This window comes from Octopus bimaculoides, chromosome 11, assembly GCF_046866305.1.
Source record: "Octopus bimaculoides isolate indiv1 chromosome 11, ASM4686630v1, whole genome shotgun sequence".
NCBI lineage: Eukaryota > Metazoa > Mollusca > Cephalopoda > Octopoda > Octopodidae > Octopus > Octopus bimaculoides.
This window is the reverse complement of record NC_142938.1, coordinates 7,036,652-7,152,948: the sequence shown is the minus strand read 5'-3', so window position 1 is coordinate 7,152,948 and position 116,297 is coordinate 7,036,652. Positions and strand designations below refer to the sequence as shown.

At 35.9% G+C, this 116,297-nt stretch overlaps 4 protein-coding genes across 7 annotated transcripts; 3 read left to right on the top strand and 1 right to left on the bottom strand.

Moving 5' to 3' along the window:
* Window positions 1-10,535: 10,535 nt before the first annotated feature.
* On the top strand, window positions 10,536-35,009 carry LOC106877183 (sphingosine-1-phosphate phosphatase 2). Its single transcript, XM_014926022.3, has 3 exons — window positions 10,536-11,718; window positions 32,663-32,752; window positions 34,284-35,009. Exons 1-3 carry the CDS (start codon window positions 11,008-11,010, stop codon window positions 34,866-34,868), a joined length of 1,386 nt encoding a protein of 461 aa, XP_014781508.1. The 5' UTR covers window positions 10,536-11,007; the 3' UTR covers window positions 34,869-35,009.
* A 5,333-nt stretch (window positions 35,010-40,342) lies between these two features.
* Window positions 40,343-58,934, bottom strand: LOC106877158 (dimethyladenosine transferase 2, mitochondrial). 3 transcript variants are annotated; one of them, XM_089359334.1, is made up of 10 exons: window positions 58,861-58,934; window positions 55,277-55,345; window positions 53,038-53,129; window positions 52,592-52,739; window positions 51,211-51,359; window positions 48,886-48,981; window positions 47,490-47,543; window positions 44,883-45,049; window positions 42,205-42,307; window positions 40,343-41,575 (listed from the first exon to the last, which is right to left on the bottom strand). In XM_089359334.1, exons 2-10 carry the CDS (start codon window positions 55,323-55,325, stop codon window positions 41,477-41,479), a joined length of 957 nt encoding a protein of 318 aa, XP_089215460.1. In that variant the 5' UTR covers window positions 55,326-55,345; window positions 58,861-58,934; the 3' UTR covers window positions 40,343-41,476. The 3 variants fall into 3 exon arrangements, with proteins under 3 accessions (XP_089215460.1, XP_014781456.1, XP_014781457.1); XM_014925970.3 differs by lacking the exon at window positions 58,861-58,934 and adding an exon at window positions 56,112-56,648; XM_014925971.3 differs by lacking the exons at window positions 42,205-42,307; window positions 58,861-58,934 and adding an exon at window positions 56,112-56,620.
* Window positions 57,107-82,947, top strand: LOC106877166 (uncharacterized). Its single transcript, XM_089359331.1, has 16 exons — window positions 57,107-57,228; window positions 61,849-65,149; window positions 65,773-65,829; window positions 66,428-66,540; window positions 67,631-67,658; window positions 68,201-68,615; window positions 69,283-69,445; window positions 70,097-71,334; window positions 72,857-72,908; window positions 74,314-74,400; window positions 74,761-74,963; window positions 75,956-76,100; window positions 76,418-76,522; window positions 78,296-78,402; window positions 79,474-79,585; window positions 80,308-82,947. Exons 2-16 carry the CDS (start codon window positions 61,870-61,872, stop codon window positions 80,629-80,631), a joined length of 6,429 nt encoding a protein of 2,142 aa, XP_089215457.1. The 5' UTR covers window positions 57,107-57,228; window positions 61,849-61,869; the 3' UTR covers window positions 80,632-82,947.
* Window positions 82,948-85,965: 3,018 nt separating this feature from the next.
* Window positions 85,966-115,558, top strand: LOC106877171 (kinesin-like protein KIF16B). 2 transcript variants are annotated; one of them, XM_089359333.1, is made up of 21 exons: window positions 85,966-86,153; window positions 97,140-97,209; window positions 98,124-98,177; window positions 101,767-101,886; window positions 102,763-102,879; window positions 103,399-103,431; window positions 104,212-104,264; window positions 105,078-105,196; window positions 106,073-106,142; window positions 107,013-107,085; window positions 107,496-107,563; window positions 108,348-108,448; window positions 109,045-109,158; window positions 109,556-109,653; window positions 110,363-110,437; window positions 111,082-111,135; window positions 112,114-112,173; window positions 112,833-112,955; window positions 113,167-113,218; window positions 113,978-114,115; window positions 115,420-115,558. In XM_089359333.1, exons 1-21 carry the CDS (start codon window positions 86,107-86,109, stop codon window positions 115,524-115,526), a joined length of 1,746 nt encoding a protein of 581 aa, XP_089215459.1. In that variant the 5' UTR covers window positions 85,966-86,106; the 3' UTR covers window positions 115,527-115,558. The 2 variants fall into 2 exon arrangements, with proteins under 2 accessions (XP_089215459.1, XP_014781486.2); XM_014926000.3 differs by lacking the exon at window positions 98,124-98,177.
* Window positions 115,559-116,297: the final 739 nt, after the last annotated feature.

The following is a 116,297-nucleotide window of genomic DNA, read 5'->3' as shown; positions in this document are numbered from 1 at the left end:
TATTTTTATGAAAGAACTTGAACAATCATAACATTCAACCATTTGGAATGAAATTTCCAACGTAGATAAGCGTGGGGATTAATTATTTGGATCCCAGTTATCATCTCTTTGGATAAATCATTAGGCTACACACACACACACACACACACACACCTTATCAAAAAATTATTCAAATGTCTCCACAAAATATATTCTAAATATCTTGTTGAATTATTATTATTATTATTATTATTATTATTATTATTATTATTATCATCAGGGTGGCAAGCTGGCAGAACTGTTAGCATGTTGGGCAAAATGTTTAGCATCATTTCGTTCATTCTTAGATTCTGAGTTCAAATTCCACAGAAGTCAACTTCACCTTTCATCCTTTTAGGGTCAATAAGATAAATATCAGTTGAGCATTGGGGTCAATGTAATCGACTTGCCCCTCCCCCCTCCCCCCTCCCCAAACTTACTGGCCTTGTGCCAAAATTTGAAACCATTATTATTATTAATAATAATAATAATAATAATAATGTGTCAAACTGGCAGAATTGTTAGCACACTGGACATTTAGCAGCATTTCTTCTGGTTTAACATTCTCAGTTCAAATGCTGCCGGGGACAGACTTGCCTTTCATCTATTTCGGGTTGATAAGATATCAGTTAAGCACTGGGGTCAATGTAATTGATTAACCCTTTTTCCCCAAAAATTTTAGGCTTTATGCCTATAATAGAAAGAATTACTACTACTACTACTACTACAGTAGTGTATCAACAGAATTATTAAAGCATTGGCAAAAATTCCTTGCAGTATTTTTTTTTTTTTGTTTTGGCTCTTTTACTTTCTGAGGTTCAAATCCTGCTAAAGTCAATTATGCCTTTCCTCCTTTTGGGATCAATATAATCAAATACCAGAGTCGATGTAATTGGTTAACCCCCTCCCCTCAAAAATTGCTAGCCCTGTGCCTAAACTACAAACAATTAATACTACTGAGCAGCAAGCTAGCAGAATTGTTAGCAAGCCAGGCAAAATGCTTAGCAATATTTTGCCCATTTTTACATTCTGAGTTCAAATTCCACTGAGGTTAACTTTGCCATTCATCCTTTTGGGGTTGATTAAAATGAGTACCAATTGAGTACTGGAGGTCGATGTTATCAACTAAACCCCGTCCCCCAAAACTTTCAGGCCTTCTGCCCACAGTAGAAATGATTGTTATTGGTATCAGTGATAAAAACACATCCCTGGACTAGAATTCTTGAGTTTGAATTCTGCCAGGATCAAAACATTGCCTTTTATTCATCCAGGAGTCACTAAAATATGTATCAGATATATCTTAAGATGGACCCAATGTATCAAAGCATTCCTCTAAAACCTATCTGGCCTTGTGACAGTGTTAAAAATCATTTGATCCTTTCCAAGGAATGTTTTTTATTAATTTTGGTAGACTTTTTTTTTTTTATTCAAATTCACTCTATTTCAGTATATAATTTTCACTATATAAGTGTAAGAGAGTACAGAGCACACCTTAAATTTTTATTCACTAAACTAAATTAGGTTTAATATATTTAAAATCATTCAACATATAGTCAACCTATTCAAGAAGCGATTAAAAATTTATTTTTATTTTGGAGGATTAGAGAGAAGCTGAAAATTTATAATTCAAAACCAAGATCTAACGTACTCGTAGTTTTAGCTGGGGGGTTTTTTCTCCTACCCCACCCCCATGTTCACATACTCCGAGTTGCAGATCAAACATGTATATTCTGATAACTAAACTCTATATTATTGTAAAACATATTTTTGACTGCTGCTCTTCTAAAGCCATCAAATATTGCCATATTAGTTTGGCTGCCTATCATTTTATAGGAATAGCAATAATAAACTGCTTGCTACTATTTGTAAATAAAATATATTTCTTTAGGAATAAAAATAAACAAATACAATCATATTTTTAGACTGAACTAATTTCAAAAACAAAAAAAAAGCTTATCCCCTTCAGCTAAACATTTTGTTAGCAATATAATATTGCAATGTGTCAGCAATATAGTGCTGCAATCATCACATTAAAGAAACGAATAAAGTTTTTTTTAAGAAAAAAAAAGAAATCAGTCTTGTGTATTTTTTCTCCTTTATTTTCAAGAATGATAAATTTTTATTTTGAAACACTTTTTTTCGATTTTAGCCATTTTTCACCAAGTAGCTTTGATTATATGAGCTCAAGCTGTCCTACAGTGACCACTATTAGTTTAAAACTAGTAGAGTTTTTTTTTTTAAATTGTATAATTTTATGGATTATAAACTAAAAAAAAGTACCCAGTACATGCTGTAAAGTGGTTGGCATTAAGAGGGGTCTCCAGCCATAGAAACCAAGCCAAAGCAGACACGCTATGTGGACCCGAGGCTCAGTTTTCAGACCTTCATGTGAACATGTTTGGTGTTTTATGAGTTCCACACCCATTTACTTCAAAGTGCTTGAGATGTTAACAGTTATCAACAACTTTTGTCTGTACATGTCCAGTCCGCTTGATATCATCAACTGCAGTCATTTGGTATTTGGCCTCTGACTGTCTAAAGAATTCTGTCTTCCCTTGAGGACATTTTTGCAAACCTGTCACTTCTAAAGCAATCATAGTAGCTGCCATGCCTCTGTAGGTGGGAGCCACAATCTTTATGCAAGATGAATGACTGCATTTCAGTCGCAAAGCAATGTCCCTGAAGCAGTTATTTTATTTCTGTTGCAACGAGCAGAAAACATTATGGACTAAATTTGAACAAATTTTATAATTTATTTGTGGTCCTAAATTTAGGAGTTGTGAAATTCGAAACTCTCAAATAATATTAATATAATGGTGGTCACTGTTATAACATAGATTTCACATTGTGAGATGTGCTAGAGGTCAATGGTCTGCCACCATCCTGAGCACTTGAGTTTCTGAGATGCAATTTAAACATGTTACTGTTCTTTTACTCTTCAGTAAGATGAAGTTGGAGTTATTTCCCTTGTTCATAATGCATTGTTCTTTGAAACCTCCAGTGAATTATCCTGAAATTTTCGGTCAAACTAAAGGGTTTGACCCGAGCAAAATAAATATATATATGTGTGTGTGTGTGTGTGTGCATATATATATATATATATATATATATATGAATATATATTTTCCTTTTTGCTCGAGTCAAACCCTTTAGTTTGATGGAAATTTTCAGGATAATTCATTGGAGATTTCAAAGAACAACGCATTATTTTGCAATGGTGTACAGCGTTAAGTTTCAATGTGTGAGTTAATTGACTCGCTTCTATTTCAATTAATAAAAATTTATCATTAGTCTATAGTAGTAAATACGAATTTGTGTGTTCGTTTGGCTTACTGGTCCATAGATTCATGCCCCTGGATGTCTATCTCTACACAGAACACAAATCTGGAATCAAAGTAGCATCATGTTCCTATACAACTCTGGTCCACTGGCCTATGGTGTAAATTCAGAGCGGTGAAATGCGAACTTACAATTATAACAATGAAAGAAGCTGGATATAGGTTAAGAAATATTTAACAGATTCAAAAATTAGATGACAGCCAAGGACAATAATAATAATCATTTTTGGAATTTCTTCAACTTTTACGTATGCTTTTTACTCCTCATTGGTTTGGAATATGAATATGAATTTGGCTGAAACCATGTGTGATGCGTGAAATATTCGCTTATAGAAGAGTGCTAAGAAGTATTAGGAACTAAATAATACTGGCTTAATACTACACGATGTACATTAAAAAACGATGGCGTTAAATCGCATCAAGGGAGTTTGCAAAACGGATCTGTAAAAGGAAAAGAAAGGTAATTGATATAATAAAAAAAAATCGAAAGATGGAATGAACAAGGCAAAAGGAGACACATGGGACAGAGAGTCTGTTAAAGAAGGAACTTTGAAGGACAAATAAACGAAGATCAAATAAATAGTGCGTGTTTTTAATTGCCAAAAGATGACCATCACCAAATGCAACAGTTTGAGAAACACTGTTTTATCATACAGATTGATATTTTTCTTTAAAGAATCGTTAGGGCGCCGGATAAAACGCTCCACGGCATTTCGTCCGTCTTTACATTCTGAGCTCAAATTCCACCGATGTCGACTTTGCCTTTCATCCTTTCGGAGTCGACAAAATAAGTACCAGTTGAGCATTGGGAACGATGTAATCATCTTAGCCCCGCCGCCAAAAATGTTAATCATTTGTCAAAATCTGAAACCAATAACGTTCTTATTGAAGTTATTTCCCTTGGATCGTAATCTAGAAATTATTTCCCTGACTTCATGCCAACCGTGTTTGATGACACCTTTCTTTTTCTTTGATGTCGCCTTTTTTTCCTCAGAGGAAGAATTTAAATAATTAAAAACAGAAAAGAACGTACGTACGTATATACATAAATACATCGTGGCACTCCGTCGGTTACGACGACGAGGGTTCCAGTTGATCCGATTAACGAAACAACCTGCTCGTGAAATTAACGTGCAAGTGGCTGAGCACTCCGCAGACATGTGTACCCTTAACGTAGTTCTCTGGGTGATTCAGCATGACACAGAGTGTGACAAGGCTGGTCCTTTGAAATACAGGTACAACAGAAACAGGAAAAAAGCGTGAAAGAGTTCAGCAGGGTTCGCCACAACCCCCTGCCGGCGCCTCGTGGAGCTTTAGGTGTTTTCACTCAATAGGCACTCACAACGCCCGGTCTGGGAATCGAAACCGCAAGTCCACTGCCCTAACCACTGGGCCATTGCGCCTCCACTACATGCATACATACATACATACATACATACGACAAACAGGCAGACAGATATACATCTATATCGTTACTATATTTTTAATAAAGACAAAAAGAAAAAAGTGAGCACATAACTTCCCTTTGAGAGGGGTAATTTATACGTTGTATATTTGCATATATTGTCAAAAGCCTCCTTTCACGTGATCTAAGCTCATTAAGCAATCATATAGCTGTTATGTTTTACTTTTTTATATAAAGAAAAGCAAGTTCTAACTTGCCTCACAAGGTTTTGATTACAATCGGAAATGACTTTAGGCTGACTATAAATAAGGCAAAACAATAAATAAATACTGACTAATGTAATTTTAAGTCGGACAATTGAAAGAAATATCCTTTTAACACAGGAAAATAAATTGTTCTTTTACTTTCTTTCAGTTATAGGACAGCGGCTCTGCTGGGGCGCCACCATGGAGGGTCTAGTCCAGGGGTTCTCAAACAGGCTCCGTATGGCCCTTGTGGGTCCATATAAGATTTTTGGGGGTCCACGCAACCAAATAGTAAATTGTCCATAATAGTATTTTAAGGACTCCAGAAAAAAAATTTGCTTTAGACGTAGGTATTGGTATCTATTGCAAGAAACAGCTAGGTTTCTTTCTCTAACTTGTGTAGCTTGGTGTGAAAAACAAAATATGAGTCCCACAGACTTATTCTGGCCAATGCATGCTCCCATATTATACAGCATGGGGCTATAGTAGAATTCACTGGCCGAAGCTAAGGTGCCACATACTAGCACAAAGCCTAAAATCACATGGTTGGGAAGCAGACTCCTTGACCGCACAGCCATATACATGCACACGCACGCACACACACGTACACACACATTTACACATGCGTGCACACATGCACATACATGCATGCATACACTCACACATACATGCACACACAAGCATGCACACACACACGCACACACACACACACACAAGCACACACGTGTTATAACGATGGATAATGTTATCAGACAGTATTTGTTATCAAATTTAGTTGGTCCCAAATTCTTTATTTAAAATGAATTAAAAGTTATCTGCTTATTTTAGAATCAAAAGTCCAGATGTTGTTATATCTTTTGCTTAATGTTATCTGAATGTTACCACCTATTCATTGTTATAATCAGCTATTGTTATCAGCTAGTTTTTGCTATCAAAAAGGCTTTGTTCCAATAATGGCAACACTAAGCAGCTCCCACAGGAGATTCTGAAGGATATTGTGCTTGAATTGGGTCACAGGGGAGCCATGCCTTCATACATAGATGCTGTCCCTATCTTAGTAATGGACATTTAAGATTTAGAAGGGGATGATGATGGACACTAGGGATTTGGAAGGAGATGACACCCTAAAAGTACCAGGAACATATGGGAGCATGCATTGGTCAGGACAAGTGTATGGGATTGCAACTCAGCAAAAAAAAATAAATGCGCCCTTTTAAAGCCTAGCCAGGCTCATGGGCCCGGTTTCCCGGTTTCTATGGCGTATGTGTTCCTCAGCTGGACAGGACGCCAATCCATCGCAGCATTACTAATTTTTGCCAGCTGAGTGGACTGGAGCAACATGGAATGAAGTGTTTTGCTCAAGAACACAATGCGTCGCCTGGTCCAGGAATCGAAACCACAATCTTACGATCATGATGCTGACACCCTAACCACTAAGCCACGTGCCTCCATGCAACTCAGCAAGCCCACTGACTTATTCTAGCAAATCCATACTAGTCAGTGAGGTTTGTATGGAGGTGTGTGGCTTAGTGGTTAGGTTGTTGGACTCATGATCATAAGATTGTGGTTTCGATTCCTGGACCGGGCGACGCGTTGTGTTCTTGAGCAAAACACTTCATTTCACGTTGCTCCAGTCCATTCAGCTAGCAAAAATTAGTAATCCTGTGACAGACTGGCGTCCCGTCAAGGTGGGGAATATATACACCTGAACAAACTGAGTTGAAGGAACAGTACAATAGAAGGAACAGTACAATAGAAGGAACTTTATCCTTTAATCAACAGACACATTTGTTCAAAAGCAACATCATCATTGTCCCCATTATGACCTCATAGTAAAATCCATTCCTGGACTCAAATTACATTCACACATTCATCACAAATAGAAGTAGCTATTTTTTAAAAATCCTTTCCTTCTTCAAACACTCATATCTCAAAATCAGTGGGAGTGCCCATCATCATCATCATCATCATCATCATCATCATCATCATCATCATCAATGTTATTATTATTATTAGGGAGGTGAGCTGGCAGAGTTGTTAGCACACTGAGCAAAATGCTTAGCGGTATTTTGCCTGTCATTACATTCTGAGTTCAAATTCTGCTGAGGTCGACTTTGCCTTCAAAGCGTTGCCCCAGCATAGCCACAGTTCAATGAGTGAAACAAGTAAAAGGTAGATGATAAAAGATGCTAACAGGTTCACCTCACGAAAGAAAGAGGAAATGTGAGGGCTGGAATATCTCTGATCATAGGTAAGTGTTTGATCCATGGAAACTGGACAGAGAAGCAACAATCCTTGCTCAGTCTGTCTGTAGTAATGTGAATATATTAAAAAAAGGGTCATAAATGTAGCATGAGACGAAAATAGTTTGTAACTCATTTAAACTATTTAACAAAGACTTAGAAATAAACTTTGATTTTTATCATGAAGTATATTCATTGTGTATCAGAAAGAAAAAAACAATGCTTTGAATGTTATCAGTAGTAAGACAGAAACTAGAGATAATCAGGGACGTTATTAACAAAGTTATCAGTTATTAATCATTAATTTTATTCATTTAATTGTTTATCTATTTTGTTACAAGAAGATCGAATGTTTTAAACTACCAATGCAATAGCTCCCTGTCTCCCGTATCTTCTCTAAAATAAATGTTATTTGCCTAAATTATTCCTTTAGCTTTCAACAGTTCCAGCATCTGGCTCTCAGCTCAAACATTTCACAGCCTCACAGGCAGCTCTTTCAGCAGAATTGTTCCATTTTTTTATGCCTTTTTCACTCTTTCATTCTATCCCCACCACCACCATTGTAGTTGTCATCATCATCATCATCATCATCATTGTATTCATCAAAATCATTTTGCACCCATGGTGAGGTTTGATAGGTCTATTCCAGCATAAGTCATCTTCCCCATTTTCTGTTATTACTGGTCGTCTTTTCCACATTTTCCTCAGTTTTCCTTTTCCACCAGCCATTGCCAGATCAGATTGGAGCCTGGTGTAGCCTACTGGCTTACCAGTCCTCAGTCAAACCACCCAACCCATGCCAGCATGGAAAATGGACGTTAAACGATGATGATAATGATGTATATGTTTGTGTGTCTGTGTTCGTCCCCCCCACCATCACTTGGCAACCTATGTTGGTGTGTTTACATCCCCATAACCTAGCGGTTCAGCCTAAGAGACCGGTAGAATAAATACTAGGCTTAGAAAGAATAAGTCCTGCAGTCAATTTCTTCAACTGAAAGGCAGTGCTCCAGCATGGCCACAGTCAAATGACTGAAACAAATAAAAGAATAAAAGGATCACATCTCCATTATAAGTGCAAAAGTCTTCCCTATTATGGACACCAGCTGATTTCTCTAACGCCTCTATCTAGCCGCAATGCAATCAATACTGCACTTTCTAGACAACCGCTACACCACCATCAAGGTTATATAGTCCAAAACAATAAATTTTAGTCACAGCAATAAATGAAATTCAGTACAATTATTTTGATAATTTAAACTCGTATTTAATTAATGCATCAGGTGAGAACAAGTTGAAAAGATAAGATGGAGTGTGATCATACTGAAGTATTTAATTCAGTCACACCATTTTTATTTGTGTTATATTATTACTGTGAAGGTGCCTGGCCTATTGGTTAGATGCATTGCACTCATGATTGTGAAGTTGTGGTTTTGATTCCCAGACTGGGTGCATGTCGTATTCTTGAGCAAAACACTTGTTTCATGCTGCCACAGTCCCCTCAGCTGTTAATAGGTAACCCTACGATGGGCTCATCTTCTAGTGGAGGCACATGGCTTTGTGGTTAGGGTGCTGGACTCATGATCGTAAGATTGGGGTTTCAATTCCTGGATTGAGTGATGTGTTGTGTTCTTAAGCAAAACACTTTATTTGTCAAGCTGTCCAACCCATGCCAGCATGGAAAACAGATATCAAATGACGATGATGATGATGAGGATTGTGTCTCTGACACCCAAGATCATTGAAAGGCCCTCTTTTCTTTGTATCTTAGAGCATACACCTTAACTATGACAATAAAATCTTCATGCTTCAGGTTGAAAAATTGGTCAAGGACCAATCTCATCCATTTTAATGTTTTTCCAAGACACCTCTTCTCAGTTTCTACCAAGATTATTCTCTAATTTAGTTTCCTTTATTTTTACTCCTTTACTAAACCTTGTAAGTTTTCTTCTGATTGCTCTTTTCAGGGTAAACCACCTGTGCTTGACAAGTGCTTCTGTCAATGCTTGCTTAACTAATTCACTAATCCAGTCTCTGTAAGCTTTGTGCACCAGGAAAGACACATTCAACTTCTTGTACAGGCTTCCGGCTTATGAAACCTATGTCAAAAATACAGATCACAAATTTGTGGTATGTGTAACCAATGACTTTAAACTATGAACAACCCATGCTTCCCTTACCTATTGGTGTTCAGAATTCTCTATTTAAATATGATTGGGAGGACCTAATGAGACTTGTTCATGTCCACATTAGAACATTAAAAACCAGCTGATACATGTCAGACAACTGGAAACGTCTGAGTAGGTTTGTGAAACTTCTACATTTCTTTCTTTCTCCCCTTAACTAGTCCCACACAGTCTAATCTCTCACTTATTCTAAAGAGCAAGCTGTTCCCAGAAAAAACTCTAGATACCTAAAAAAAATCCGGTTGCTTATGTCCAAACAGGGGCAGTGGCTCTCCCTGGTGGTCACGTACAACACTACTGACTCAACTTTGAGTCCTGGAAAATGCTTCACCTTGTGAGATCTAGAATTTTCCAAAACAACACACAACTCCATCTTTCTTTCTGAGTTAACTTGGAGATGTGTATAATTTGTAGATGTTGAAAAAGGATGTGAAGAGTTGTGTCTGGAAACAGAAACACGCCTTGTAATTATAGGTCCCTTAGAAATTATTTTTTAAAAAGCAGAAACAAAGATACAAACAAATACATAATCAAAATTCCAGGTCCTGAACAATCACGACATTCAGAAAATCGCACAACTAGGAGTTACACTCATATTATATAGAGTAATTTCAATGTAAGAGAAAATACAAAACCCGAAACTAAATGGGGCACATAATACGGAAAAAATATTAATAATAACGCCTGTTATGTTTACAGTGGGTTCGTGTTCCATGGACAGCCTTCGACTTTTCTATCAAGAGGGGCTTTTGACCCAATATTTACATGCTATTATTTGTAGCTTTATCTACTTCGAGGTCCACCGTTGCAAAAAAAAAAAAGAACTACAATAATAGTAATACTTTTATTTAATAATATTTTTCATATCTCCTAAATTTCTATGGTGTGTGTGTGTGTGTGTTTTTAATTAACATTCATAAATATTCTGGACTATGTACTAAGAATGATGATATTTAACATTTTGTAGTATCTCGTCAAAGTTACAAATAGGACTCGCAATAAACAAAGGATTAATCTCATCAGATTAAAGTCTAGGAAAGTAGGTGTATTTTGAAGAGGATACTTTTAATAGGTTACACCGTAAATCAAGTCTGCTCGTCACTAGCAATAGCGGTAGCATCATGGCTTTATGTCATGTGTACTCAGCTGGGTCTGGCCTCACAACGGCGTATTTCATCAAGCATGAAAAATCAGTATATTAGCTTAGAACACCTGCTCTAGCAACGAACATAAATCGATTCGTCTTTTGTTGACATTTCCTGATGTATATATACTGTTTAGCCGTTTAATCACGAAGAGTTTTTAACAAGTAAAAACTCGTTGGATGTATATTGCCGTAATCAACTTTGAAGTAAACTGTTAGATCTCTAGTTGAACAACATAACTCACAGGTTTACATAACTACAGATATTTCAGCTTTGACCTCGGCCTGTGTCTAGAATGCGACAAGTGTTTAATATCTGTTATACAACAATCTTAACGTATTGATTAGTTTAATGGTTGAAAGTTTCTGTAAAGATAGCATTATCTTTACATCAAACAGTTTTTGAAGGAGCTGTGATTTTGTAAATAATGGATATGTTGCATAGCATTGTTTTATATCTCGATGACCCATATTTAGTTGCACGATTTCAACGCTTTTGTGGATTGTCTTACAACGAAAATTCTGCAAGATTGGCGCCGTCCAGCAATATGTATTCTCAATCGGGATTAAAAAATTCTTCAATAGTCTTTCGCGATGAAGATGATCCCTGGAAAGTTTGTCATTTTGACCAAAATGGGGCAAAGGTTCCAGATGAAGATGAAAGTAGTGATAAATGTATCCGTCGCAATGTAAAAGCACCAAAACCATCGGGGGTTACGGAAACCGATGCAGGGGATCAAGTTAACTTACAGAACGGTGGCAAGCCCATTAAAAACACAACTTCTAACCCAGATGAGAAAAAGAACGAACTCCCTTACAAAATACAATACAAATCTATCTACTATCTATTCAGTTTTGGAGCTGCCTTGGGCGACGAATTGTTTTACACTACTTTCTTCCCTTTCATTTTGTGGAACTTGGATTTTTTCGTCTCTCGGAAAGTTGTGGTTATGTGGTGGATTACGCTTTACTTAGGCCAAGCAACTAAAGACATCGTCAAGAGACCACGTCCCATTTCACCCCCAGTGATCAAGTTGGAAGCTCGATATGAATTGGAGTACGGAATGCCTTCGACACATGCGATGGTTGGCACTTGCATACCTTTCTCTATGCTATATCTGTTCCACCAGAGATATGATGTAAGTAAACATTTATTTCCTCCTTTAAACACCGATCGTGATTTTTTAGGCACCAAAAGGGCCATAGATCTCATTTACAAATACGTATTAAAAGTTTTCTTCATTATTTGGAATCGAGCGGAGAGATGGAATATTTGATTTATTAATTACAAAACGTATCGATAAACCATCCCGTTGATGCAGAAGTGTTCATTTAATAACTTTAAAGCTAATTTACATTTACGTAATAACAATAACTGGGCAATAAACTTTAAATATTTGTGAGATACAGACGGTATCTCACAACTAGTTTGGGATAAAGGTACATTTGACATTTGTGAAAATGAGACTAGGTTAAGTACCTTAAATTATTTTCCGTTGCCCCTATACTCACTGAGGTCGTTAAAATAAGTACCAGTTATAAACTGAAGGATGTTCATGTTTATGGCTCTCATCGGGCTTACATATCTGCCAGCATCATCATCATCGAATGTACTCCGCTGGAATTTTTTTTTTTATCGACAGAAACCAATATTTGCAATAGTAGATGACAGCAAGTCCAAATAGGTATTCCGAAAGAATACCTCCAAATATTACTGTTACTAAATCACTAATTTGTTACTAAGAAATATATATTTAAAGGTGTCCTACGATTCGAACTCGGTTCTGAGAGATAACAAACACGCAAGTATGCAATTACAACACACATCACCCAAACGGTTTCTATTTACCCGTGTTTGAAGGTTTATAAGACACATTTACTCAAATCTCATAAATACAATTGGTGATTCAAGAAATGGCCTGCCAGAATTAACGAGCATCTTATAAGTCAATGAACTTCGTTGGCATTATCTGTTGCATCCTCGCGATATCTAGCGATATTGTCTGAGTTCAAAAACCCTACGTAGACTTTTTGCTTTACGCCCTGAGTGAAAAGAAAGAAGAAAACTCTTGGGATCAGCTTTTCCTTTTGTCATATTAAATACTTATACTTTGTCGTTAAATCGATGGTGTTTTCAGTTTTGTTTATATATAACTTACAACTGTCTTTGACATCTGAATGATTAAAAAAAAAAAAAAAATTCTATATTCAAAATGTTTTTAATTACTAAATAAACTATTACTGCAAAAATAATCTATTAGAATCATTAACATCTTCCATTTAATTAACATTCAATACTTCAAACGGAGATGCTTATCAAGTTTTGTAATCAATCAATACCTTACCGTCTGTCAAATCTATTACATTACTTGTTTTTAAAATAGCGTATTTGATGGCATATAAGATACTATTTTTTTTACAAAATAAAAAATATCTCAAGCAACCACCCCGGATCCAATATGCAAAGTCGGGCCTCTTATTACATGCTTTAATACACTAAAAAAAATTTTTCCTGCTGAAATTGAGATGCGTCCTTTATGCCATCAAATACAGTCCTCTCCATTCTTTATTTATTTTTCTTAACCCATTACCTACCAGTGATCTCATATGAGATCACTTAAAAATTACAAATTTCGTAATTATCTGTCAATATTTACACATATCTAACCTTTTTGCTATATCTACTAGGTATATTTCTCTGATATTCAAGTGAGGTTTGCTAATTTTTCACCCAATATCTCGCTTATTTCTATTTGAAATGTTATTTTGATCATTCCAGCGTGTTTCTAAGGCTGTTTTATGCTAGAAATCAAAGTTTCATTAAAAAAAATTCCAGTTAATAGAATTATGGGAGGTAATGGGTTAAATAGTAAAAGCATATGTGTGTGTTTTACATCGTTGTTAGTTAGAAGTTTCCAAAAAGCTAATCACTGGTTCACTACATTTCTGACTCGAGAATGGCAATAATGTGTATATAACTTGATACAGAACAAATATCTCAAGGCACTTAGTTCATGAAACACCGGTTTTCTCAGCGCTGTTTACATTCTTTGCCTTTATATTCATCAACAAATGACATACAGACAATATTAATTTACTTTCATATTTTATTAATTTCCTCCCGCCCGTTGTAGCCGTTCACTTTTCCTCTGGACATAGATGATAGCTGTCGTTCTAATTTCTTACGATGTTCAATTTTATAATGGAGAAAGAGAGGGGGTGGGATAAAAACAAGTCTCTAAACATTAAGCCAGCGCAAAGTTTGATATTTATAATACTTTTCGTAGCAATGACTTCGAGGTGTCGCTGGGTGTGTAGTTCATTCAGACTTTAAAATTTGGACGTCTGCACTTGATTTGCTAGATAGAGTGCGTAGCTCGGAGATCAGCGAGCCGCTCCTGGTTGAGTCACCACTTTTCCGCATTGAAAGGTCACAGCTACAGTATTACGGGAATGTGGTTGGAATGTTTAAGGAAAGAATCAAAAGATAGATTGTAAAGGTTAAGCCATCGGCAGGTGACCCAGGGATAGGCTGCGAACGAAATGGTTGGATAATATAATGCTTGGGGATCTAACTGGAGCATTTGTTGGCGGTTTCATCTGGTTGAAACCTCTGGATGATATATCTCAAGACTCTGCCCTAAGGACTCTCACATGAATAGTCCGTTAAGAAGAGGGGTGGGTTGGATTTAAGTATTAATGTATTCGGTGGAGAGGACGAGAATTAAAGATGATTATTATATTTGTAGATGTAAGTGTATGTATCGTGTGTTTGTGTGTGTGTGTGAAGGCGCGTGGCTTAGTGGTTAAGGCATTCGACTCAAGATCGTAAGGTCGTGAGTTCAATTCCTGGCGACGCGTTGTGTCCTTGACCAAGACACTTTATTTCGCGTTGCTCCAGTCCACTCAGGTGGCAAAAATGAGTAGTACTTGTATTTCAAAGAGCCAGCCTTGTCATACTCTGTGTCACGCTGAATCTCCTTGAAAACTACGTTAAGGGTACACGTGTCTGTGGAGTGCTCAGCCACATGCACGTTAATTTCATGTCGTAACCGACGGAGTGCCACTATGATGTGTGTGTATATATATATATATGTGTGTGTGTGTGTGTATGTATGTATATATATGTGTGTGTATATATATATATATATATATATATATATATATATATATATATATATATATATATATGTGTGTGTATATATATATGTATGTATATATGTAGGGCATTCAACTGTAGAAACCATGCCAAAAATGAGACATTGGAGCAAAATTTGGTCCCTCAACCTGTTGGATTCTGTGGAACTGTCCTACCCAAAGTAGACATTATATGATGATGAAATATAGTTTTCTGTGAGGGTGAATGTGATTGCATATATGAGTGCATGAGTATCTACTTGTGTGTACATATATCCCTGAGTGTGTGTGAATGTTGGAAGTGGCTATGTAAAGATAAATTGCCACCTTTGTCTCCAAATCAAGATTTTAAAAAAATCGGTAGTATTAACTCACCCCTCCAACACACACACCAACTTTAATTTATTACTCCTCTCAGATTCCTACTACGTCTCCTGTCACATCCCTAAAACCCCATTCATTCAAATTTCTATCCCAAATTAAATATTGACCACTGATCATTGTAATTAATGTTGTCCTTAATTCTAACTCTTCCCAATTCAAACTAATTTTTCCATTCTTCTCTCTAAAATATCTGATATTTTCAGCAGATAGATTTGGAGGGTCCCAGTCCCTCATTGGCTTCGCTTGTAAATCCCTTTTTTGCTACTGGATATAGGCACAGGCATGGCTCTGTGGTTAATCTTGAAGCTACAAAATAATGCACAAATAATTAAAAACAATGTGAATAAATAATTATTACATTTGACAGGATAATCTGGATGCTAAACAGTTAAGTCCTTCATCCCTATGGAGCAAAGAACCATCAATGACTTTTCTCTACTGTTCTTGACTTTGGGTTGTTTTATCTGCTTCTCTCCAGTGCCTATACACAAGCCACTACTGGGTATCATAAAAAATAATTTAATGAAATTATTTATTACTTATTGTAATTAAATTACACTTTTGTAGTTTACTCTATAGCTCAATGCAGCATTTTGTATGTGTCAGCTGATAATTACAGCTGATTGAAGTTTTTCAACTCAGCTCTATTACACCTTACCATATGTTCACTGATAATTAAGAGTTGAGCTGAGCTATCAACACCTCACACTTTGTAGTGTCATACAAACATGTAGTAGATGTGGTGAAAGAATACACAGAAACTAGGCTACTGCTGCTGCTACTACTACTACTACTACTACTACACAAAGTTTAGTAACTAAACAACAGGGTACATATTGGGAATAGAAATTAATTTTATTAAAAATGCCTTCCGTTTACTTTCGTCATTGTTTATATAAAATAGATTTTAAAAATATTTTAGACAAGATTTTTCTTTACACATTTTCTGCACTGTTTACAGTGAATATAGTGTGCTTTTATTTCAATATAATTATTGTATTTTATTATATTTTATTAAACATTCTTTCAAATTTACTACAATATAGGAACAGGCATGACTATGCTGTTTTGAGTTCATTACCACCATGTAGCACCTTAGTTAGTATCTTCTGCTATAGCTCTAGACAAGCCAGTACCTTGTGAGTGAATTTGGTTGATGGAGACTGTGTGTTTGTATCTGTCCTTCTCTCCACTGCTTAACAACTGGTGTTTGGCAAAAGAGACTGATAGAAATTACCAGACTTAGCACCATCCGATCATGGTCAATGCCAGCTCCTCTGGCTCCTGTGCTGGTGGCACGTAAAAAGTACCCACTACACTCTTGGAGTGGTTGGCGTTAGGAAGGGTATCCAGCTGTAAAAACACTGCCAGATCAGATTGGGGCCTGGTGCAGCTTCCCAGACCCCAGTTGAACCGTCCAATCCATGCCAGCATGGAAAACGGACGTTAAACGATGATAAAGGAAAAGAGATATTAGATAATGTAGTCCCAGCTTCTCTTAAAAAGAGAGAATGGTCACATATGCAATGCCTTTGATCAAAGATCTGTTCAACTAGACTTGACCTATCGCTTAATCAACAGCGACAATTCCATAGAGGAAAATTAGTAATTATCAAATGATAGATATTGCCTGCAATAGAAAAAGAATCTTGAAAATGTTTTTTTCTGATAAGACAAAAAAAAAAAAGGAAGAAATAAAGGATATGTACAAGTTTACTACATCGTATTTGCTTAGAACTTCTATGGTTTCTCAGACAAGGAGTGTACCAACCGTGTTTTTATTTTACTGGCCCAGCTATATTTTTGCTTATTTAGGTACAATCTACTCCTTGCAGTGAAGGAGTATAGTTAACGAAATCAATCTTAGTTTAGATGTTTCTTGTCAATCCTAGAAGGTCAAAAAGTAATATCAAATACCATCAAGTTTTGAACTCAACACATTTCGTCTGACGATTGGCTCCTCTCAATTTTTGTCTCGTTTTCAGAAGCGGCCCTTATATTATCAACAAACAAGAATACATTGCAGGTGGATCGTAGCTACATTATTCCTCTAAAAGATTTTAATAACCATGTGAAGAAAAGTTAGATTATTCAGCATAGCTAATGTAATCCAGCTTTAGTGTGGATTATTTTCTGTTTTGTAGATATTTTGCTGAATTTATGAAGAAGATTCACATCGTCTTCTTAATGTCCTTTTGTCCATGCTTGCATGAGTCAGATGGGATTTGTTCAGTTAAATTTTCTACAGCCAGATGCTCTCCCTGTCGCCAATCCTCGCCTGTTTCCAAACAAAATAATATATTCCCATGGTCAGACATGTTTTCCATGGAAGACTGGAAATGAACGCCCTCGCTTGTACGAGAGCAATGCTTGTTCACAGCCATCACATAATGTCAAGACAAGGGTACACACACGCACACATACTCTTTTACTTGTTTCAGTCATTTGACTGTGGCCATGCTGGAGCACCGCTTTTAGTCGAACAAATCGACCCCAGGACTTATTCTTTAGAAGCCTAGTACTTATTCTATCGGTCTCTTTTGCCGAACCACTAAGTTACGGTGACGTAAACACACCAGCATCATCGTTTGTCACGCGATGTTGGGGGGGACAAACAGAGACACACAACTGCTTTGGCAGATATAATTATGGCATACGTCATAATTATTAGTGGTGACATTGATAAAGTACTTGTGAATTTGGAATGTGTAATTGAATAGTTTATGATAAACTGGGACTATTATTTGTATTTGCACTATATATACCAAGAAGTTTGTAAAACTTGCAGATGGTAAATGTAATGGGAGTGTTTTCTCTGGTGCCCTATATAGCGAGAGATTTGAATGTATCTTCTATAATATTTTGCAGCTAGTTTATCAATGAACAAAAGGCAGTTGTTAAAATTCGAGTCTGAATAAATATCGAAAGACTTTAATAAAATTCACTTTCTATTCAAGAAGTTGAAAGACAGCTCATTACCACCGGAGTGTTTTGAAGTTATAGTCAAGTAAACATTACTTATGCAGTTGTGCGTCTATAGATGACTTGGTTTTCATTGCTGACTCAAGAAATGAAAGAGGGCAAAATATTATTGTTTGCATGGAGTTAGCATGAACAACGCCCAGTTTTTAATCTACATGAAGGAAAACAGACGAACAAAAAAATACTTCAGACTTTTGAAAACTATGTATGCATTGCTTTATTTATGATGTGCTGATTTCATTTACATTTTTGTTATTCAATATCGTATCCTTTGGCATAAAAGATTCATGGGCATAGCAGACGCACCCCAGTTTCAGTAGCATATATATATAAAAAAAAAACGTTCCTAGAGCATTAAAGCATAATACAAGCCCAACTTCACATAGAGGACACGGAGTGATTTAAAAAATTGTATTTGAGGCTTTTTTTTTTTTCTGGAAAAAAAAGTGCGTTTTATATATATCATCAGATGCAATGATGAAAAGAAAAAAGAAACTGAAAGAAGCCCATTGTATACATGTATATATATATATATATATATATATGAGTTTGAATACATGCACATATGAATGTGTACGTAAGTGTGTATTTGCTTGTGTGTACCTTTGTCTTGACAGCACATGGTGCTTGGAAACAGCATCATTGTCATACAAGCTATGTTGTTCATTTCCAGTCTTCCATGAAAAAAAAAAACACGTTTGGCCAAGAGAAATATTACCTTGCTTAAAAACAGGTGAGGGTTGCCAATGAGAAGGGCATCCAACCATAGAAAATCTGCCTCAACAAATTCTTTCTGACTCATGCAAGCTTGGAAAAGTGGACGTTAAATGATAATTTACGGTTTATAGCAGAGAAGAAGAAATCACAACAGCTTGAAAGAAAGATGATTTTTATGATTTAATGGATGTCCAGCAGTGTTCAAACACAATGAAGGATATATTGAGAGTTAGACAGACTAATGGTGAGGTGTGTGGCTTGATAGCCAGAGTATTTGGTTCATGGTCATGAGTTTGATTTCCTGCAGTGCATTATGTCCTTAAGCAACACACTTCATTTCACAATGCTCCACCTGACTTCCCTGGCAAAACTGAGTTGTACCAGTAATTCAAGGGGCTAGCCTTGTCACATTGTGTCATGCTGAATCTCCCTGAGAACTATGTTGAGGGTACCCATGTCTGTGAGGTGTTCAGCCACTTGCACATTGATTTGACTAGCCGGTTGTTCTTTTGATCGAATCAACTGGATCACTTGTCATCATAACCAACAGAGAGCCAGCAATAGTGAGGAATATCTCACCTGTAGACAGAATTTTACTGTCATCCATCCATCCATCCTATGCTTTTAGACGGGTCATGGGAGTAGAGTCCTCAGGTACCTCTTCTATAGGGTCTTATCAAAGCAACCATCATTACATTGTTCTGATGGATTCCCAAGTATAACCAACTGAGATTATGGATATTATCTAAGTATCTCATTCATGTATGGGTATGTGTGTGTGGTGTATGTGTGTGTGTGTGTGTGTGTGTGTGTGAGGCAGTAACTGAGTGCATGTGTGTGTGCATGGTAGCATGTAGTGGTAGCTGTGTGCGTGTGTGAGATATATATATAGGGAGAATTCACAAAAAAAAACAAAAGACGAAGACAGGTGGTGTAGAAAACAAAGAGATGTATTAGTATAATGCTCGGGAATAGAAAAAGTCTTTAACGTTTTGAGCCTACGCTCTTCCACAGAAAGGAACACAGAAAGAAACAAGGAGAGAAAAAAATATATGGTAGATATATATATATATATATATATATATTTATGTGCATACACACGACAGGCTTCCACACAGTTTAAGGCTGCACAGTGAGATTGAACTTGAGACTTCATGGCTGAAAATTGAGCTTCTTAACCACACAGATATGCCTGGAAAGTGAGTAAATACCATAATCAGATCATAATAATAAGTGAAAGTTGTAATACAAGTTGAACAGTATGAAAGCAGACTTGGATCACTGGTGTTAATATTGATACTTAGTGGCAGTATTTCTTAGTATGATAATAACTGTCTCCTTTCAGGAAAATCGTTAAGTGTTTGATCTTGAAATTAGATTTGTTCCGCCGCTGTAAATAGTTTTCAATAGGTACAAGTGGAACAAGAAGGTGCCAAATGAATATTGCAACAATAAAATTAGAGATAATTGCTTTAAGATGGGATTAACTTCATTTACTTCCACTGTGTTTTGTTTTGTTTAAAATACAGAGATTATTGTAATCTTAATGATTATAGAATTATGCTATTATTAACTATTACTAACAATTGCTTAGCATGTCTGCCAGTGAGATGAGCTGCGTAATTGAATGCAAAGTATATGGAGATCAGTTTAGTCATTCGACTGCCGGCTTTTATCTCAGGTGTTGCTTGATATAATGTAATGAATAATGTACTGTTGTTTTAAAGTAGTACCAGACCATTAGTATTAATTACTATTAGATGAAAGAAAAACAATTTCCTTCAAAGTAGGAGCAGACATGGTTGTGTGGTGAAGAAGCTTGCTTCCCTACTTTGTAGTCTCAGGTTCAATCCCATTCCATGGCATGCGTGTTCAGCAGGTGTCTTTTGTCTTTCTACTATAGCCCTAGCCTGATGAAAGTCTTGTAAGTGGATATGGTAGATAGAAACTGAAAGAAACTTGTGTATGTTTGTGTGTATGTATGTCTCTATATATATATATATATATATATATGAAGCAGAAATAAATTTATTTCTCAAACGCGTGATAATGCTATAAATAGCGTGATCAGGATAAATTATCCATATATTGCAGAAAAATACGTTATATATATATATATATATATATATATATATATATATATATATATATATATATATATATATATTCTTTTATTCTTTTACTTGTTTCAGTTATTTGACTGCAGCCATGCTGGAGCACCACCTTTAGTCAAACCAACCAACCAACCTCAAGACTTATTCTTTGTAAATCTACTACTTATTCTATCAGCTCCTTTTGCTGAACCGCTAGGTTATGGGGACATAAGCACACCCAACATCGCTTGACAACCGATGCTGATGTGTTTACGTCCCCTGTAACTTAGCGGTTCGGCAAAAGAGACTGATAGAATAAGTACTAGGCATCCAAAGAATAAGTCCTGGGGTCGATTTGCTTGACTAAAGGCTGTCCTCCAGCATGGCCACAGTCAAATGACTGAAACAAGTAAAAGAGAGTAAAAAGAGTATTGCATTTGACAGAGTAATCTGACTGCTTAAGGGTTAAGCAATCTATTTTTACTGTTTGTCACCTCTTGCGTGTGGTCACTGGTGTACGTCAGCTAAGCTTGATGTGCTGTTATTTTAAGATATGGCAGACAGGTTTATAATACAATTTCTTTTTCTTGTTATTTCATTATAATCTTGTTATTAATCTAGATTCCCCATCTTACTTGTAAGATTCACTATAAAATATTCATTGTAGAATCATAGCAGGTTCAGCTCTTCTTTTATTTAAATCATCATCATCATCATCATCATCATCATCAACTGTTACAGTGCGTTTTGATAATTCTGTCTCTTTGAAGTACTTTATACCTGTTCCAGTCATTGGACTGTGGCCATGCTGGGAAACTACTGTGAATGGTTTAGTCCAGTGATCTGCAGCCGGTATGCTGTGGCACACTGGTGTGCCATGAGACAATGCTAGATGTGACACTTATTTTGTTGGTGTCTTTTACCAAACCACTAAGTTATGGGGATATAAACAAACACCAGTTGTCAAGTGGTGGTGGAAGACAAACACACACATGACAGATATTTACACAGTTTCTATCTACTAAATTCACTCGCAAGACATTGGTTGACCCAGATCTACAGAAGACAACCTGCCCAAGGTGACACACATTGGGACTGAACCCAAAACCTGCATGGTTGCAAAACGAGTTTCTTAATTACTCTTCGGGTAATTAAAGATATGCTACATAACAACTGAAAAGCAAAATTATAATGGTGATGGTGGTGGCGGTGGTGGGGATGGCGGCGGCGCTGGCGGCAGCTGTACTGCTGCTGCTGATGGTGGTGGAGACGACAACAGCATGCATTTATTTACAAAAGAGACATTTTTATCTGCTTGTTCTAGGTTATTTCAGCAATGTGGGGCAACTTGTCTGGCAAATAAAGGAGACATTAGAGATCACACTGTTTTTTCACACACCTTTTCAACGTAATGACATTTTAGAAATAAATTACATTCTTGACCCCTCTCTTTCTCTCTCTGGGTGAGGTCTAAAAAGAGGCATGCCAAATTGTCATTTGAATGTGAAGTAAGGTTTCTCTTCTTCTGGGGTTTGCAGCCATTCATATTTATGAGGAGATTAACCGTGTGGTAAATAAGTAAAATGTAAAAATTCTCTATTTAACCAGAAACAGAATTCATTGTTTTACCTGAACATTGTTTTACCTCAACATATTGTTTTACCTGAACATATTGTTTTACCTAAACATTGTTTTACCTGAACATATTGTTTTACCTGAATATATTGTTTTACCTGGACATTGTTTTACTTTAACATTGTTTTACCTGAACATTGTCTTACCTGAACAGTGTTTTACTTGAACATAGTGTGACAAGATGATATAGTTAATTATATTTTTCTATACTTAACCTTTAAACGATGAAATCTAAGACCAAAGCCCCAAGTCACTCTTCACTGTGATCATATTCCAACCTTAACCGACTTGGTTTATCGTGCATCTAAGATTACACTACCCTATGTACACCTGCTTTTTTAAGACAGTAGGTCGTAATTTGAGGAAACCTGACTGCTATATGTTACAGATCTTGCAACCATGCAGAGACAGACATCCTGGTTGGTTCGTGCTGATTTAGAAGTAGTAGTTTTGGAGGATGGAACGTGCTCCACAACCTTTTTTCACCTACAATACACTTATATTCTTTTCAAAATCTCGCGGCAGGTTACACTGTAACCTGAATATAATTTTTTCCCAGTTGTAGAAACATTGCCAGATCAGATCAGAAGCCTAGTGCAGCCACTGGCTCTCCAGATCTCAGTCAAACCATCCAACCCATGCCAGCATGGAAAACGGATGCTAAACGATGATGATGATGATGATGATGATGAAAAATAAACTTTGCTTAGAAATTTTTTTACTTGCTTTGAATTTTTCTAACGATAGCATTTTTGAAGACTTTCTCTGTAGCTTTGATATGCTCAGCTTGTGAAGGTGCATGGCTTAGTGGTTAGGGTATTTGACTCATGATTGTAAGGTTGTGAGTTCAATTTCTGGCGGTGTGTTGTATCCTTGGGCAAGACACTTTATTTCATATTGCTTTAGTCCACTCACCGGACAAAAATGAGTAGGACCTGTATTTCAAAAGGCCAGTCTTGTGACATTGAATCTCCCCGAGAACTACATTTAAGGGTATTCTCATGTGTGGAGTACTCAGCCACTTGCATGTTAATTTCACGAGCAGGCTGTTCTGTTGATTGGATCAAGTGGAACCTTCATCGTTGCAACTGACGGAGCGCCAGTTGATGTGATCAGCTAAAGGAATTATAAGTTGCTTTTTTTAAAATTATGTTACCCACCACCACCGCCACCACCACCGCCACCACCACCACCACCACCACCACCACCTTTTAACTCTAACTAAAATATCTTTACATTACAGTCACCCTATTTTAAATTCTGGTGTCCTTTCAGTGAATAGAAAATTTTCACATTAACTACTGCTCTACTTTTATTATGGATTTTGTTGGATGACATTGCATGAATAAATTCAATGATGCGTGAAATAGTTTATGTTACCAGTGTTACAGATTAAATGAAACAAGTGAACTGGAAGAAGTAATGAACATTCATGTTCTGAGTTCAAATTTCATTGGGGTAATTAAAAAATTTTTTTTAAGCAACACGTTTTGGGATGAGAAACAGTTTCCGAAAATTAAATCAGTATATTGGGCTAAAATGTTAAACTTAGCTTTCAAAGAACAAGTGTAAACATTTCTGTATTTATTGCAGATGGTATCTACCAGCCTTCAACTGAAGTATTTCTATAATGCACCAGGGACTGGAAAAAGCAATAATAATTTCACAGCATTCACTGGCCTGCCCGGATCCTTGTTGAATGACAATGCAATCAATGGTGGACTACTCCCGCTCACAAGCCTGAGTGTTATCATTGAATCATTGAGCCAGCAATGGAATGGCCATCAGCAATTCCAGAGCTGAAAGGGCTGGCCCCTTCAAATCAGCATAATAATAGTATGCCATGTAACTCTCTTCAGTAGAACCATAGTTTGGTCACTTTTCTGTGGAACTTAGTTTATGGAGCTATATATATATTGTCATTCGAGACAGTGCCTATTTGACACTGGTGGTGATGGTGGTGGTGCTGCTAGAGATGACAGTGGTGGTGGCAAAGATGACACTGGCTTGCATTTATGAAAAAAAAAAACCATTTTTATTTGCTTGTTCTGGGTTATTTCAGAATATGTAGTCATTCAAGACTGTCCTCGGTTTAATTTGACCATCTTGGGTTTAATCGGTTTGGTATGATTGATCTTTGGCTCAGTTTTTGTTGCGAGGATTGAACCATCTGAATCGAAACTTGTCCATGTTCAGATAGCGATTCGAATAAAGACAAGTGACACTGAAAAGTTAATCTTTCAAGGGATATCAGGTTAGTCATAGAGCTAAGGAACACACATTTTAGGAGAACTACTTTGTGTGGTTCCCCTAACTGTTATTTTTCTGGTAGCAACATGTGTTATTTTTATCCATAGAGTTATATTTAGATGTTTTATCTGGCTGTTTCCAGTTGGATTATATGGTGTCATTTTAGTGGAATCCTCATTCTCAGGACTTTGAAGTTGATGCATTAAACGCACAGAATATGTTTTAAAAAGAGCAAATTACTTTAGTAGCTGTCATATGTGCCAAAAAAAGGGGACTTTTGTTTTACCTGAATATATTATTCTGATGGAAAATGATAGCTGATAATCAGGTAATTTTGTTTGGTTGAAACATTTTGTTGTTGGCACTCCGTCGCTTACGACGTCGAGGGTTCCAGTTGATCCGATCAACGGAACAGCCTGCTCGTGAAATTAACGTGCAAGTGGGTGAGCACTCCACAGACACGTGTACCCTTAACGTAGTTCTCGGGGATATTCAGCGTGACACAGTGTGACAAGGCTGGCCCTTTGAATTACAGGTATGACAGAAACAGGAAGAAAGAGTGAGAGAAAGTTGTGGTGAAAGAGTACAGCAGGGTTTGCCACTACTCCCTGCCAGAGCTTCATGGAGCTTTAGGTGTTTTTGCTCAATAAACACTCAATGCCCAGTCTGGGAATCGAAACCGTGATCCCATGACTGCAAGTCTGCTGCCCTAACCACTAGCCCATTAAGCCTCCACACACACATATATATATATACATTAGAACTGAAACCATATCCGTTAAAGCCTCATAGCTGTAATCAATAAATTTGGTGTCAATGAGTTTACAAAATGCATGGAGATAATTCATTTATCACTGTGCTTTTTATTTTTTACCAATCCCTTTGTAAACAAGGACAGATGTGCCAGAAATAATTTATTAATACTACAGGATTGGTAACGCAAATACCAGTTTACTGACTTATTAAATCTTGTCAGAAGTGTAATCATTGCGTCAGTCTCCATTTTTCTTGGGTGGCAGGGAGTGGGCTAACAGAAATGTTAGCCCACCAAGCGAAATGCTTTGCAGTATTTTGTCAGTCTTTACGTTCCAAGTTCAAATTCGACTTTGCCTTTCATCCTTCCGGGGTCGATAAATTAAGTACCAGTTGCGTACTGGAGACAATCTAATCGACTGGCCCTCTCCCCCAAAATTTGAGGCCTTGTGCCTAGTGTAGAAAAGTATCTGTTTTTCTTGGGGCTTTTTTCTTTCACACCAGCAGTTCCGCTACTCCTTCATTGTCAGATTTAATTAAAATTATTTGTGTATCTTATCTTTTATCTTTTACTTGTTTCAGTCATTGCACTGTGGCCATGCTGGGGCATCACCTTCAGGGGTTTTAATGAAACAAATAAACCCAAGTATTTTTTTTGGGTGGGGGGAAGTCTAGTACTTATTCTGTCAGCCTTTTTTGCTTATCCGCTAAGTCACGAGAAGTCGTCAAGCGATGGTGGTGGTTGGGGAACAAACACAGACACAAAAACATAGATATATAAATGCTTATATATATATATATATATATATATATATATATATATATATATCATGGTCTTCCACATAGTTTCCATCTACCAAATTCACTCCCAAAGCATTGATCGACCTGGAGCTGCAGTAGAAGACACATGCCCAAGGTGCTGTGAAGTGGTACTGAACTTGAAACCACGTTGTTACAAAGCTAGCTTCTTGACCACACAACCGAATTGTGCCTGTATACACAGAATATTTATAAACGGAAAACAAGAAAATGTTAACAGCTAGATTCAGTTTTAGTCAATAGTTTATACATACAGGATATATATTTTAAATCTTCTATGTTTTTTATCTGTATCTTTTTTTAAAAATTCTCAAGTATTTAGTTGTTTACAAAATCCCTCATATCACTCTTCTGGTTGAACCACTTTAATGTCAACAGATACTTAAATAAAATTATTATTTCTCGTGGTACTACAGATTATTCGTTGTTTAAAAACTAATATAAAGATAATTTAGTTAGTCAAAATATTTTCCTTTCGCTAGAAGTACTTATCTCTGTGCCAAAAGCTAGGACACTTGTAACTGAAAATTTTAGTCACAAGCTATGTTAATTAACACATGACAACTTGCTGTTGTATCATATTTTTTTTTCTTTTCTTTGTAGTTGTTATTGTCCCCGTTTTATAACCTTTTAACAACACTCTTGCTTTTCTTTTTTTTTTTTCTTTTTTTTTTTCTCTCGTGTCTCTTACAATCAGGTTTGGCTCATGGCTGCATGTATAATGCTTACATGATAAAACTGCATGGAACGAACTATTGCTGTAGTAACATCATGTATATATTTATTTTCCTAACCAGGCATGGTTAAGAAACTCGCTTTGCAACCATGTGGTTTCAGGTTCAGTCCTACTGTACGGCATGCGGAACCTTAGGCAGTGTATTCTACTATAGGCTGTAGCCAACCAATGCTGGCGGAGGTAAAGAATACACACACCACCCGCTAGAGAATCCTTTTTACTTTAGGCACAAGACCTGAAATTATTGGAGTGGGGGCCAGTCAATTAGATCAACTCCAGTACGTAACTGGTACTTAATTTATTAACCCCGAAAGGATGAAAGGCAAAGTCGACCTCAGTGGAATTTGAACTCAGAACGTAAAGACAGACGAAATACCGGTAAGCATTTCGCCCGGCGTGTTAATGTTTCTGCCAGCTCACCATTATAAAATAAGTTACTTAGTCAACACTTTGGTAACAAAACTATAATGCACTTGATAATTTTGGAATTATACATGCTGTACTATGTCTTCAACTGTAACCCTGAGTCGATCAAAGTCTTGCAAAATGATAATGGTGATGATGATTCTAGTATTCTTAATATATGTTGAGATTTTCTAGCATATTCTTCAAGTAAATATTTATAAGGAATGGAACTTCCTTCCTCAGGATATACACCCATTCTACAAATTGTTTCAGAAAGCTTCAATATGACATCAAGTAGCTATCCACCAAATAATAACTTACTTGTATTACATTTCTTTCCATAATATACATAACCTTTGGTGTAACTCTTGGCCATTTGGTCATAACATGATAGAAATTCTTGGTACATGTGTGTGTGTGTGTGTGTGTGTGTGTGTAGGTGCAGTCATGGCTGTGCAGTTAAGAAGTTTGCTTCCCATCCACGTGGTTCTGGGTTCAGTCCCACTGCACACTGCATAGCACTTTGTGAGTGGATTTGGTAGACAGAAACTAAAAGAAGCCTGTCATGTGTGTGTGTGTGTGTGTGTGCCTTTGTGTTTGTGTTTGCCCCCAACCACTGCTTGACAACTGGTATTGGTGTGTTTACATACCAGTAACTTAGTGGTTCAGCAAGGACTGGCAAACCAGAAGGCTACACTAAGCTCCAATCTGATCTGGCAAGGTTTCTACAGCTGGATGCCCTTTCCAACTACTCTGTGTGTGTGTGTATATATATATATATATATATATATATATATATATATATATATATATATAGTCCAACCCATGCCAGCATGGAAAGTGGGTGTTAAATATGATGGTCGTATATACATAATCATATATATAATCAGTATATATATATTTATGTAATGTGTGTTTGTATGTATACTTACCTAGACATCATGTAGTGGTTGTGAATGAGCATCATTGTTATACAAGCAAGTTTGTTTGCTCATTTTCCAGTCTTCTCTGAGAAACGTGCTTAGCTGTATGAAACATGACACCTTGCATACAAACAGGTGAAAGATGACAACATCCAGCTGTTAAAAATCTGTCTCAACACATTTCATTTGACCCATGCAAGTAAAAGAAGAGTAGCCATTAAATGATGATGATGATGATGATGATGATGATGTCTACACAAGGACAATCATCTTGGCTCATGTCATCCTTGTCCAAATGAATATTTAGTGCTTGGACACTGTCTGCCATATGAGTTAGCATGGCTTTTGGCCAGAACATGCTCTTAAGAACAGAGTCTTCTATCTGTATAAAGAAGCAGAATGACTTATATAGAGTGTATAAATCATATATAGTGTATAGATATATACATACTTTTCTACTCTAAGCACAAGGCTCTGTGTATATATATATATATATATGGGATGAGGTGGTGAAGCAATCTTTTCACATCAAATTCTTGATCACAGAATCTCCAGACCCACACTCGACCACTGTCAGGAAATACACCAAATCTGGACTTGTCAGAGAATATGACAGTGTCCCAAAATGCTAGTGGCCTCTGTACCATCTCACTGGCCCAATCTTTTCTCTGCTTGATGTTGGCTGGTTGAAGAAGTGGCTTCCTTCTTGCTTTTCTGCCATAGTAACCAAATTTGTGGAGATACCTGATAGCTGTCCTTGGAATGACACCAACTTGTTCTGCTATGTCAGAGGCCCTGCGATGAGGATTATCCTTCACACTTCTCCTAGCAAAGAGAAGGGTCCTCTCAGAGGGCCCTGGCTGATCTGGGCAAGGTGATGTGGACTCCTTCCTATCTCTGGTGAATTGTACAATCACTCTGTTAGCTGTAGAAAGTGGGATCCCAAGGTTTTCTGCAATTTTATGCTAAGTCCGCCTTCAGATTGACCCACAATATGGCCTCTTTGAAATTCAGACAGTTCCAAGGCTTCTTTTGTAAATGGTATGATTAAACAGTCACATATAGAACCTGAAACATAAAAATGTCAATTAATAAAACATATAAACCATTACAAGTTAGAATGAACATGAAACGAGGTTTTATGGGGTCTCTGTTTACTTCTGTCATGTCAGTGTGCATATGCGTGCGCACACACATATGCACATACCTCCACAGCTGCATATATATATATATATATATATATATATATACACACACACATATATGCACATACTCACACAAAAGATTTTTAAGCAAACACCTCATGGTGTAACAATTCCAGCATTGTTTAATCAACTGTACTTATGAATGGGTTACACTGCCCTCCACTGCTCTCAACGCTATCAACCAATTGTATAGCTCTTGATGTCAACTACCAGTCTTCATATCACAGACATCAAAGGGTTAAAATCAGTGCTGTTGAGTTGATTCTTTTATCATATGGCAATGGAATAATGAATTGTGTTAATGTAGGCAATTTTTAGTGGTTTCTTTGTGATTTTGAATTGTTAGTGAGGCATTTCTTGTTGCTGTGCTATCATAATAGGTTACACATGTATTTTAAGTGCAGATGTAGCTGTGTGATTAAGAAGCTTACTTCCCAAACATAAGGTCCCCGGTTTAGTCCTAGTATGTGGCACATTGGGCAAGTTTCTTCTAGTACAGCCTCAGGCCAACCAAAGTTTGTGAATGGATTTGTTAGGTTGAAGCTAAAGGAATTCTTTTCTACTCTAGGCACAAGGCCCGAAATTTTTGGGGAAGGGCAGCCAGTTGATTAGATCAACCCCAAGTACACAACTGGTACTTAATTTATTGACCCTGAAAGGATGAAAGGCAAAGTCGACCTTGGCGGAATTTGAACTCGGAATGTAAAGACAGATGAAATACTGCTAAGCATTTCGCCCAGTGTGTTAACATTTCTGCCAGCTCGCCGCCTTAGAAACTAAAAGAATTCTGTCATATATATGTGTACATGTGGATATGTGTGTGTGTGTGTGTACCATGTCTTGACATCATGTGATGGTTGTAAATCAGTCTTCTGGGAAACACATGTCTGGCTATAGAGAGACCTTACCTGGCTTGTAAACAGGTGAGGGTTGATGACAGGAAGGGCATCTGGTTGTAGAAAATTTGCCTCAACAAATTCCATCTGGCATGGCTGTGTGGTTTAGCAGATCTCTGAGGAACATCTCCCAATAAAACCGAATCTTTTCCTGATTTCTCCCAGAAGTTTTTCCATGCAATTCTCTGAACTCATAACTTTTCTTATATTTATTTATATCTATCATAAATTCCTGCCTTTTGTATCAAATTTCACTTTGTTGTTTAATGAATTTTTATTCCTTTTATTCTAATAAACAAACTTCCTCTATTGCTCGCCTGGGAATTTTGATGCTTTTTTTTTTTAAACTGGAGTAGTGACCCCCTCCTTTTCCATCAAGTTTCTATAACGTGGCTTCATTATTGATAATTTTCAATTCAGCTTTTGTTCAGCTAAGTCCCTATCAGTCCCTAATTATTTATTTATTAATTCATTATAATTATAATCCCAGTATTAATATTTTATTGTTTCAAGCATATAAATTTCAAACACAAAATATGTTTTTCCCATATGTTGATAATACAACACATTTTATACCAATTTTATTGATTCTAGAGAAATGCGATGAATAAAAGGTAATGTTTGTCTTGTGAGGGTTTAACATTGAATTCAATACATCACTGGCATTTTGCCATTAACAACAATAGGACAATGTCGCAGGAAGAATTATAATAACCCTCCTCCTACTACAATAACATACAAACTTCAAGTACTCTACTTGCCACTATTAAGAACAAAATTAGGATTATAAAAGATATCAGCTTTTAGGCTGATAAATAAATTGTGTTGTACTTAGAGGACATAGCATTGAGCAATAGATTTGAATATAGGAAATTTAGTGTTAGAAAGAGAATACTAAATTTCCATTTCCTTCAACATGGTGTTGGTGTTCTTACTCATTGCTTTGACAGATGAGGGTTTGACAAGACACAAATGGTATAATATGTATATTAAGCAAATGTTGACTGAGATACAGGAGTCCCAAACAGACGGAATTTCATGTTTATTATCATCATCATCATCATTATTATTATTATTAGATATATGTGTGTGTGTGTGTATATATATATATATATATATATATATATATATATATATATATATATACATATACATACGCATATACATACATGCATGTCCCAGTGAACACCTCGATAAAATGTAAGCACAACAGACTTGATTTAATGATTTGGGATACAGAAGAGAAACTGGGCTCAGTTGTGGAGATTAGCTGCCCGGCAGATGTTAACAAAGCTGAATGAAGATCAATGAAAAAGAGAACACCTACGCTGAACTATTGAGAAAGCTGCAGTTACTCTATCCAGCTTACAAGTTCAGGTTTATACCTATAATTATTGGAGTCCTGGGATATGTAACACACTGCCTAAATACCAATCTTGAGAAATTAGGTTTCTCAAAACCAGAAAGGAGAAAGCTAATTTGAAGACTACAGATCCAATCCATCATTGGAACTGTAAAAATCTGAAGAACTTTTCAGAAGTTTATCATTTAAATACATATGAGCATGTCTAGATGTGCAACTATATGTATGAGGATACATACATAAAATATACAAATCTGCACATACATACATACATACATACATACAAACAAAAATATCCTGTTGATGATGTTGAAATTCCAGTGAAGGAGCTTTGGATCTAGGTTAGGAACTGGTTCTTTCCCTATTGGCAAGAAATCTTGAAATAAACTGAATAATGATATATGCCGGTGGCATGTAAAAAGCACTATCCAAACGTAGCCGATGCCAGTACCCTCTGACTGGCTCCTATGCCAGTGGCATGTAAAAAGCACCATCCAAAGGTGATCGATGCCAGGCCCATCTAACTGGCTCCTGTGCCAGTGGCATGTAAAAAGCACCCACTATACTCTCGGAGAGGTTGGTGTTAGGAAGGGCAACCAGCTGTAGAAACATTGCCAGATCAGATTGGAGCTTGGTGCAGCCGCTGGCTCTCCAGACCTCAGTCAAACCATTCAACCCATGCCAGCATGGAAAACAGACATTAAACGATGAAGATGATGATGATGACATGTGCACACATGTTTATGTATATATACATAGATTTTTTTTGTTTTTTCTTTTGACAGTTCCCGTTCAATATTGGCCTAATGTTGGCCATTGCCTGGACCACATTAATATCACTTAGCAGGATCTACCTTGGAATGCATTCAGTTTTGGTTTGTATACATTTTCCCTTTACATTCTTCACTGACTCTCACTTGTTTTTAAGTCCCTTTTACCAAGGTTTGCATCAATTAGATCAGTGCCCCCCCCCCCAATTCTTTTCTCTTTCGGCCCCTTTTTTGATTCCTATTTTATTTGGGTGGACCTTGAAAGCCATTTGTTGTTTTAAAAAATCCAGTTATACTTATATTGAATTCAACAATAAAATATACTTGACCACATTTAATATTAATGGGAACAAGTAACCTCTACATGGTTGCCTATCCTCTACAAATAGCAGCCATGTCTCCTGCAAATTGCACCATGTCATTTCAAAAACAAAGAAAGGACATATTGAATAATTCAGTCCTAGATACATTATGTCTAAATAAAAGTTACGATGGTTATGACAGAAATATATTTTTGATCATGGATCTGCTCAATTAGAGCTGATCAGAGATTAAACAACAAATACAAAATTTTAAATTCTGCTAATTATTCAAGGCCATAAATGGCCTCTAATATCTTTTACTGTATAATCTAAATCCTTTGTATGCTAGAGTCAAGGTAGGACAACAGCTGTGCTGATGACACTGTTGAGGCAGAAACATGCACATGCAACTAACTACTTGTCTTTAGACGGTCAGGCTTTCTTTTCCCTAATGGCACATCAGTTCCAGGGAAATTCTTGATTTTTGAGATAATCTTCCTTTCTCATTCAAAATTGGTTACAATGCTTTTTACCTTCTCTGGAAGCAAAGATAATTTCAATAAATAAATAATTTATTTTGTATGGTATTTAATATACTTTTATTCTTCTTTGTTGTTCAAATTCATGCCACTGGCCATTCTAAGTTTTCCCTCTTTGCTCCTTGGTGTTAACATAGCTTTGTTTATTTTATTACCAGATACTGTTCAGAAAGAATTATTCAGATTCATAAATAATGTTTAAATCTTTGGTTTTTGTTTGTAAGATTCTTGGTGTGAACTTGTGTATTGAAACATATTTTGCTGTATCTTAGGAGGGTCACTCTGGCAATAATAAACACATTCACTGGTTCTATTCCCCCTCTTTATTAGTCAGTTGGTTAACTAACCAATTAACTAATCAATTGTTTGATTACCCATTTGGTCGATCACTTAATGAACTAAATTTGTAAAAATCTTTTCATCAACATTTGCAATCTGATCAATGACATGCCCTCTTATTGCTGAGATTTCGATCGATGACAAATGGACATTCTCAAACTGGCTAACTGCTTGTTTGACTGAATGATTAATCAAACAACCAATGAGTTAATTGGTTAAATGTTAATGTATTGACCAATAATTAATAATAAAAGAAGTGAAGCAGAACCAGTACATGTGTTTATTATAGACATAATGACCCTCCCAAAATACAATAAAATATGTTTAAATCAATTTTTATGAACAAAAATATTCCTAAAGCCTTTACTTAAAAATATCAATTTCTTTTCTGTTATAAATTTTGACTCAAATTAGTTCCACACAAATCTAATCATTTTTGTGTTTTCTTTTTTACAGGACATCATTGTTGGGGTTCTGTACGTGTGTATAATCCTTCCTTTGATCTACCCCTACCTTCAAGTTTTGGATCATTTTTCAGTAACACATCCTGTGGCTCCTTTCTTCACCATAGGTGTACCTTTTCTGCTCTGCTTGTTGTATCCACCTGTGGACAAATGGAACACAGCACGCAGGGATACAACCTTACTTATTGGCGTTGGCGCTGGCATTTCTGTCGGATCATGGCTTTGTTACCAACATGGATTCGCAACATCAAGCTATCCAATCCCGGTTCCATTGGAAATACCTTCATTCACTGCAGTGATTTTATGCTTTATAAGGTTGATCATCGGAGTTCCAATTATGTTGATTACAGCAGAACTTCTGCGGTTGATAATCCGAAACATTTGCAAACATATATTTGGAATAAACATAAAGGACCCCAAAGTCAAAAGGATGCAAATTTACGAACTGACCGATAGTTTCTTACCGTTTCTGATTGTGGCCATAAATGTAACTTATGGTATCCCAATGATATTCTCAGTTCTTGGGATTGATAGACCTTCCTATTATGCAGAACTACTACCTCCTGCTTCTATCTAGAGATCAAGCACATTCAGCAAGATGACAACTAATCAATCTATGCAATGAATGGCTGTTATGCTTTCTAAATATGAGTGCAGCTAGAACAAGAAGCTACAGTTATTAGTATTACTCCAGATAACCATATCTATATACATATACATGTATGTATGTACAGCATATTAACAAATGTATGTTTCCACAAATGTGTGTGTCTCTACGTGAGGGAGAGAAAGATTTTATATGTGTATGTGTGTGTGTGTATATATATATATATATATATATATATATATATATATATGTCAGTAAATAGTGGGGTTGTATTAACTGCACATGGAGAAATAATAGGAAAATGAAAAATAATAATAAGGCAGAATGCTAAACTGGAAGCATATTTTAATAAAGATTTCTAACCGGCTTCCATTGCATAGCAAATTTTCAAGAAGAGGGAGAATGAAAATGTTTTTTACAAAGAAGTACAAAATGAAGAAAATAATATATAAAAAAATAAACATACCAATACATTATATTGTCTTTGAGCTTTTGAAGTTCAATGGTAATTCATGTATATAATGGTTGGAAAAATAAGGATGCATGAGAATTGAGAGTTGTGTTAGGTTTAAAGAAAAGGGCTAAAAGTTTGTGTTAAGCAGGAAGTGTGTGTAAGGGGAGACAAATCTCCAACTAAAAAGATTTGTCTCCCCTTACACACACTTCCTGCTTAACACAAACTTTTAGCTCCTTTTTTTAAACCTAACACAACTCTCAATTCTCATGCATCCTTATTTTTCCAACCATTATCTACATGAATTACCATTGAACTTTAAAAGCTCAAAGACAATATAATGTATTGGTATGTTTATTTTTTTATATATTATTTTTTTTATATATTATTTTCTTCATTTTGTACTTCTTTGTAAAAAACATTTTCATTCTCCCTCTTCTTGAAAATTTGCTATGCAATGAAATCCGGTTAGAAATCTTTATTAAAATATGCTTCCAGTTTAGCATTCTGCCTTATTATTTTTCATTTTCCTATATATATATATATATATATATATGTATATTTCAGTTTGCAAATATATCTGCTTGTATCTACATTTGTGCAGAGTTTATGGATCTTTGAATGCAAGTGTATTAGTATGTATGCATATGCGTGTGTGTGTGTGTATGTATATATGTGTTTGTATGTACGAATATAGAAGCATTGTGATTGAATTTGGTAGGCGGAAGTTACTGCCGTGTGTGTATGTCTGTGTATGTGCTTGTGCCTCTCTCCCAAAGAGAGAGAGAGGGATATATATATATATATATATATATATATATGTGTGTGTGTGGGCACAGGTGTAGTTGTGTGTTTAAAAGTTCACACCCAAAATGACTTGTATGTGAAATTTCATAGACAGAAAATGTGCATAAGTGCATTTTGTGTGTGTGTGTGTGTATGTTATATTACTGTTATTATTATTATTATTTTGAAGGTGGAGCAGTGACAGAGTCAACAGGCTGTCTGTTCCATATCTCCCTTCATGATCTATAAAATAGCCATCATTAATGTACAAAAAATTGATTCAATTGACTACACCCCACTCCTATATAGGTTTGGTTCGTGCTCATGTAACGAAAAATATTAGCAATTTTATTAATAGTTATATCAGGTTTTAATCATTATATGGTTTGGTTCTAACTACACACTTGAATATTTCCAACATTCTTAAAATCAGTTTGTATTTATGCATTAAGACATCTTTTATATAATAAATGAATATGAATACAGTGAATTATTTAATTATGGCAGATCAATGTGTATTTTGATTATGCAATGATGTCTGATGAAGTGGTCTGGTTATTTTGTTTTGTAGTATATTGATAAGCAAATAAATAACCATTCTATGGAAACATTTGTAACATAATTGAATAATCAACTCCATCTATGTTCAATTATTATTATATTTTACTCTGTGATAAATGTGCAACATCTTGTTCTTACATTCATTACATTGTATTTACAAAGTGTTTAATATCATGAATTAACTCGTTAAGATTGCATCATTTGTTTTATTGATTGGTTGATGGATGAGAAATATTGTTGGTATTCCTTTAGAATACCTTGTTAACCAAATTCTCACGTGAAGTGCTACTGTATTAATTTCCTAGATTTTAAAGATCCCTCCTAATTAGAGATGTATGCATGTGTGTTGTGTGTATAATACACACAACACACACATAGTAGACCATTTACTCAGTAGTGAGTGTTGCTACTCTAAAAGTTGTATCTGCAAAGACACAGCACTACATGAAAAATCATATCTCCAGAAACACCTTTTAGGATTCTAGAGGTATCTCCCAAAAATGTAGGTAGGGGTAGGCGTGGGGAAGCAATATGAAGCCATGTTCTTTGCCTGCACCCATGTTTTTAACTAGTTTCTTGTTGGTACAATTTATGATCACAAATACATGGTGGTACTTAATCTTGTGCAATAGATTGAATAAATCTCTGTTTTTGGAGAATTTCAAGATTGCATAGTGTATCTGAATGCCCGCCGTTTGGGGCCTGTCAGTTAGACAGTCAGATGTTGCAGATCTGAGAATCCGATCATCTCACTTGATTTCATTCTCTTGTACAATTAAGACCTCAATTATCTGAATGAGAAGGCAGGGAGCATTTTGTTTGAATAACTGATTGTTTCAATAATTGATCTGATCATAAAAGGAAAGAAGCCATACTGAACATAATCACATTAAAATAAAGCACAAAAAGCATGTCTACAGAATTTTTATGTTATTCAATCAATAAAATGTACTCTTCTACAATTTTTGATGCCTTTTCACTTTGATCTGTGTGCTATAAAATTTCATTTTCCTGTTCAATTGTCGGTAATGTTCTTTTTCTCTTTACAGACATGCTAAAAGCAACAAATGTTATTTCTGATAACAGATATGTACTAAGTACAAAGTTGTTGAGTGAACAGAGACAACACTGATTTTGTCATGCTTTTAAATCCTTCACAATGTTCGGCCACTTTTATGCTATAAAATTATTTTAAAACTGGTTAAACCCACTACCCAAATTCACACACTTTTATCATCTTCCAAACAAAAATTGTGCAGTAGTGTGCCTTGACATGACAAACTCCTGTTTATGTCCATGTCTATGAATATTTTCAAAACATTGTCCTGGCTGGCTTCCGTGCCGGTGGCACATAAAAAGCACCATTCGAGTGTGGTCAATTACAGTTCCACCTGACTGGAAAGCACCCACTACACTCTTGGAGTGGTTGGCATTAGGAAGGGCATCCAGCTGTAGAAACCTTGCCAGATCAGATTGGAGTCTGGTGCAGCTGCTGGCTTGCCAGTCCTCAGTCAAATCGTCCAACCCATGCCAGCATGGAAAGCGGACATTAAACGATGATGATGAAGAAGAATGAGGAAACACTGCTTTCATCTAACAAATTCCAAAAACAAAATATTCATCCACTCATATGTATACTTGAAAGCAATTGCAGTGTCATTGAACCTGGAATCAGATCTTGTTATTTAAGTGGATGTCTTAACTACACAGCTGTCTCACACATGAAAAAAACTTCATTTTTTTTCTCCAATATTTATACATACTTATTTTACATTAAAAACAAATTGCGTATGTGTATTCTTGTCTATATATATATATATATATATATATGTGTGTGTGTGTGTCTGTGTGTATCATTTAATCATAGAAATGGGCTCCTGCATGTGTAAATATATATATATATATATATATATATATATATAAAGATTTTGTAGTTTGCTTGAAGCATTGTATATGGAATATAACGTTGAAAGATTTAAAAGACCAGACAATGCAAATAGATTTTAAGATGAGGTAGCGTAAACTAAAAGTAAGTTACCTGGTAATCTTTGGTCATATATGTATCCAAACCCTGAAGAAGGGACTTGTATGTCCCAAAATATTGGATACATATACGACCAAAGATTACCAGGTAACTTACTTTTAGTTTACGCTACCTCATTTAAAAATTTATTTGCATTGTTTGGCCTTTTAAATCTTTCAACAATATATATATACTCTTTTACTTGTTTCAGTCATTTGACTGCGGCCATGCTGGAGCACCGCCTTTAGTCGAACAAATCGACCCCCGGACTTATTCTTTCAGTCTCTTTTGCCGAACCGCTAAGTTACGGGGATGTAAACACACCAGCATCGGTTGTCAAGTGATGGTGGGGGGACAAACACACATACATATATATATATATGACAGGCTTCTTTTCAGTTTCCGTCTACCAAATCTACTCACAAGGCTCTAGTCGGCCACTCCTGCACCTATAATATATATATATATATAGATATAAAGAGATACAGAAATAAGTTTTTTTTTATTCTCAAACATGTGATAATGCTAATACACTAGCGTGAACAGGATAATTAATCCATGCATTGCAGATGGCCGGTAACACATTTTTCTGCAATGTATGGCAATTTAGTAGAGTGAGATAATCAGTAGGAGTGTGAGGGAGAAGAGAGACAAAAATATGGTCAAATGAGACAAGAGTGACAATAGTATCATCATCATTTTTAGGTTAGCTTTTCCATGCTTGCATGAATTGGACAAATCCTTTTCAATAGTGTTGCCACTTATATCTCTTTTATGAGGTCAGCTTTTACCATTCTGCCCACATATTCCTCTTCCATATTTTACTTCCACTTAGCTATCCTAGCACTTCCCTATCCATCCAAGTGTTGATTCTTGCACACAGCCACTGGTTCCTGTACCTACTTTATCTCTCAGCTCATCTGCACCACGTCTATGTGTGCAGACAATGCATGTTGCTTTTCTCCCCCATTCAGTGTCCAACATCTCAGTACCATGCAGCATTGCATTTCATTCATGAACAACATACAATCTCCCCATTGCCTGGAGAAAGAGTTCTTTGTATGAAGGAACTGTCAACACTCGAGTCTTTCCATGATTTTGTCTCACAAATGGCAATTACCAGCTGCTCCATATTTGGTAGTAGATTCAAAGTGTTATCTTCCAGAATTTATGGGATAATTCCAGAGCCTCGGAAGAAACTTTTGAAGGCTGATTCACTTAAATGTCCTCACCAGTGTTTCAAGACATCACTTTTTTTTCAGGGCAGCAATGTAAACCATCCTTACTTCTCCCTGACACATTACCTCCTTTCTTGTTAAAAAAAAAAAAAAAGGCCTTCACATCGTGAGAATAAGCACAGGTCTGAATTTGTCCACCTCCTTGTCTGACCACTGGTTTTTCAGAGGCCACATTTCCTTTTGTAGTAAGGTATTCACATCACTGACTCAGCTGGTAGCTTGTCATGTGCCCGACTCATTACAAACAGTTAGATGGTACTTTTGACTAAACCCTTCAAGAGGGTGCCCAAGCATGGCCACAGTCCAATGCCTGAAACAAGTAAAAAAAAAAAGAATATAACTACATCTTTTGGTCATATTTTTCAAATCAAAATAAAGACTATTTTCTTTTTCTTTTTTTATTCTTTTTATTCATGTTATAAAAAAATAAAACAAATATAAAATGTTGCAAATATTCTTTTCTTCTCTAGGCACAAGGCCCGAAATTTTGGGGGAGAGGGAAAGTCGATTAGATCGACCCCAGTACGCAACTGGTGCTTAATTTATCGACCCCAAAAGGATGAAAGGCAAAGTTGACCTCAGAACGCAAAGACAGACAAAATACAGCTAAGCATTTCACTCGGCATGCTAATGTTTCTGCCAGCGCGCCACCTTAAAATGTTGCAAATATTAATACAACCATGCTAAATGCTCTGTTGAGAATTGGATCACAGCCTTTTGTATAGAAAAGTAATGAGAACAGCAAATAACTTATTGATTTAAATCCATAACATTCTTATCAAATGTATTTGGGGAACTATACAATATAATCCTCTAAACTTTTCAACTGATAAGTCTCAAAGAACAGTTGAAATTCTTCAATATATTCATCATCATTGTTATGATTGTTTTTTTTTTTTTTTTCCATGCTGATATGAGTAGGAGAAAACTCTCTGAGGCAATAATCTAGAGCCAGGGGGTTCTTCCTGATGCCAGTCAGCTAAATAGCTTTCAAGTAAGGTACTTTTATTCTACACCTTCACATGTTGAACCTCTGAACTGTGAAACATACTGTTCACACAGGACATAGAAAGACACAGGTAAGAATTTTGTGATTAAGAAGCTTGCTTCCAAACCCATGTGGGCTTGGGTTCAGTCCTTGAGCAAGTGATTTCTACTATAGCCCTGGGCCAACCAAAACCTTGTGAGTGGATTTGGTAGGTGGAAACGTGTTGAAAGAAGCATGCATGTACATACGTACATACATACATAAATACTGAAATGGGCTTGTAGCACAGGTCTTCACGTACGTACGTATTTTCACATATGTATGTGAAGATCTGAGCCACAAACCCACTTCAATATTTCTTTTGTAACAAATTTCATTGTGCTTGATTCAAGTTTTATAAGAATTATAATGAAGGTCATATAAGGGGAAACAGTAAGAAGCATGACAGGCATACTGTAACAATGTGTTCATATGTCCAGGCTGATACTGGGAAGTTTCACAATAGTAAAGGCAGTCATTATATTATGTTCAAACGGACTCTTCATTTGCCGCTTCTTTCTCTGGAGTTGCATGTACTAGAATTGCTTGCAGGCTTGATTCTGGAAACTCTGGCCACTTCTGTAATTCCTGAAAATATAACAAAATTATGTTTTTCTTAAGATATCGGCATGTCTTTTGGATAAATGCCAGAAGCAATGGGTTTCTACCCCTAAATCAGCAACTAAAAAGGAGCAGCCATCGCCACTGCCACCATCACCATCACATGTCTGCTATAAAGTATATAACAGAGAACAAAAATCGTGCAAAGAGGAAATATACTTAGAAGTTAGGATTAAACTTAAGTCAGATTGCAAATCTATTTAATGTATACCAATATAACCAAAACAGATAGGAATTTGACCTATTGGATTATCCCATAAATAATGTGTTTTTTTTTCATTTGCATGAACTAAAAGTCGGAGGTGGGTGGGATAAACTACCTACATCAACTTACTATAAAAGCAGGTAGCAATTTTACCATGTATTTATTCTTAGTGCAAGTTCTGAAGAGTGCAGTTCGATTTTAAATTATTTTTTCAAAGCTATAATGGTAGTGACAAAGGAGCATATTTTGCTTTATGAGTTCAATAAAGGCAACAACACAACAAAAGTGCAAGGAATATTAAAGCAGTATATGGGGTTCGGACAATAAGCATAAGCCTGTGTTAGTGGTGATTCCCGAAATCCCGAGCCGGAAACTACAATACAATACATACCAAGTAAAGTTCTAAGTATTGCTCTGGAGACACTTCTCCTATCAAATGCATCATAGTGTATCCCATCCGTATTAAATGAACTCCAGATCCTGGCAACCAGCTTCTAAAAACAAAAAAGATGAACTATACAATAAAATACTAAGCAATGACTACCATCACTACCATTTGCCCAAAATATTAAAATTAGATGACACCAGTTACCAAAGTCAATGAAAACATAAGCTAAACATGGTGAAAATTGTTTTAGACTAACTAGTGATAAATCTTATACAAAAATATGTGACAGACATTTGCCCAAGGTGCCACACAGTGGGATTGAACCGAAAACCATGTGGTTGGGTAGCAAACTTGTTACCACACAGCTGTGCCTGCACCTATCAATATATATTGTTTTTAAAAAAAGATAGTTTTTTTTTTATTTCGCACCTAACATAATTAAACATCAACGTGTAGTGGTGTCAAGCAGCTAATTAGTTAAATCGTTAAGTCATTAAGCTTTTTGCAGCCAGCTGTCACTCATGTTTGAATATGACTTGGCAACATATTATAAATTAAAAATCTCTTAGGTGCTTATTTAGTTGCAAGTAGATCTCTCTGGGTTCCAATAAGTCATCCAGGATGTCATGGCTGGAAGGTGGGGAGAGAAAGCTGCACCAGCAAACCACCTGGTACTCATTTATAATGGAGTAGACAACAGCAAAGTTAAATGAAGTGTCTTGCTCAAGGACACAATGCACCCTCCATTCCAGGAATTGAACTCATACCCCCTAGCTATGGGACCACATGCCTCCACCAAATTACTAAACTTAATACTGGAAATATTGTCCAAAAGTAGGGTGCCATTCACAGTGGCATTTCACTGCTCTGGAAATAAATTCTGCTAATGCTAATCAATATAATCATCATCATCATTATCCTCTCCTCCTCCTCGCTGCTGCCATCACCACCACCAGGTGTACCTTTAATGTAGTTCTCAGCGTGATATAGAATGTGACAAGGATGGCCCTTTGAAACACAGGTACTATTCACTTTTGCTGAGCGGATTGGAGAAACACAAAATAAAGTGTCTTGCCTAAGGACACAACGCACAGCCAGGTATTGAACTCACAAACTTACAATCTCGAGCTGAATATCCTAACCACTTAGCTATGCACCCTCACAACAGAACTTCGAGCTACACTTCAACTAAACCAACCTCTGCAGTCTGAGAAAGACTGTTATGGTCAAGGACACTTTCCCTCCTCCTCCTCTTGTTGCACCTCTTCCTTTCTTCATTGAATAATGAAAACAGTATCATCATCATCATCATCATCCTCATCTTTACTTAACATCCCCTTTTCCATGTTGGCATAAGTCGGATGGTTCAACAGGAACCAAGAAACCGGAAGATTGCACGAAGTTCCAAAGTCTGTTTTGCCATGGTTTCTACAACTGGATGCTCTACCTAATGCCAACCACATCACAGAGTGGACTGGGTGATTTTTTTTCATGGTACCAGCACTGGTGAGGTTACCAAGTACTTGCAAGGCAAGATTCCCTTCCACTGGATTGATGGAAGAGAAAATATGATAGAAGGACAGAACAATGCATCTTGCAGAAGACGTGAATATACTCCAGCTGAGAGAGGAAGGGAGAGATGTGAGGTCAAGGTACAAGGTGAATATGAGAGAGAGAGAGAGAGAGAGAGAGAAAGAAATAAATAGGATAGAGGAATAGAGAAGATGGGTGGAGGGGTAAGTGTGTTAGAGTGTGAAGCAAATATGACAAACGAAAACATAAAATCAAACAAATAAAGAGATAACAGCACAAAACAATGAAGCTGGAAGCGATAGAAACATGGAAATGAAAGGCTGTAAAATAAAAGCTGTCAACACACAGCTAGCAGTAAAAGAGAAAAAAAACTAACAAACCTACAATAAAAGAACTATACAAAACATATACAAAATATCAATAACTGACAAATAAATTAGGTTAACAAAGTATATTAATTTATCTTTTACATCTAACATATCATACTTTAAATGAAATGTGAAATTTTTTCTTTTTTTTATATTATAGATGCATGTGTGGTAAGAAACTTGCGTCCCAACCACATGGTTTCAGGTTCGGTCCCCCTGTGTGGCACCTTGAGCAAGGGTCTTCTACTATAGCCCCAGGCCGACCAAAGCCTTGTGAGTGAATTTGGTAGAAAGAAACCAAGAGAAGCCTGTTGTATCACCATCATCATCATCGTCGTTTAACGTCTGCTTTCCATGCTAGCATGGGTTGATATATATATATATATATATATATATATATATATATATATATATATATATATATATATATATATATATATATATATATATATATATATATATATATACATATAGAAATACACATATGCACAAATCCACTTACAAGGCATTGGTCAGTCAGGGTTATATAGAAAACACTTGCCCAAGGTGCTACACAGTGGGATTAAACCCCAGACTGCATTGTTAGGAAGCAAGCTTCTTAAACATACAGCCATACCTGTACCTGTAATATGAAGAATAGAAATTATAAACTTGTAATTTACAGATGTCATACATTAAATATTAAATCATAAGAATATGAAATACAGGCTTGTACATTTTATTAGTTATCAACACAAACACACAAAATTATGATAAAGAGATAAAATCAAATTCACTCACTCCATTTTGGGTATCAACCGACTGGATCGCTTCTGAAGAACTTGGTTCAAAAAGGTGAGAAACTTTGCGTAAGCTTCAGAATCAGATATTGCATCTCTTATTTGTTTAGGGACGATTTTAATAAAATATATTGAATCTTTATTCACAGATACAAATGAATTTGATGGCTAACCAAAAGAAAAAAAAAGAAAAGAAGAAAAAGGCTTAATTACTGAAAGCAATAATAGATGAAACAAAAAATGACATAGAAATCCTGTTTATAATCATCATCATCAACATCATTGTCGAGTGGTTCATCGCAAACTTCACACAACTGCCATATGCACCACCAGTGGGATATTTTCATAATTTGAAAAAGATTTCATTCTGTATCTTTGATATGGTTTTGAGAATATTTGAAATAACATGAGTGCTAAATATTAAAGTTTAATTATGAAATATTGTGAAAATGCAAAAAAAATTACAATTCCCTGTAATTAAACAGTATACAGTGTAAATGGGAACACATGGTATCACCAGTAAGGTCCATGAACAGACTATGGTGGTTAACGTGTTAAAGTTCACTTTTCCATGCTTTCATGGGTCAAGTGGAATTTGTTGAGGCAGACTTTCTACAGCTGATTGCCCTTCCTATCACCAATGCCTCATCTCTTTCCAAGCAAAATAATATTTCCCCATGGCAAGACATGTTTTTCACAGAAGACTGGAAATGAACAACACTGCTTGTACGACAGTGATGCTCATTTACAACTAACAGGTTATGTCAAGACAAGTGTACACACAAACAGACATGCACACACATACATACACACACGTGCGCACACACATACACATATCATCATCATTTAACATCCATCTTCCATGCTGGCATGGGTTGTATGGCTTGACAGGCGCTAGCCAGATGACTGCACCAAGCTCCACTGCCTGTTTTGGCATGGTTTCTACAGCTGGTTGCCCTTTCTAATGCCAACACTTTACAGAGTGAACTGGGTTGGGGTAGCTGATGATGGAGGTATGTTGGATTGTTGGTATGGCTGTTTTGTATATGTGGAATAGTATTATAACACATCCTTTTGATATATATACATTAAATATTAAACCATAAGAATATAAAATACAGGCTTGTACATTTTCTTAGTTATCAACACAAACACACAAAATTAAAAATATATACACAGAACAGAATTCTTTCAGTTTCCTTCTACCAAATTCGATCACAAGGCATTGGTTGACCGAAGGCTATAGTAGAAGATACTTGTCCAAGGTGCCATACAGAGGGATTGAGCCCAAAACTACATAGTTGTAAAAGCCAGCTTTTTACCACAAAGCCATGGTCTGCATCTGGTTTTTTAATATAGATGTGATAAGAGTTTGAGGAGAAGATATTTTCTAATATTGAAAAGAAATGCAGCCTTTGTGATGTAATTATTGTTAAGTAAAATATGTGCAGAAGTCAGTAAATGTCACCTAGGACTATAATGTTTAACATTTTAAAAAGAGTGACATTAAAGTTTAGAATTTGTAAATGCTAGTGTGATCAGTTTAGTTGTTTTGGGAATGTTTCCTTGAAATGTGCAGTGTTTGGTGTTTGGTTGTACGAAATTAAATTTCTTGCTGGATGTTTTAATTTGTTTGTTTATGGAAACATACAGGCTGGGCAAAAGCTGTTGAAGCTGTATGAGTGTGTGGACTATGACAGCAAGTTCATTCATTTAACCCTTTCGTTACCAACCCGGCTGAAACCGGCTCTGGCTCTGAGTACAAATGTCATACTTTCATAAGTTTTGAATTAAAATCTTCCACCAAACCTAAGTCACAATTTATGTTCCTAACACTAGCTAAATGATAACTAAGTTATTTTACTAAATTCTTTGTTATATTTAAAGTAATTGAAAGAAACACAGAGCATCTCAAAATAAATACAGTAACGAAAGGGTTAATGAGGGGAAAAGTAACTGAGCCTTGAAGTACACCTGAATTCATAGAGAGTGTAGGACTTTAACCACACTAAAGCCCATTGGATTTTAAATTTTAAATGTAATTGTTTATCTCATGCTCTCTCTCTCTCTCTCTCTCTCACTAGGACTTTTAACCCTCAAATTTCTTTATCCATTATGAACAATACTTCTAATTGGTAATAATTAATTCTAACATAAGGGTAGCAGATTGATAGAACCAGTAGAGTGGCAGACAAAATGCCTTGTGGTGTTCAGTTGCGTATCTTTACACCTTGAGTTTAAATTCCACCAAGGCCAACTTCACCTTTCATTCTTCTGTACCAGTTGAAGGATGGGTTTCATCTCATCAACAACGCTCATCCCCCATATTTGAAACCATGTTACTATAATGAAAATTAATAATTAAATCTTATATAGATAAGAAACTTGAGATTTAACAAAGGGAGGAGGTTATGATATTCATGCCTTAATCAAGAGAACTAACAATGAAAGCATTCCACTTGTTTATTCCATGTCTAAGTTCACCAAAACACACACACTCTCTCTCTCACAACACACACACACTCTCTCTCTCACAACACACACACACACATAAATGCAGGTATTCTAGTTTCAGAATTAAAGAATAAATGATATGGTGGATACTTACAACTTGGAACTTTCTGGGGACAGCAAAATGTGGAAACACATCAGAAACTTTTAACTGAAAACAAATTTTTCAGAAAAATCTTTTAAATTTATATCACCATTTTAGAGGTCTGTGTTGCAGATTAATTAGTCTGTTTATCAACAATTTTAAATGTAGCATGGTTTGACATAAAGATTTCTTCTATATTAATGCTAATGATTTCATTAAAAACTGTTCCAAAATATCTATATATATGATGGTAGTCGACCATCCAATTGCCTATTTATGTGATGGCAGTTAACTGATCTGAGGAAACTATATTTTTATTGCTGTTGCCAGTGTCCCCTGACTGGCTCCCATGTCAGTGGCATGTAAAAATCACCCACTACACTCTCGGTTTAACAGGAGTTGGCAACACACTCTTAGAGACACAAACTGAAAGTAAACAAGTTAGTTGTTCCAGTTATGAGCAGCAGAGAAATCCATTCCGCTAAGTCCAGTAAAATGGGGTGCAACAGAATCGTAGTGTGGTGTAGTTTGTACTTTACTATGAGATAATCCCTACAGAGATACTATGAAGGAATTCAGTGGGGCTAATGTCCAAGTGATGGTGTTGATAATATAATTGAAATAGCAAATAGCAGAAAAATCATACAATATACGAATATGGGGGAAATGAAAACAGCTAACTGGAATTAGTCAACAAAATCACACTCTACGATGATGGTGGCAGTGGTGCTGCTGCCATCATCAACATCATTTAATGTCTTTCATCCATGCTGTCATAGTTTGAATGGTTTGACAGGAGCTAGTAAGCCAGAGAGCTGCATCAGGCTTCAACTGTCTGTCAAGGCATGGTTTCTAGAGTTGGATGCCCTTCCTAATGCCAACCACTTTGCAGAGTATACTGGGTGCATTTTAAGTGGTGCCTGCACAGGTGCTTTTTATGTGGTGCCTGCATGGGTACTTTCCACATGATGCCAACACAAGTGTTTTTTAAGTGGTGCCAGCACAAGTGCCTTGTACATGGTACCAGCATGGGTGCTTTTTACATGGTGAATATAAATTATTATGAAGTATTGATGGAAGGTTTTAATTTAAATCACTTTAAACAAGAAGTGCATATGATAGATTCCAGGGGTGGTCACAGGCAGATTGGCATCAAAACGGTTAGGTATTCTTTAGTTTATCTCCAAACAAACTTATGCAGTGCCCAGTAAGAATAGAAGGTTCATGCCACTGAAAGAAAGCAAACAAGATGGCCATAGCTGTATCACCTTTTCGATCATAGGTCTTCTCAATCATGGCTTACCCAGGGGCTCAACAACAACAATAACCAAACAAAAACAAACAACTTAAATGACAAATCATGAATATGATCAATAGTGTTATGAATTATCACTAATATTTATCTTACCTCCATCAGCAATTCAATGTCAAAAAATAAATTTAAAACAGAACTTGTTTTTCTGTAGAAAAGGTAATTTGTATTGGGAAACTTCATGTTCAGCGACTGAAAGGAAAACAAGGAAAAAAAAACATTGAAAAGAAATTAAAGAATACTTAATCCTTTTGTTACCAACCCACCTGTGACCACCCTTGGTTCTCTCATATAAACTTCTTGTTTAAAGTGATCTAAATTAAAACCTTCTATTAATACTTCATATTAATTTACGTTCCAAATTTAATAATAAAATCATTTTACTAAATTCTTTGATATTTTCGAAATTAAGTGAAAAACTGGCAATGCATTTCGATAAAAATTTGATAAAACAATTAAGCCATAACAAAACACTAATCGTTGCACAAAAATTCACATGTTATAAAAGATGTAAGAAAGTTCTTGTATAATGTTGGTAACAAGTAAAGCATATATATATCCAGGATCATGACTAATTAAATCACATCTTTTTACAAAGAAATGACAAAATATCCAAATACTTTATCAGAATCAAATGATTCAGAATTCATTACGTCTGTAACTGTTTCTTTAACTTCTTTCTTCATTTCAATTCAATGATTAATCTAGTTGTCCAGAAATATAATTTTCTTGTTCCCCCTTTTTTATGTTTTCATTTCCTCAACCTGGATTAAGTAACTAAGTGGTTAGAGTGTTGAGTTCGTGACTGTTAGGTTGTGAGTTCAATACTCACACCATGCAGTGTGTTGTGTCCTTGAGTAAGGCAATTAATTTCAAATTGCTTCACCCCGATGAAAATGAATGCCAGTGGCAATTATGGGTGAATTAATCCTGTGATAACTAGCATTTCCGCTTAGGAGGGAAGTCTTTGTACTCACAGCCTAAACACCTGGAAAATCCAAATAAGCTTTGGCTTCATTAGCATATAGGTTCAAGGCAGAACCTACATTAATCCTATTGTAATTTTTATTAAAGTAGTAAAATAACGGAGTCATTAGAATATTGGATCAAATGGTTTGCAGTATTTGTTCTTAGTCTCTGCACTCACAGCTCAAATCCCACAGACGTCAACTTGGCCTTTCATTCTCTCAGGGTTATAGTGGTTCATCTGCTTTGGTCTCCAACTGGCGTATAGCTCTCACCTGTGATTCCAAGTAGCTATACGCTTGCAACAATGATCACTACCTGGGAAACTGCTTCAATTGGTGGACTAAACCGGGGAAGGGTACCTAAAGGGACGTAACTCTTCGTTTGTTAGAACTTGGCTCTGGATCCGACGGACTCAGCAGAATAAAAACTTTCATGGTTCTATGGAGAAGAAGGTAGCTGCAGCAAGATGAGACAAATAGGATATCTTGGTCATCTGCTGCATCCACGTCCATCCCCAGTCATCTTGACTTGGTCTGCCACAGGACTGAAGATGGTCGTGGACAAGAGAGTGCGGTTGGTAGAGCACAACTCTTTTACCCTTTAAACAAAGTCACCGCACAAGTCATCAGTCATCCTCATCATTCTGACCGACGAACATGTGAGTGTTGCATCAAACTGGATGCCAAGTTGAATCAGTCCAAGCTGATAAAACCTTTTACTTGGATAAACATCTGTGATGTGGAGAGGAGTAACTTGCATACATCGGCCATGAGCAACTGCCAGTCTTCCTCAGAAACTTTTGTTCAGATGAAGGCGGCAAGTTGGCAGAATCGTTAGCACGCCGGGCGAAATGCTCTGCGGTATTTCGTCTGCCGCTACGTTCTGAGTTCAAATTCTGCTGAGGTCGACTTTGCCTTTTATCCTTTCGGGGTCGATTAAATAAGTACCAGTTACGCACTGGGGTCGATATAATCGACTTAATCCGTTTGTCTGTCCTTGTTTGTCCCCTCTGTGTGTAGCCCCTTGTGGACAGTAAAGAAATAAGAAACTTTTGTTCAGGTCTGCACATACATGTATATATCAACCACAGCCAACATTAACTGTCTGATTGACATCCTATATAATTTCAATTATCATATTTTTGCAACTGCTCAATCTTAAAGTATATCATATTTGATAGCATGAAAGATGCATGAACATACTAGATGCACACCCAATTTCAACAGTGCATATTCAGAAAAAAAGTGTTTTTAATAAACGAAAGCACATAATATAGGCCCAGCTTTGCATGTAGGGCCTAGAATGACTTTTTTTTTTTAGAAAAAAATTTGTTATATGCCATCAAATATAGTAATCTTCAAAATATAAACTGTGGGACTGATCCTAATTCCCAGATTAAGGAGAAGAGTTCACATAACATTAAAATGATGACACTGATTTGAACTCACTTACTTTGTAATTACGGGCAGGGACCAAAAGAAATAGTTCTGGGCGTCCCAAACTATAGATTCTTTCTTTCGTACCAAGACAGTTAATCATTAAACTTATAAAATATCTTGCTTTACTGGGAGTCAATATTCCAAATATACTGGCGTAAGGTTCTAAAAAGAGAGAGAAAAAAAAACATTCAATTACTTTCATGCTGTTTATTTTTTCAGATTTTTAGATTTACTTCAAAGTGCCACACCCTAACAGTTGAGGGAACCCGTGGAAGAGGTAGGCCCAGGAAGACCTGGGCTGAGGTGGTGAGACAAGACCTTCGTACATTGGGCCTCACCGAGGCGATGACTACGGACCGAGACCTTTGGAAATGGGCTGTGCGTGAGAAGACCCGGCAAGCCAAGTAAGATCGTTGCCAGTGCCCCTGGACTGGTTCTTGCGCGGGTGGCACATGAGATGCACCATTTTGAGCGTGGCCGTTGCCAGTACCGCCTGACTGGCTCCTGTAGGATTTTCGAGCGAGATCGTTGCCAGTGCCCCTGGACTGGCTTGTGCGGGTGGCACATAAAAGACACCATTTCGAGCGTGGCCGTTTTCGTGCGGGTGACACGTAAAAGCACCCACTACACTCTCTGAGTGGTTGGCGTTAGGAAGGGCATCCAGCTGTAGAAACTCTGCCAAATCAGACTGGAGCCTGGTGTTGCCATCCGGTTTCACCAGTCCTCAGTCAAATCGTCCAACCCATGCTAGCATGGAAAGCGGACGTTAAACGATGATGATGATGATGATGATGATGAATGACAATAAGAACAAAGATGATAGTGATGAAGACAATGATGACAGTAACACAATAAATTAATCAATCAGCATCATCCTCCTCCTCATTATAATTATTGATACTTTATTGACAACAGAGGAGAAAGTTGTGAAAGTTTATGTCAACACTGTCAGAATTTTAATTCCAGATTTAGAAACAATGAAACTACATAAGGTATCTAATTTAACACTGCACTGTTATTACCAGTTCACCTTATAACTTATAAAATAACAAAAGGATCTAACCCAGTGGTCCTTAACTGGGGTCCATACGACCCTCAGGGGTTCATATAAGGTTTTTGTTGTTAAAGTTTATCTGCAATAAATTGTTTATACTTCTACAATACATAAAATATTTCAACAATTTTTTAATACAATTCCTAATAACATTTAGTTCCAGTATGCAACTGGTACTTAATTTATTGACCCAGGAAGGATGAAATGCAAAGTTGACCTCACCATAATTTGAACTTAGAACATAAAGACAGACGAAATACCGCTATTTCGCCTGGCGTGCTAACATTTCTGCCAGCTCGCCACCTTAAAAAGCAATATATATTAAAGGAAATAACATTACCTTCACACCAAGCTTTCTGCTTTATTCCTTTAAAACTCACTTTTTCCTTAGTATGTAAATTTGACATTTTCTTGGAATCAAATAGAACATTCACATAAGGATCCCAGAGGTGGAAACTAAATTTGCTTCTGAATAAACGTTTGGTACTCTAAAATAAAGAACAGAATTCAAATATATGTTGGATGATTTATACATCAATAGGTTTTTTGGGTTTTTTTTGTATATTTTGGACAATATTCTTCATGTCCTTCCTGTTTGAAGAGACATCTGTGCTATTTGACTACTTTTTCTAGCAGGTTTAAACAGATTTATAGAGACTCCTTTGTTGTGATATATTTTTCTCAAAAGTCTCAGTAATAGAAATAAAATGGTTCCATCTAGGTACTGAAAGCAGGTCAAATGTAATATGCAGCAATAACTACAAAAACGATAGGGGTATAACTCACTTGTAAATATGGTTGGAAATCTAATTTTGCTTCAATTCCTATCACAGATTTGGCACCATTTTCAAATAATTTCTTTGTAAGCAAACACGGCCCTAAAGAAAAGGTTATATATAATATAGTATTAGAATGAAATTGTTATCCATACAACAACAAAAAAAAAAAAGATGAGTACTTTACCTTCATATATCAAATTTACTTGGGTATAAGTTGCCCTATTTTTAACTTGATTTTAAGTGAAAAAAGACTGAGGTGTGACCTATGCACAGGTGTGACTTGTATACGAATGCAGTTTATATACAAGCTCAACTCATACATGAGTAAACGTGGTAAATGTTGTTATTCAATGGGAATTATTGGGCAACATTTTACTAAACTTATCCCGAAAAAATAAGTTTGAAGATTATCTAGAAGTCTTAGGCAGATTATCAAATTCCACATCTGGGACACACAAATATCCTGAAAAGGGTCACCATTCTGATAGGCATAAAGTCAGTCCCAGCCACACACCAGCTTCTGGCCCATAGGTGTGTGTGTGTGTGTGTGTGTTGTCCCCACCTCTCTGCTTTTTCTAATGTTGTGATAATAGCCTCTGCTCCTTGAAGCTGGCATTTGCATCCTACTCATCTCTCCTCTCATTGTAGCCACTAACACCCCAGCCATACACTGACCATTACATCCAGTCCTTCCTCCCCATAACATAATCCTGCTGGAATTCGATCTTCGTACTGTTGCTATGGATGTAAGCCAATGACAAAATTTCTATGCTATCATTCAAAGGACACAATAGTTTATATCGTCCTAGAAACCCTTAAAAGTATAGGATCGTCATGGTTAGAACGCCTCAGGTCATAGGTTTTCTCAATCTAGGCTGACCTAGGGCTAAGCAACAATAACAAAAGCTAGCAACCACCATCATCACCACTTCCACCAATAAGATCTTCTTTTCATACTTTGTCGGAATCAGAAATAAAGGGAAGTAACCATGACTTCGCAGACCACCTCCAAAACTAGTCAGATTAATGCAGTATATACATTGGACACTTGTAAGTTAACGTCTGAAAGTAAACTTAAGGTGGTGAGCTGACACTACGCAGGGAAAAGTGCTTAGCAGCATTTCATCTGACTTTATGTCCTGAGTTCAAAATCCGCCAAGATGGACTTTGCCTTTCATCCTTTCAGGGTCGACAAAATAAATACCAGTTGAACACTGGAGTCAATGTAATCGATTTATCCCCTCCCACCGAAATTGCTGGCCTTGTGCTAAGACTTGAAATCAGTCGATATCTGAAGGTAAAATGTTGATAGAAAGAGAACGGTTGATACTCTGGGTAGTGAGGCACAGTAAGGGTAACAGAAGAGGGACAGATAATTTGGAGAGACAGAGGCAGTATGCAACTAGTTAGTAGCAGGTTAGAGAGATGAGAGACTTGTTTTTAGAAAGGAACAGGATGTTCGACTTATTCTTAAGTTAACAAATGTTTATGAAGAGAAGAGACAATTATCCAGTGGAATTACTGATTAAAATGTTTAATTTTATTGTACATAGGCGCAGGAGTGGCTTTGTGGTAAGGAGCTAGCTTACCAACCACATGGTTCCAGGTTCATTCCCACTGCATGGCATCTTGGGCTGACCAAAGCCTTGTGAGTGGATTTGGTAGACAGAAACTGAAAGCAGCCTGTCGTGTATATATATATATATATATATATATGTATGTATGTATGTATGTATGTATGTGTCTGCTGGGAAACAGATATGGGTTGGCAACATGAAGGACATCCAGATGTAGAACACGTACCTCAATAATCTCCATCTGATCCATGCTAGCATAGATAAGTAGACATCAGAACAATGATGATGATGATGATGACGATGGCACACACACCAGCATCGGTTGCCAAGCGATGTTGGGGGAACAAACAAACATATCACACATATATATATATATTTATATATACGACGGGCTTTTTCAGTTTTTGTCTACCAAATCCACTCACAAGGCTATGGTCAGCCTGAGGCTATAGCAGAAGACACTTGCCCAAAGTGCCATGCAGTAGTACTGAACCCGGAACCATGTGTTTGGTAAGCAAGCTACTTACCACACAGCCACTCCTGTTATATTAACACTTCATTCATATACTTAACCCTATCAGACCTTGTGTCTACCTTTACTCCCCACCTGGGCTCCTGTGCAAAAGAATAAATAGTTGCATATAAACTCTTTAACAATAAACTACTTACCGGGATTATATTCAATAATAGGGTTATCTTTGACTTTTCGTGATTCCATAATTTTCAAAGCAATTTTATCTGAAAGTATCAATAGTATTTCAAATAACAAAAACAAAAACTTAGTTATAAGCAGGGGCCTTTTTTTTACGTCGTATATACAAAATTCTGGTGGATCAAATAATACTTTGTTGAATATTTATTTTTGACATTCAATATTTTGGTATTCTTTCCTTTTGAGTCGATTTCTGTAAACATACTTCTCGGTAATTTCTGTGAGCATACCTATATTTTATACTTAATGATAGAACGTTTGTCGTGTTTACGGTAAATGTGGGTTAGAGTCCCAGGACAGCCTTCGCCTTTTTCCATCCAAAGGGTTTTTTAACCCAGTATTTACACGCTATTGTTTATAGCCTATCTACTTTGAGATCAAACGATCCCCTACTCAAAAAGAAAAAAAAAATGGGTAATTTTTCAGATCAACACCCGCACGATCTTCACTAGGGTGTTAGGGTTAGGGTTAGTTTTAGGGTTAGGGACGGAATTCCCTAACCCAAACCCTAACCGTAAACCCAAACTCTAACGAAAATCGTGCGGGTGTTAATCTGATAAATTACCAAAAAATGGAATTAAATATCTGAAAATTTAATGACGTTCATGCTTGCATTACATTGTTATTCTGATATTTTTTGTTTTACGGTCTGAAATAGTTTGATTTTATGACATTTAAAAACAATGGCACAATTATTTACTCATGGGCGAAAACATTTGATTGCATGTGTGTAACCATGTTCGAAGATCGGAGGATAATTACTAGTGAAAGATGAAAATGATTCCAACCTACCAGCAACATCCTCATTAAAGATATAAGCTGGGGATGTTCTTTTCAGTTTCAGACCAGCATGCTTTTGGTACAACGTTTCTCCATGACTGTTGTTCTTTTCACTTGATGACCTGACCAACTTGACATTAGTTAAGTGGTAACTACACTGCAAGAAGTTTCTTACTCTATAATAAAAGTCCAATTTTTTCAAAGAGTGTCCAGATGCACTCCAACAATTCGCCCACCTCTGGGAATGATACATGATGCTTTAACGAATAAATCCAACTTTCTTTGTTGGTTTTCTTCAAAACATCTCAGTTCGTGGGGGGGGGGGTATTTTATAAACAACAATAGTAATTATTAGATTTACTTTTATTGTTAATAATGTCAGATTAGAAAGAAAAGGAAAGTACCAAACTGAAATAAGCGTTACGTTGTACAGTCATTTCTTAAATTGGCTTGATCGACATTTTCCATCACTAAAAACGTGTGTAAATAAAACCTTTCGGGATTGAAATTTGTCTTCGAATGAAGTCAGAGAAAAAGAGGGGAAGGGGTACTGGAAAAGACAACTATGGAACATCATTCGTACTATAAATATTTTAAGCAGAACTTTGCATTTGTCGATTTGCGAAAAGAGTTTAGTAGTATTGAACCAGTATCCCAAGTTTGAAATTGTTTCGTTAAGAAAACAAGTGTTGTCAGTCAAACCCAAAAGATCCTCTATATATATATATATATATATATATATATATATATATATATATATATATATATATATATATATATATATATATATATATACACACATAGATTGTCATTCCTTTCCCATTTCTAACAAAACTGTCCGATGAACGGGAACGTGAAACTCCGAGTAACAGTCTTTTGTTATATTTCTGCTGCTTTTAAATACATATAGATATGAAAAAATATATATATATATATATATGGTGTCGCTTTTGGCATTCCGTAATTTGTAATCGTTATCGTCACAAACCCTCACGTGACAGGACGATACTACGATTCACCGGAATTATAATGGCGTGTCAGAAAAATTGCTATTCGTCTTTGTTTATAATGTTTCAGTAACGCAATTGTCATTAATTTCATCGACATAACTTCGAAGATCCGATTCGGGGTAATTATTTCTATACTCAACATTATTCTTTACCCTCTGCCTCAACCAAAAAGGCTGCCATATTCTTCACATCATTTCTGTTTGTTTGCAATAACAATCGATTAAATGCTTTCGCCGGCATGGGTGTATCTCTATTTTTTATTAACATCTCACTGCTTTAACTGTATCCATATTTGTTATCCTGTTGACACTGTTGTTTCCCCTATGCCCCTTCATTTATATCTGATGACACATTTGGCTGTTTACAATGGCAGCTCTTCCTTACTTTAAACCCCGTCTCAAACTGTCTTAGATGCATTTAAAGAGATGTTTATTTCCTCTTCTCAAAATATAATAAACCCCTTCCTAACAAAATAGTTAATTAGAAATATACAAAGTCACTTTCATGAAGAGCTTGATATAATATCTCAAAAAAAAAAACCCACTTGTTTTATTTTCCTGTTTTCTCTGTTAATACATATTATATACATAGAATATGTGTTACTTTTTAAACTTAGTAATTTAACTTTTATCATTAAGAAATGCTTGAATGAATCAGAATCGTTTATTATTGTTTACAATATTATAATTACACTCATGTCTTGTCAACCTGGTTTTCCTCTACAGATGGCGCTCCCAACATTTGGCTTTTTTTTTTATAAATCCAACCTTAATTGTTTTGCTGTTTTCTTCATACATTTAACAAATCCAGTATATTTTGCGTTTATACTTTGATCAAATCCTAATTCGAAAACCTGCTAATATAATTCATCCACTACTTAACAAGCATTAACTAAGTGTACTCCAATTAAAAACAAAAAAAAAAAACGAACAGTTACTCTCCCTTCTTAATTACAATTACGCATATTTATATATATACATGTATATATATATTGTTTATAATAAAGATAGGGTGTGCACGATTCAGCACTTTTTCTCGTTCAGTTTTGCAGAACAGTGGAACGCGATGTTGTGTATTATTACCCTTCTTTTATTTATAAAGTTCGTCATTATTACTACTCTTGGGTAATGTTAGTATTATTGATATCATGCGGAACAGATCCGACTGCCAGTCAAGTCTATGGTGAATATCGACCTAGTGTCTTTTAGCAGTGAAGATAGGGTAGTCTCCCTCTGTCGAGTGGAAGATTTGTGGTGGACACGGTTGAATGGTTTGAGGGACTGCTTTGCCTCTCGGGGCAATCTATCATCAAACTTCTTCCAACTCGTAACTGCAAGAGGAAAATGATGGTGGGAGAGGAAGGCATCGCCCTTTAGCAATTGCAGTAATTATGAAATGCGACGAAATTGGTGTGGCTAATTGGACCTACTCTTATGAGGGTGTTAAGTTGGCGGCAAGAACTACGAGAAGGGGCTTGGCTAGATTGGTAGTGGGGGTGTACTGAATCACCCGTAACAACTTGAGGGTCCTTGTCCTGCATTGTTACCAATATCTTTATTGTTAATGTTGATCTCCGTTTCACCCGATGTAAATACTCCACATTTTAAAAAAATTCATGCCTTTATTGTTCCTAACATACTTGGTCCTTTTGGCCAATGAAATAGATTGATTGTTATTAGTAAAAAATAAACAATTAACAGAGGGCACCACATGTAAACAATTATTATTGTGTTCCGGTTCCGGATCTTTACCTTCTGATTTCAAAAGCTGCTGAGGTCAACTTTCCCTTTCATCTTTTCGGGGGCCGATAAAATATAGTACCAATCAGTACGGGAGATGATGTTATCGATTAGCCGCTTCTCCCAACATCTCAGGCACTGTGCCTATAGTAGAAAGTATCATTATTATTCGAGCTGGCAGAATCGTTCGCATGCCGAACAAAATGCTTAGCGGCATTTCGTCCGTCTTTACGTTCTGAGTTCATATTCCACGTAGGTCGACTTCACCTTTCATCCTTTCGAGGGTCGATGAAATAGGTACCAATTAAAAACTGAGGTCGATGTGACTTACCTCCTCTTCCGAAATTGCTGGCCTTGTGTCAAGATTAGAAACTATGATTATTATTATTATTATTATTATTATTTGGGCGAAATGCTTAGCGGTATTTCGTCTGCCTCTACGTTCTTAGTTCAAATTCTGCCGAGGTCGACTTTGCCTCTCGTCCTTTCGGGGGTCGATGAATTAAGTACCAGTGAAACACTGAGGTCGATGTAATCGACTGGTCCCCCCTCCCCAAAGATTTCAGGCTTTGTGCCTATGACAATGGATTGCTACTACTACTACTACTACTACCACCACCACCATATTCCTGTTCTTAACGTTCTCTGAATTCAGCTCCCATCGAGGTCAACTTGACTTTCATTCTTTCGGGGGTCAACAGAACATAGTATCTGTCAAACACTGGAATCGATGTCACCGACAAAGCCGCTGCCTCACATTTCAGGACCTGTGGTGTCCATGCTAGAAATAATCATTATTTTTGCTCTTTGTCTTTTGAATTTCAAACTTTAGTTTCGTCCTCCAGGGTCTGCAAAATAAAGTAACATTCAAGTACCGGGGTCGATCTAATCGTTCGTTTTGTTAGATGTCACAGTTTATCATACTTTATGAAAATTTGGACAAAGAGAAGTTTAAAAAAAACAACAACTGTTCATTTCATACCACGTGGAAAAAGAATTTAAACTCCTTATTTTATTCATACATTCCGTCGGATAAATTAAAAGGGATTAACTGTTATAACACTAAAACTAGGTGAAACTGTCTGTTTAAGGTTATAAAATCATTACCTTCGCTCCTGTAGGTTTTGTCTAGCAACGAAAGACGTGTTGTTTTGAAAATTAGTTTAATTTTCGGTTTTAACTGCACCCCATTTCCAGTAAAATTTGGGGACAACTACAGATGTGTGCCGCTTGACTTTGTTTTTTTTAGTAACTTTTTGAAAAATGCACATTTTCTAATGAGATTTTCAAAGGATATGTTTTAGGTGTAGGTTAGGAAGGATTATACCGGAATTTGTTGCGAAGTTTGTTTTGTTTTCCGGAGAGCTGGAGAGAAGTTTCGGATAATTCACAGTCCTTGATTTGTTTTTTCAAAACGTTCTAAAAACGACATTTTTAAACAAAATTTTCTTAATACAATTCAGATGGGGTAGATTACAAATATGTTGGAATTTCATATATATATTTTTTTTTTTTTTTAAATTGAGTAGGGGGCTGGATAATTTATGCACCTTGACTTTGTTTCCTCATACGTTCCATTTTTTTTTTTTTTTTGTTTCGCATAAAATTCCGATATATTCGTAATCAACGCCATCTGCAAATGTTATTTTAAGATATCCATTTTGCAGTCACTCAAGAGGAAACAGGTTATGCCAATTTGAATTTATGCGGATACATATATTCATATATGTCTGTTATAATCATCATTTAAAGAATAGAATAACGGAAGTATGTCACAAGTGGGAGGGAAAGGCACACAAAAATGGATAGGAACGTTCTTTTTATCTTGAAATAGTTAACCTTGGTCGAACAGACCAACGATCAAAGGTATTGCAGCATTCACTTGACTATGTGTGCAGGAAATCCAAGGTCGCATCCAGCTTGCCTTTCTGTAAGCTTGTTGGGTACTATTTTTAGCAGCTTGAACAATTATCTAGAGGCTCCTGTTAACAATTATCTAGAGGCTCCTGTTAACAATTATCTAGAGGCTCCTGTTAACAATTATCTAGAGGCTCCTGTTAACAATTATCTAGAGGTTCAGTTTCATACTCAGAAATTTAGTTGATATGATTTTTATCTTAATTTAATTAGAAAATAAATGAAGAAATTGGGTTTATTTATTCTAATGTTGTTTAACCCTAGGTCAGAACTATGATCTCTGAATACCATCTAGTGTCTTTCCTTGGGCAGGAATTGATTTGAGGTAGGATTTTAGTCTAGTGCTTTTCCTGTTGTCTGCTCTCTGCAAAACTCTAGTAAGACCCATATTGAAGGACTGTTTAATTATGGGGCAGTGCTGTTGCCTTGCTAATGTCCTAGGTAATCAAGTGGCCACACAGATCATCTGTTATTAAGCTTGGCTTGTGATTTTTTTGTTATCTTTTAGTTGTTTCAATCATTGGATTGTGGCCATGCTAGAGCACTACCTTGTAGGTTTTAGTCTAACAGATTGAATCCAAAACTTCTTTTTCTTTTAAGTCTGGTGGACTTGCAGCATGGTAACTGAGAAGGCAAGTCATCCTGGTTACTTAGTCCGGTACTTATTTGTCCCCTTTACCAAACCACTAAGTTATGGGGATGTAAACAAACCAACACGAGTTGTCAAATGGTGTTGGTTGGCAGGCAGACACACACACACACATATGACAGGCTTCCACACAGATTCCACCTACTGAATTCACTCACTAGTGCTATTGTAGAAAATACTTGCCCAAGGTGCTGTGCAGTGGGACTGAAATCAGAACCACATAGTTACAAAGTAAGCTTCTTATCCACATAGCCATGACTGTGCCCTGTTTCTATGTTTGTTTTTATTTCTTTTTTCTTTTTTGCAATTAGTATCTGTTTTTAGCAGCATATTTTATTGTATTTCATTTGAAAGAAGTTTGCCATTAATTAATAATATCATTAATGTTAAAGAAAACAAATATCATTAGTTTCCATTTTTTAACCTTATTTCAGATAACTGTATATGAATTCAACATGGAAGAAGATACAACTTCCAAAAATAATAGCAAACCTTTGGATAATCTTGACCATTGTGATTCTGGAGGCAGTAGAAATGAATTAGAATTTGAACAAAAGGAATCAATGGATCAAACTAGCAAGATAATCCCGTCTGATACGCGATCGTCAGGTAATCAGGTTACTGACTGCAACATGCATTTGTTAGCAAATGCTGCTGACCACTTTCTGCATCAGTCTCCTAGTCACCAGTTGGAAAACAATGATGAAAGCACCAGGAAAATTACTGCTGAGCCAAGTCATCCAAGAGATTCTAATTATTCTCATCAAACCAATGTTCGATGTCATCTCCCTAATAAGCCAGTTTTATCTCTTAATCCTAATAATCTAGCAGACTCAACAGTACAAGATTTAAATCTTGTTTCTGGTAGTTCAAGACCATTGAATTATCCTTCTAGTAATTTAAGTAACAGCCAAACTGTTGTATCTGCTAGTACAGCGAGCAGTCCCCTGAGTTCAGTTAATACTGTCAGCAGTTCAGTATCTATATCTAACAATCAACAGTGTTTAAACTCTGAGCCAGTGTTATCAGGAAACCTAGAAAGACACTCTGATTTATTGCTTCCTCCAACTCCTCTTGTTAGTACTCATCTGAGTTCTAATAGTTCCCTACAACAATCTTCAGTTGCATTACAACCAGATAACAACCCTACTGAAATGTCTCCATACATAACTCAAACACCAGTTGTAACAGCATCTGCAGATGACGTCTTAATTGCTGGTAATAGTAATTTGATAATTCAAAGGACTTCTGAAGCTGTTCCTACTTCTAGTGCTTACTGTCCCCCTCAGGTTCATCCAGTGGCTCAACCTCCCATATTGAGTTCAATTAATCCAGCTTCAGATAATGGCACGAATAAACTAAAGAGTCCTGTATCGACCATTCCTTCAGATGGAAATGGTGTTAATTCACAAAATACTTTACAGCAGCATAAGGATTTATCCAGTTCATCCTCCAAACCCTTTCAAGCTACTTCTGTTTCAACCTTCCCCGCTACTACTCTTTCTCCATCCAGTGTATACGTATCAAATAACCATACTAATAATAATAATGCAAGACAGAATCTTACAAGTTTAACCATTAATCCAGAATCTCTAGAGATACCTTCTGTATCCAGTAGTTCTGTAATGTCCAACTTCAATAACCTGAAGCCAGAACAAAGTGATGCAGCTATCGAAAGCAGTTTTTTCAAAGAATCTTCAAATTCAGACTCTTTGCACACTACTTCTGCATCTACTCATAATGAACTCATTGCAGAGCTGAGCAGCAAAGAATCTACAGTGATACCAACAAGCAGCTCAGTCTATAGTACAAGCAGTTCTGGAGGAACATCTCATGATAATTTATGCCCCAGTGATAGTAAATCTATTTCCGAAAGAAAAGACACCATTCTTGAATCTAGTAATTCAATTTTGTCTTGTAATAAAGATGCCATGTTATCCAAATCAAATGTTGCCCCAGCTCAGTCACATGATTTGACATCAGACAGTAACAGAACATTGTCAGTAGAAAGAGCCATGGTTGGGTCTACGTCAGGAGAGAAGGACACTGCTTTAGCTGGGGATAACACTCTCTCGTTTTCTTTTACTGCTCATGTAAATTCACCATCTACCACCAACGTAGAATCTATTTCTCAGGATACTGCTACTGTACCTGCAACAAGTGAAACAGTAATATCAACGCCAATTAAAATGGCAGAGTCATCTTCAGGTGTAGGAAAAGCATCAGAACCAGACTCTAAAGTCACTTCCTTATTGAATGAAAATGTTACATCTGCATCTGGACAACCATTTGTAATAACTCATGAAACCAACTCACTTTTCCCATCCGGTTGCAATGAGACTTCAACATCAAGAGATGAGAAGACATCTAATGCTACAATAACAACAGTTTCTGCTGGAAATGTATCTTCTTCATCTGGAAGCAAGATAATTGAAGAAAGTTCAATATGTGAGGAAGACACCACTGCATCAACTGCAACGGTCTCTTTGTCATCATCTACTGGTCAATCCACCCCAGCAGCTTATGATAAAATGGCTTCAATAGACAATGATTTAGGTGTTGGTCTTTCTAATCCTAAACTTGATTCTAACAAATCTGCACTTGAGCTTACACCAAATAACGCTCAAGACTCATTTCCTTCAACTTCTGAAGCAGCATGTTTGGATACTAATGTTACCCATGCTGAAGAAAATGTCACTTCTCAACACATTCGTCATTCACCTGCTGAATTAAACAATAATATTGAACCCAGAAAAATTAATAATGAATCTAAAAATAATTTGTTGTTGAGTAGCAGTACTGATGCTGGCAATGCATCTCCTGATGTTGACTGCCAGAACTCATCTGCGTCTGACAAGCGTTATGAAGCAGTTCAAAATACAACAGTCAGTGCGAGTGCTTCGAATAGTTTGCTTGAATCTGATAAAAACCAAGGAATTTTTACCAGTGACCAAAATGATGGGAATGATCAGAATACGGATAAACACTTCTCTGTAGATAATGTAAATAGCCCAGTGAATGCTGTTAGCTCAAGTAATTCTGTTGATCAGAAAACAACTGCGAAAACACATCCAAATAATACAGAAAGTAACACTTGCAGTTCTACAATGACAAATCTAGATCAACAAACAAACGATGATGATAACGATATGGTTCAGTCACAGATTATTTTAATAAAAGAAAACATAAAAGTTGAAACTTCTGATGGTTCTTCAGTAAATGTGGTTAATGATGGGACATCAGAACCAGCAGAGAAGACTGATGAGTGTATGATGGAAGTTGATATGGAAACAAGTCGCCCAGTTGAAAATAATGAAGAACATGGACAAATCAAGCGAGAATTAACTGCTGAAAACATTACCGCAATCACCGACACTTCTTCGCCCTTACCAAGCGAGGAATCTGATAATAAAACCACAAGTGTTGAAAGTAAAAATAGTAATACTGATGATAAACAAGAGTCCTCCAGTGTAGCACAAACTAACTGGAATTCTCCCATTGGTGCTGTCAATTATACTTTGGCTGAACCAAGGCGATCTCAAAGACAACCAAAAGTTAAGTTCAATGTTCTTGATCTCATTGGTTTAGGTCCAGATGTAGACATACAAAACAAACCAGCTAAAACATTGAGTAAACGAATTTCAAATGCAGATTCTTCTGAAGATATTGGTAACGAAGAAACATTAATGCTGGCATCAAACATTTCAGCATCATTTGTGCAAACGTCACCCACAGGTAAGAATATATTTTTTTTAATGTGAGGTGATATTAACCCTTTCGTTATCAACCCAGCTGAATCCAGCTCTGGCTCTGAATACAAATGTTTTGTTTTCATAAGTTTTGAATTAAAATTTTCCACCAAACCTTAGTCACAATTTGTGTTTCTAACACCAGCTTAATGATGACTAAGTTATTTTACTGAATTTTTTGTTATATTTAAAATTAATTGAAACACACAGCATCTCAAAATAAATACAGTAACGAAAGGGTTAAGGAGATGGTCAAGCTGGCAGAATCATTAACTTGCAGGGCAAAATGCTTAGCAGCATTTTGTCTGTCTTTACATTCTGAGTTTGAATTCCACCAAGGTCAGCTTTGCCTTTTATCCTTTCAGGGTCAACAAAATAAGTACCAGTTGAGTACTGGGGTCAATGTATTTGATTTACTCCCTCCCCCGAAATTGCTGGCCTTCTGCCAAAATTTCAAACCAGTATTAATGGTTGCTTTGCTGATTAAATTTATGACCCACCAAATTGGTGATTTGACCCAGAACCATGTGGTTGGGAAGCAAGCTTCTTACCACACAGCCACTCCTGCTCCTATCATAATATTTATTTATTTACTTTTTTGTATTTTAGCTTCAAAGAAATATAAAGAAGCTGACGCAGAGAAAATATATGCACCTTTTGAACAAGGTAAAATTTTGACATGTTTATTCTATAGATTTGTATATTGTACCATTCTATACATGACTTGTTTAGTTCCATCATTAAAAGCATTCTAGCCATAACTCTCTAGTCCTTTTGTTCAGGCACAATCCAACCAGGACCATGCCACCCAATCTGTCCTTTTCTTTCTATAACTGTTGGAGGTGACTAAAGAAAGAATTATATGCTAATTGTAGGAGTTTGAATGATTTTTCATCATGATCATCATCATCATCAACAACAGCCCCTCCTCCTCCTCCTGACATTGTCTTGAGTCCTAGGACTCTTAGGGGCTGGTGACCAGGTTCTTGTGGTGTATAAGTGATCGAGATCACATCATCCCCCTGGATGGGATGCCAGACCATCGCAGGGTTACTCATTTACAGCTGAATGAGTTGAAGCAACATGAAATGAAGTGTTTTGCTCTTAAAACACAATGCACTGCCAGGTCCAGGAATCGAAACCGCGATCCTATGATTGTGAGTGTAACCCCTTACTGACTGGGCCACGCCCTTTTACAAATGATTTTTCTGTCATGTGTGAATTCACAGTTTCCTTATTTTTCTGATTTTTTTTTTCCTCCTAGGCTGGAGAAGAGAAGTTGTTATTCGTTCAGTGTATAAAGAATTCACCAAGTCAGGCAAACCAAAGACAGCACCAGCAGATATTTACTATTATACTCCCGATAACAAGAAACTGGTAATGAATTTATTAGTTCATCTCTTTCCTATGTTTTATCACCAATTTGTCAGTAATAGTAATTGGTGTTTTTTCTTTTAATCTTTTACTTCAGTCATTTGACTGTGGCCATGCTGAAGCACTGCCTTAAACGGCCTTTTAGTTGAAGAAATCGACCCCAGGACTTATTCTTTGTAAGCCTGGTACTTATTCTATCGGTTTCTTTTGCCGAACTGCTAAGTTACAGGGACATAAATGGTTGTCAAGCAATGGTTAGGGAACAAACACAGACACAAGGACACACACACACACATTCATATTGGGTTGAGGAATAATTCATGAGCATGTTTTTGAAATTTATTTTAAACAAAAAAACTGCAACAGATTAATCAGTAATATACTCTCCATTGTTGTTTACGATTTCCTCCCATTGTTCAATAAGTTTTACGATGCCCTGACAATAGAAATCTGGTCTTGACTCAAAGCATTCGTCCAACCAAGCCCTTAATTCCACATCATTATTGAACAATACACTGCACAAAGCATTCAAATGTGGTCAAAAGAGATGAAAATCTGACAATTTTGAGTATGGAGGATGAGGCAGCACTTCCCATTCAAGTTTTTGAATCGTGGCTTTGGTTATATTGGCGATGTGAGGAGAGGCATTGTCGTGTTGCAGATGAATGCCATTTCACCTATTCAGTCTTTTTTTGCTGAAATGCTTCATTGATGTTGAACGTAGAGCTCCACATTGAGTGTTTGGGTTGTGCTCAAGCAGTTCGTAAAGAATTATGCCTTCCCAGTCCCACCATACACACAACATGGTCTTTCAAGGATGATGGTCTTGTTTTGCTCACAGAGTCGCTTGTTTGTCAGGGCTGAGCCATTCTTTTCGCTGCTTCATATTGACTTAAAGGCACCGTTTTTCATTGCCAGTGATAATGTGTTAAAGAGAACGCTGTTTGTGTGTTGAGTGATATTGAGTGAGCAAACATGCTTGTTTTCTGTGAATGAGTTATTTTTGTATGTGTGTGTGTGTGTGTGTGCATATAGTTGTATATTTAATATATTCTAAATAATTGTTTTAAACATTTTTTTATATTTTTTTTAGCGATCAATGGTACAAATTGTTAATTACTGTAAGTACCATTTAAGTTCTTTTTTATTCATCTTAAGAAAGCATCTTGTATAGACGTATAGTGCTAAAATACATAGAAGAATATCAGTAGCAGATGAAAATTGGATTTAGCAATTCCATTGCTGGATGATTTTTGTCTACTACTGGTATTCCTCTGTATTTTTTAGCATTATTTGTCTATTTGGGAAGCTTTCTCGAGACAAATGCTGCAGTTATGTGACTTTCTTCAGTATATCCATTTTGAATATATTATCCAGAATACTATTTTGAAATAAATATGCAAGTCATTGTCTCTTTCTAATTAAGATTCTTTCTCCTTGTCTTCATTGCTTTCAACATGAATCTATTAATTAGTTTCATAGGATACAAATTCCTACCAAGGAATAGACTTATGGGTTTCTAGTCATTTGTGAAGTATATATTAATGGACACTTTGTAAAGTTTGTTATAATGAATATTTCATATAGTTTATTTTTGTGTTTCTTTATTGTTTTTTTTTGTTTTGTTTTTTCTATTTAGCTGATTTATCTTTTTATTTTTCAGTAGAAGGAAAAGACACTAACTTGACAGTTGAAAACTTCAACTTTCTCCGCCGATCTATTTATAAACCGCCGTTTGAGATGGTGCGTACTGCTGGCAGCCACGGAGTCCGGCACAGAAACCCAGACGGTGAATTTTTATTTGATAAGAAAACTAGTAAGAAAATTCGAAAAGAATCTTATGGAAGTAATGATTCCATGACTATTGAAGACGATTCAGATGTGCAGCTTATAGAACGTCCTCCGTACAAGAAATTGTCACTGTCAGGTGGTAAAACAAACAACAAATTCTCCAAATTGAAATCCAAATCAAGTCCTGCAAAACGTCAAGCGGAGAATAGTAATTCCAGTGAGGTAACTCCAAAGCGAATAAAATCTGTTGCTCGGAAAAGTACAACTCTAATTTCTAAATCAATGTTGTAAGTATTTTTATTTATTTCCTGTAGTTTTTCCAACAATTTCTTCACAACTCTTAAATTCTTTCTCTATTTGTAGTTTAGAATTCATGTAAAGGTGCAGGCATGACTGTGTGGTTAAGATGCTTGCTTTGTAACCACATGATTCTGGGTTTAGTCCCACTGCACATCACCTTGGGCAAGTGTCTTCTACTATAGCCCCATGCCAGCACATACCTTGTGAGTAAATTCAGTAGTTGGAAACTGTAAAAGCCCATCATATATATATATATGTATGTGCCTTTGTCTGTCTGTCTCTCCCCCTACCACTTGGCAACCAGTGTTGGTTTGTTTACATTCCCGTAATTTAAATAGTTCAGCAAAATTGGCCAATAGAATAGAATAAGTACCAAACTCAAAAATAAGTGTGGGGTTGATTTCTTGGAGTGAAACCTTTCCAAGTGGTGCTCCAGCATGGCCACAGCCCAGTGATTGAAACAAAGAGTTTTCAATAATTTGCATTGAATGATATTTTTTTCACAAATATTAATTTAGATTTCAGTGCTTTTCTAAATCTACTTAAATGGCTAAACCAAAAACAATCTCAGCAGCTTGCTTCATTGTATGTTCAATCTGTTGTGACCACTGTAAATCACAATTTGTTAAATGTTTCAATTTATATTTATTGCAGAGTTAATATGAACAAAAGAAATGCTTTTCAACCATGTTCCCTCAACTGTCCAGGCCTTACAGGCATTCCTCCTCAACTGCATTGTGATATATGCATGTGTCTATTTCATAATTCATGTGTAAACCTGAAAGAAGATGATGTTCCCCAAAATTTCAAATGCAAAGTAAGCACTTTTAAAATTATATCAATCTTATTATTAACCCGTTGCCAGTCGAAAACACTTTCATAAGTTTGTCCTAAATGTCTGGTTTTCAGACTTTTAGTTAATCCTTATAATAATAATAATAATGAAATTACTGTGTCTGGTGCTCAGGTGCACTACAGCTCATCAAAGGTTCATGTACATCATCATCATCGTTTAACGTCCGCTTGCCATGCTAGCATGGGTTGGACAATTTGACTGAGGACTGGTGAACCAGATGGCTACACCAGGCTCCAATCTGATTTGGCAGAGTTTCTACAGCTGGATGCCCTTTGTACATAGAATTATGTACAAAAGTCAAGTGAACAGTGTATGAATCATGATATACATGTGTGCATGCGTGTTTCATACTTTCTGAGTAATATAAAGTTTTCGTTTCATAAGTCCCAAATTACTGTGGTATTTTTTTTTTAAATTGGGAATGTGTATGATATGATACATTGACACCGGACAAGTAAGTCGTGTGTGTCATGCGATACACAAGACAGACAAATCTTCTCTTCTTTCCATTTACAAATATGTTTTTTGTTTCTTAAAACTAAATTGACTTTGAATTATACTCTTTGTTAGATGATTAGATTAATTATTACCTCTAATTTTGATTAATTTCAGAACTGTGAAATGGATCTTGGTGATTGGATTCCCCCAGTTGAGACCACTGCATCTAATAGTTTGTCTGGTAATAGAACATCCAAGACACATCATTCTTCATGGAATAATGAAAAGGGAAGAAAATCTACCATGCCATCTGTGATTCAGATTTCTAAAGATACAAACTTTTTATCTCAAGCATCCAAATCTGATTCTCAACTGTTAAAAAGTGCTTCAAATGGATCCCCTAGATATGTTGTCATGAACATTGTAAAATCCAGCGATTCCTTATCGTCTGACCCTTCACAATCTTATCATATAAAAGACTTGCAATCTACTTCAGACATCCCAGATTGCAAGTCTCAAATCCAAGCTTCACTCAATACATTGCAAGCGTCCGTAAGTCCTCGTTTGAAATCAAATAAATCTAATAACTCATTAAACGCATCAAAGACTCTGTCTCACTCTTCACCACCTTTACCTCATCCAGTTCCTTCTTCAGTGTTGAAAGACACCAGCAGTATTTCTGAAACTACAGCACCCAACACTTTCACAGTTACAAACACTCCCTCTACAAGTGCTTCTCTCAATACACTCATTCAAACCACAAAAGACTTGAATGTTACTACCTCATCATCATCATCACCATCTGATTGTCCTGTAAATGTTTCATCCCCTAAATCCCTTACTTCCACTCACTCACAACCTAATATATCATCAGCCAACATTAAACTGGAAGTTCCATCTTCATCTCCGAGTAGTTCTAGTAATGTCAGTGATAGTGAAGCTGGCAAAGACAATTACCCACGCTCGGGCCAGCTTCTTACATTACCATTAGCAGTAGCAAAGCGTTTAGATTCCTCCCTTCCTCTTGCATTACGCATTAATAACATGCAACTCTTTATCCCCCCATCTCGTTGCATAAACACCCCTGAAGGGTTAAAGGTTTTTCTGCCCCCCAAGACATTTTCTGTACCTAGTGGCTCCACAACCACAATGAATATAACCTTTTCATCGGGTACTGTGTCTGGTGATAGTACCAAAGATTACTCTGTGTCTCTCTCGGAGAAGAACAAAGGAAGCGAAAGCAATCAAGCTGTAGATAAAAGTAAAACCTTGGAATCTGCAAAAACAATCAGCAAAATTCAAAAATGCAGAAACAAATTCAACAACTACCTGTGTCCTTTCAAAAAATTATATTCTGGCTACTCTAGTATGCTGCAGATATTTCACTATTTAAGTGCAGGAGATCTTGTCAGGTGAGTTTCTGAATAAATTTATTCTGAAATGTTTTAAACACGAGACATTTTATTGAAACAGTTGTGTGTATGTGAGAGAAGAGGGGTGAAGAAGACTAACAAGCCAAAACTTCGAAGTCACTATTCACCCACTTCTTGTAGAAATTTAATAAACATGTTCTCTACTAAAAAATATTGAGTAGTTCTTCAGTTTAATGTGAAATTGTTTTTATATATGTCACAAAAACAAACACATCTATATATATATATATATATATATATGTATATATATATATATATATATATATATATATATGCACACATACATATATATACACAAACACACACACACAACTACATATTATATGCATACATATAATCTCCAAAGAAACAAAGATTTGTAGATGCACATGATACATAAGAACTAATGTTATTGATTTTTTTTTTATTACCATATTCTGAATAGTATAAACCATATCTATTGCATTGTTCAACTTAACTGGTGTATAATGAATTGCCAGATTCTAAATGCCGGATGTTCAAATCATAAAAATCCCAGTGCTAAGAGCACCGTCTGAGCGTAATCATTGCCAGAGCAGCTGTCTGGCTTCCTTGCCAGTGGCACGTAAATAGCACCATTTGAGCGTGATCGTTACCAGCGTCGCCTTACTGGCACGTGAAAAAACATTCAAACTAGATTGTTGCCAGTGCCGCTGGACTGGCTCCTGTGCAGGTGGCACGTAAAATACACCATTTTGAGTGTGGCCATTGCCAGTACTGTCTGACTGGCCTTCATGCCAGTGGCACATAAAAGCACCCACTACACTCTAGGAGTGGTTGGCGTTAGGAAGGGTATCCAGCTGTAGAAACTCTGCCAAATCAGATTGGATCCTGGTGTAGCCATCTGGTTCGCCAGTCCTCAGTCAAATCGTCCAACCCATGCTAGCATGGAAGGCGGATGTTAAACGATGATGATAATGATGTAAAATAAAATTTCAAATTAAAAAAATGCAATCTTTTCTTCACTTTTAGAGTGGTTTTATAAGAGTTGTCATAAATATTTATATTCCTGTGACTGAAAGAAGCCTGTCGTGTGTGTGTGTGTGTGTGTGTGTAACTCCTTGCTTTGACATCAGAGGATAGTTGTAAATGAATATATGCGCAGGAGTAGCTGTGTGGTAAGTAGCTTGCTTACCAACCACATGGTTCTGGGTTCAGTCCCACTGCATGGTACCTTGGGCAAGTGTCTTCTACTAGAGCCTCAGGCCGACCAAAGCCTTGTGAGTGGATTTAGTGGACGGAAACTGAAAGAAGCCCGTTGCATATATATATATATATAGTGAAGGCGCTATCTGGGATGTCTGAAGTAGATTGCAAGTCTTTTATATGATAAGATTGTGAAGGTTCAGACGATAAGGAATCACTGGATTTTACAATGTTCGGACGGACGGACGGATGGATGTTTTTTCTAAGGTTATGTAAATGTTATTGGATCTAGTTTCCTTGATTTAAATAGCCTTTACTTCCTTATTCTTTCCAACAGATGCTCATTGGTATGTAAATCATGGCACCAACTTGCGACTCAGCCTTCTCTGGTAAGTTTAATAAATTATTCATTCATACTTAACTGTATATTTTGAAATAAATTATTAAAGTACTAATTTAGTATTTGGAGTTGATATTTATATAGTAATACACCATATTCTAATTTAAGCTGGCACAAGTGTCTTCTACTATAGCCTCAGGCTGATGAAAGCCTTGTGAGTGGATTTGGTAGACGGAAACTGAAAGAAGTCCGTCATATATATGACGTCCCTTTGTTTAACAGTCATTTTCATAGCATTCTTCAATGGCCAGATAACTGAAGAGATGGCGGCGTGGGTTTCCGCGCCGGTATCTGAAACTCGGAGTTTTATCATGGCTACTGAATAATTGTCACATATTATTTACAGATAAATTCCTCTATTTACATAATATCGAGGTCTCTTTCTTTTATTGTCTTACCTTTTCTATCTATCTATCTATCTATCTTTCTATATATATATATATATATATATATATATATATATATATATATGTGTGTGTTTGTATGTCTGTATTTGTTCCCCCACCATCATTTGACAACTAATGTTGGTGTGTTTATGTCCCTGTAACAAAAGGCGACCAATAGAATAAGTATCAGGTATACTAAGAATAAGTCCTGGGGTCAGTTTGTTCGACTAAAGGCAGTACTCCAGCATGGCCACAGTCAAATTGACTGAAGCAGATAAAAGAATATAAACCATGCCAAACTAAACAATGGAGCCTAGTGCAGCTCTCAGCCCATTCAACCCATGTAAGCATGGGAAATGAATGTTAAATGATGATAGTGATGATGTAGATAGGCACAGTTGTGGCTGTGTAGTTTCAAAGTTTGCTTCTCAACCAGACAGTTTTGGGTTCTTTCCCACTGTATGGCTCTTTATGCAAATGTCTTCTATAGCTTTGGGTCAACCAAAGTTTCGTGATTGGAAGATGGAAGCTGAAAGAAGCCCAGTGTGTGTGTGAGAGAGAGTGAGCGTGTTTGTGCCTTCTTGTTTTGACATTACATGATAGCTGTAAATGAGTACCACTGTCATGCAAGCAGAGTCATTTATTTCCAATGTCCTGTGAAAAAATTTCTGGCCATGGGGAAATATCACCTTGCATGGGAACAGGTGAAGGTTGGTGTCAGCAAGGCTATCCAACCATAGAAAATATGCCTCTTTGGCAAACATGTAAAAGTGGACGTTAAAATGATGGTGGTAATATTGGAAGGAACAATGCTTTGTTTCCTAAGCTAGAAATAATATTAATCACTTAATTTGTTAATGCCTAATATTTTCCTTCACTTCGATTTTTGTCCTAATGACCTCTTGAAATTTGTGGCTACCATGATTTGCTATTTTTGTTCTGTGTATCTATGCATGCTCTCATTCACATGTATACTCACATTGCTGATCCTTGTTATTTTTATTTCAGTGGAAAGCCATTCATTTGAATAATACAAGAATTTCTAATTGGACTTTGGCTACAAAATATTTTAACAAATATACTGTTGAAGAATTAGTAAGTGTCAAAACTTACTCGTAGTTTATATTTAACCTTTTTTTAGACTAACCCACCAGAAACTGCTCCTATTTTTGTGATACAAATTCCGTTTTAAAGTAATCTAAATTAGAACCTATCAGAATTTCTTCTTGATTTATGTTTGAAACACCAGTTTAATTATGACATATATTTGAATAATTCTTCATTTTCAAAATTAATTTAAGCCAAGACTGTGTATTTCAACTGAAGTATGGTAACGAATGGGTTACAACTAATAAAATAAAATACTTTAAATTTTGTTTTGTGTTACTTTTAAGAACGTTGTCTTACTTTTAGAAATGTGAAGTGGCATTATAAATTTCTGTTCTACTGTTGTAGAGTCTACGAGGAATGAAGTTAGGAGATGATTGGAATCGCATTTGGCACCAACTAACTCCTGTTCTAGATCAACTGACAACACTAAAACGAATCTACTTTGATCAAGTACCTGCTCTTATGTTGTATACAGTCTGTGAGAAGCTCCCCAATTTGCAAGAGTTGACTGCTAAAAGAATAAGTGATATCAGCAATGAACAACAATGGTACATGTTATTTTGTGCTATTTCTTGTAAATTCACTAATTCACTATTTTCAGTCTTTTTGCATTACTTGTATTGTCACATGATTATCCAAAACAATACTACACATGACAAATAATTTCATAACAACAAATTGAAATTTCTATTACTCCATTAATGATTTTAGCTGAATCCACATCTTTTTTTTCCTGTTCATTTTAACCGAAGAAGGTGATAGGATGCCTCACTGGTTATTCTTAATTAACGAGATCATCAAATTAACTTAGACAAGTACTGGTTACTCTTTTAGTTAATAAGCTTATATGGGATAGGAAGACATTATCCATGAGGGCTGCTGCTTCAATACCCTCGTTACTTGGTCTTAATTCTCTCATGATCCCTAGGACTCTTAAGACTGGAGCTTAACCCGGTTTCTATGGTGTATGAGGTTACAACACTCCCCTGGAATGGGATGCTGGTCTGTTGCAGGGTTAACTTCCTGGTTAATACTGGGACTCATTTACTTCTGTGTGAACTGAAACAATGCAAAATGAAGTATTTTGCTTGTGGATACCATGCACTGCCCAGGCCAGGAATTGAAACCACAACCTTATGATCTTCAGTGCATCTCTAATCACTAGCCTATATGCTTTTACTAACTATTATCATTAACTGCTTGAAATATATGAGTGACTCCAGGCAAAGTTCTGATGTTTGTTAACCAAATATGGTCATTAAACTACTTGAAAAAAAACGATTAATATAATAAATTGGATTCTAGAACATGATGCTATCTATGCTATATTTGTGGTGTAGCAAGTGTAAGGGAAAATATTCTTTTCTACTCTAGGCACAAGGCCCAAAATTTTTGGGGAGGGGACCAGTCGATTAGGAATTTGATATCTGAATTTTATTATGACATTCATTAATAACAGTAATATATTGAAATTTTTTATTCGTTTAGTTAATACATAATTCTATTGAGCAATCTCTTCTGGTATCATTCCATTTGATAGGACAACACCAACCAAGATTGATTTGACCAAATTTTGTAATGTAAAAATGTTGAAGAAACTACAGCTACGTGGCACGGGAGGTTTAGTTGCTTCTTTCCCATCTGGGATCTTTGAATTGATTAAATTAAAGCAACTTCGGCATCTTGTAAGTAAATTTCTTTTTTTTTTTTTTATTTCATATTAACTTTTTATTATATTTCATGGATTTAGATTGAGGCTTGTTTTAGTTGAACAGATTGACTCCAGCAAGTACATTTCATTTTTTCAAGTCCGGTACTGTTCTATCAGTCTCTTATGCTTAACTGCTGAGTTATGAGGATGTAAACAAACCAACATCGGTTGTTGAGCAGTAGTGGTGGAGGAGACAAACTAAGATAGATAGACAGACAGTTTTTGTCTACCATATTAACTCGCAAAACATTAGTCGCCTATATATATATTTTTTTTCTTTTTTCTTTACAGTCTATTACATCTTTGAAAGCCAGTGATCACGACTTTGATTACTTAGGAGAACTCCGTAACTTGAAAGTATTAGAGTTGGGGGAATGTATCAACTGGACATCTGAGGTAGGTAGTGCGTTACCAAAACCGATCCTAAACTTTAATCCAAAGTATCTTTATTCCTTTATTCTTTTACTTGTTTCAGTCAGTTGACTGTGGTCATGCTGAAGCACCACCTTTAGTTGAACAAATCAACCTCAGGACTTATTCTTTGTAAGCCTAGTACTTATTCTATTCTATTTTGCTGAACCGCTAAGTTCCGGGGAACGTAAACACACCAACATCAGCTGTATGATAATTTCAGTTTTGAAATGTTTAATGTTTTCTCTTAACACTCTTTCTGATAGTTGAGAACATCTATCTATCTATATATATATATATATATATATATGATCAGATTGGAGCCTGGTGCAGCCATCTGGCTCACTAGTCCCCAGTCAAACCGTCCAACCTATGCCAGCATGGTAAGCGGACATTAGACGATGATAATGATGATGATTTATATATATATATATATATATATATAGGAAAATGAAAAATAATAATAAGGCAGAATGCTAAACTGGAAGCATATTTTAATAAAGATTTCTAACCGGCTTTCATTGCATAGCAAATTTTCAAGAAGAAGGAGAATGAAAATGTTTTTTACAAAGAAGTACAAAATGAAGAAAATAATATATTAAAAAAATAATATATAAAAAAATAAACATACCAATACATTATATTGTCTTTGAGCTTTTGAAGTTCAATGGTAATTCATGTATATAATGGTTGGAAAAATAGGGATGCATGAGAATTGAGAGTTGTGTTAGGTTTAAAAAAAGGAGCTAAAAGTTCGTGTTAAGCAGGAAGTGTGGTGTCAAAACAGGAAGTGTGTGTAAGGGGAGACAAATCTCCAACTAAAAAGATTTGTCTCCCCTTACACACACTTCCTGCTTAACACAAACTTTTAGCTCCTTTTTTTAAACCTAACACAACTCTCAATTCTCACGCATCCTTATTTTTCCAACCATTATATACATGAATTACCATTGAACTTCAAAAGCTCAAAGACAATATAATGTATTGGTATGTTTATTTTTTTATATATTATTTTTTTAATATATTATTTTCTTCATTTTGTACTTCTTTGTAAAAAACATTTTCATTCTCTCTCTTCTTGAAAATTTGCTATGCAATGAAAGCCGGTTAGAAATCTTTATTAAAATATGCTTCCAGTTTAGCATTCTGCCTTATTATTATTTTTCATTTTCCTATTATTTCTCCACGTGCGGTTAACACAACCCCACTATTTACTGACTTATATATATATATATATATATATATATATATATATATATATATATATATATATATATACCGGAGTAAGCACATGAAATGTGCAACAAGGTGGAAAAAAGAGTACTCAAATACCAGAGGTAGAGTAATATGCTTTATTTAAAAGCAGCTGCTTTTAAATAAAGTATATCTATATATATGCATATACACACACATAGTGATTTAAGGCCTACACTATTTGATGTCCTTTTGTCCTTTTTTTGTTTATAAATGATAAGGTGTGATTTGAAGGAGACTTAGCTGCTATTTCTAACAAGTTGTTGAAATCACTTTACAACTCGTACTTGCTTAGATGATGATCTCAGTGTTAGGGTTTGAACTTGTGGCATTAATAAAATTTTAACTTTTAATAAATCTATGGACACAAATACCTGAGAGGTCAATATCAAAATCTAACTTATCTCCACTCAACCAATGATGTTTTTTTACTGATGAAATCTCTTTTGCAAATATCAAATTTTATCCTCTGTTCAATGGATTCTATTCACTTCTTTTTTATAGACATATTTCCAGTTAGGTAAACTTGTGAATCTTGAAAGACTTCATCTTGAACTTGGTGGTAATTTAAATGATGTCAGCTTGGCAAAGGCATTGGGCAACTTAAAATGGTGAGTAGCATTTATTGTACTTCATTCAGAATTATATTAAATATATTTATCATCATCATCATCATAATGTCCACTTTTCTATGCTTGCACGCATCAAACAGAATTTGTTGAAGCATATTTTCTATGGCTGGATGCCCTTCCTGTTGCCAACCCTGACTTGTTTCCAAGTAAGGTAATATTTCCCTATAACTGGACATGTTTTTCACTGGAGAACTGGACAACATAGCTTATATGATGATGATGATGATGCTTTTACAACAATCACATAAAATCAATACAAGAGAACAGACACACACACACACAAATATGATGGGCTTCTTTCAGTTTCTGTCTACCAAATCCATTCACAAGGCTTTGGTTGTTCTGAGGATATAGCAGAAAACACTTCCTCAAGGGTACCATTCAGTGAACTCCACATGATTGGGAAAACCAATTTTTTAGTTTTTTTTAATCGTGGAAACTGAAAGAAGCCCTTCATGTATGTATGTGTACCCAGTCCAGTATATATGTACTGACATCACATGATATTTGTAAATGAGCATCATTGTCATACAAGCAATATTGTTTGTTTCCAGCATTCTGTGGGAAATATATTTCTGGCCCTTTGGAATATTGGCTTGCCTGAAATCAAGTGAGGTTTGGTGATAGGAATGGCATTTGGCCATAGAAAATCTGCCCTCAACAAATTCCATCAGACCCATGCAAGCATAGAAAAGTGGATGATGATATGATATTAGTTAAACATAGGCCAGAATTTAAACTGATATACAATGAAAAAGAAAATTGCTCATTATTTAATATAATCATGATATCAACAAATTAGTTACAGGCAGACACATAATTAGGAGATAGAAGAATTATAATTGTGTGTCTTTACTGTATTCAGTCATTAAAACAAGGTTTTTAATGAGTGATTTTGATTCTTGTGATGCGGGACCATGTTATTTATAAATAGTACATTGGTTACTTGCATTCAATATTTAAAAAAAAAGAGGCCTAGTTTTGTGGGTGGGTGGGTTTTAGTTGAAGGGACTCAAATACTTAACTGGATCACTTTTTGTTTTCTTTCAGTTTAAGAGAACTTGAACTAATGCTCTTTGTCATATCTGACAAATTGCACACTAAACTTAGTCCACTGACTAATCTTTCAAAATTGGTGATTTGGCCGGACACAACTCATCAGGTGAGAACATTAGGGCTCTCTATGTCTTTGCATCCTCTCTCTGTGTCTCCTCTCTATTTGTTTCCTCTCTCTCTTTCCGTTTCTCTCTCTCTCCCCCCTCAACAGGGGAGATTCACCACCTGCATGTTATACCTCCATTTATTTACCATAGGTCAGTGCTTGTTATTTGGCAGTGGACATTACATATTTAAAAACCTTGGTTCAGAACGATGCCGAGATTCCTTTAGTCAGTGAAGTTCATTGATTTCTTGCAAAAGGAAGGCAGAAACTCCCACCCCTCACCCCTGTACAAGAAGTGAATAAACATTACTGTATACTTGGAATAGATATAGTTTTAGGAATTTGCAATTTAAATTTGAGCTTTCAGTTCAGCTGAGTTGTACTAAAAACAATACTACTACTACTATTACTACTATTTTGTCTGTTGTTGTCAGTGATGACGAAGGACATCACATGGGAGAAGATGGCACAGTGTGTCCAGCTGTGGCCAATCAGTCCATTGATTGCTTGGAAGGCTCTGCTGTTGGTCAGACTCTGCTGGTCTGTTGGAACTGAAGGCAAGAAGTTGTCTCTGGACTTGTGCCAAAATTTGAAACTAATATTTTAAAGGGACTTTTGAATCACTCATTGTATGTGTGTGTGTGTGTATGTGTCTCTCTCTCTCTCTTTCTCTCTGTGCCTGTATTTTCATTTCATTTATTACATTTTTTTTATTTTGTCAGCCTGCCGTGATAAACAGCAACACATTTGCCTTGGTGACAAAACTTGTAAATCTGAAGTTTCTGGAATGGGGTATTGTCCGAAATAAGATCTGTGAAACACAAAATTTGACTGACACTGAAATGAATGCATTTGAAAACGTCTCTCAAAGTAACATGGAATTAATTCCTTTTCTCTCATTAGATGATCAAAATTTTTCCAACAAGACCAACTTGTCAAATGACATAAGCATAAGGCAATTAAATGACAAACTAAAAGCCATGCTACCAAAAACCAAAATATCCTTATTACAAAGTTCAGATGTTCTCGCTTCTGTAAACAAGTGAAAATAAGTTATTTCTGGTGATGTAAAAGCAATTAAGCCTTTGGACTTGTATGAATTATTTTCAACTTGATACCATTGTAATCATGATCTTCTGCATTTCTTCATATTTTCATTAATGCTGGTCTAAAAGCTCTTCAAGTGAAACCAAACCAGTAGATTACTGAAGAAGAACAACTAGAAAAACATAATTGAGATAAACAAGAATAAATCATCTCTGCATACCAACTGACTGACTATTGTTTTTCTGCTGTTTCTACCTACACAACACTAGTACACTCACTGCCTGTTGCACTCTTGACTTGTTTTGCAATGTTGATCATTATTTAGCTACATCTTATCAAGATATGCTGACCATATACTGAGTGTAAGCCTTCCCCTTTTGATGTTCTGTTGCTGTTTTTTCCAACACCAAGAAAGGGGCATCATATGTACCCATTAAGAGTAGATGCAAGTTCTTCCAGTATGCTGTCATTTGTGCTCTTTTCCTGCAAGCAGATACATAACATCTTTCTCCACAACTCAACAGATTACATTTTGCATCTTTCTCATGTATTAAATGTCCAGGCATGCACCTCTATATAAGTTATTCCATAGTTTTTGTTTTCAGACTCTAGGAATTTTCTTTTTTGTTATAAGTGTACAAGCAGAAATATCTATTAAACAGTTTCTATTATTGGTTTTAGTGGAACCTAATCATTTGAAATGAGAATATTCTTGTTTATTTGATTCTCACGAGGGAGTTTGATGTATTACTGGCTTGACATTTATTTTCATAGAATTGGCAGCTACTAATCGCAAACAATGTTCACTATGTCTGCAAAATCATTTCTCAACATTCTGGCTGATTAGTGCAGTGTCATTTACCTAATGAATATCATCCTTTAGGTTTATTGTCTGAAAGTCTTATCAACATAATATCAACATCATATAGAGGTTCCTGATCTAAATATTGAGAAGGGAAGGTGATGTGGTCTACCTTTGTTTAATTCCTTTTAATATTGACAATTCAACAGTATTGGTACCATATCTTTGCATGATATCTTTCTGGTACAAATACAATAGTTGGAACAGTGAGGTATGTATTAGAAAGCCCATTTTACTTATATCAAGCAACTGTGTGTGAGACTAACATAACAGATACTTTATGATAGTTTAAGAAGGCGAACAATGTTTTAGATTGTTTCAGTCACCTTCCCAAGAAGACATTGTATAGCATATACCTGCAGTACCTGTACCAAATCAAATCCAGTTTCTTTTAAGGAATCTTGAGATAATTTTTTTTATGCATTCTGGTGAACAGAATTACAAACCCACGATCTAAAATGTTAGACTTACAAGCCTCACTTCAATGTTCATGATATAATATACAGTACATATAAGCTGCTTCCCTATAAAACAGAAACAATTCAGCAGTTATCCATGTTTGATTTGCTTCAGGGATTAATAGAAATACCATCTTAATTAAGGACACTGCTTGTAAATATGGTATAAGTATTGGTTTGCTGAAGAGTGTTTCACTCTTTCCAATATTTCTGTTTATTGCTAATGAGTAAATGTTTTGCTTTGGGGGAAGAAAGAAATCTGGAAATATTTCAAATGTTTAAGCATTTCTTTAGCTTTGCAAACAAATGAATTCATCAAACCATTGACATTATATCTTTAGCCATACATGTTTATCATTTGGAGTTTAGTTATTTAGTTCGGTGATTGCTTATGCTGTTGTTTATTGAAACATTTTAACTCTTCACTGATCCATGATTTTCAAAAGATTTTTTTTTCTTCTTTACTATCATCCCAACTGTTTACTCAAAAGCTTCTTTGAAAGCATCAAGAATGACTGCTCGAATGTTCACTGGGGGTGTATTTCTTAAACTACATTTTCTAATAGGGTTCGAAAACAATTCTTCATTGCAATGTTGTTTTTGCTCCCTGATAGTATTCTTTTCCCCCTGAGTTGTTTCATGTCATGCCTGAGGAGCTTGTTTGTATTGATTTTGATTATGTATCTGTTGTAAGAAGTAGCAACAAGTGATCCCATATACTAAAGACTTTATTCAACGAACGACACTCGCAACTCAACGTTCTGCTTAAGTAAGAGAGTGGACTCGCCGACTACACAACACATCAACTTTTAAAGGAACATTAAATCACTGCATTCACCCTCCTTTAAAAAATAAAATAAAGGAAAAGAAAAACAATGAAATATGAAATTGTAAAATTAGTAAAAGTTAACAGCAATTGTATAACTTTAATCTGGAATTAGATTTTATGATTATACAATTTAACATAATAATAATAAAGTCACAAATCAAGTATTTCAGGTGGTTTGATAGTTCTCTTTGAAAGGTGAGCACCATTATAATCTAGTAACGAACCAATCACCAATTCATTAATTTTCTCAAGTTTTTCAGCTTAATTGGAACATAATCCAGTTTCTTAACCACACAGCCATGTGCAGTGATGACTTGAAATTGAAAACCTCCATACAAGTGAAGTGAGAAAGAATTTGACTATCAGAAGCATCAATAGATTTTTGCTCAAAATCACAATTTAAATAAATAAATATGAAAAAAAAACAGTACAAATTGGGTAATCGTCATCATTGTTTCAACATTCACTTTTTCATGTTGCATGGGTTAGACTCAGAGTTTACGGAGGAACATTTTCTGCAGCCAGATACCCTTCCTGTTGCCAAATACTCCTATCTGTTTCCAAGCAAGGTGATATTTCCCCGTAGCCAGACTTAATGAAATGCAGTTTGGCTTTGTTGTGTTACTGATACTATTTATCTTGAGAGACAGCTGCAGAAGTATTTAGCTAAAAGTAAATCATTGTACTTGGTATTTGTTGACTTGGAGAAAGCCTTGGACAAAGTCCTACACTTTGTGATCTGGTTGTCTCTGAGGAAACTAGAAGTAGACAAATGGCTTGTGAAAGCCATACAAGCCATGAACAAGAGTATTGACAAGTGAGGGTTAACCATGAATACAGCGATGAGTTTAGAGTGCAGGTAATCTCAGTTCCCTCCTATGCATCATTATCTTTCAGACCATAATAGAAGAATTCAAGACTGGCTGCCCCTGGCAACTGTTATGTGGCTTTTCCTCATTGCAGAGTTTTAGAATTAGAAAAGAAATCCAAGGTGTGGAATCAAAGAGTCTTAACAATAACTTAATGAAGGCCAAAGTTCTAGTAAGCCAAAAAAAAACAGACAGGACCTCGTTCCCCTCTGGTAATTAGCTTTGCTCGATATGTAGGAAAAGTGTAGGCAGGAATTCCATATGATGTACCTTGTGCAAACTATGAACACATAGTTGCAGTGGAATCATGGGAAGGTTAACAGAGGAAGTAGTGTTTGTATGTGCAAGATGTGCTGAAGCTATAAATGCTAAGAATACAAAAGAAATAGGTTTTCTTGAATGCCTTGGAGGATCTCTAGAGGTAATGGGTAGTGTCAATTACCCAGGTGAATCTAATTAATAGTGGAGGAGGAAGTGTTGAAAGTAAAATTGCTAGAAAAGAATAGGGTGAAGAAAGCTTGGATTATCATTACTTCTGTTGGCAACAAAGGATCTCTCTCTCTCTCAGAATGAAAAGCAGATTGCATAATGCTTGTGTATGAACAACAATTCTCTCTGATAGTTATACATAAGCCATGAATGCAGAGAACATGCAAACACTAGAGAGGAATGAAACCAGTATGCTCCAATGGATGTAGATTAACAGTGTGCATGTAAGACAAAATGCTAAAGTAAGATCTATCAAATGTAGTGTACAAGGCTGTTGGTTTGGCCATATGATAGGTATCCATGAGGGCAGCGACACAAAGAAGTGCCTGTCACTTAAAGTGGATGGAAATTGTGAAAGAGGGACACCCAAGAAAACATGGAATAAAGTAGTGAAGGCTGATCTTAAGATGCTGAGCCTCACGGTGGAGATGACAAAGGACTAAGGTTATTAGCAATTCCCTGTGCTCAAGAAAACCCAGCCATAACAGCAATGATGATTGCCAAAAAGCATTCTTATAATGTATTCTGTTCCACCATGAATTTCCTCATATCCCATCCCCCTAACACCCAGCTTCTTGTTACTCCTCTGGCTTTTTTTATATATTTATATTTATATTTCCGATCATATAAACCACTTTCGAATATTATTTTAGCAAGTTTAAAGTGATTTCTTTGGTGCCGTAAACCATTTACCATTTCTGTGGTGCTCCCACCCCCCTTGATGCCCTAAACAGGTGCTTATTTTGCTTAATGGTTAATCCAGCGCTGCTGTCAGGGGTTACAAAATCACTTTCATTAGCTTAAAGCTGTTTCTGCTACACGTATGCTTAGCCCAGATATGAGTGCTCACGTGACATTTTATAACCTCATTATTGAAGAGGGGAGTAATTTAAATGAAGTGTTTCTTTCTTGTAGAATGTTTTATGAACAAAGTTTGAAATACAGGATTTGTTTGTTTTTATTCATATAACATCTCTGCTTACATTGACACAATTGTTAAGTGGTTTTTGAAATAAAAGTTTTAAAATAGCGACTTTAATTGTAGACTTATACTTTGGTTTCTATTGGCTTATTCTGTAACAATTATTTTTCTACTTACTCCAGAGAGTCAGTTTTCTGTTCTCTAATTGCTTATATCTTTTTAATGTTTCCACAAATTATTTTAGTAACTTTCTTTGTGAATGTAATCGCAACTTGCATTAAAGAACGGTTTCTCCTGCTGATACTTTCTGATCAATCAATTCGCTATTATGTCAGTAAAATAACTGAAGACTCTCTCCCCACGCCCACCTCTCTTTCTCTCATTCTCTCAAGTTTTTCTTTTTAACCCAGTTGTTCATTGTAAATTTGTTTTCATTAACTTCCTGATTCAGCTGAAAGAGACTTTTAATTAGTGACAGTCTTCATTATTTAGTTTTAAAGCAAAATAAATCAACTAAGTATATTGATTTTTTTTTTTCACTCAGACACAATAGAGTAAGATAGTGAAATGGAGGTGTCTTTTCGTTTTTTTGTTTTTTTTTTGCGACGTTCAGGTGTTTGTTAGGGACGTGGTAAAGTGAGACGAATGTAGAATCGGGAAATTGAATTCCAAGGAACAGAGTTTAGCTCATTTGTTTCCGTTCTCCATCCTTGTAAAACTATTCTCTCTATAATCTGCCTTTGTTACCCTTTTGCTGTAAAGACAACCTACAGCTAGGCAATGGAGTTATCTCCCTTACAGCCCGTCACAGAAACTCTCTCCCCGTCTTTCTCTCTCTATCTCTTTCTCTCCCCCTCTTTCTCTTTCTGTATCTCTCTCTCTCTTTCTGTATATAATCTCTATTAAAGCTGTCATGTGCCATTTCAAGATGGTGGTCCCTCTCTGGCCTTCCATCGGCCACTGAATTTCGGCCTTCTATTTCTGGATGTACACAACTTTTTATATCCATGTTTTTCATCGCTGATTATTAATTCGTTCTTCCAAAATGACGTCCGTTAAAGTAGCCGTCCGTGTGAGGCCCATTAACCAGAGGCAAGAGCCTTACTTTTATATTTTCTTTCACATTATTTGTTTTTATTTGCTAAAGTAAAAGTTGCTGGTGACTGCGTGTATATATATATATATATATATATATATATATATATATATAATACGTGTTGATAATGTATTTGATTGAGTGTAGAACCTGTCAGCTGCAATTGTTATTTGTTTCGCCTGTTAGGTCATATCTTTCCCATTGTCAGCACAGTTTATATTTATAAAACTTTATAACATTAATGATTAAACATATTAATGTTTGTTTCTCATAAAACGGTGTCTATTTCATTTACATTTAATTACTATTTACGATTATTTAAGACAAACACAAGTAAAACGCAAATTCCTTCCACTTTTAATATCTTTGTCTATATTTAATTTCGATTTGCATATGTTCATCAATTCGCTACGATCTCTTTTAAGGTAAACAAAATCAAAAAAAGTTGGGTAAATATATCCATTGTTAATGAAAGTTATTTAATTTATGAAAACAAACAGAAGACATTACTAGGTCGAAGCTTTATCACATGTAGCTATGTATCTAACTTTTTGAGGTTCAATCTTCAAAGACTTCATTCGTTAGTAACATTGTTGTGGTACGAATTAGTTCATGACATATTCTCTCCTTGTAAAAACAGTCTTTTATTGCTAAAATAGATAAAGCTGACAATAATTATTATTTTCATGTTTGCATTAAAGGTAGAGAATTGTTGATAAAAACTTTATAAACAGTGATCTCAACGAAAGTTCTTATTCCAATATGTAAAATTAATTTGGTAAGATCTATGGGGCTCTTTTCTTGGATTAATCCCTTTCTTGAATCCTGATTACAGGCACATCATTTATCAAAAATAGAATAACAAAGGAACCGCTACATGGTTACTCGACACGAGAGAAATAGCAGCAAAATATCCCTCAGAAACACACTACTATTTTTGTAAATGAAGGACACGTTAGGTAAAGTTGTCCCCGATGTAGGAAAAGACAAATTTGTCACTGCTGGAACGCCTTTGATTATAGGTTTACCTATTTAGGACTGACCTTGGGCTAAACAACAACAGATCGTGATTTCGGTGAAAGTTTTTGATTAAATATTTTGGACGATGAATTTCTTCTATTTTAGCAAAGTATCTCCAATTAAAAAGAAAATGATAATAATTTGAAGCCTTTATATATGGTTCTGGGTTCATTCCCATTGCGTGGCACCTTGGGCAAGTGTCTTCTACTATAGCCTCGGGCCGACTAAAGTCTTGTGAGTGGATTTGGTAGACGGAAACTGAAAGAAGCCCGTCGTATATATGTATGTCTATATATATATGTTTGTGTGTCTGTGTTTGTCCCCCCCCCCCAACATCGCTCGACAACCGATGCTGGTGTGTTTACGTCCCCGTAACTTAGCGGTTCGGCAAAGAGACCGATAGAATAAGTACTAGGTTTCCAAAGAATAAGGCGGTGCTCCAGCATGGCCACAGTCAAATGACTGAAACAAGTAAAAGAGTATATATTATATATGTGTGTGTGTGTGTGTGTGTATACATGCTCCCTTTGTTTTAAGCCCTTCATTTATTCTATATAAATATTATAAGGCAAATTTTAATCACTTGAACTTTATCCTTGTGATCTATTTAATCACTTGTGGTTGAATCGGATCTACTTCTAAACATATGAAGTCATAACGCACTTGTTTGGGGGTTAATTATTGCATATTCAGTACTTGCATGCACTCTCGTAGACAATTTAATTCGTTCGCACTCTTAAATATATATACATTCGTTTTGTTTACGTCCAACTTTTTTTTTACCGTCTGTCTACAATCGTTGACAATGAAGAAAAACTGTGCATTGTCACAGATGGATCGAAGCAGAATAGTGTTTCTAATTATGTCAATACTGCGAAGTTTTTTTGGTTTTTTTTTTTCTAAAAAAAGAAAATTCGATTTACTATTAACAAATTGATTTTGTTACCTTTGCAGTTTTAGACATTAAAGTGAACAAATTCACAACTTTTTGAAATAACAGCCAAATCTCTCTCATATAAACACCCTGCCCATTTTAAAGAAAGTATACTTTGTCCCGAGTACAGCTGAAATGTTTGTTAATCACCATTTCTTCTTAATTAGGGCCGACCTGGGGTTAAATACAGCAACGTTCAAATATCTGAATGAGGTAAATGTTTTGTCAATGTTCCCAGTGAAGTATTGCTTTTTGTGTGCATCTTTAAACACCCTGGGTTATTTCGGTATGATTTCTGCAGAGTTCAACGAGTTTTTTCCTTACACGCAAATAACTCTTGTCTTTGAGACACTTTAATAAAAATTACTTAAATTGAAAATATAACGCCAACAAAAGAAGATCTATTTAAAAACTTTGTTTAGGATATAATATAAGGACTAATCTCCTTTCTTTTTGAACTTTTCTTAAAAGCCAGACTTTATCACTTTATAGTCTCGTTCACAATTTGCTTGTTTTCTCTTCGTCATAAACTTTCTCTTACATCTAACTTCATCCGATGACTGATGACACAGCTTCCCTACCACCGTTTTCTCTCTCGGTGTCGTTTTTGCTTTATTTTCTTTTTCTTTGTGTTACATAGCTTTAACAAATCAGTATGTATTACATATTTCAAATGCGTATATATCAAAACGTTTTCTCATTACAAATTATTTCCATGCCATGATGTTTATATATGTTAGACCTGACCGTCACCCGATATTTCATTTAGATATTTTGTAAACACTGAACCAGTAATCATCCTACGCAGTATTCAGTTAAAAAAAATAAAAATATAAATTGGCATTGGCACTTCAGTGTATTCTTGGCATAGAAACTGAACTATTTGCAATCCTCTCCTTTCTACATCAACTAGTTTCATACAGTTCTATATTTAAGAGATGAGAAATTATTTACATTATTTACATTTGACGGATATTTGTACTTAACTTGTTTGTTGTTAACACAACGTTTCGGCTGATATACCCTCCAGCCTTCATCAGGTGTCTTGGGGGAAGTTTCGAACCTGGGTTCTCATTCCTAAGGTAATTTTCGACAATATCACAGAGCCAACATTTTTGAGAATGAAAGAAAGGATTGGTAGTTTGTAGGGGGAAATTGGGGTGGAGTAAATATAATTTAGGTTGTGGGTGGAGAAGTTACAGTGAATCAGAAGGAGAAGGAAGGGAGAGGAGACAGCATATGTGTGGGCCAGGGGTCGGAGTATGTTGGTGAATGATTTCATACCAATCAATTGAGCATGTGTGTGTGTGTGTGTAACAGCATTGTCTCAGGTGTGGGAGATGTAACCAGTTGAGGTGTTTCAACTGTGCATTGTAACAGGTTAGTTGTTATTAGGGGTGTTGAAATGTTTTCTGGCCCCGAAATGGCAGATCAGTCTTTCTAATGCAGTTCTTCTTATGTTGAAAACATGTATTTGCCAGGGGAGTTTCTCAGTGATGATTAGGTTTAGTGTTTGAGGCAACCTCAGGGGTTCTGATTGAATGTTATCTATGTATGGGGGAGGGGGGGAGGAATGGCGATTGTGTCTTTATATTGTTGATGGAAAGAAGTTTGGCATGACCTCTTTCTTTGGACAATTCTTATCAAGGTCTCTTTTTCCATGAACACAACAGAGATTTGCTGTGAGGTGTTTATGTTGAATGTGAATGATGCATGCAGAAAGTTAGGGAAGTATGAAGTATGGTTTCATCTGCATAGGAATAGGTATTGTAGGGGGGGGGGGTGACAAGAAGGCAGAGTGTAAGGGAACAAAATCAAATCTCGGATCACAGCTGCATTGACAGAGAGAGCTCCATAAAGACTGTTTTCAACGGTGTTGTTGTTTAGTCCCAAGTATGTGTGTAGGATACACACACACACAAATAAAGCCACATGGCCCAATGGTTAGGGTGTGGCACTCATGATTGCAAGATCATGGTTTTGATTCCCAGCCCAAGTGGTGCATTGTGTTCTTGAGCAAAACACTTCATCTCATGTTGCTCTGCAGTCACTTCAACATCTGACATATGGTGCATTGAGCACCTGTACAGGTAACGTTGAATTGATGGAGGGAATGAGCTGACCTGCAGCACATACATTTGGTCACTGTAAACAAACTATCTTTACTGGTTGTTCAGCAAAAAGTTGTGGCACCTCATCTATCATTTACAACAGAAGAGTCCACCACCACCACCACTGCCACACACGCACACACATTTAGAAGGTTGTTTGTTATGGCTGGTCAGAGAGTGACCTTAGCTGTGTAGGTGACTTGTCAAACTCAATGGCAAGATACACAATGTGTGTGAGTGTGAGTGTGCACTCTTTTAAAGAATAACGGATATTATGATTTTTACTTTTAAGTGGTCTTCTCGCTAATTGTATGTAATCATTTCTTGATTACTTTTCACCTTTTATGGTGATACTTCCTAACTAATCTTTTGATACAACTGCAATTTCTTTTCCTATTGGCCGCAGTCAAATGACTGAAACAAGTAAAAGTGAGTAATTCCTAGATAAATGGAGTAGATGAATAGATATCATATTCTTCCACATAGTATGATAGACTCACCCATCAAAGACGACGTTTAAGAGTTCAACTTTTGCCAAATGACCTGCACAAATGATTTGTTTATTGTGATCAAATGCATGTGCTGTACATTAGCCCCTTCCCTCCATCAAATTAACATTACCTGAACAGGTGCATGGGGTATCACACATTAAGTGTTGAAGTGATCGCAAAGTAACACAACATGAAGTGTTTTGCTCAAGAGTATAATGCACCACCCAATCTAGGAATTGAAACTGCAACTTCAGGATTGTGAATGCATCACTCTAACTATTAGGCTATGTGCCCTCCTGATAATAAATTCACAATTTGTGAGATAAAACGCTTAGCACCATATCTGTTTCACCTTTAAAACTTTATATATTGAGATCAATGATTCTTAAACAGTTCACTGCTGCATTGTAAAGGATAAATAATAATAATAATGATAATAATAATGAAATTATTGTATACAGTGCTCAGGTGCACTACAACTTGTCAAAAGTGCGTATAAAGCATATGTAGTAATGTACAAATGTCTGGAAAGTGAACAGTGTATGAGTCAGATACATGCTTGCGTGTGTATGGAGGGGAGAAAATCAGGTGTAGTGTTGGCGAATCTCAGGAAGCATGGAAGTTTTGAAGGATGCAGTGCTCCGACAACTAACAACTGATGCTGGCAGTTTGTTCCATACTTTTTTGAAGCATATTTTCTGCAGCTGGACACTTTTCCTGTCACCAACGCTCACCTGTTTCTAACAAAGATATTTTGCTGTCGCCAGATATGTTTTCACAGAAGATTGATACACAGCATAATCCTTTCTACTATAGGTGCAAGGTCTGAAATTTTGAGGGCAGGGGCCAGTCGATTAGATTGACCCCAGTATGCAGCTAGTTCTTAATTTATCAACCCCAAAAGGATGAAAGGCAAAGTTGACCTTCGTATAATTTGAACTCAGAACATAAATACCGTTAAGCATTTCGTCCGGCATGCTAACAATTCTGCCAGCTTGCTGCCCTGATACAAATAGCATAATGTCAATACAAGGACATACACATTTTTGGCAGGCCTGTTTTAGTTTCCATTTATCAGGTCCACTCATAAGTTTTTAGCTAGTGCAAGGCACTTGCCCAAGGTACCATACAGTGGGACTGAACCTGAAACCTTGCCGTTGAAAAGCAAATTTCTTAACTCTACAGCCAAACTCATGCAAACACTACCTTGCTCTAATGCCTGTACCTACTTTACAACACACCTGATGAATCTAAGCAAAAATTAATCCAAATAATTAGCTTTATAAATATTTACTTTTTTCCAGCTTTAAATAATTGGTAATGTTTTGATAACATTACTATGTACACTTAAAGGACTTAACGAGAAAAAGAAGTTAACGAAGGATTGTACATCTATGTTGATAAATGAAAAAGAAAATAGCAAAGTATCAAATCTTTTGAAAAGAAAGTAATTAAATAATTAATCAAATTTATCTGACAGTGTACCTTGAAATATAGCTGGTATATTTTATATGTCAAGTGTTGTAATGAAAAGACATCCTGTCGAACCCAGCAATTAACCAAAGTATATATGTCCTCTCAGTTATTTTAGTCATTTTTATTTGTACTGTTAGAATGAATCACCTGTGTTTTGCTACTAGTTCGTGCAACATAATATTGGTCATTGTAACTGCTGCTTAGACCCAAGCCAAGACTTTACAGAAATTAAATATAATTAGACATGCAGCTGGAGGTCTGACTAGTTTCTGTGTCAAGCTGTGCAGGACAGACTATAAATCTATTTATAATTTTGCTTTATTTTATTTAAGAAATAATAGCAAATGGTTTTGAAACATGAGCTTTATAAGTGTAATGAATAAAAAGGCATCTTTGAAAAGGCTTTTTTGTTAATTATATAGCATATCTCTTATTAATTAATTAAAACAATATATACTGGATCTGATGTGTAATTAGAGTAATTAGACTTATTGATATTGTAAAGAATAATCCATTCAGTGATATGATAGCCTCAGGTTGACCAAAGCCTTGTGAGTGGACTTGATATACGGAAACTGAAAGAAGCCAATCATGTGTGTGTGTGTTCGCCTGTGTGTTTGTCCCCCCCCCCCCCATTGCTTGACACCAATGTTGGTATGTTTACATCCCCGTAATTTGGTGGTTCAGCAAAAAAGACCGATAGTATAAGTACTAGGCTTACAAAGAATAAATCCTGGGGTCGATTTGATCGACTAAAGATAGTGCTCCAGCATGGCTGCAGTGAAATGACTGAAGCAAGTAAAAGAAAGAAGAAAGAATATTTAAAAGGTGTCCTAGGAGGATCTCTAAGTCCCGATAGTATCAAACTGATAGCTCAGTCCTGATGACTAACCAGCACATTAATGTGCAATACTCACCCCACAATAATGAATCATTCATTTCTTAAAATTATCTCCCCTTCTTTTTGAGAGCCACCTACAATTACTGTTTGACCTTTGTTTTCTTTCGCTTACTAAGAGAGAAATTTCACTGTATTAAGAAATTTATGCTTATGTCATTCAGTACACTTGTACCTATTTGAATTACCTCAATCGAAGCCATTAGATTATTTCAGTTATTGGCTCAGCTCCACCTAATTTGGTCTTACCTTTAATTACTTTCTTTTAATTGTTTCAGTCATTGGACTGCAGCCATGCTGGGGTACCACTTTTAAGGGTTTTAGTTAAACAAATTGACCCCAATACTTACTTATGGATTTTGGGTTTTTTTGTTTTTAAGTCTGGTACTTATTGTATCGGTCTCTTTTGCCGAACCACTAAATTACAGGGATGTAAATAAACCAATACCAGTTATCAAGCAATGGAGGGACAAACACTCACACACACACAGACACATATGTATATATACATGTATACATTATATACATATGATGAGGTTCCACACAGTTCCCGTCTACCAAATTCACTCGCAAGGCATTGGTCAGCACAGGGCTATAGCAGAAGACACTTGTCCAAGGTGCCATGCAGTCGGTCTGAACCCTAAATTGCATGGTTGTCAAGTGAGTGTCTTAACCACACAAGCCATGCCTGCCTGCATCTGTATGTTAGGTGTAGAGTTAGGATATGATTTATTGAGCTGTCAAAGTCACAGAGTAAAAGGCATTAATGGTTATAGCTGTCCTAATTTTGCTCTTCGTTTTCTAGTACAGAATAACCTGGTGAGAACAGGAATTTTAGAAATAAGCACCAATTAAAGACATGAAAGACAGTAGATTTCTCATTTATCTTTTTTTTTGTTTTAAATTGGTACTTATAGCTAAAATAATGACACATTGAAAATTTCAATGGTTGATTTATTAATTCACTGGATTATTTATCTGAACAACATCTCTAATATATAGTATAGATATATAGTATATATATTCTCTATTGTAGATTTTTTTGTGTCCGTTTTGCAAACATCCTTCCTTTTGTAGGTTTCTGTATCCTGTTATATGGTTTGTTACCATATTTGATGGCATATAAAACACATTTTTTTTTTACCAAAAACAAAGTCGTCTCATAAAAATCACCCCAGGTTCTATATGTAAAATTGGGCTTCTCATGTTAATTTTATCCCTGAGGTTCTTTTTCCTGAAGACATGCTACTGAAATTGAGGTGCATTTAAGATGCAAGCGTGTCTTTTATGCCAAGTAAAATATGGTACATATAATAGGCACATAGTTATTCAGAATGTCTGTATTTATTTAACTTCCTTGATTATTTACAAAGTCACCATAACGAAATTAGTCTACACACTGCCAATAGTGGTATTGTTATTATTTCCATTACTGAAGTAAATTGTTCTTGTTCAGTTGGTAGAAGAGAAAGAGAGCTTAAGCAAGCCGTGAATTGTCATGGAAAGCATATAGTGGGAAAGGTCATCATTATACAAGGAAATGTTGCTAATTATGTGTCATTAACTTCATAAACAGCTCACAGATAGCTGACTCATTCAATTTTCCTCTCCCCACCTTTCAGTTCCCATATCCCCCGTACATGCACCAGGAAAACTTGTCAGACCCAATAGAGACAGTTTAATAGATTTTTGTTTTCTTATTTTCATTTAAATGTTATATTTGATCTTAAAGATATTGTTATTGTCAGTTATTTTGATTTTCATTGTAGTTGTGACAACATATGACAGAAGAAGAAAAATATAACAACAGATATCTACAAATCTTTTCTATTGTGTCTGTTGGTCCACATATACAAAGTTTTTGTCTCTTGAATGGCTAAGGCTGGCATCTTGCACTAATTCCAACATCATATTTCTTACTAAATTCATTATTTGATTCATAAATTTGAAAAATCTTCTAATTAGGCTTTTCTATGCACCTTTTTTAACTCTATTAATATATAATACTTTTGCACCAGTCTGCGACTCCATGTGGAACTTAGGGCATCAGCAAAAGATCATCTCTCATTTTTACCTCCGCCTTTGCTAAGGCGGAGGTATTGTTTTCAGTTGTATTTGTTTGTTTGCCTGTGGACAAGATATCTCAAGAACCGCTGGATGGATTTGAATGAAAGTTTCAGGGATGTTTGGCCTCGTGGCTGGCACGAGCTGATTAGATTTTGAGATCGATCCGATACTGGATAAGGATTCTGGATTATTTTTCCTGTTTTTTACTTAATTTTTGAGAGCAGCCAGGTTTATTTTTAGTATTCTCGTTTGTGAGCACAATCGAGTTTATTTCAGATATTCTCATTTTAAAAATCATCTCCAGCTAATTGTTGAGAGGATGTTGGTGTTGCCTTGGCGGAGGTTTCCGCTCTCTGAGTGCTCTTGTTTTTTTATGGGTTTATCCCAAACAAAGCTTGAGGCCACTGTAGCATAAAATAACTACAAAGAAGGAAAAGAAGGGGGCCTAAAAATTGAAAAGGTTTAGGGGACTGAATATTATAGACATGAGGAAAACAAAATTTGTTGAGACACACAGACATTAGCTAAGTTGAAGTTATTTGCTAACAACTGCTGGCTCACAGGTATTGGCTACTACAGTGGCCTCTGCTCCCCAGAGTGGACTACTTTTGTGCCACTACCAACCCACTTGTGTCCCATTCATCACATATATTGTGTCATTGTGCCCTCCCCTAGGCCTCACATTAACTACTTTACTCATTCCTTTCTACACCAGAATTTCAGCCCTCTACAATCTCTCCTCCCCACCTGTTCTTTAATTTCCAGCAGCTGTAACTGTTTAAGAGGAACGGTAACTGACAATCTCACAGGCCTTGAGGTCCTGAAAAGACCATTGACACAGCTTACCCCTCTATTGAGACTGAAAAAAAAAATAATATTATAGAAAATTGGAAAATGATTATATTTATGTGCATGAGATAAATGCAAACACACACATACACACACACACACACACACACACACACACACATGTGTGTGTACGGATAAAAGACGTTTATGCAGATTTGGTTAATCACATGACAAAAAATAATTTGCTGAATAATTTGTCTCAAGTACTGCACATTTTCAGGACTTAGCAATTTACAGAGATAATACTTAAGAAGTGGAGGATTGTACAGATGTCTTAAGTGTTAATATTGGCTGCTGGCAGAAATGTTAGCACACCAGGCGAAATGCTTAGCAGTATTTTGTCTGTCTTTATGTTCTGAGTTCAAATTCCCCCGAGGTCAACTTTACCTTTCATCCTTTCAGGGTTGATAAATTAATTACCAGTTGAGTACTGGGGTCGATCTAATCGACTGGCCCCCCCTCCTCCAAAATTTTTGGCCTTGTGCCTAGAGCAGAAAAGAATTTTGGCTGGCAGATATCAGTATGAGCCTGTGAACAGTTTATTTACTGAAATTGTAAACAGGACACCAGTTCATGTTACATTCTTAAGTCTTGGTACTTCTGGCTGACAAGACACGTGTTAAAACACCAATGTCCCAGAATCCCTTGCAATAATGAATTGAGTGTATTATAAACACATATTTGTCATAAAAGAGAAACCGTTCTCCTGTGGTATACACAATGGCAATTAACATATTTGCATTCAAATGTAAAGTGAGGTATTACTGTATTTCATTTTAATGGCTCTGAGGAAGCTATTGGGTATTGCACAAACACTCAGTTCTGAGTAAAACAGCTGCAAGCTAATAAAGCTGATTACATCTGTCCTTTTGTCAATCATTAGTGGCAAGAACTACAGGTAATTGATTAGCTACATTTTTAGGGGCCCAAATGCAGCTATTCATTAAACACTAATGGTATGAAAATAAGTAACTTCCAAAGCCTCTGCAGTTTCAACAAGGATCATACAGTGGTCTTTTGTGTTGTATATATATATCTGAGATATATTAAAATATGTGAGGTAATTTATTTATATTTCAGCTTTTTACGGAACTAAATTATAACAGTTATTGATATTTTTTTTTTTCCATTTTCAGAGAGGAAGAACTTGATAGCAAGTTTATAATCTCTATGGAGGACAATAAAACCACAATCATAAATAACAAGGTCAGTGAAAGATTTACTTGTATTATTGACTATGTAATGGACATTATAACAACCACATCGTAACACTAATAAGGTTTTGTAAGGTTAATTATGAACAGATTAAGCTACTATTTGATTTAATAAAGATGCAAAGCATTGTCTTCGTTTTGTTGTAGCAGAGTACACAATAACTTATTAAAATGTTGGATGCCTTGGCTGCATCATCATCATTTTAACATCTGCTTTTCCATGTTTGCATGGGTTGGACAAGGTTTACTGAGATATATTTTCTACAACCAGATGCTGTTCTTGTCACCAACCCTTATTTGTTTCTAAGTAAGCTAATATTTCCCCATGGCTGGGCATGTTTTCAGAGAATATTGGAAATAAATGACTAAGGCAGTGATTCTCAACCATTTTTTTGCCTATGGACTCCTTTGACTCCTATTTTCCTCGGGCAAACCCTCATAGCTATTTGATGAAAAAAAAACAAACCCTTATTGTATATTTATAATCAAATTTTTATTAAGAACTGTATAAAAAAATTGTTAAAATATTTTGTGTATTATAGAAATATGACCAATTTATTGTATATATATTTTAATGACAAAATCTTACATGGACCCCTAAAGGGCATATGTATCCTGGTTGAGAACCAGTGAGATAAGGGATGAAATTTGGAAGGTAGTAAGGAGTTACCAGACTTCAAAGTATTATCGTAAGTGGAAATGTTATTCCATGAAACTAGTGTCTCCAAGAACCAAATTTAATGAGCATAATCTATAACCGAATTAATATCATATTTAAGTCCAAAAAAATAAAAAATGCCTGTGAAAATATTTTGTAATTGTAAGTTGTTGGAAATATATATATATATTTTTTTTCATTTTTGGACTAAACATCCACATAACTTATTTTCAATGATAAAACAACAGATACGTCAATACTTGGGACCAGTAAGATCAAAACGCAAAAAAAACTGTAGTAAGGTAATCTTGGTTCAGCATTCATGTTGTTTAATTGTATTTTTTTTTTTCAGATTAACATGATAATATAATAATAATAATAATAATAATAATGGTTTGAAATTTTGCCACAAGGGCATCAATTGTAGGGGAGGGGACAAGTCGATTACATCAACCCCAGTGCTCAACTGGTACTTATTTTATCGACCCCAAAAGGATGAAAGGTAAAGTTGACCGTGGCAGAATTTTAACTCAGAACATGAGATGGGTAAATGCCTCTAAGCATTTTGCATGGCATGCTAACTGTTCTGGCAGTTCACCATCTTAATAATAATAATAATAATAATAATAATTAATAATAATAATAATAATGATTTCTTTATTAATCACAAGGGTTTACAGTAAGTAAAACATTATGGACAATACAGAACAAAACAAAGAATGTGTGTGTGTGTGTGTGTGTTGTGAGGGTTTTGCATGTAAACAAGACTAACAAAAAAAAGAAAGAAATCAACAATGTGTAATCCTCATTAGGGAGGAGACGCTTGACAGCTGCCCATGGAAAAACCCCATAAAAAAACCTTGGGTACCCTGACTTTCGGGGCAAGTGCCTTTTTTTCCTTTCCTTTTTTCTAACTACAGGTATATGCTCAGGGCAGGACCTTTCACTGCATCATTCTCGCCACTTTCATCAACAACATTATTTTTCTTACCAGATTTATTTATCTTTCCTTCTTTCTTATATAAAGGAAGGACCCATTATTTACACTATAAATGATAGCCTTAGTTATGAAGCATATATTCATTTACCATATACTTTCATATAAAGATCTAACGTATCCGATTATAGGTTACTATGGGTTGCTATGTCCATCATGATTAGGCCATAGATGAGAGTTTCTAAGTATGTATGGAAAATAAATGAAGCCTAGACATGGTATCACTGAAACAATAAACCACTTAATTTTAGAATTACTAGTTATGGCTCAGTGGTTAGAGCATCAGGCTCACAATCGTGAGGTTGCGAGTTTGATTCCCAGACGGTGCTGTGTATTGTGTTCTTCAGCAAGACACTTTATTTCACGTTGCTCCAGTTCACTCAGCTGTAGAAACGAATTGCGACATCACTGGTGCCAAGCTGTATCGACCCCTTTGCCTTTCCCTTGGATAATATCAGTGGTGTGGAGAGAAGAGGCTGGTCTTCCATAAACAACCTTACCGGACTTGTACCTCAGAGGGAAACTTTGTAGGTGCAATACCATGGTTATTCATGACCAAGGAGCATCTTTACCCAATTTTTTAAGGTAATCTGATTGTCCTGCTCAATCACAGGGTTTATATTGTATTCAGTCACAAGATTTCCACTGCTGTTGATATTTACTCATCACTGTCATCATTGTCATTGTTTTAACATCCACTTTTCTATGCTTGTATGGGTTGGGGGGAATTTGTCGTGGCAGATTCTTTGTGGCCGGATGTCCTTCTTGTCACCAATCCTCAACTGTTTCCAAGCAAAGTGATATTATCTCAAAACCAGACGTATCGTCAGGAAAGATTGAAAATATAGGACACTACTTGCTTGATACTTATAGCTGATAAGGCAAGGTGACAGTAACACACACACACACACACACACACACATCAGTAGCTGATGAAAAAACCCCAAGAAAAGACTGCAGTTACATTGACCTTATGCTCTCTCTTTGCTGTAGGCTTTTTGCCCTAAAACTACTGACTGTGGAAGCAAAATACGTTTAAAAATGCCAAATTAATTTTAAATTTTTCTCAGGGTTTTCTTATCAAATTACATTCAACTACATTGGAACTAATGTATCCTTTATAAGGGTCAGCATAGTATTCCTTAGATCTGTCATGAACCTTAGGACTCATATAAGGCCAGAACTTAACCTGGTTTCCACAACGTTTAAGTGGTTGAGATTACAACCCCACCCTCGACACCCACCCACCCACTCAAGTGGGGCGACAGTCTGTCGCAGAGTCAACATCTCAGCCACTGCAGCAACTCATTTACAGCTGAGGGAATTGGAGCAACAGGAAATTAAGTAATTAAGTGCATTTGCTCAAGAACACAATTCAGCACTCTGTCTGGGAATTGAAACTGCAATCCCATGATTGCAAAATGTAATACCATAATCACTTGGCTACACAATTTCAAAGTTGTACTCCTACACTACTCTGCTCTGTTTTCAACTGAGGTTCATAACTTCTAAAATTCTACTTTGACAGACTGTTATGAAGATTAAATTTCATATTATAGTGATACAATCTGTAGTTTATAATTGTATGAGTTTATAGCAATTTCTAAAATGAATTGAAAAGTAAATTAAATGTAATAAAAGACAAACATTATTCTATTAATATTAATATTCGTGTCTTCCATAGGCATAATACGAGGCTAGTATGTTGTATGTATTTATTTTATGAAACAATTTGTTTATTTTATGAAAGGCCAATTCGATACTAGTAGGATTTTAACTTGAAATGTAAAAGAACGACACACTAAATGCTCTGTCACAGTTAAACCAGCTCAGCACCCTATATCTTCTCATAACTCTTCACCCTTGTTTTCATAAATAAAGGAGGTTAGTTCTTAATGGATGAAGAAAGTAAATTCTTGAAAAAATATTGTATTCTGAGGTCAGCTCTGAGACCATCATCACATAGGAAGGTATAATTCTAAAATATATTAATTATTGCCAGTGCCGCTGGACTGGCTCCTGTGCAGGTGGCACATAAAAAACACCATTTTGAGCGTGGCTGTTGCTAGTACCGTCTGACTGGCCCTTGTGCCAGTGGCACGTAAAAGCACCCACTACACTCTCGGAGTGGTTGGCATTAGGAAGGGCATCCAGATGTAGAAACTCTGCCAAATCAGATTGGAGCCTGGTGTAGCCATCTGGTTCACCAGTCCTCAGTCAAATCGTCCAACCCATGCTAGCATGGAAAGTGGACATTAAACTATGATGATAGCAAGCTGTTAATTTCTTTTGAAAACATTTAATTTATTACTGGCAATACTATTTTTTTTTTTTAATTTTAGATATTTCCATTAATATTTATCATTTGTTTTATTTTCTTCATTTTGTTCTGTTGTGAAAGGCACATGGCTCAGTGGTTAAAGAATTGAACTTACAATCATGAGGTTGTGAGTTCAATTCCTGGACTGGGCTGTGTGTTGTGTTCTTGAGCAAGACACTTTATTTCACGTTGCTCCAGTTCACTCAGCTATAGAAATGAGTTACAACATCACTGGTGCCAAGCTGTATCAGCCTTTGCCTTTCCCTTGGATAACATCAGTGGTATGAAGAGGGGAGGCTTCCATAAACAAGCTTGCCTGGACTTGGGTAATTTTCTAGGTGCAATTCCACGGTCAGTTTTGACCAAAGGGGGTCTTTACTCTTAACCTTTTTGTGTTTTATTTACTAATCAAATACTAATAATAACTTTTATTCTTCTTTTCAGTTTGCATGATTATAAATATTTTCTATATTAACATCTGTTCTCTGAGAATTGCATGTTTTTTATTTATTATTTTTTTTGTTTGTCTGTTTTTAATTTACAATATTTTACTGTCTACCATTTCTGTTTTTAGATTCCTGAAACAGTATCAGAAGGAGATTGTGGCCGGGAATCAATGAGAGTGAAAGAATTCACGTTTGATTTTTCTTTTTGGTCTGCCTCAAAAGCTACAAATTTTGCCAGTCAGGATCATGTTAGTATTGCTTATCTTTTATGTCTTTATTTGTATTCAGTGATCAAATTAGAATAGCTCTATGGACATTAGAATGACTACGCCTAGTAAGGTAATATTTCCCCAAGACTAGACATATCTCAGAAGATTGATAACAAAGGACACTGCTTGTACAATCGTGACATTCGCTTACAACTATCACATGATATACACAGACATATGTCATCATCATCATCATCATCATCATCGCTTAACAGCTGTTTTCCATGCTAGCATGGGTTGGACGGTTTGACTGAGGTCTGGAGAGCCATCGGCTGCACCAGGCTCCACTCTGATCTGGCAATGTTTCTACAGCTGGATGCCCTTCCTAATTCCATCCACTCGGGGAATGTAGTGGGTGCATTTTACATGCCACTGTCACGGGAGCCAGTCAGGCGGGCCTGGCATCGATCATGTTTGGATGGTGCTTTTTACATGCCACTGGCACAAGAGCCAGTCAAAAGGGTACTGGTATTGGCCACAATTGGTTGGCGCTTATATATATATATATATATATATATATATATATATGTTTGTTTTCCATGCTGGCATAGGTTGGATGGTTTAACAGGAGCTGGCCAGATTCCAACTGTCTATTGTGGCATGGTTTCTACAGCTCGATGCCCTTCCTAATGCCAACCACTTTACAGAGTGTGCTGGGTGTTTTCTATGTGCCACTGGCATGGATGTGTTCATGCAGTACCGGTATGAGTGCATTTTATGTGGCACCAGCACCTGCAGAAGACATGCCTGTATGTATGGAGAACAGCATAGACAGATCCGTCTATTTTATGCTATTGTCAAGTTCAGATAATATTTCCATTGTTTGTTTATTAAATCTGTTGTTCTTTCTTTAAGGTTTTCCAGTCACTTGGTCTTGATGTAGTCCGATCAGCATATGATGGCTACAATGCCTGTGTATTTGCTTATGGTCAGACTGGTTCTGGTAAGAGTTACACGATGATGGGAAACCAGGTGAGTCAATCATCATCATTCTTGTTAAGGTTTTTTCTACAGATATCCTATAGAACTTACAGTCAGCACTAGTTTTTGCTACAACATTTCGTATTGAGATGTCAGATGTAAATAAGCAATGAGATCAGCGACAAAAGTGGGTAATGAGTGTGTATGCCACTTTCTGTCAACAAAAAAGTCTTTATTAGACACGACAAAACTTTAACACGAAATAGCTTCCAAAATATCAAATTTTGTCAAAAACGTTCAGAGTAAACTGTGTTCTATGTGAGAAATTATACCAGTATTCGAAGTTTCAAACTGTTTAGTTAAAAATATTAATTTTAAAAATCTGTGATTGAGTTGGAATAGATCCACAGTTTCTTGTTACTCTCAAGATATTGGTCAGTAGGAATCTGTGGTAAAAGGAAAACACTTGCCCCAAATGACCTGAAGTTTGTTGTTAATTATAAAGAAATATAATTATATTTTCCTTCTATATCATTCAATAACTTGTACTTTTAATTATTTTATGACCAGGATGACCATGGGCTGATACCAAGGATATGTAAGGTGAGTATTGTTTGAAGCTCTATCTCTTTTCATAATTATTCTATATTTATCCATCATCAACAGTAACATTAATTATTGTTAGCAATTTCTGTTATTGTTATCACTGGGTTTTTTTGTATAATAATATGCACGGTAGAGCTATATGTTTGTAATGATACTTTTTAGTTGATGTTGCTAAAATAAGTAAAAATAGAAGTAGAAAATATCTGTTCAGTTGTGTGTCACAGTAGCAGAACTAAGGTGTTGGGGACGATGAGGGCAGCCCACTCCAGGCAAGTTTTTATGGGTGTGGCCACACCAGTGCCTATATTTTTTATCTTTTAACTATTTAAACTTCATATACCCACTTCGAGCGTGGCCGATGCCAGTACTGCCTGATCGGCAGCTGTGCCGGTGGCATGAAAAAAGCACCATTTGAGCATAGACGATGCCAGTGCCCCCTGACTGGTACCCATGCCGGTGGCACATAAACAGTACTGTTTGAACATAGCCAATGCCAGTGCCGCCTGATTGGCTCCTATGCTGGTGGAATGTAAAAGGTGCCCACTACACTCTCAGAGTGGTTGGCATTAGGAAGGGCATCCAGTTGTAGAAATCATGCCAAATCAGATTGGAGCCTGCTGCAGCCTCCCATCTTGCCAGTTCTCGGTCAAACCATGGCAGCATGGAAAGTGGATGTTAAACAATGACAATGATGATGATTATAGTAATATTTCATCCCATTTCAAAATTTCTTGTTATTGTTGGATGATGAATATTTTGTGTTTGGTTTCTCTGCAGGAACTATTTTCTAGGATGGTTGATGGTAATTCAAGTTATCGAACAGAAGTCAGGTAAGTGTAACATGAGAGAACGATCAACTGTTGGTATAATTGATTTGGTATTGTTCTTTTCTGTGTGTTGTCAGGTTGATAGGAGAGGCAGAGGGCAGAGATTAATATTCTGTATAGTTGCAGGTATGACCATGTGGTTAAGAAGAATACTTTCCAACCATATGGTCTCAAGATCTATCCCACTGTGTGGCACCTTGGGTAAATGTTTTCTTCTGTAGCTCTGAAATGAAAATGAAAGATGCCCATCATTTGTGTGTGTGTGTGTGTGTGCATGTGAGTGAGTGTGTGTGTATTTGTGTTGTCTTGATATTACATGATGGTTGTAAATGAGAATCACTGTTATACAAGAAGTGTTGTTTGTTTCCAGTGTTCTGTGCAAAACAAGTCTGGGCATGAGAAAGCATTATCTTGCTTGGAAACAGGTGAGAATTGGCAACAGGAAGGGCCATGAGAAAATCTGCCTCAACAAATTCCATCTGATCCAGGCCCTTCCTGTTGCCAACCCTTACCTATTTCCAAGCAAGGTAATATTTTCCCATGGCCAAACACTTTTAGCAGAATATTTGAACTGAGTGACATTCATTTACAGCAATCATGTGATGTCAAGACAAGGAGGCACCTACATACATATGACAATTGCTCTCTCTCTCTCTCTCTGTAATATTCAATCATTCTTGTTTGCATTTATAAGTGTAATTTTTTTACTTTACTAAAAGGTGATGCATAAATTAGTTGCAAAGTTTTTTAATGTATAAAAAATTTTTTAACGAGAAAGAGTTTAATTATATTTTGGAAACTACTTCTCATTCTCAGCTTTTTAGAAATTTACAACGAAAAAGTTCGAGATTTGCTGCAGAAAACTCATGCTGATGATAAAGGCCTCCATACGCTTCGTGTTCGAGAACATCCCAAAGACGGTCCTTATGTTCAAGGTAATGAGATCTTTGGTCTCTTTAACTAACTCTGTAGCTAAAAGAAGAGACTTTCTAGAATTAAAATGGTCCTTAGATTAAAGGTGGTGAAAGCCTCCTTCTCTTTTAGTTAAAAAAATATCAACTTTGTCTTTTGGTTAAGCAGTTTGCTTCTCAGCCTTGTGGTCTTGAGTTCAGTCTCACTGTACAGCACCTTGGGAAAGTGTCTTCCACTATAGTCCTGGGCTGACCAATGTCTTGTAAGTAAATTTGATAGACAGAAACTGTGTGGAAGGCAAGCGTGCATGTGTGTATGTTTATATATATATATATATATATATATATATATATATATGAGAGTTAAAGGAAATTTACCATAAATGCACCATCTGAAGGAACCAGTCTTGGCATTTTACAGAGAATTTGGTATCTGCCTGGATATTACATCTCACCTCTTACTATATATATATATATATATATATATATTATAATAATTATATACATAATTATAACAAGGGATTGGCTATAAGGCTCTTGGAGTTTTTAAGGTGGTATTAACGTCTTTTGGCGTCTACTTCTAGCACATGGAGAGGCTTATAGCCAATCCCTTATTATAATTATGTTTATAATTATTATAATATTTGTAAAATTCACCTATGAGGTTTTTATTTCCATGCTGACCCCTTGGTAAAATCCTTAATGATTTTTACCCTTTATTATAATAAATATATATATATATATATATATATATATATATATATATATATATATATATTGTACTTTGAATGAACTGAAGTAAAAAAGAAGAAAGTTAACCAACCTATAAATAAGAATGTATAACAATACTTACTCACATCAGGTAGATTTTGCAATGAATCGCTTATTCTTGTATTTCAGAGTTATCAAAACATTATGTACATAACTATGATGACATTAAGAGTCTGATGGATTATGGTAATATTAACAGGTAAAATGCATTTCAGTTTCTCTGTAAAATGATAAAATCATTTGTCAATTGATTCCAATGTGTTATTAGTTTTCTTGAATTTAGAAAAGTATATTACATTCAAGCACAGCACTACACTAAATACACTTATTAAAGTTGGTTGAATGATTTTTCTCTCATTATAAATTAATTTGATATTAGTTTAATATTATTATTTTGGATGCTGGTGCCATGTAAAAAGCACTGGTGATGGTGCCATATAAAAAACACCTGTGCCAGTGCTATGTAAAAAGCACCCAGTACACTCTGTAAAGTGGTTGGCATTAGGATGGGCATCCAGCTGTAGAAACCATGTCAAATCAGATTGGAACCTGGTGCAGCTCCCTAGCTTATCAGTTTTCAGTCAAACCATCCAACCTATGCCAGTATGGAAAGCAAACGTTAAATGATGATGATGAATGATAATCAAGAAAATATGTGAAGGTGAAAGCTTCACATGCTGTGTGTTGTGAGTTTGGTATCAATGACTTTACCTGTTGTTCCATTTACAAAGTATGTGAAGATGATTCATCTATCACTGATTCATTTAACACTGTGTTTTATGAGAACCAAATCCCTATGATAAATGAGGAAAGATGCAATATGATTAGGGCTACTAATTAAGCACACTTCTAAGTTATATTCACCTACTATTAGCTTCCATTACTCTGCTGTTTAGAAGATGCAAATATTATGACTGCATAGTCAAAGTTATATAAATCTTGAATATAAATATCTTTTAAAAATACTATGCAAACGATTTTATTTTAAAAACTAATAACAAAACATAAAAATGTTGTCTATGAAATTTTTGTATGCAATTTTATTAAACACATAAATATTTGTTATTAGGACAACAGCGGCCACCAATATGAATGATGTTAGCAGTCGATCCCATGCTATATTTACCATACTTTTCACTCAGGTTAGAGTATTTTCTTTTATTATTTCTTAATATCTTGACGTTGTGAAGGTACGTGGACTAGTATTTGCTGGGTTCAATTTCTGGACTGAGTAGCTGATTGTATTGGGTCAGATAAATTTGTTTGCTTTTTTTTCCCCCGTTTATTTAATATGCTTATTTTTCATCAACAATTTTAACAAATCAGTGATTTCTACCAGGCACAGGGCATCCAGCCATAGAGAGCTTGCCAAAACAGACAATTGGAGCTTGGTGCAGCTCTCTGGCTTGCCAGCTTCTGCCAAACCATTCCACTCATGTCAGCACAGAAAATAGACATTAAATGATCATCACCATTAGTTTTTTACTATTTAAAATAATTTTTTAGCCCCACACATATTTATAAAAGTATATTTCTCTCTGCTCTATTTTAGGCCAAGTTTGTGAAAGATATGCCAAGTGAGATCCACAGCAAAATTCATTTAGTTGATTTAGCTGGAAGGTAGGATTGCCTTTAATTTCATTTATAATAAATAGATTTATTCTATCATTCATGATTCTTTTTGTTAGTCATTTAACCCTTTAGCATTTAAACTGGCCATATCCACCTGAAATAATCTACCTGTTTTATCTTCACACTGGTCACACCTTTGACCTTTTACACCTACCATTCATTGTCATTTTAAAAATAAACAAGAGCACTCAGAGAGTGCAAGCCTTCGCCAAGGCAACACCAATGTCCTTTCAACGATTAGGCAGAGATGATTTTTAAAATGAGAATATCTGAAATAAACTTGACTGCTCTCACAAACGAGAATACTAATAATGAACCCGACCACTCTCAAAAATTAAGTAAAGAAACCGGAAAAATAATCCAGAATCCTTGTCCGGTACTGGATCAATCCCAAAATCTACTCAGTTCATGCCAGTCATGAGGCCAAACATCCTTGAAAGTTTCATCCGAATCCATCCAGCAGTTCTTGAGATGTTTTGTCCAAAGACAAACAAACAAACACAACTGAAAACAATACCTCTGCCTTCGCTAAGGCAGAGGTAATAATCACATCATCGAAATCACAAAGCTTTGTAATAATGCATGATTAATTTTAAACGATGTGACTGCGTAAGTGTTACATTTGACAGTGATCTGAATAGTTGGCTTCTTTGCTGCTGAGGCATTGTTGTTTGCATCCAGTCTATTAAATTAAATTTTACTGATGACATCCTATATTATTTCTTTATTCAATTATTCCTTTTTGTGCTAAAAATCAGTTTTCTTTTTCAAGTGAACGGGCTGATGCTACTGGAGCAACTGGACAACGACTTAAGGAAGGAGCCAGTATCAACAAGTCATTGGTTACACTTGGTAACGTAATATCAGTTTTAGGTAGGTTTCCTCTAAATGACAACTTCAACACTATTGAATCATCATCATCATCATCATCCTCTGAATGTCCACTTTTCCATGCTTGCATGGGTTGGACAGAATTTACTGAGGCAGACTTTCTCTGGTTGGATGCTCTTCCTGTCACCAAACCCTTACTGGTTTCTGAGGAAGATAATAATTCCTCGTAACTTGACATGTAACTTCTACAGAATATTGGAAATGAATGCCATTTATTTACAACAATCTAACAATATCAAAACAAGGAGACACACACACACACACACACACACACACGTGTACTTTGATGTAAGAAAGGGCATCCAGCCATAAAAACCATGCCAAAACAGACAATTATTGAACCTGGTGCAGCTACTGGCCTTGCCAGCTCCTTGTCAAACTGTTCAACATGTTAAATGATGATGATGATGGTGATGATGGGCTTCTTTCAGTTTTCATCTAATAAATCAACTTACAACGCTTTCATTGATCCTATAGTAGAAGACAATTTTTCCAGAGATTCTATAATATTGGTGGTAAAAGTGCAGTCTTCATACTTACAATTAACTGATTAATATTCATTTCTTATTTCATTACAGCTGAGATGTCTGAAAAGAAAGTAAAAAGTATTTTCATTCCATATCGGAACTCCGTTTTGACTTGGCTTTTAAAAGACAGTCTTGGTGGCAATTCAAGAACCATAATGGTTGCAAGTAAGTAATATTACTTCAACATTTATATTTGTGGCAGAGCAGATGATGGACTGGAAGTGAAAGGGGATGCTAGTTGTTGATGCACCAGAAGAAAGAGATGAAGTGATGTCAGGTGATGAAGCAGGCTATTTGAGCTTCCACATCTTTAAATGGACAGCTGTGGGGAACAGACATTTTATCTACTGGCCACTAAATAGGATTGAGAGTCTTAGGGTCACACTGAAAGTTCCAGTGAGCTATTAAGGATTTCCTAGTTTACAAAATCATGACATTTTTTTGTCTTTTACACTTCAATATGACAGAAATTTAAATTCAGATCATTTCAAGAAAACATTCATCAGAATTTGTTATGAGGTTTTCCCACTGGCATAAATAAACCTTTGATTTCTTTTTACAGCGATATCTCCAGCAGACGTTAACTATGGTGAAACATTGAGTACCTTACGATATGCAAACAGAGCAAAGAACATAATTAACAGACCAACAATAAACGAGGTTAGAATATTATTACATCCTTTTAAAAAGAATTTCACAATTAATAATTATATATAATTATCCCTGCCCAGACTTGCCAGCCCCCCCCCCCCCTAATTAGCTCCTGTGCCAGTAGCATGTAAAAAGCACCATCCAAACGTGGCTGATGCCAGTGCCGCCTGACTGGCTTCCATGCCAGTGGCATGTAAAAAGCACCCACTACACTCTCGTAGTGGTTGGGCATCCAGCTGTAGATATTTTTATGTAATTTTGGTAAATATATCTGTTAAAATGAGATGTCAGTGTTAATTTCATTTTTGTGTAATTTAGGTGAAAGAGAGTTTGTAACAGGAAGGGCATATATTATTTATTCTGACTCTTTATATTCCAAGTTCAAATCCTACTGAGGTCAGCTTTACCTTTCTTCCTTCTGGGGGTCAGTAAAATAAAATAAAATACCAGTCAAGTTAATTAAACCCTCCCACTCAAAATTTCTAACCTTGTGCCTAAATCAGAAAACATTGTTCTTTGTTGTCATCATTGAAATAGTTTAAATTGTTTTCCTTTTAAATATTCTTTTCATGGCAGCTGAAAAATACAGCTATTTCTGTACAAACTATACTCACTTTGTTTTTAGAGACATTAGTAGGGATTATACTAAATACTGTTTTACTAGTTTATTTATTATAGATTAAGCATTCTCAAGAGATATACTTTCTCTGTTTTCCAGGATCCTAATGTTCGTCTGATTAGAGAACTCCGTGCTGAAATTGCTCGTCTCCGTGCAATGCTGGGTGGAAATATTGTAAGTAATGAAACCAATAGGTTTCTCCAATTATTTCTCCATTTGCTAATATTTTTATTGAAGTTTGTAGTTTCTTTTAATTTCTGGTAAATGTTGTCATTTTCTTCAATGTTCATTTATCTTAATGGGTTTTTTTTTTTTGGCTTATCTAAAATGTAATTTCATTTTATAAAAGCATACAATCATGAATACATATAGCAGAAATAGGGTTTATCCAAAACATCTCTGGGTTAACGTTATTTAACAGTGTGCACAGTATGGAGATCAGGGAGTCGCCCCAGGTCAAGTCACTACATTTCCATATTGAGAGGTCACAGCTACAATACTACACCCATGTGATTAGAATGTTGCAGGAAAGAATCACAAGACATTCTTCAAGCCGAGCCAACTGGCAGGAGATTTAGCGGTAGAGCAAGAACGAGATGGTTGGATAATTAGCCATTGTCCCAGTTGAGCTCTAAGCAAGTTGATATGAGCTCTAAGCAAGTTGAACTGAGCTAAACAATTTGAACTGAGCTGAACAAGTTGAATTGGTCTAAGTAGATTTGTTTTAGAACATGATGTAGAATAAGAACATTATTAAATATTTTGTAATGAATTTGATTACATTAGAATTAACCCATCCAAAATATCTTCTGTTTAAGGATAACATCACGACACCAAAAGTACAGGAGAAACTCCATGAAAATGAAGCAAGGGTAAGTTTTCTAATTACTTTCAGAGAAATATGTGAATTCTTTGCAGAATCATTGCATACTTACTGTGTTTTCTCCCTTTTTAAGTATGGTAATATTGGTTTCAAATTTTAGCACAAGCCAACAATTTCAGGGGAGTGGGTAGTTTGATTACACTCACCCCAGAACTTATTTTATCATTCCCCGACAGGATGAAAGGCAAAGTCAACTCCAGCAGCATTTGAACTCAGAATGTAAACTTGGAAGAAATGCCACTAAGCATTTTTTCTGGCACAATAACAATTCTAGCAGCTTGCCATCTTTAAAAACAAAACAAAAAAAAAGATCAAGTTACCTTCCCAAGTCATACCGCCTCATAAGGGCTGGTTTCCTGGTTCCCTTGGCATATAAATTCCCCACATGGACAAGACGCTGGTCTGTCACAGGATTACTCATTTTTGCCAGCCGAGTGGACTGGGGCCACATGAAATGAAGTGTTTTGCTCAAGAACACGACACGTTTCCCAATTCAGGAATGGAAACCACAATCTTACAAGTTCAACACCCTAATGACTAAACCACACACCTCCACCTTGCCGCCAGTACTTCACTGTTAACCCCAAAAGGATGACAAGCAAAGTTGTCCTCAGTGGGATTTGAACTCAGAACATAAAGAGCTGGAAGAAATACTGCTAAGCATTTTGTCCAATGTGGTAATGATTCTACCAGCTTGTTACCAGTTTATTACTGATACTTTATCATCTCAGAAAGGATTAAAGATCAAGTTGACCCTCGCACCTTTTGAGTTCAAAATCTAAAGAGGCACCACTACATACTGTAAACCCTTTTTGTCTACCATCCTTCCAGTCCTACCAATCCATCACTAAATACTGAATATTAAGGACTGAAAGCTCTCTAATTTTAATAATTCCCTGCTCAAAATTACATGTCTGAATTTGATTTGTTTCATTTATTTATTTATTTTTTCATTTACCTTTGACAGGTGAAAGTTCTAACTGATGAATGGGCAGGTAAATGGAAAGAAACAGCCTGTATACTTCAGGTGAGTTGAACATTTCTGTTATGACATAGTAATTTTGATAACTTATCTAACTTGTGTTTTATATATATATATATATATATATATATATATATATATATATATATATATATATATATATTGCCAGGTGTCCAGCCCATGCCAGCATGGAAAATGGATGTTAAAGAATGATGATGGTATATATATAGATATATATAAAACCATATATTCTTTGGTCTTTTGAGATTGATGCAGTTAATGTTTAGCTTAAAGAGTTGCAAATGAATAAACGATTAGAAAAATGTGGATGATGTGAAACTAAATTTTATTCTGGCCTATTTTAGGTTTTCATGACAAAATTAATTTTATTTTTATTAATGCATCATTTGTTGACTTATTGTTTCTAATGAATATTATGACTTTTTTTATTTATTATAGTTCCTTACCATTTATGATGGCTTATAAGATGCACTTTTTCTTTTATTAAAAAATGTCTCAAGAAAATCACTCCAGATGCTATATTGCAAAGTTGGGCTTCCCATAACCTTTAATGCACTGAAAAACTTTTGTTTTTCCTGACTATACACTACTGTAACTGGAGTTTGTCGAATATGCCTGTGTGTCTTTTATGTCATCAAGTAGATGATTTGATTCTAAATTATGTTCTTTATATTGCTTGATAGGAACAAACAACTCTTGCTCTGAGAAAGGAAGGCCTTGGTGTTGTTCTTGATTCTGAACTTCCACATCTTATTGGTATTGATGATGACATCCTAAGCACTGGTATCATGCTTTATCATCTTAAGGTAACATTTCATCTTTTTATAATTTCATTCTTAAGTTGTTAAAGTGCTGATAGTAAATTCACTAAACCATTTCATAAGCTTATTCATTTATACATCAATCGACATGAATTTTCTCCATTTTTCAAACAAATTTAATTTGCTCTGATCGTTTATAATGTATTGTTGTATGAAGAAAAGTAAAAAAAAAAACCTGCTTGCTTCATTCCTATAGGCTGGAAAGACGACTATTGGCAGAGGTGATGCTGAAGTTGAACAAGATATTGGTGAATATATATTACAGCTCTTTAGTTTTTATTACTGTAATATTTTTTGTTTTAATTTTTATCACGATATATAATTTCAAACTTGTTCATAGGTGGCCTGAGATATTGATAACTTTTTTTTTTCCCTCCAAATTATGCCAATGGAGAGATTTGGCAGGATCTGGAGTGACTAGGCAACCCTTTCTTGAGAAAGCACTGCTTGCTTGTTAATCAGGAACAATCTAGAATAAGTGGTCTGAACTTAATGTTGCTTTTTCCCCAATCTAAATAACAATACTACTGTTTCTACCTTTTATCACTCTCAACGGGCAAGGCCCTGAAACATTAACTCTTTAGCATTTAAACTGGTCATATCCAGCCCAAATAATCAAATATCCTACCTGTTTTATGTTCAAACCTACCAGATTTGGCCTCTCACACCTACCCTACAATGTCATTCAAATAATAAACAATCACATCATTGAAATCTCAAAGCTACAAAATAACGCATGTTTTATTCAAAACAATGAATGAATGAATAAGCTTTACATTTGGTAGAGTATTCTGAATGTTAAACGGTTAAACTCTAGACTCCCCACACCAAATGAACTTACTGACTTCTATCAAACTCTCCTCCTGATCAAAGAAATGATGCTCATTCTTAGAGCGACCTGTTTTGCTTGGGTAGAGGAGGTGGGGAGGTCAAACAATATTTTTTTTCCATATTAATTGATTATTAAGATTTGTTTGGAAATTTAAATGGCTCCTTATATTTTCTAGTGTTGGCTGGAGTAGATGTGCAATCAGAACATTGTGTTATTGAAAATGATGACAGTGTGGTCACTCTCTACCCAATCAACAATGCCCTGTGTACCATCAATGGTGCTAATATCCAAGGTTCAGCTAAACTCACGCAAGGTATGTTACAGTTTTTACAATGTACATCATTTTTTTTTTTTTTTACTTTTAACATCCACTTTTCCATGCTTGTATGGAGTGGACAAAGTTTATTGAGGCAGGTTTTCTATGGCCAGATGCCCTTCCCGTTGCTAACCCTCACCTGCTTCCAAGCTAGGTAATATTTTGTTTCCCCAAAGCGAGATATATTTTTGCAGAATATTGGAAACAAATGACACTGCTTGTATAAGAGTGGCGTTCATGTATAACTATCATGCAATGCCGAGATAAGGCAAAAAAAGAAAACACACAAACATACACATGCACACGCAACTTTGAACTTGGCCCTGTCATGCTGTATTCCCACTATAGCAGAAATAGGTTAAGCATCATCTCTGCTGGATTTTTGGTAAAACAATAATGAACACCATATTTAGAAATGGAAGATGCAGCTGATTCTGTCCATTAGTTTGCCTGCAATTGTTTACTCTTGAGCTTGATATGCAGCTATTTATTTTCTGGCCCAGGAGCCTAGGTGGAGGGTAAAGTTAGACTCAGGAGCCCAGGTCTGGGATGGTCAATTATTCTACCATTCCACTGCCAAATTCAGTCAAATTTAGTCAAATGTATTTTTCTTGCCAGTGCCGATGGACTGGCCCCTGTGCAGGTGACACATAAAATACACCATTCCGAGCGTGGCTGTTGATCATTACCAATGTCGCCTCCCTGGCACTTGTGCCAGTGGCACGTGAAAAGACATTCGAGCAAAATCGTTGCCAGTGCCGCTGGACTGGCTCCTGTGCAGGTGGCATGTAAAATACACCATTTTGAGCGTGGCCGTCGCCAGTGCCGCCTGACTGGCACGTAAAAGCACCCACTACACTCTCACAGTGGTTGGCGCTAGGAAGGGCATCCAGCTGTAGAAACTCTGCCAGATCAGATTGGAGCCTGGTGTAGCCATCTAGTTCGCCAGTCCTCAGTCAAATCGTCCAACCCATGCTAGCATGGAAAGCGGACGTTAAACGACGACGATGATGATGATGAATGTGGTCAGTAAAGTAAATACCAATGTTATACTTTAAGACATACCATCCATTTTTTGCATGTGCATATTATTTCTGTATTTCATTTTTTTTTATGTTGATATCAAAGCTTCATATCATAAGTACGATTTATAATGGTCAGTATCACTCATCACAGCTGGATTGATTTATTGATCATTAGAGAACTGATTAAGGTTATTGTGCCATTTCTTTTATTTTTATCATGGACTGAATATATAATTCTTTTCTGTATAACTATGTACTACACTTTAATTTAAACAGGAGCTGTAATTCTGCTCGGTAAAACCAATATGTTCAGATTCAACCATCCTGCAGAAGCTGCAAAAATGCGTGAAGAACTAAAAAGCGTAAGTAGAGTTCTGCTTTAAGCCATGGTAATTAAATTCATTGAAACATTTTATACAACTTAATTATGTCTAAAAGTCAAAAAGTGAGAGAGCGTTTTAAAGCTTTCAACCTCTCCCAGTAGTATCAGCAGGGCAAAAACTGGATTGCTCTTGCTTCCAATTCAGTTGCAGGATTAGCACAATTTGGTAACCATAATTGGGAATAATAATCTGGGTGGTTGACCACTATAGTCTTTCACTTAATAAGCAGGGCCTAAATTTGTGCATTTGTTCTACATTTCTTCGGTTCTGTCCTTCCAATTTTCTGTAAATTTTTACAATTTAGTAAAATGCACACCTAAGGATAGGCACAGGCATAGCAGTGTAATTAATAAGCCTGTTTTGCAACCATGTGGTTTCGAGTTCAGTCCCACTGCACAATACCTTGAGCAAGTGTCTTCTGTAGCTCCAGGCCAACTGTTGCTGTTTGAGAGAATTTGGTAGACGGAAATCATTTGGAAGTGTCTTGTATTTATATATATATATATATATATATATATATATATGTATATATGTATATATATATATATATATATATATATATATATATGTATATATATATATATATATATGTATATATATATATATATATATATATATATATGTGTATATATATATATATATATATATATATATGTATATATATATATATATATATATATATGTATATATATATATATATATATATGTATATATATATATATATATATATATATATATATATATATATATATATATATATATATATATATA

Bases quoted from the DNA above. Each gene is read 5' to 3' on its own strand.
- LOC106877166 (XM_089359331.1), top strand. From the start codon at position 61,870: ATGGAAGAAGATACAACTTCCAAAAATAATAGCAAACCTTTGGATAAT. The intron at 74,401-74,760 runs GTAAGTGTCAAA...CTACTGTTGTAG, and splicing joins AATATACTGTTGAAGAATTA to AGTCTACGAGGAATGAAGTT. The intron at 79,586-80,307 runs GTGAGAACATTA...TTATTTTGTCAG, and splicing joins GGCCGGACACAACTCATCAG to CCTGCCGTGATAAACAGCAA.
- LOC106877183 (XM_014926022.3), top strand. From the start codon at position 11,008: ATGGATATGTTGCATAGCATTGTTTTATATCTCGATGACCCATATTTA. The intron at 11,719-32,662 runs GTAAGTAAACAT...TTCTTTTGACAG, and splicing joins TGTTCCACCAGAGATATGAT to TTCCCGTTCAATATTGGCCT. The intron at 32,753-34,283 runs GTTTGTATACAT...TCTTTTTTACAG, and splicing joins TTGGAATGCATTCAGTTTTG to GACATCATTGTTGGGGTTCT.
- LOC106877171 (XM_089359333.1), top strand. From the start codon at position 86,107: ATGACGTCCGTTAAAGTAGCCGTCCGTGTGAGGCCCATTAACCAGAG. The intron at 97,210-98,123 runs GTCAGTGAAAGA...ATAAAACAACAG, and splicing joins CCACAATCATAAATAACAAG to ATACGTCAATACTTGGGACC. The intron at 98,178-101,766 runs GTAATCTTGGTT...TTCTGTTTTTAG, and splicing joins GCAAAAAAAACTGTAGTAAG to ATTCCTGAAACAGTATCAGA.
- LOC106877158 (XM_014925970.3), bottom strand. From the start codon at position 56,352: ATGTATCATTCCCAGAGGTGGGCGAATTGTTGGAGTGCATCTGGACAC. The intron at 53,130-55,276 runs GTAAGTAGTTTA...CCTTTTCTTTAG, and splicing joins TATTATTGAATATAATCCCG to GGCCGTGTTTGCTTACAAAG. The intron at 48,982-51,210 runs GTAAGTGAGTTC...TTTTCCTTTCAG, and splicing joins TCCCTGCCCGTAATTACAAA to TCGCTGAACATGAAGTTTCC.